Consider the following 144,179-nt stretch of genomic DNA (forward strand, 5'->3'; position numbering starts at 1 on the left):
CGCCTGGCTGCCAGAATGATATCACAAACTTCGGGAGGCAAGTCAAATGGCCTCAACTGCCGCCGCTCAATCTCCAAGCTTGTAGGTGGAGACTGGACAGGTTCGGGTGCAGAACCGTCCCCTGCTGCTGCGACACAAGGTACTCCCGAAGAGGCAGACAGGCAGACGAATCTGGGGATCCACTGACATGCTGAGTAGCTCGGGATACCAGTATCTTCGTGCCGAGTCCGGAGCCACAAGAATAACCTGGGCCCGGTCGCGCCTGATCTTCTTCAGCACTCTGGGCAGGAGTGGTATAGGCGGAAAGGCGTACAATAGACCGCAACTCCACTCGCGACGAAAAGCGTCTCTGAGCGAGTGCCACCTTGGAAATTCCAACGCGCAGAACTGATGACATTGCGCGTTCTCTTCTGTGGCGAATAGATCTAACCAAGGCTCTCCCCATTGCTGAAAGAGGCCTTGCGCCACGAGTTCAGACGCCATTCGTGATCCATCATGACCCGACGGCTGAGTTTGTCCGCCCTGGCATTCAGAGAGCCTGCCTGGTGTTGAACCACCAGGGTCACGCCCTGATGTTCCAGCCACTGCCAGAGGCGCAGAGCCTCCTGGCATAGGGTCCACGACCCCACCCCGCCCTGTTTGTTGCAGTACCACATGGCGGTGGTGTTGTCCGTGAACACCTGCACTACACTCCCCCGGAAAGAGGGGAGGAATGCCTTCAGTGCTAGTCGGATCGCCCGCAGCTCCAAAAGGTTGATATGGAGCCGGGACTCCGCCGGAGACCAGAGGCCTCTGATCTTCGCCTCTCTCATGTGGCCTCCCCCGCCCAGGAGGGACGCGTCCGTCACAACTACGTGCTCCGGGTGAGGTAGGGAGAGGGATCTGCCATTGACCCATTTGCGGTCCGTGAGCCACCACTGCAGCTTTTTCGCAGTGCCCTCCGAGATCAAGACATGATCGGACAAGTTGCCCTGATGCTGGGCCCACTGAAACTTCAGGTCCCACTGCAGAGCCCGCATCCGCCACCGGGAGTGATGCACCAGAAGGATGCAGGAGGCCATCAGCCCCAGAAGCCACAGCGTCAACCTGACCGAGACTCAGGATAAAGGCTGAAAGATTGGAATCAGAGCCTGTATATCCCGAACCCGCTGTTCGGGTGGTTAAACCCGAAACTGCGGCGAGTCGAGAACCGCTCCGATGAAGAGGAGCTTCTGAGAGGGACACAGGTGCGACTTCGGCACGTTGATGGAGAACCCCAGCAAGTGCAGGAGGTCGGCCGTAGTCTGGAGGAGGCTGACGACTGTCTGGGGCGAACCCGCCTTCAACAACCAGTCGTCGAGGTAGGGGAAGACTGACACCCCTAACCTGCGCAGATGAACTGCGACCACCGCCATCACCTTCGTGAACACCCGTGGGGCGCTGGTAAGGCCGAAGGGGAGCACGGTACACTGAAAGTGCTTGTGGCCTATCGTGAACCGTAGGTAATGCCGGTGGGCCGGCAGGACGGGGATGTGAAAATAAGCGTCCTGCAAGTCCAACGCTACCAGCCAGTCTCCAGGGTCCAGGGCAGCTAAGACCTGAGCCAAAGTCAGCATCTTGAACTTCTCCTTCCGGAGGAAGCCGTTGACGTTCCGTAGGTCCAAGATAGGGCGTAGGCCCCCTTTGCACTTCTTGGGTACCAGAAAGTAGTGGGAGTAACAACCACACCCTACTTCTGGCCCAGGAACGCGCTCGATGGCCCCCTTGGCCAAGAGGGCCCTGACTTCCTCTTGCAGAAGTTGCAAATGATCCCCCAACACGCGGTGGAATTGCGGTGGCATGGCTGGAGGGGTCGCCTCGAAGGGGAGGGAGTAGCCCTTTCGGACGATATGCAGCACCCACCTGTCGGACGTGCCAGTGGGAGAGGTGATGGCGAACCCTGCCTCCCACTGGCGTCACATGGGCCTGAAAACTCGGACTAGGAAGGTTTTGAGGCAGGTGCTGCGTAGGGCGGTGTGGACTTGCCTCGCCGTTGTCCCTGACCGCCGCCACGGCGGTTTCCACGGCCGCCACTGCGCTGTTGAACATTCTGCGGTGCGTAGCTGGCAGCACGTGTGGGGGCGCCCCTTCCTTGGCCACAAAAGAAGCGAAAGGCACCCGATTGCTGGCGTGTGGCCGAGAGGCCCAAGGACTTGGCCGTAGCCCTGGAGTCCTTAAAACGCTCAAGCGCATGTTCTGCCTTGTCGCCAGAGAGGCGACGGCCATCGAATGGCATGTCCAGAAGTGTGGCCTGGACATCGGCCGAAAAGTTGGCAGACCTCAATCAGCCGTGGCGTCGAACCGCCACTGTCGTTGCCATCGCCCTGATCAGTGAGTCCGTGGTATCCAGCCACACCGGATGGAATATCGCGCTGCATCTCGGCCCTCCACAAGGGTTTGGGCTAGTTTAGCCCGGACCTCCTCCGGACATTGTGGCAGCACGTCGGCGACCGCGTCCCACAGTGTGTGGGTGTAGCGGCCCAAGAGACAGGCGGTGTTGACAGACCGCAGCCCTAAGATTAGGGACGAGAACACTTTCTTCCCGAACTGTTCATATCTCTTGGATTCCCGATCGGGCGGAGCCGACAGGAATGCGGTCTGGGAAGTGGAGGCCTGGATAACCAGGCTCTCGGGGTGGGATGGGTGGACAAAAAGCAAGGGTCGCCCGGGGCCGGGCGGTAGTGTCTGGCCACGTTCCTATCCACAGGCGGACCTGTGGCGGGCTTGGACCAAGTGCCCACAAGAACGTCACACAAGGCCTCATTGAACGGCAGCAGAGGCTCGCTGGAGCTTGACTGCGGTTTGAGGACCTCAGTGAGGAGGTTAGTCCTCACGGCCGCGATGGGGAGCTGAAGGTTTAAGGCCTTGGCCGCCCTCGTCAACACTACACTGTAAGTAGACCCGTCCTCCGAATCCACGGTTGGAGGGGAGACAAATCCAGTATCTGGCGAAGTGTCAATACCACTGGCCTCCCCAAGCTCATATGTCCAGTACTGTTGAGATTGGCACTCCAGTGCCAGAGGGTCCTCAGACCCCTCCCAATCTCCCTCGTCACCCGTCTCCTGTAAAACAGGATTAACAGACGGGGGCTCCTCATGGAAATAAAAATCTCCAATGGCCGTCGGAAGCGGCGCCCAGCTGCGCCGTTCCGGCGCCAGAGTTGGACCGAAGGGAACATTGGGGACGGCGTCCACAGGGGGCGCCGGGGGCGACACACGTGGGGCCGGCGCCGGTGAGGTTGTGAGGTCGACCGGCGACGAACCGGATCCAGAAGCGGATCCGGTGAGGTCCTGCGGCGCCGGGACCGAAGTCGCCGGCGGCGTCGGGCCGAAGCACCCGACGGCGTCGGGGCGAAGTGCCCGACCCGCTAAGGCCTCCAGCCGGGACCGTTGGGCCCGGAGGCGCCACGGAACCAGACTGAGGAGGGAGGGACCACATGGCCATGAGGTACCGCTCGATCTCCTCCGGCGTTGCACCGTGCCCAGGGACCCGAAGGTGTGGGGCAGGCGGCGACGCTTGCGACTCCTTCGGAGCCGCGTGGGCGGTGTCGCCCGAACCCCCGGCCGCATCGTGCGAGCGTCGGGGTGGGTCAGAGGAACGATGACGTCTCTCCGACCTCTCATGCCTCTTACCTGAGGACTTGGATCCGGACGGCCGATGTCCACTTCCGGAGCTGCGATGACTCCGACCCCGCGACCGGTCCCTCGATCTCCCGTGGGACCGGGACCGAGACCTGGAACGGCGCGGGCCGACTTCCGGAGCTCGAGTCACTTGCGGGACCGCTCCCACCTAGCTTTAGACAAAAGGGCCCGGCAGTCAGAGCAGGTGCGGTCGTCGTGGTCGAGGCCTAAACACTTCAGGCACCGGCGATGGGGGTCCGTAACCGACATCAGTCGGTCGCACTTCTTCTTGGTGGAGGGGTTGAGAGCTCGGTTAGGGGATACTCTGGCACGCCTGTGGGGGTGGGGGGTCCGGGCAGGGGGTGGTCAGGGGGGATCCTAGATGAGGGTGGCGGGGTAGGTGGAGATGAGGGGGTTACGGGGGAGGGGGGGGTTTGTTCAAGGAGGGTGTACAGTGACTCTTGGTTCAAACTGGACTTGGGACATGGGAGAGGGAGTGTTAGGACCCAAAAGCAGCTCTGCCATTTCCCACACACCTGGTGGCTACAGCCATATACAGAACGCTCCAGCGCAGTTTCTTTGTACCCGTGACTTTGCCGCTCGACCTCCGGGGTGTGAGCTGAATGGCTGTGTGATACAGGGGTGAGGGAGCGGCGCTTTCACTGAGCACCAAGGGGAATGGATTGAATATACTGTATGCCTTTCTGATTTTGCTGCAATAAAAAGATATTTACAAAAAAAAAAAAAATCAGTTGGTCGCACTTCGGACAGGGTTTGAACCCGGGCATCCCTACCGGCACCGATAGAGTCGAAGACTCGAGGAAAGAAATGATCAAAAAGATCAAAAAGTTTAGTCAAAAAATGACTAGGGGTAGAGCTTCTCCGGATCTGCGCTAGCTGGCGCGGAAAAAAGAAGAACGGACGTCAGCGCGCATGGGCAGCGTCTAAGTACTCCGACGACGTCATTCCGGCGCTAATGACGCCGACGACGGACGCGGAGCCGCGGACGACGCCTACTGACGCGCAGGGGTATTGCTACGCAAAAATTTCCGGATCCAGTCTGACGCCTGGGAATATTCTAAGGTAAGGAATCTATCACTAACGTGTCTCTTTTAGATGCTCCACCGGCCGACATCCTTGTCTGCCTGCAGGACTTTAAGACCAAAGAAGCCATACATGGCTGGGGCGCGCACCATGTACCACATTTCCTATCAGGGCCACTCCCCGACTCTGTACCAGGACCTTGCTCTACTCACATGTTCCAAGATCCTTTGCGGACCCGGAAGCGAACGCGACTGAGACGCCGGTTTGCACAACAACGGAGAAGACCTATCTACACGGTACCGTGCCCCGTTTGGCGAAGGCTCCCAGACAGAGGCACAGAACTCTAAGTCCAAGCAGCCCGAGCCCTCATGCAAGAAACGGGAGAGCCAGGCTATCTTCACAAATAAACTTGGGATACGGACATACATACAAAAATGTGTGCTGTCGACGGGGATAATTCATCTTCCTCTGGTTTCTATTGAGCGAGAGACTATGGTCCTCATGAGAACTCAAAACTAACACGAGTTCGAAACGCGTAGACTGTTTCTAAAAAGCCTGAAATAGGAAAAAGTTATAAAAAAATCAAAATAGGTTTCTGTTGAGAACAAGAAATGTTTATGGCTTTGTTGAGAATATTGGTATTCCGACTATAGAATAATTCATATATTTTTGCATTGTTGGTTTTATGTATTTTTTGTGGTATGTAAGTTGTATGACTGATGGTTTGAATGAGATATTTTGAAATGTATCAAGAATGTTGTTTGTAAATAGGAATGTGACTAAATGTTGCTTTTTTTCTTCTTTTTTGTACATAAGGTCTTAAAAATACGAACTTTGCAAAATTAATTTTTCAAAAAGGTCAAATTTGAATAATTGACGCAAGTAAAAAATACAAAAACGATAATTTTGATCACAAAGCATTGGGTTTTATTTCAGATGTTTTGCGAGAACTAGGTCAAATAACTAAGTAGCAGCACGTGCACTTCTTTTTGTTCATTACTAGCTTGTGGCAAGCTGTGCTGTTGGGAGTCCAGACCCAGCGGTGGTTTTCTACTCACATTGCAGCGCAGAAGGCAGATCCGCCCGGTGACGGAGTACCTCAGACAGCAGAACATCAAGTACTCATGGGGACATCCATTTCATCTCATCTTCCGGCTCAATGACAGATTACACCAGATGCGCTCACTTACGGCAGCGTGCCAGCTCCTGGGTCTGGCGGTACCTCAGGAGGAGGAGGAGAGTCATGACCTCGCCCACGGTGTGGCAATGGCCCAGGTGACACCCTGGCAGGGCCGAGCACTGACGTGGGGTGACCACAGTCTTAGGACCCCTTTTTTCTTCATGTTGTCGGTGGCTTGCTGATCGGTGGTGGGCGGCGGGTGGTTCCGGACCGTCACTCTTGTCCACATTCTGACCCCTGTCACGACAACTTCCTGGATACCCTGGGAAGGCAGACACTATTCTGAGAACTCTATTTTCCAGTTTGGACTTGTTTGTTTGTTTATGGTTCTGACCCCGGACTTGGTCATGGGGTTCTGGGGTTTTCTTTTGGGTTGGGGTCCCTCGTCCACCTCCACCTGCTCTTCCGCCGCAGCGTCTCCCCCTCATGCCTTCTGTGGCATCGCCTTCCCCCTTCCGCTTATAGTAATGGGCGGCAGGTATAGCCCCAGGGTCCCTCGTTGTCTCATAAGATGGCACACAACACACTTAAGGTCCTAACCCTTAATGTGAAGGGTCTGAATAACCAGATCAAACGTAGGGCAGTGCTTAATTATCTAGAGCAAGCAAAGGCGGATATCTGCCTCCTCCAGGAGACACACCTTCTCACTAAAGACCACCACAGGCTACGGTCCAAATATTTTCCCACATAGCTATTTTCCTCTGGCACTTCTAAGACTGCAGTGGTGGCCATATTGGTCTCTCGTTCATTTACCGGTAGGGTAATACGGAAGGAAGCAGAGATAAAAGGCTGTCTCCTTACATATCAATTCTCTCTGGGGGGTATGACTCTGGTTATTGGATCCCTCTACGCTCCCAACGAGGCGCAAGCCAAGTTCCTACATACTGCCCTTGGGAGAAGCAGCTTCTGCCTCAGACTGACCTTAATCTGGTATTTGACAATGAGTTAGACCGCTCTTGCCAACGGAGGACGCAGGTGGGTGTTCTCCCGCAAGCAGGACAGACTCACATGAGTGACCTAGGGCTCTTTGACCTGTGGCGGCATTTCCACCCGCGCACCCGCAGCTATACGTTCTCAGGAGCTCACAAGACATACGCACGCTTAGATTACTTTCTCTGCTCCACCTCTCTTCAAGCCTCGGCCGCTGGCGCCGAAATCTTGACGGCATCACTATTGGATCACTCCCCAGTCTTGGCCACATTTCGGCTCCTGCGCTCCTCCCGGCCCCCGAGGCAGTGGCGCCTGCGTGACACTCTTTTGCACCAACACCGACACCCAACTCCTCTTCCCGTTCAAACATCTCACAGAGTCGGTCAGTAACTCTTTCTCCTCGGGGATGAAGGCAGTGGCCCACTGGATGGCATCTAACTTCCTGCAATGTAACGTTGCAAAAACGGAAGTGATGCTGTTCGGTGAGGCAAAGCTCCTATGGTCCCCAGACTGGTGGCCGCAAGATCTAGGCCCAGTCCCAGAGCCAAAGCAGGTGGTAAAAAATCTCGGCGTGCGCCTGGATCAGGAGCTCTCCCTGAAACAATACAGCAACCAAGTAGTGAGCTCATGCTTCCATGTGATCGCCATGCTGAGGAAAGTCTTCCCTATGCTCCCTGACTCAACTAGAAGAACATTAGTGCAGGCCCTAATACTGAGTCGTCTGGACTACTGCAACAGGATGCTCCTATCAGCAAATGAGGGAGTTATTGCGAGATTGCAAGTAGTCCAGAACACTGCGGCCCGTCTTGTACTAAATAAGCCCCCCCGCACACCATCGAAGCCTCTTTTGAACACCTTACATTGGCTACCCATTAAACAAAGGGTGAAGTACAAGATTGGATGTACTATACATAAGAGCCTCCAGAACAGAGGGCCCGAGTATCTAAACAGCAGATTCTCCCTCTATAAACCTGTACGGTCCCTGAGATCTAGTGATCAAGCCTTACTACAGGTCCCAAGAGCTAGAAAGACCAGGCAAGGTGGAAGGGCGCTATCCATAGCCGGACCAAGGTTGTGGAACAGCCTCCCTCTCTCTTTGAGACTCTGCCAGGACTATCTCCCGTTCAGAAAACAGTTAAAAACCTTCCTATTCTCCAACTAGTGATATCTGTGTACCTACTGCCACAAGCTGAAAAGGTTTTCAAGGCGCGGAGATACTCCTTTGGGAGGTGATCCTAGCGCGGTATAAACCAACCAGTAAATAAATAAATAAATAAATAAACACAAAGTGACCGAGCAGATTCAGGGGGCTATATCTAACTTTCTAACCCTTAACACTAACCCCGACACCTCTTTAGCAATCCAGTGGACGGCTCTAAAGGCGGTCCTACGGGGGGAATTCATTGCGATTTCCCCTGCTCAAAACCAGGAGCGGAGCCGCAAGAGGGCAGAACTCACACAGCGGGTGTCTGAGCTTGAGCTGCTACTCCAGCGTACCAGGGCTTCCGCGCTTGGTGGCAGTTATGGACTGAGCGGAAACAACTTGCGCCTTAGACCAGGATAAAGCTGAATTTGCAGCTCTCAGGCTCCGCCATTCCTTCTACACTGGGGGTGACAGATGTGGCCGCCTCCTGGCTAATAAGTTAAGGGAGCAGCGACAGTGCCAAGGAGTGCGGAGCATCCGTAAGCTTGGAGGTGGAATCGTCTTGGAAGACGCAGCCATTGCTGAAGTGTCCCGGGACTTCTACGCGGACTTGTACACGGGGGACCGCTTGGATGCTTCCCATAGTGCTGACTATATCGCTGCGGCCGGTATGCCCTCTCTGTCTCAGTCACAGGCCGACTTCCTCGATAGGCCCATACAAACGGAAGAGGTTATTTCGGCAATCTCCCGTCTCAAGCTAAAAATAGCCTTTGTATTACAAAACACATTAGATAATAACCACATACTTTACAATGTGTCAGAGGCACGGGCAGGATTTCCAGGGGATTATATACATGGGACAGGGCCACCTGGACCACTGTCAGGAATAATCACTTTTAGAACTGGCTTTTGGTAAAATTAGCACTTTTAGAAGTAACACTTTTAGAACATATAATAACTGGCAGCGGATACTGACTGTACCTTCCATTCTGGTTGCGCGGGATAATGCGAGTGATCTCCTCAGTAGGCCTGAGCGGGCGGCCGGCGTGCTACAAACGTTTGGCTGGGGCGACCTAGGTGTGGGGCTCAGAGGAGGAAGGGGGGCAGGATGCGGGCGGCCCAGCGAAGCGGACGCGGCTCAGAGGAGAGCGGCGCGGCTCGAGGCATGAGAGCGGCCCAGGCACAAGCTGCCGAGGTGCAGGATGCGGGGGGCCCAGGCGGAGCAGAGCACGGCTTCACAAGGAGCGGTGCGGCTCTACACGGGGGCGGCCAGGCACGAGCTGCAGGGGAGTGAGCGAGGCACACTTCAGGCGAGGCCCCAGCGGCCCAAGGAGATCAGACAAGTTCCAGCAATTTGTTAGGGAAGGCACAATAGAGTCCACTGGTCCTGGGACTCTGGTCAGGGGGCAAGCTCAGTATCAAGCCCTTGGGGATAGTTTTAAGCACAAAATAGTAAATGTAGCACACAACCAGTAACCACTAATAAAAGGTAAGTACCACCTACGCAACCCTAACCGCCTTAGGAAAATATCATGCAGGGAACCATGACCTCACTAGCATAACTATACTAGGAAACACAACCACCCAAGCATAAAAATACATTTAGGGGTATAGGTCAGAAGCTTTACACATGATGCATAAAAACACATTCAGAGGTGTAGGGGAGACACATGATACATAAACACATTCAGTGGTGTATAAGACACATGACGTATAAACACATTCAGAGGTGTAGGGAAGACACATGATGCAGAAACACATTCAGCGGTGTATAAGACACATGACGCATAAACACATTCAGCGGTGTAGGGAAACAGCTATGTACATGATACATAAGAACACATTCAGAGGTACCAGAACACAGAGTGAGCAACTTTGTACATGATCCATAAAACACATTCAGAGGTACCAGAACACAGGGTGAGCAACTTTGTACATGATGCATAAAAACACATTCAGAGGTACCAGAATACAGGGTAAGCAACTTTGTACATGATGCATAAAAACACATTCAGAGGTACCAGAACACAGGGTGCGCAAAACATACTACACACAGAACATTTCCTAACACCCACAGCATTAGCGCATGAATAATGATATCACAGAAATCACATTTAGCGCAGCAATCACATGTAGCACATAACTCACATCAAAGTCCAGGTCGCACCACTGCACCAAAACCTAAACGTAGCAGCTGCCTACTACTTGCTGGGCAGCTGGGGACAGGGACAGAACCGGGCCTACACGCTGCAGCTGGCACTAAGTGCTGTGCAGCTGGGGAAGGCCAAGGTAGGGATGAAGGATTGCGTCTCACTCCTAAGTCCAAAGTACATGTCCCCTACGGAGAAAAGGAACCTAAACGGTGCAGCTGCCCACTACTTGATGGGCAGCTGTGAATCAGAACTGCGACAGGGCTCTTGCTAGCCCTCAGGACAGAGGCTGGGCACGTGGGAGCCTTCTGGGCTCTAGTAAGACACATAGGGGCCTTGGAGCACACTGGCTCCTGAAATACTACTGCGCCACTGCTTGGAGCCACACTGGGCTCTGCACAGGCCCTTTTGGGGCCTTTCAAATAACCATGGCCCCCCAAGCCCCTTACAGGGACTTTTAAAACAGATATGGGCCATCGTGGGAGCCTTCCCGGTTCTAACACAAACAAGCCCCCAGGGAGCCTTGTGGGCTCTAGAAATCAACTGCCCCCAGGACGTTGGGGCGGCCCTCCCGCACGTGGGGCCGCCCGGGTGCTGACAGAGCACCCAGACACAGCCAGAGACTTGGGGACCCCGCTGGGCCCTCCCTGCCACGATCTACATGTTGGAGAGGCCCGCTGCACGCAAGGGCAGCTCGGGTTCCGTCTCTCTCCCCCCCAGCTCCCTTGAACACTCACCGGCTGGGGCGACGGCAGCACTCTGTCTCCGGGGCTGGGGGCCAAAGGCGGGACTCTCTCTTCCACACTAGAGCCCCGCTGACCTAAGGCACAATTCTCCCGGGGCTCCCTCCATCGCATGGGAGCCCCTGCACCACTCTCGCTGCGTCCTCTTCCCTGCTGGCGGCCCCGGGGCTCTCCACAGCTCACGGGAGCCCCGGGCCGCGGGAGGACTTGGCTTCTTCTCTTTTCGGGGCTCGAGGAGGCGGGGTGGGTTCCCGACCTCGCTTGCAATCCCACTTCCGGGCTGCACGCGTCACTTCCGTCCTGCGGACCCGCCCACAGTCAGGCGGGCCGCGGGCGGCAGCGTCATCATTCGAGGACAGAAATTGAGGGGTAGGCTCCCTCGGACAGGCTAAATCAAGATGAGGCCATAATCGGGGTGGGCACCCGACTTTAAATAATTAAATAAGCGGGGTGGCACCCGCGTGGGTTCAAGGAAACCACCGTCACAATGCAGGGTAGGCTCCTGCCTTTAGAACGTCCAGATAAGCGGGGTAATTAAACAAATAAGCAGGAATAATGCACACAGCGCTCCCAGGGCACTAAAGTTAACCAGAGGTCCTGAAATAAAGAGTAAAGCACTACCAGGGTGCTAAAAAGATGCAGCAAGGTCCTGGGGCCAAGAATTAGAGAAACCAGCTCCCCAGCAAGGAAAAGTCCTCCAGTCCCCCAGGCAAGGCAGAGGGGTCCCAAAGAGTCCTCCAGCATCCAGGGCATCAGGGGCAGGGCAGGGCCCAGGGAGGCAAGCCTTCCCTGGGCCCCAGCAGCAGCATGCCCCTGGTAGATTCCAGTCAGAAACAAGAACATTGAACATGAGGTCACAGCCTCATTTTATACAGAAAATCCCTTTGTCTCTGGGGTGTAGGGTGGGGGCAAAACCAGACGCAGCTGGTTATTGGAGCATTCTTGATGTGCTCAGCCCCTCTCACTATTCACTGGCCCGGCTAGGGACATCAGTCGCACCACAGAGGGCGGAGTCAACAATGTGTGGGGAAAGCCCAACACTATTCAGGTCCCAGGTGCACCCTTCCCTCACATCAGCATGCTAATCTCAACACTCATCACCGGGGCAGACCCATCCTGACTCCTGGAGCCAGGCTCACCAGCCAGCTCCAGCCAATCACACGCCAGATACAAATTACACAAACATGCCAACTTCTAGGAGTGGCACTTCCACACTAGACACAATCACGCTGCATACATCATTGCGCAGCATTTAATCACACGAGTCCGCACATACCAAACTCGTATCTGTACTCCCCACGCATCAGGAACTACCAGGGACACACACATTCCCCATGCATTCCTACGGGAGGACAGGCCTATCTCACACACGCACTCAGAGAGGGCACGCACTTTACACTGCGCCACAGTGCTAAAGTGCGCCAAGACCAGAAATCATTATAATTATTTCAGAGTTCAAATGCAAAAAGTTCAGAGGTGAACCTGCCAGAAGGGCCAAGTCCAACAACTAGCATACTGGCGGCCCATCTGGCGCCATACATGGTCCAACTTGTCGAGCCTGACCAAGCTGAATTTGTCCCCCAGAGGCAGACTAGCGACAACACTAAGCGCATCCTTCAATTGATAGAGAAGGCGTCCCGTACCCATGGTGAATATATGCTTTTCGCCATAGATGCCGAAAAAGCCTTTGACAGGGTGCACTGGCCTTATTTGGAAATGGTTCTGATGGCCGCTGGGTTCGGGGAGAAATTTGGAACACGGATCCTGAACTGTTATCGTCTGCCTATGGCGACAGTCCGTGTCAATGGATATACGTCCTGCCGTTTCCCTATTAGTAGAGGCACCCTGCAGGGATGCCCCCTGTCTCCCCTTCTGTTCGCGCTCTACATGGAGCCTCTCGCTCTTAGAATTCGGAAGCACCTTCTTATCACAGGGATTAAATTTGGGGGCGATGTCCACACTGTTAGCCTGTACGCGGACGACATTGTTCTCTCTTTGTCGGAACCAATGATTTGGTTTCTTCACTCACCATCCTCCTATATAAACCTGTTATGGCTTTAAAGGTCCCGGCCGCCATTACTACATATTGGCATACCATGGAGGTCTGCGGTTCTGATAATCCCTCACCCCAGTGACGTTGAATTGCAGACACCAAGGCGGAATGCAATATATAATCTCCTCTGGGAAGGACGGATCTGTCCTGTAGAGTTTGGTAGGGTAAAAGAGCTCCGTCCTCATATATGTCCCCTAATACTAGCACCCACAACTCCTCCCACGCGGCCAAGCCGTACACATTCCCAAGGGTATCTCCGGAGCGAATGGGCGGGCAGTCGCACCTCTATGATGGGTCCGGTTCCAGCACAATCTCAGCGTCCTCTCCTCAAGGAATAGTGCCCCAAGGTGCAACCGTTGTTGAAGAACAATAAAGGATAACACATGACGTGAGATCCACCGACCCACCTGGCCATCCGGACCCCTGAACTCTCTAGTCACCGCCTGGGTAAGCCATTGCAGTTGTGCGGCTAAGTAATATAGCTCAAAATCAGGGAATGCCAACCCTCCCTCAGCTCACGGTCACATCATGGTGGGCAAAGCCGCCCGGTGTCTACCATTCCCCCACAAGAATCCTCCCACTACAGAACGGAGCGTTTTGAAGAATGAGCCTGGTATCCAAATCGTCAGCGTCCTGAAATAATACAACAGCCGGGGGAGCGCTACCATCTTCAGGAGTGCCACCCTCCCCGCTACCGATACTGGCAGAGTACTCCAGAACGCTAGACTACCTTTAACTCCTCTCAACGCTCCGCCTATATTACCTTCCAACAGGTCTTCTTGCTTGTGATAAATATTGGTTCCAAGGTAAGGCAAGCAACAAGGTTCCCATGTAGCTCCCTCCAGCAGCGCGGGGCACGCCATTGACGCATCTACAGGGAACAGGCAGGTTTTCGCCCAGTTCACCTTTAGTCCTGAGACCTCGCCAAATGTGCGCAGTAGTGACGTTGCCCCATGCAGAGCTTCCTCCGCATCAGCCAGGAACATGAGTAAATCATCTGCATAAAGCGATATATACTGCTTAACCCCGCGTATATCCAGACCCACATAGAGTTGCTCCGATCTGGCCTGTGCAGCCAATGGTTCTATAGCCAACGCAAACAGCAGAGGTGAGAGTGGGAACCCCTGTCGTATGCCCCGCCTCACCGAGCAGGAAGAGGAAATGGTCACCCCGTCCGTACCCGAGCTGTCGCAGATCTATAAAGGATCTCTGTTCACTTCCTCCCCTAGACCCATCGTTCGCATAACCTAAAATAAATATGGCCACTCCAAACTGTCAAACGCCTTTTCAATATCCACCAAAGGGACCGTCGCCGAAGGTATATGACTATGATCTTCCCCTGAAATACGAAGCAAACATCATACGTTAATAGCTGTGTCCCGAGTGGGGATAAATCCTGCTTGGTCAATATGGACCAATTGCACCATATAGGGAAGGAGTCGTGTGGCAAGTATCTTACTCAAAATTTTGTAATCAGTGGTTAACATGGAGAGCGGGAGGTAGGCCGTCCTATCTGTGGGGTCCCTCCCGGGTTTCAGTAGAGGGATAATACCAGTTTCCAGAGTAAAAGTCGGCAACATACACATTGTCCACGCTGCTTGGAACATCGCAAGCAACCGTGGCGCTAAGCAATCAACATAAGCTGCGTAAAACTCTATGGGCAGCCCATCTACCCCCGGGGTTATGTTGCGTGCCATATGCTTAATTGCACCCCGTATTTCTCCAATCATAATCTCTTGTCCTAACATATCCGCTTGCTCCTCGTCACGGTGCGGCAGAACCAAATCTGATAAAAAATCCCCCACAATGTCCCCCACAGCTCGCATTTTACTCTGATAGAGTTTAGTATAATAATCAAAAAACAACCCGTTGATCCCCTATTGGGTATACACTAACCCCCCCGTCGGCGCTGTCAGGCCCAATATAGATGAACCCCGGGGTTCGGGTTAGCTAGCCATGCTAGTAAAGTACCTGCTTTATCCCCTTTCGCGTGCACCCTCGCCAGATAGGATCTGTGATCAAAGCAGCACAACCGCTCCACCTGGTTTGTTACAGCCTCCCTCGCTTCTAAAACTTCCCTGTGCACACTCGGGTCCTCAGGACGAGCCTTCTCGGCTATCCACAGCCGCTGCTCAGCAGTCTCTACGTCTGACACGAGTGTCTTCCGCACCCCCACCAATTTAGTAATACATAGGCCCTGCACCACTACCTTAAAGGAGTAACATTCTAGTGCCAGTGTTGATGCGGTCCCCTCATTCTCCTCAAAATATTGGGTGATGCCTGTCCTTATTTCCTCACAGAAGTCATCGAGAGAGAATTGTTATCGTACATTTGGGCCATCAACCATTTCCGCAACTATGTGTGGGGAAACAGATTTACACTTCATAAGCCCCTTGTTGGTATCTTATCTCCTGGGGGGATGGAACTCTACAGCTCATATTGCTGGTCTCACTTCCAGATTACAGGAATATGATTTTGAGGTTGTTTATGTCCCCAGCAAGAGCAATGTTACTGCCGATTTCCTATCCAGATTACCCTATTCTGAGGTTTGTGTTTCTTTTGATGAACAAGAAGTGGATATAGTTGCCACTATCAAGGATTTTGTTTCTCATTAACTTTTGTGTTTGCCAGAATCTGAGTGGGTCACAGAAATGAAAAATGATGTAGTGGGTCTGCTAATTATTGAGTGTTTAGAAGAAGAGTTGGCCCAAAGAAAAATCTGCCACTGTTGAAATTGCTCCTTTTTGTCATGTCTCTAATGAGATTGAAGAGGATGGTGGATTGCTCTTCAAAGGAGGAAAGATCTTTCCTCCTGTTTCCATGAAAAAGAAGATGTTCTCACTTGCCCATCAGAGACACCTAGGTATGTCCTCCATGAAACGCCTTATCCGGGCCAATTTTTGGTGGCCTGGTCTTGACAAAATGGTGGATAGAGCTGAAAGAGAATGTCCCAACTGCATCAGTAGTGACAAGATGCTCCAGGTTTCCTCTGCCCCTCTGAAGCCTGTCTCTTGGCCACAGTGTCCTTGGCAAAAGGTAATCTTTGATGTTTCGAGTCCTTTTAGACATTTGCCTACTAATGCCCGTTTCGCGCTTGTCATGATAGACTACCATTCCAAGTGGCCAGAAGTATAGTTTGTGGCTAGCGCCTCCACTCAGGTCATCATTACTTTTTTTTAAAGAAGTTTTTGCGCGTGAGGGGTTCCCCGAAGTTCTAGTGACAGACAACGGGGTACAACTCACATCTCTGGAGATGGAGAGTTTCCGCCATATGTGTAGCATTAAGCATATGACCACTTCTCTGTACGAACCGAGGGAGAATGGCCAAGTGGAGAATTTAACTGCGTTCTTAAGGATGGTATTCAATCTGCTTGCATGTCCAGTGAACCATGGAGGGATTTGGTAAGGAAGAGGTTGTGGATGCACCGTATCACTACCCACTCTGTGAAGGGAGTGAGCCTTTTCAGACTTTTGAAGGGCAGAGAACCTACTTCAGATATTTGCCCTTGGTGGATTAAGAAACTTAACAAGGCTGATGACGGCATTGATGTTAATCTTGTCGCTAAGCGTGTGGAAGAAAGGCAAGACAAGATGAAAGCCTTGTTTGACTCTAAAATGAATGTGAAGGTACCTGATTTTACTGTAGGAGAGTGGGCTAGGATTCAAAAACCTGGTTTCTTGGCAAAGGGGGTTTCCAAGTTTAGTCATTCCATCAAGATTGTTAAGGTTTGCAAGAATAGTGTAGGATGGAAGAGTGTTGCATGTTAGGAGAGTTGCTAAATGTAGGTCTCTAGGGTTTAGCACAGACAGTAATAAAGCTTTACTATTGAGTGACTCTCCCAATTCCAATAGTAACTCCTCTCATCCTGCCCATTCTGTAGCATAGAGAGTAAAAGGAAATAACAGGCCTAGGTTTATACCTACTAGATACTTGTCTTGATTTTTCCTGCTTTATATTTGGTTCCATTCTTTCTCTTCCCCATGTCCTTTTGTTGTTGTTTTGTTGTTCCCCTCGGGCTCTTATCCCTGCTTGGAATATAGAACCATGTACCTGCGTGTACATTCCTGGTTCCATGTTCCTTGGGCTGCTGATCGCAAACCTCAGATATTTCCAATTAATCTTGACTATCGGAATGCGCAAGTAAGCGTCCATAAGACTAGTGTAATCATGAAATGATTTGACAGGAGCAAAGAAATTATTAGTTGTAAAGTCTATATTTCGAACTTGATGTCTTGAATAAAATAATTTAAGTTCTTCAGATCTATAACTAGGAAAAAGCCTTCTGTAGTTTTCTTCCCTAGAAATACAAAATCGAACAGACCCTCAGGCCCTTCTCCTTCAGAGGAACTGGACAAATTGCTTCTCTATCAAACGAGTATTGCTATCCTTCCAAGAAGGACCTCCTTCTTAAGAAAGTCTCTTGGAAGAGGCAAAGGAATGGTCTTTGAATCCTCTGGTGACTACAGGAACGCAATTTGATATTGTTGCTTCACTACATTGAGAACCCATTTGTCTGCTGCAATCAGTTGCCAGGCAGAGAAAATTTTCCCTAATCGTCCTTCAATCTTTGGTTGCAGGCCAACCTCTTCCAACCCGGCACAGTCAGGAGTGTTGATCTTTGGTTGCTGTATACTCTTTCTGTTTTCGGAAGGAACGAAAGGTAGTCTGTTTCCCTTGACCCCTTTATGACTGACCAGGAAACTGTCTCCTTGAAGATAGTCAAAACGATTTCCACTTTCAAAACTTGGAACACAGGGAAGGTTCCTTTCTGAAAGAAGAATGTTTCCTTTCCTGGAATAGACAATGACGTTTATCCTCTAGATCAGAACCAAACAAAGGGCATCCTAAAGGCGGTTGACCGCTGCGCTGAATCTGTGTTCCAATCAGGGCCAGACTATGAACTTAAAACAGCCCTGGCAACAATTATAAATTCAGTCCATATGTGCAGATGTGCTAGTGCGCACTAGAACCAGAGGAACTCCTTCGAATTGCCTCCGGGATCACGTAACATTCACCACCACATCTAGAGGTCGAAACCAGCCTCCAAGCGTCAAAACCGGCCCTTTAGCCTCCCAGCTTGCCTTGCTGGCCATTTAGGCCATGGTTTCAAACTTTCAGAAAAAGATTGCATCTGGTGGTTATAAATGCCAGAATGGCAGATATAATAACATCTAAAGAAATATCTGAAATTAATTTCACTTGCTGATCCAATAGGTCTGAACAGTAAGTGCCATCTTACATTCCTTTGAACAAGGATTTAAAGTCCGCGCTCTAGGACTGGGCAGCATAAGCACCATAGACACCTGCTCGCATAGCCACATTAGATCATGCAAAAACCTTTTTAAATAGGAATTTTATAGGGATAGTGAGAATGAAAAATTGTGTTAATTTGATGCCAACCCTTGTGCCAAACAGAAAGAGTGGGAAGGCACCAAAATAGAATATGCATTAAATTACTAACAGGAAAATCACAGGACCAGCATTTACTGGTGTTTTCTTGGGAGAATGTAGCCAGACTAGGAGGGATAATATATAACCTGCAATAGATAAAGAATACAGTTTGTGTCATATTAGCTGTTCTGTAAGTGTTATGGAGATTCTCCCAATTTTCTCCCAAAGGGTAGAGGTTACTAAAAAATCTAAATCTGCCTCCCACAGTACTTCCAGCTTGTATTTTTCTCTCAAAGAACCTATAGGTGAAAGACGTTTATAAATCGGAGATGCCTTAACCCGTTTAGCGCGTCGAACATTCCGCCCCAGTGCGGATGTTCGATCGCGCTAACGGGATTCGGACGTCCAACGGTCGTGCGCAGCACCAGCGAGGTAGTGCACGCGACGACTGTTGGACGTTCGAAGCACAGAAGGGGTTAAAAGAGGAAGTTAGAAATGTTACCATGTTTTTTTTCCAAAGAGTATTTGACTTCCAAACACATCTGATACTATAGTCATTAAAAGAGTAAAGTGGGAAAGAAAAGAGTTGGGACATTTCTATCAGGGTTGTGAAACTTAATACAATATCTACTTGCCCACGGAACATGTTGCTTCATAAATCTACTGGTCCTGTAAAAAAAATCCAATTGTGCCTTTGGTGCCATGTAGTGCAGCAACAAATGAGGGCATCAGTCTCATTATATAAGAGCTCTGAAAATAGTCTCTCTAATTATGCAAGTCTCTCTAATTATGCAATGGCTGAAACTAAAGGAGACTTTGAACACTACCAATTTCATTATTTTGACACCTTTCGGCAGATAAACATACTGGAGGTGGAGTTGCGGTAAGCAATAGTTCCAGGGTTGGAATGCTCTTTTGAGTCCTATTCAACTACCAACTTGCATGTTTAGGGGTTTTCACTGGCTCTTCTTTAATCATTTCTCATATTGAGAAAGGTAGGAAATTTACTCCAGACAATGAAAGAAGTAAAACTTCTTCCAGGTTTGGGAAAAATATGGCTGGAGGGAAAAGTGAACTTGTAAACGCTCAAAAGAGTTTCGCATGAGCACATCAACACATGCATATTTGTTTGTGCTAAAATGCAGTTCACAAATATTTTCCAGGAGTACGATATTCTGACCTACTTTTGTAAATTCTTGTGAATTCATGAAAACTGTAAATCTGCACTAATGCCAGGACATATATCATAGGTGCACTTTTATGACTTTCTTTAACAACTAGATTCCTAATTATGACAGGTGTTCACCAAGACCTTTTGTTTTATTAAAATACTATCTATCAGCCGGCTACACTGTGAGTGACAGCATTCTGCTCTTTTACAAGAAGCAGATCAGCACACAAAGTAGTTTTGTTCAGCACCAGGAACTGCTGTGGCAATGTGTGTTTTTTAGATCAAAAATTATTTTAGCGTTTTGCCAATGTTTGTTAAAATGGCAAGGGCCCGGTAGCTCCCAAAAGAATAAGGTTTTACAAATATTGTGGCAAAACAAGACACACATTAATAAAACTAAAAGGGTGCCCACTAATGTCAGACCTATTGGCTTTGCCAATTCTTTTTTGTTTTCATGTATCCCATAATTGTGTTGAAACCAGTTACACTGACTTTCCATTATGAATATTTTTGGGAAATACTAGCATGCATCAAAATATTTTACTAAATGAGGCTTCAAGTAAATGGTACCTCAAATTTAACAGCAGTTTAGCAAAACGTTGTTTTTTCCCTAAATTGCATTCTTTAATGAATATTTTATTATGAAAGCAAAGAATTATTAATCTTGCTTTCAAGCTTCTGCAAACATTTGCATCTAATCAGAGAGCCTTCTGTGAACATTATACGTAGCATAGATTGTTAAACTTTGCAAACATGTATACTAATGTTTATACTGAGACCAGAAGAGCTTACAACATTTCCTTAGAGCACTCACCCTAATAGAGGCTTTGTATTCATGAACCATAAATACACGTTCAAATAGCATTAACATATGGACAGAAATATTACTTTACCCTCTGACAATGCCTTTCCCTGATTTATAATATAGTATTGTATACTGCCTGCCAAAAGGTTTGTGTGCAAAGGGCTGGGTCTACTTGTCCCAAGGACAAAATAAACATGAAAAAGTGTTGTCCTTGACCCCAAACAATATCTCTTTGGTGTCGGCTATAGGAATTCCACATTCCTGTTCTAGGTCGGTTTCCTGGCCACTTGATGGATGTTGATGATGGTCCTATTTTATCCAAAAACACATCTTTTGATTTATTACTTGTTGTTGCTTTTCAACAGAGTACTTTCAATTGGAAATGTTCCTCTGCCATTTTATACAAAACTTGGTGGTATTGTATTTGTTATCATCATAGATTGGATGGGCTTTTATTTCCTTTACTGGTTATAAGAACAATGAATTATTTTAGTTACCTCTTACCACCTTCTAAAAGAGCATTAAAAAAAAATTCAGAGAAATTAAAATCACCTTAAACATGCTATTTGACCCATGCTATTGTTCCCCTTTGACATTCGGTTTCTTATTGTAATTCCTTTGAATATATCTATTTTTATTTTGGATGATCAGTTGACTAGCACAGTTTAGGAGCTTATTATCTATTTATATGCTTCTATGGTACTGAATCCTTGGGTTCCCTCCTTTTGATCCGCTCTCCTTCCGGCTTTCTTTCCCATACTTAATATTTGAAATGTATAAAAATAAAATATATAAATATTTATTCAATATCAGTTAGTAATATCTCTTTATTATTGTAGAACTTATTTTTTTCCCTTCACTTTTTCACGTTTTTGTCATATAATATTCTCTACTATTACGATGAAATAAAAACCTTTTTGAAAAAATCAAAGAGGAATTAACCTGCTTATTAGCGGGGTCCTTTAAAATATTTTCTTCTGTTTTTCAAAACCTACGCACAAGATCAGCAACTACAGATTCAGCATAAATATTGTCCAGCTATAGAGAGTCCATTTTCTCCAGGGGTAAAGAATGGACATGAATCTTGGAATGGTAAACTTTTCTGGAAACTTCCATTCTTGTTGGATGACATCCAACACAAACTGCTGAATGGGAAGCCAAGCATTGATTGGTTTCTGAAACGGACACAAAACGGCATCCTGCGAGGTAGACGGCTTCTCTATAGACTTAAAACCCATATTTTCTCTAACATGAGCCAAAACATCAGGTGAATTCTCCTTAGAACCAGATTTACCCTTCTGGAGTTGGAATGGAATCATATGAATAAGAAGAAACTTCAGAAGCTGAAAGAACATCTGAAGATGGGTTCTTTAAAGATTTGGAATCACCCTTATGGAACTCACTTAGGGTTTCCAACACGATCCTCCTTATTTTCTCCTTCTTTTATTTTCTGTCCTTCTACTGTATTTTGGGAGAAGGAGATGAGATGATGGAGAAGTGCAATGAGCCTGGAGATCTGGAGAGTGAAGGAGTTAAAGACTAATGCATTTTAGAGCTGGTACCCGCATCCCTGCACTAAAATTCATTAGTCATGCATTGTAAGATCACCAGCACCACCCCATGAAAAGGCGCATTATAATCTAATAAATAAAAAAAGTGGCCTGCCAGCGCACTCAAATTGGCAAGCTCGGCCTGGGCCTCTGACAATTTTCTGTCACAGTAGTAAAAATTATTCAGGATCTTTTATCTGGGTTCAGATCAAGTCACCGCGAGCTCCTCAGGCTATGCAGACCACATGAGCTGAACACAAACAGCAACAGTCACTGACCTGCCAGCAGCAGCACGTGGATCGGGCAGCATTGACCTTGCCTTGTTGTTTTTCTGCATCACAAGTACAAGTCAGCTGGCAGGCAGTTTTGTTTTTTTCTATGCCACGCCTTTTTTTCCTCACGCTCTCTCTCTGCGGGGGAGGGTCACGGGGTCCTGGGCTACAGAATAATATTGTTTCTGATAGGCTCTGCCTGCAGCCTCTCAAGTCTGCTGGCCGCACCCTGCCTCCCTCACATGCCAGTCCTGGATGATGAGAAGCTAACAACTTTGCACAACTGATCACTGCATGTGTTTTTTGGGGGTCGGTGGGGGTGCACACAATGTACGGTCCTGGCGCATGCAAGTATTTAATATAAAGTGTGACCCGAGATTACCAGTCCAGCTAGCCGCAGCCCTCTTCAACTCAGCTCCTCAGCTCTGCAGAGGATGGAGTCCTGACTCACAAGAGACTGAGGTACTGATAAACAACGAGATGAGAGGCAATAACAGGCAGAATCAAATTCCAGATAATATTTGTGACAGATATGACGAGTCTAGTTATGCTTAAAAGTTCCTGTAATGCTTTTTCGTGAAACTAAGACAGATGTATGCAACTGTTAGCCTCGACATCTTGAACGTGTTTCCCGTCTTTTTGCTTTCTGACCTCCCGATTTGACTCTGTTTTGGTTGGTTTAGAGTCTCTGCGCACTTTTTCACTGCTGTTCAGTGTTAAAGTGCAATTGCTCCTATTGTCAGTTGTTGTTATGGATTTGTGATTCCATGATTGGTCATTTGATTTACTAGTCAGTCCCTAGTACAGTGCACTGTGTGTGCCCAATCAAATGATGCTAGTCGTCTTACAGCACTGGTTGTGCCACCCACACAAGCAGCCCTTCAAAGGTAACTCAGACCTGCCACTGCAGGGTCTGCGCGCAGTTTGTAACTGGCATGTCGACTTGGCAAGTGTACCCACTTGCCAGGCCCTACCCTTCCCTTTTCTTACATATTAGTCACCCTTAAGGTAGGCCCAAGGTACCCCTGTGGGCAGGGTGTAGTGTATGTGAAAGGTAGGACATGCCCTGCTGTGTGTGGCATGTCCTGATAGTGAAATACTGCCAAATTCGTTTTATCACTATTCAAAGGCTATCTGGCCCATAGGAAAGCATGGGAGTTAATATATAACATCTTATAAATATAACTTCCCATTAGCACCAGAAAAGAAAATAAAGTTTAGTATTCCTGAACTCAGAATCTAAAGATGCATCTTTTAGTAAAGGTGATTTTTAGGGCTCGCGCCCTGCGTTGCACTACGCAGCAGTGCTCGCTGGCGCGAGCCCTTTAGTAGGTGAAAAACGGGGTTTGGAAGCTGCCCTAGGAATCGCACACGCTTGCTTTTCCTTTTGTGGGCAGCTATTGGCCTTTGTGTGCGTCTTTTAATGAAAGACTGCACGCAATAGGCCACAGGCGGGCGCATTGCTCCGCCCATGGCCGATTGGTGTCGATTACGCGCTTGGTGCGTGCAATAAACACCAATAGGCCATGGCCCGCAGTGGCACACGCGTGCACCACTCGCGGGCTTTTTCTTTTTTACGATACTGCACAAAACCTGCCTGCTGGCTCCAGTCTCGGAAGAACTGAGGCTTCCGGGTGTTTTCTCTTACCAAAACATCTTTTCTGAAGCCAATATTGAAACACAAGCATCATTCCATCATCACATTTTAGGTAAGTGCTTGTAGTTTTTAAAGTCCTGATTTAAGCTGACAGTGGCGTTCCTTCTGCCGCAGGGAACAGGGGTGGTGTGTCCATTGGGGCGATGGGAGCTCCATCTGTGTCTTTGAACTTAAGTAAACTGACTCAGTTTACCTAAGTTAAAAGACACGAGGAAGAACTGACAATCGGACCGCCCACCCCCTTCAGAGTCTGAAGGGGGTGGGCAGTCAGACGTCATGTTGACTGCCATGCATTGTCAGTCAGACAGTCACCATGCGCATGAGAGGGAAATGTCAGAGAATTTTTCCTCCGTGCCCACTCATGCGCACTAGTGGCTGCACAGGCTGGCGCATGCCCATTAGGAGAGCGAGGGTTGAGCAAAGGCTCAAACCTCGGTCTCCTAATGGGCAGGCGGGCAGTGAGTCAGAGTAACCCCACTGCTCTACAGGATTGGCTGAGAGTGGTAGCCACTCCAGTGCTGTTCGGACGTGAAGGCGCCAAGGTCCCCAGAGCAGAGGTGGTGCGGACCGGTAGTCATGTAAGTTTTTATTCCCCCACCCGAGCGACCTGTTTGTTTTGCAAAAATGTGTTTTTACTGAAAGAATTGACTTTCAGCGGAAATGTGCAGCGCTTCAGCTCCAGAGAAGCTGATCTGTGAGAAGCAATCTGTTTTTTTCTATTCACGTGTAGCACCGGCTGCCGGCATTGCCCGATTGCTGTCCTAGCAAAAAGATCACAGAGCAGAAAGCATTGATCTGTTTGCGTGTTTCCGTGACAATGTTTCCTGCATGGCATGTGTGTTTTTTTAATTCAATTCTTGTCATCCATGTGATAGTTTACATGACATGAGTGGCGTGCAGGAATTTTACGTAACTGGGAGTGAAAGTAGTGGGCAAGCGGGTGGGGGAGGGGGCTGTTTATCGACCAGCGGATGCCAGTACCGTGCGAGCACATTGACCTGGCATGGTCACAGATCTTTGGCACCCGTGCCAGCCCCAAACGGCCTTAGAAGACGCGTCCGCACTGTGCACTAATAGCCGATGGGGAAAAGCTGATGGAAAGTGACAAACCAAGCATTTCTCAGCTTTCTCGCTCTCATTCCATATGCCTTCATATCTAGGTACCAGGGTACGCTAACATTTCTGCATTATATTGCAGTGAGCTAATTTCTATATTTAAATAGACGAAGTCTGGCATCAGGGCAGATATTTTTTAAGGCATAGACATTTTTTTCAACATTGTCAAGTAATAATTACGCTGTGGCGAATGAAACGTTTTGTTAATTATACATGACCTGTAACTTATGTGTTAGCCTGAATGACAAAAAGTAAGGATGTGAAATACATGTGTGGAAGTCGTCATTTGATGCATTATAATTAACAAATATGCATCAATGAGGACTGGCAAGAATGTTGTGGTCACCGGCAACATTTATTATATAGAGTTAAAAACAAATAAAGATGTTAAAAAAAACGACATATGTAACATTTTGTTGGTCAATGTAGTAATAACCCTCCTGGTCATGTAAGAATCCTAGCTCAAAGCTCATGCCTCTTGGCCCTTGTTTCTTGAAGTGTTTTCACTACACAATTGAGGCACAAAAACTAAGCATGGGTCTGCACAAGCTCAGTGCAATATGCCCCCTTTGAAGCTCACACATTCCGAGCAAATGCTTACAATAATGTCACAGTCTAAAGGCGGTGTGAGGTCATAGGGGACGGTATTAGTCAATTTCCAAAGTGTCTGCATGGAGTGTAAAATGTGAGACATTCCATTGTTTTCATGGAGAGCTTGAGCTTCACATACTTTAATACCTCTTGGGGCATAAAATGTAGGTGCTTACTTACAAGCCCCTTGCGCTGCCGGTAAGTCACTTTTTCCCATACTAAAAGTGACGCAGTGATGGCAAGGGGCTTGTAAATAAGCCCCTTAGAAGGTAGTTTGAACGCCTTTGATGCACTCTCCAGATGGAAATTCCTATTCTTGATTCACAGAAGTAAAGGGAGATCAAACTCACTATCACATAATTGTACACAAATTTAGACACTTGATCACGTTAGACTGCTTTAGTTAGGGGAACATGCATCACTTCTAGACGTTTGTTGAGGCTAAGTGCTTAATTTGGACCTTCGCACCAGCACTTATTTCTAACAGGCCACCAGCTGCCTGTCTGTATACTTTTAAGAAAATCACATCGGCAGAGCGTTTATAACATTCGTTAAAATCTTGAAATAGAAATACCAATTCTTTGTGCAGGTAATTTTTACGGACTTGCTGACATGGCATAATTCAAATTGTCACTTTTTTTGGAGTGTGATGTCAATATTTAACAGTGACATAGCATTTTTGGACTGCCGAACACATGGGTATTTTTGAGTGAATTATAACGTGGACGCTTCCTCGTGCTGACTGGAGACTGCCACGTTCGGGACGTGTTCCTATGAGTGCATCCAAAGGTCTGGGTGTCGTTCAGCACCCTTCCGGGCTACTGATCTGTCTGCAGGACTATCGGCTTGGGGTGAGCTGAGAGTGGCGGACGTGGCTCCGGAGAAGGGTGACCTTCAGTACCTCAGCACCTGCATTTCAATTTTGCATGCGCCAGGATCACCGCTGGAAGGGATTGCGGCTGCTTTGACATTGCGCTTTTCAGGGGGACTGCATGAGGTGCTGCTGATTACCCCTGTGCGTCGGTGCTGCTGCTTGCCTGCTTCTCTCTTCGGAAGCTGCTCTGGCTTTGCCCTTAGAACGTCTTGCTGCTCTGCGCACCTTCTGTATGTCGTGGCTTTGCTTTCACTTTGCAGTGAGCCCTCCTCTGCCACGTGGATGGTTTAGAGCTGGCAGCACACTTGTGTCCTTGTTCCTCCTGAATTGCAGTTGGCGGTCAGTCAATCAATATTGCTAAGTGCATCTCTTTCACGCCCACTTTCGTTCTCTTTGGGGTCTGGTTCCAGGGCATTTGTCTGTGAGTTTCGAAAGTGGTTCTAATTAGCAAGGAGCTGCAATCGTCTTGTCCTCGACACATTGGAACTGGTCCAAGCAGATGGTCTTATCTACTTTCAATCTGGTTGGAGTGTGGATCTGACTCCAGCATTCTCAACCTCTCTATAATCATAAAACACCTGTGCATTGTAGAACTGGTGGCAGTTTGGAGCCGGTCGCTGCCCCATCTACGTCACTTTGGAGCAAGTCTCAGTACAATGTATTTTAGTAACCAGGAGGGATGTCACCTCTAATAGGAAGTAATTATGAGGAATGAGATAGATTAGGCAATCGACAATGTAACTAAATACATTTCTAGCGTTTTTAGGATGAATTTTAAAGTTTTGTATAGCACAGCACTGCAAACTGAATTGGCATTAAGTGTTCTTACAGAGGTTGGAAAAAGGGCTTAAACATTACCCAATCTATACCAAAGTAGGTGTTACATTCAGGAGTATTCTGTACACTCTGATTCACTCTTATGTGAACAGACACATTTTTCTGTTGCTATCGTCTGAGAGATAAACTTCCTCATTCTACCATTTCTGAATTTTAATTCCACTTAGTGCCATCAACACCACTTATGCACATAACATCTTTTTTGTAAAAAAATAAGTCATTGTTTTTATTTTTTTACTAAGTTTGATTAGTGCTGATAGTGTTTTTCACAGCAGATCTCTTACTTCTATGAACCAGTGGTCTCCCTTGCAAGGTAAGCACCTTTGTTGTGTTGTAGGTTATGGTGTAGCTCAGAATCCTAGGGCCTGTGCCGCTAAATGCATCTACAGAGCACTCCGTTTTAGTAGTGGTGATATGGACATGCAGCAAGTTGTTGGGCAGGGCATTTAAGCACCTTCATGTCTGCTATTGCCAATGGTGCCTAGAATAAACCGATCAAAGCTGACAAACCTTACAGTTTGCCATTCTCCACCAATCCATCTGCAGAACAATGATGCTGTTACTGGACATTTTTCCTTCTTAGTTAACATAGTGTAATATTGTTACTTGCCCTCTCCTTACCAGAAGTACGACAGTGGTACTGTGAATGGATATCTGTCCTTGTTATTGAAAAAAGCCTAGCAGTTAGCTTTGCTACATCCTTGCAAATGGACAACGAACTAGGGTACCAGGACAAATATCTTTCTTTGTCATTCTGCATCCTTACAAGGCAATGGACGGGGTACTGTGACTGGATAGCAATAATTGATATTTAACACCTGTGATATTTACCTTACTCCATCCTTACACTTGAGAAATTGACTGTGATAACGTGAGTGGATATCTTTCCTTGTTAATAGACCAACCCGGTTTGTTTTGGTCCATCCTTACAAGACAATTGACTGTGATAATGTGGCTGGATGTCTTTCGTTGTTTGTTAATACAACCTCAGTGTGCATCACTCCATCCTTACTAGACAATGGACAATGATACTGTCACTGGATTTCTGACGTTGCAATTTAACAGTTTGGTAGTGTACTTTGCTACATCCTTCCATCTACATATTACAGTAACTTTTGAACAAATTAATGCAAGAAGAAACTGGACCGTTTTTAATGTGTTTAATATTACAAGACTATACGTTCCCACTGCTTAATAAGCCCTGCTTTATCGCTGCATTCATTTACTTTAAAATGCACCATTTGCCAATCTTTTTTAAATTTCTTTCTCAGGAGAGGGACTCTCCATAGACCCCAGGTTTGTGCATTGAACTTGTTCACATCACTAACTAGTGTTTTCTATTGGAAAGGGTAGAGCCAAAGCAGTCTTGCTTAGTACCCTAGCCCTCTTCAGAAGTCAGACTTGCTTGGCAACACAGAAATTCTCTGAAATAATGTATGGGTTTTCTTTTATGAATGCCTAGAAGAACTACATTTTTAGTCCATTTATCACAGAAATGGTGCTAAAAATCACACCAAAAAGATGCCAATCTTGTAAAAATTTTGTCATGGGGGGAGAACCCCCCCGAACCTCCTTATTACCATCGGCCTCGCTCGCTGCGCTCACTCGCATGCGTTGATTGGTTTTGCATACGCCCCACCCGTTTCAAAGTCCATTGGCATCGAATATTAGGTAGGAAGAAATATTGGTCTTACGATACGATTCGCACGCATTTTTGTAAGCAATACTTCATTTCCACGAAAATTAAATCACATCTGCATCATTGTGATAATCTATCTTTACCGCATAATGCAGTCAATTAATAGATACAGTGATCAACAAGATACTAAATAGGTGCTCCTTGAATGTGAGGTGGCATTTCAGCACAATTGAGGCAATATATTTTAATGCCGTTATCAATGACCAGCACGAAAATAAGATTTGTGATGGTTCACTGCTTAATTTGAGCCTGGTGGCACTTGGGGACCACCGACACTCATTTTTGTGGACCACAGCTTATTTTTCCTCCACAGTCTTTGACTAAGAGCAAGAGAGAGTGGGGTGGGGGTGGGGGAGAAAGACGGAAAAAGTGAACAGGGGCGAAAGCAGGGATATGTAAGAGAGAGACAGAGAGGCAAGGGATGCCTGAGGATGGTTGAAAGATACATGAGGTGGCGTTGAGACCATGCTCCATTGGTATTTGACACCCCAACATTCGATAGCGTGTGCTGCGTGCTTCTGAGCAAAAAGTCTAGCCCCGGCACTTACTATTTTACAATTTAAGCTCTGTGGATTACTAGTGCAACACTGTGTAACGTCGGTTGGTGCTAATGTTTCTTGGTAACTGGAACAATATTATCCCGCACCAGCGCAAAATTGCCAGACAGTGGTGCAGTTGGCATGGCCTGGCCAGAGGAAGCCTTCGTGGGGCATACAATGGGACATTTGATTCTGGAGGCCTCTCCAAGTGCTGCATATCCTGCCTTCCTGTCTGCTCTCGGGGTGTCACACAGAGCTGTCAGTGAGGTGAGGCCTAGTCTGAGGGGACATGCTAAGCATACCGCCGAGGTGGGCCGGTCACGCATGTAGGCATTTCTGAGGCCACTCCCAATGGATTCCCCGAGAACGTGAGAAGTGTTTGAAGCAGTGTATTTTTAAGAGACGTCAGTAATAACTTGGCAACAGGCCGGCCCATCTCCAAGCCCAGCGAGGGTCCGATGACACGCGGCACCTTGCTTGCAGGGCTTGGTCCAGTGGTTAAGCTGCCCCTACGAAGTAATCTGTGATTTTCAACCTAACTTCTTCAATGGACTCCTTCAGCTATGCTTGCTGGGCAAAATCTCCCAGCTGCCGGAGCAGTGATGTCGGTGACAGACTTTCTAGTGGGTTGGAGCTGAATCAGTGTGCCAGAATGCCATACGAAACGGGTACATGGTGGGAGGTGCGGCCTGTGTTCTGATTCGGACACAGACTGGTTTTATTTGTTAAAAAAATGTTTACGCTGTTTTCAGTTTGTTTCAGTCCTGAGCAATAAACTCATAGTTTCCGGTGTATATTCTTGGTGTGTAAGCATTTGGTAACAATTTATTAGAGTCGAGGTCAAATAAGCCAGGGGCTTAACCGAAGGGTGGGGTGGGTCGGGGGTTGCTGACCCTGCAGTACAGTGCTGGGGGCGGGCTACTGTTCAGGGCCCCCAACCATTTAGGGGACAATGTTTCATCCCTAGACCAATTAATATCTGTGAGATATGAGAGACTTGGGAGGGGGGGGGGGGTCACCACATTTGCGAGGGGTCAGGAGTGCATCCTTTTGCTGAGCACCTGTACGTAGTCAATGTTTATGTTAGTTAGCCCAAGCAATGGCGAAGCTAATCTTCAAGGGCAAAGTACTACTGTATTTCTAATACTGGGGGAACATTTGTGTTTGTAAGAAAGAGCTATCCACAGTCTTACTGAACTTTTGACTTTCTCAAAACTGTTTCATAATAGGACTAACATGTGGGATCATTTAACACATTTTGGGCGTGCTACTAAAAAATAAGACTCATTTATTTTATTTTCAGGGATATTTTCGGTTGTGCTAATATAGTTTTACAGATATGTGCAGACATGTGTGGACTTTGCTAACAACAACTGCGTTATGTGTGTAAAGCTGGTTTCAACTTGCATTCTTTCCCAAATGGAATACACTTGGAGCCGGTGTCCGGAGTTCAGGGGTGAATTTGCGTATCCATAAAAGCAGTTCCCATGGCATTGGACTTTCCAGGGCTATGTTTTTATTGTGAGTTTTGACACCAGTATATTGCAGTTGCCGTTTGACTTTTTGGTGCCTCTTGAACACTTTGCATGTGAATACTAATGGGCATTATGGGACTAGCAGTCCCGCTTGTTTTGACATGCTGCTCATGGGTCAACATCAGAGTTTTACATCACACATTAGGTGTCATATTTTGTTTGTCAGTCTGATGTTGCTTTCGACCTTTGATCCCATTTGTGCCTGCATGTGTATATTTAACTCAGCACTGACCAGCCTTGCCTTTCATTCCAACCGCGAGTGAGATTTACGGGCCCAGCCTCGAGTGGGTTAATGGTTATCAAACGGATTATGTGTATTCATTTTTATCTCACTGGCGCTTTATGTTTACACAGTATGCTTTTTGTTTTAAGTGTTACAAGAGGGGTTTGCGCAAATCTTTTTATTATGAGACAATTATAGTAGATGTTCTATTACTTTGAAAAAAGATAAATTTCCAATACAATTGCCAATTGAATTATTGTGCAAATTTAGTGGTCTGACGATGCATTATGCATGTAATCGATTTATATTAATGCACTATGCGTTTTTATTTATTGTTTTCACTTACTTTTGTGACCACTAACTATACCCATGTTATTGTATGTGAATGCATTAGAGTGCACTTTTTCGTAGTATGTACCTTTTTTAATTAGAAACATGAAATGTTTTTTATGTCTATTATGGTGACTTTGCATAAATGGTTAAAGAACAAACATTTGCAATACAATAGGTCTCGCATTATTAAAGTTTGAGCTATTGGGGTTGCATTATTTAGCAATGCCAATAGCTCAAACTTTAATAATGCAAGACCTATTGCATTGCAAATGCTTGTTAGATTCTGTGTTTGAAAATACCACTTTTCAGAAAGTAAGTATTTTCTTGCTTAGCCATTCTGTGTGCCTCGGCTAGGATGTGGATTGACTGTCTTGCTTTAGAGTGACAGGGGCTGGGGACGTGCCGTGGCTCCAGTGAATCTGATGGGTCAGGACTGGGCTGAATAGACCTGGGCTGCGTTTACAGTAGTGGGAGGAGATTTCCTTGCACCTGAATGGGTCCGGTCTTCCTTCCACAATGCTGTCTCCATTCCCTGTCCGGAAGCTCGGCCAGAGAGGACAGAACTGGTTTGGACTAAGCACAGACACTCTCTGCCTGAGAGAACAAAGGAATTTGGGGTATAAATATTGGGGCCCAGACACCAGAACTAGAGAACTCTTTTGGAACCAAAAAGACTGCCAAGAAGAAGAGCTGGACAAGCAGTGAGGAGAGACTATCACTTTGCTGTGTGCTTTGCTGTGTTGGCCTGCAGTGGCTGCTTCTGTCTTGGGCAGTGAAAGGACTGGACTGAACTTTCTGCAACTTCCTTTTTGTGAGTTTCTCCAAGGGCTTGAGGTAGAGCTTGCCCCCTGTTCAAGAAGTCTCAGGAACAGCAAATACTTCAAGTTCTTCTGCCATCAGCACTGGGGACTGTGTGTTTTGTGCTGCAACAGAAGAAAAGCAACCTGACGCCGTCAACGACGCAGCTGCTACTCCGAGTCCTGAAGGCATCGCAGAGGGCACCGCCGCACTTTGCACCGCAACCCTGTACTCACCGACGCCACCTGACGCCGCCACCGAGCTGCTGCTTGCTCTGCGACCTGTGGGCACTGCACTCTGCACCGCCTTGCTTCACGTTGTCGCCTTAGTATCCCAGACGACGCTGCTCCACGCTGACATCGATGCCGCTGCTTGCACCGTGAATCGAGGGCACCGCTCGTACGTTACACGACGCACCGTCCTCATCCCGCACTGCAGCCTTGGCCCACCAGCGCCATCAACTCGAGTTCTTCAGCCAACTACGGCACTGCTTACCCCGTGACCGGACAGCACCGCGACGAGCACTGCATCACTTTGCACTGCAGCCCTGGTCTCCCCGACACCGCTGGATGACCTTCACAGTGAGGCAGCCGGCACCGCGTCCTGAGGGCACCGAACGCCGCACCGCTGCACTTCGCACAGCAGCACCCGACGCCAGCGCTCCCGACTTCAAACGCCGGGAGTTCGATCTGAAATGCATGTGACTTCATGGGCCTGACAACTCCTGTACCGACCTCCGGAACTGATGCCGGCCCTTCGGGGCTCATCGAGAGGTTGCCGATGACCTGCATTTTTAAAGGCACTGTTTAGCGGGTCTTCCCGACACCGTAGCTGGCCAGCAACGCAACGGTCAGCCAGAACTATTTGGATTTGTTGTGCACGACGCCGTGATAGCCCCAGACGGAGCTATCAACTTCAAGAAACTGTATTTCAAGTCTATTTTGATTACTGAAGATTTCTGAGTACTGTATTGTGAATTTTTATCGTTTTGGTCTTGTTTTAAGTATATAAAATAATTGGATATTTTTCTAAAACTGGTGTGGGGTACGTGTGTAGTGTTTTCACTGTATTACTGTTGGTTATGTGCAAATGCTTTACACAATGCCTCGGAGATAAGCCTCACTGCTCGTGCCAAGCTACCAAAGGGGTGAGCAGGGCTTCTCTTAGGAGTGTAACTCCCTTATCCTGACTAGGAAGAAGGGTCCCTACTTGGACAAAGGTACCTACCTCTGCCAACTAGAGACCCCCATTTTTAACAGCAACCAACATGTTTCACCCAAACATGGGCTTCTTTAGGGCAGATCAATTTTTATGACTGTAGTTTCTGTATATCCTCGAACACTACAACCGGTGTTCTACATCTTCCGTTCACCACTGGATGTATACAAGAAAGTCCCCAACAGTGTATCCGATACAAAGAATTCTAAAATTCACAATTGATTCGAAGTATTCCTTAATCCAATTTGTAAATTGAAATGTTCGGCAAAGCCGCCCGGCCCGACACTTCCTTGTCCACGCACATCACTGAGAGTCCGGTATGGACCCTGCCCAACGCAACAATTGGCACACCAGAGCAGCACTCTAAATCTCATCAAGCAGCAATTTATGGCAGCAAGTAGCAATCAACCTCCAAGTGCTTCAGGCAGAGGTGGCAGTGGCTAGCGGTACTGCAGCATTTGAAAGGTTGCCGAGCGGTGGTAGGTACTGCCCACTCCAGTAGTTTCACGAATTTTGCTATGGCTGTGGGGGTGGTCATGATTATAATTGTAGAGTAAGGAATAGTTCTCCTGCAGCATTTGCTACGAGAAGCATAGTCAGTTGGCAAGTGGCCAGTGGCCAGTGGGATGAGACCTTACTAATCATGAGGTGATTTGTGGCAGAGAGCAGCTGGGCTGAGTGCCAGATGGAGTCAGGACTGTGTAATGGCTTTGGGTGATTTTTCAAATGTTTATACCGGCAGGGCAGGAATGGGCAAGATACAAAACCCAGCATGAAAAGTACACCTAGGTAAAAAAAATCTGCACTTTGAGATCATGTGTGAACTGCCTCTTCACAAAGCTGGTGGAGTTTGAGGCACTCGAGGGCACATGATGTGACCTACCGTTTCAGGTGCCTTGAGGCAGTTTGGACATCTGGAAACTTAGCAGCTATGTGCTTCCCCATTGTGAAAGAAGAGGTTGGCACCCATTCAATGAAAGAAGCAGAAAGGAGGATCCTAATATTGCCACCAACAATAAGTTAGTACCGGGAGCGGACCGGGAGGCTAGTAACCAAGATGGCCGCATAAACTCCCGGCTCCACCGACCTCCGCCAGCAACAAGTATATCCTGCAAACTATCCTGACTTCACACCGAACTCCCGTATGTATGAGGAGTAACTGACTCTGAAGGCGCAATCCCGAACTTTCTATCATACCGGGTGACAGAGATACGCCGTGTTTTATTCTTGGCCTACCCCGGAGCGGAAGCCGGGGCCTCGATTTCCAACCCATCCGGGCTGGAATTGAACAACATCGGCTGTGAACTCCGGGCTTTGTCCGGTCTCCCGAACGGAGATATAATCTTCCTGTTTTTGACGGTGATTTCATATCAATCAAAGCGCCGGGACACCCGATCTGGGTAGCCGTGCGCTCAAGAAATACAGTTCTAACATAACATAACATAACATCCTGCCTGCAACACACACGCTACGGCGTGTCACATCGTTTGCTGCGGCCCCGTATCCTACGTCCGGAGACACAGTAAGCTTGTCGTGGGAGTGAGGACGGGAGCCCTGATCAGCGGCAAAGGAGTAACGTTGTGAGGTGAGAGCGCCCGTCGCTGGTGTCCGCTCCAGATTTGCTTTCTACCCCGGAGAGGCCGGCCTCCGGGGTTTGCATCCTGATCTGTGGCTTGCGAGGGGAGATGGAGGAGACAGAAGACTCGCCACCGCTGCACGCTGTGATGGCGGCCATTAGAGCGCTCCACTCACAGATCACCGTCAACTACCAGGCACTGTCGGGAACAATAGACGATCTTTGCCGGAGACCGGACAGCGGCATTTTGCCATCATTGCAGCCAGCGTTGGCGCCAACGGAACATTGTATATCCGACTTCGAGGTCCCCGTGCAGACGCCGGATCCCTCTGGCGCTGTGGATTCCTATACTACGGATCGCGCACCCATGAACATTGTTTGCGTTCCCTGCTTGAACCTTATCTCGCCGAATTTCACTATGAACAACCTTGACTTCCTTAACAAGATCACCTGTGACTATTGGAGAGTTTCATCATTCTGCCATGTTTTTTCTTGCATGCTTTGTGCGGATCGTGAACTCTTATCCTTTACTTGGCTTGTTCGTATTGACTTGAATTTTCATGCAAGCTTTATCGCTCTCACTGTTGCTGTGGCCTGGATTATAATTGCTCCAGTGAATATTCGCACTGGCCAGGGTTAACTTGTGGGGCTTTTCAGGATACGGGACAACAATTTAATCTGCTGTTGGGATTGTGACCTGTTAACTGCGGGAGTCGGTGGTATGTTTGGTGCTTCTCCGGATTGATAGTGTATTTCGCTGCATTAATTTTGAACTTGTTCCGGGGGGTCGCATCTGGTGGGGGATAGGGGAGTCCGGGAGTGTGTTTTTCTGTTTCTCCTCCTCCGCTACTTTCTCCCTTCAGGGATGCTCCGGGGCGACAGGCACGCTGCTAGTGGGTTAGGCTGCTAGTGGGTTAGGCCGTAGCCACTGCAGAGGTGCAGGGTGGTGGGGGGGTTTGTTATTTTGCCTCTGTTTTGTTCTATGGCCCCTTTTTCTTCTCTCTCTTCTCTCTTTCGGGTTTTCTCTGGGCGACAGGCGCGCTGCTAGTGGGGTAGGCCGTAGCCATTGCGGAGCAGCAGGGTGGGGGGTGTGAGGGGGGTTTGTTATTTTGCCTTTGTTGTGTTCTATGGCCCCTTTTCTTTTTCTTTACTTGCAGGGTCCGGTAGCGATAACTTTCGGTTTCATCCTGAAGTAGATGAGTGGGCGGGGTCTGGGGTGGGTGGCTGCGATGATAGATAGGTAGCTTTGTTCTTTACTCCTAGGGAACTAACTGGCGCTTGCATTTATATTGTTGATCTATTTTGATTCACGACTACCTTTAACACCTACCCGCATTTTTGTACCTCCGAGTGTGTAGCTCCGGATATTCTGTATTTTGTTCTTTATCTCATTTTGGGGGGGGGGGTTAAATATAAAATGAAACCTACTCATATCCTTGATTCGCAATGTTTCCGATACACTGTCTATCCTTTACCGCTGCCGGACCCATGGGTTGTCGGCTGAATAGCTGTGTTATTGGCATTACTGATCCGTGTTACATACCTGTGGTACCGGCCCCTGCTGTTGCAGGGCTACTTTTGTATCTTGTGTTGAACTATATAATAAAGGTTTTCAAAAAAAAAAAACAATAAGTTAGTACCACAAAAAACTGCTTACCTTCCCTTAGCATTAATTTTTCTTGAATAAATGGGAGTTCAGGAAACGTCATGCTTGCGTTCCCAAAACTAAAACCAAGCGAAGCGTGGACAAACAAATCCTTATACAAAAATGAAATCAGCCAGCTTCCCTCGACACCCTAGATGGAGAGAAGAGCATTTCAAAACCAGTGAACAATGCACCGCACTGTACGTTCACTTATATCTTGACATGGGAAAATCATCTTGCAGGCCTCGCAAGCAGAGGAAACTTCCACTAAAGCAAATCCAACTAAGAATCCTCAAAAGTCCTGAGTCCCCATCCTGAGACAGTGAAAAAAGAACAGAAGGATTCTGAGAATGTTTATGGAGTAGTCCTGCCAAGTACTACGCAACAGGAGTTTGACCATCGCTTTTTAGGTCAGGTGTGTGCATCACCGCAGTAAAATGCATTAGTCATGCATTATTGAAGCTCCTCTGATTTTGCTAAACCGTGAGGTGCTGCATTTATTTGAATAAAATGAATCCTGTATGCTCAGTTTCTGCTGGTTTTTCCGGGCAATTTTTTTAAGGAGCCACTGTGGCTGGAACTCACTCGCATTGCTATGGTGAAACTGAATTAGTTGATTATTTACTTCTTCGGCGCAGCCATCAACGCCGGAGTCGTGTTCCTTTAAGAAAATCGAGCCAAGAATAAACCTGGCCTCCCTTCATCATTTAGATTCGGCAACTAGTGACGCCTTCAATAATTATTTATTATGTAAATGTCTGAAGGGAGGCAAGATGGCGGTCTGACTGAGGACCGCGCTGCGCTGCAGCACCACACCTGAGCTCCGCTCCGCTAGCAGACATAGAGATTTCCCTATAATCAAGGTTCATCGAAACGCGTAGACCTCTTTTCTACAGTATTAGGATTCTAAAAGGAAATCATTCTAAATGCAAAAAACTGTTCCTTTGCTGTATATTTTGAACTTTGAATTGCAAATTTGTATCAACTGATGTATAGCTTTTTCTATGTTTGTTGTTTTTGTACAGGTTGTATGGTGGAGTGAATGACTGTGTCCTTGTAGGAGAATATTTGAGTGATATAGGCAATGCTTTTGAATTTTATGAAATCTTTTTGAAAATTGTTTTTGCTGAATTTTGTTAATTAAAATTGAATCATTCTGGACTAAAAAAGCGTCCTGAGGTGTACTGTTTAAATCAGTAGACCGAGTGGTCATCAATAACCCCCCTAAAAATAAGTGGCAATATTGGTGCTCGTTTTTGGTTTTTCAGAGTAAATCACCAGCACTGCCTCAAAAATCACAGCTCCAGATCATAGAAACCATAGTGAGCCTTCCAGGCTTAATTAATTTTGGTAATGGAGCAGAGACTCCCGTACAACATCTGACTAGCCCCCAGAATCTTGCAGAAGGACCTTCAGGAGAAGGATTGAACCCCAGCGTTGCCCCGCCTCCTCAGGTCTTGGAAACTGTAAGTACTTTCAACTTTGGGGTGACTATTGAGCCCAATGAGATTGGAGAAACTACTGATGCAGTAGATAATGTGGGAAATGGCGAGCAAGGTTTAGCAGGGCACTGTATGTCCTTCTCTGGAGAGGGTGGAAACATACTTGGAGTCCAAGAGGGGAGAGAGGGGCAGGTCAGCGAAGCGAACGCCCTTAGCCCGGAACTAACTCAAACTTTACCCATTATTCCCTCCGCATCATCAGTGTTAACTATCTCCAATTCGGTAATAAATCCTGCCCCGCCCTCAATACCTCCTGAGAGGATTCCCGATGCTATGTTGTTATCTAAAGCTGCTTATGATTTGAGACCTACGTTTCAATGCTCAACTTAGCAGCTGAGGGGGATAAGGAACCAACTGCATTCTACTCGTTCTCAGATGAACAGGGAGCAGAGATAGAAGTTGAGGGGTCAGAAGAGTCTGATTTGGAGTCTGATGAAGAATCTGTGTTTATTTATAGTTCCTCTGAGGGGGGTAGCGCTGAAGAGAGCTTGAAAGTTAACACAATACGCTCCAAACCAAACCCTACTTCTAGATCTATGCAAAGTAGTTCAGCTGAGGATCGCCCCACCTCAAAACAGTCTCTGCATTTCACACAAGGACCGATACCCCCAAATCATTTGAGCTTTCATCAACAGCTGTGGAAACTATCCTGCAGGCCATTGCGGCTCATAGGGAAGAGACAACTCTCGACAGTAAAAGATCACGTGCAGCACTTCGCAAAGTGCAAGGGTTGGTCATAAAACTTACTAAGACTTGCACCTCGTTCGGAGAAAGGGTCACTGAGATTGAGTCAAGGGTGCTCCTTAACGAAAATGAGGCCACGGCGAACACTGAAAAAATTAAACTACAAGAAGCAGAATTAAATGATATTAAATGGAAACTTAAAGATTTTGAAAATCGGCAACGCCGCAATAATCTTCGTATACTAGGAATCCTTGAGAAAATGGAGGGGGAAAATGCGCGTGCTTTTGTGGTGAAGTTATTCAGGGAGTCAATGCCTGAAACAACTAACTGGAATTGGGATGTCGAAATACAACGTGCCCATCGAATGCCGTTTAATCTACCACCCAAACCTGGAGTCTATCCAGGAGCTATCTTAGTTTATTTTGGAAATTTTTTGTTAAGGCAGACAGTTGCAGAGAAAGCTAGGCCTGATCACAAATTGATGTTTAATTATTTTTCGTACTTTACAAGGCCAGACTTTTGCCATGCAACGGTTGAACGACGATGGCATTTGCGCTCATTAATTAAGCCCTTCCAGGACAAGGGAGCCCAGGCGTATCTGAACAATCCTGCCAGATTAAAAGTTGTTCGAGGTGGCCAGACAAAATTCTTTTTGTCGGAGATTAAAGCTAAAGCTTATCTGGACGAGATATAAAAAAATAGGGGTGGAGCAGGTTGTTAACTTAATGTAGCATCCCGCCTGAAACTGAAGTGTACACAGTGTATTGTATTGTTTTGAGGGGTGCATTATTTGGCTTTTTTCTGTTTGCTGTTTATGTTTTGTTTATGGGGTTATTTAGTCTAAGGCGGTAGCTCAGGTGTCGCACTGCTTTTCATCACCCAGACTCTGGTGGAGTCTGAATGCCTATGGTGGGGGGGGGATTGGCTCGGGGGGAGGGGTGCTTGGGGGTGGGTGGGGTGGATGGGAGGTGGGGGGAGGGTAATTGAAAATCTCAGAAAAGAACTAGGCCAACTAGCAGGAGTCATACTGTTCATACTCTATACTATTTGCTGCCCAGCTGGGCGTTTTTTTCTGCTAAAACAAATGTAAAGCAAAGCAGGACGATGCAGCATATTAAACAGCATCTTAGAAAGGCAGTTTGGTTAACTATTCTTATAAGGTAATGGGTAGGTTGACTATTCAAACTTTGAACGTTGGGGGACTACTGACTTTTAATAAACGACAGCGGCTGGCTGAACTAATTCGCTTAAACCCAGTCGATATTTTATGTCTTCAAGAGACGCACGTTCCTTGGGCGAAAAGATCACTGTTGCGGCTAAGGGGCTATAATCTACTTGCAACATCAACACAAACATCAAATATAAGGGGGGTGGCGATTTTAGCTAAAATACATCTAGGCGAGGTATCACGCCACCTCTCAGACCCCTATGGCAGATGGGCGGTTGTTAAACTGGCCCTTGGCATCACCGTCTGCACCATCTATGGGTCGAATCAAGATGATCCTGCTGTTTTTGAGTATTTAGAAACAGAGCTCTCTACTTGGCAGGGCCCACTCATCGTTTGTGGGGATTTTAACATCTCCCTTAAAACTCAGTCAAGCAAAAACCCCCTCCAACAGAAATATGTTGGCCGTAAACCGAAGGTTTTTAAGGCTCTCAAAAGACTGGCTGATAGCTTGGGCTTAATTGATTTATGGGCTCACATGTACCATCAAGATCCAGGGTACACATATTTTTCGAATCCACATCAGAAACATGTTCGGATAGATTATATATTTGTTACTAACGATCTAGTCTCACAGTCCTCAATTAGTAAATGTCCGAAGATTATTTCAGATCATAATGCACTTATTTTGATTACTAAAGTGGGAGACCCATCTAAACAGCATAGGCCATGGCCGTTTGACCGTAAACGTTTGCTGAACAATGATTATATCACTTTTATTAAAAAGTGACCGGAAGAATTTTTCAGCATTAATCGGTTTAGTACGTCGAGAAAGATTGTTTGGGACAGTTTCAAAGCTGCACTAAGGGGGGAAACTATTAGCTTTCAAAATAGGGCTAGGAAGCAACTAGTGAATACAATGCAAATAAACTAGCCCTAGCAAAAGCTGAAGAAAGGCATACTATACAAATCTCACAGGGACTTGATGCAAAGCTCGAGTTCTATCAAGTAGCTGTATTGAAATCAGAACTTAACCATAGTCTCAGTCAGAGAGCTGCTCAAACTTATAGGGCCTATAGGAAGGATGTATATGAGAGCGGTGAAAAGGTTGGTAGACAGCTGGCATTACGCACACGGCAGAAGAATGTTTCTAATAATATCAGCTCTATACATGATAATGGGCAGACATACTCAAACCTTAGATATTATATTTTTGTTTCAACAATATTATCAGAAACTCTATACTGAGGATTTGGCCTCTTCTGAAAGTGATTCGTCTGTTTATTTAAATAACCTTCTTAACAGCCCAGAGGCTGGAGTACGTCTAGACGCTGTATATCGGGAAGATTTAGAAAAAGAAATTACATTGGCAGAGGTGCTGGCTGCCCTGTTCTTACTCTCATCAGGTAAAGCCGCCGGCCCTGATGAAATACCCATTGATTTATATAAATTATTAAGTCACCAACTCGGACCTCTTCTTCATGATCTATTTTTAGGGATTCAATATAATGGGGTCCCCCGGAATCATGGAATGAGGCTAATATAATTGTCTTCCCTAAAAAAGGTAAACCCCCCGAACAATTAACGTCTTATCGCCCAATTTCACTAATCAATTCGGACTCTAAATTATACGCTAAAGTGATGGATGCCAGGCTCCGCGGGGTCATTGAACACTTGGTCTCCCCGTGGCAGCATGGCTTTGTCCCGGGCAAGGGGACTACTGATCACATATGTAGGGCTATCGACCTTTTCGATGCCATGTCTGTTACGGGGGGCCGAATGTCAATGATCCTACTAGACGCTGAAAAAGCTTTCGACCGCGTTTCCTGGTCTTTCCTCTGGGCGGTCATGTCACGAAATAATTTTGGCCCCAAATTTGTGAAATCTATTAAGTCTATGTATTTATCCCCCAAAGCAAAGTTGCAGATGTTAGGTTTGGATTCTGGTTACATCTACGTTTCCAGGGGCACCAGGCAGGGGCGCCCCTGTTCACCCCTATTATTTGCACTTTATATTAACCCTTTAATCTTAAAACTTCTTGAGAATCAGTCAATTAAACCCGTTGTTTGTGGCCAATATGAAACTAAAGTGTTGGCTTATGCCGACGACATCGCGGTTATTACATCTGACCCGATGGAAGCCATGAACGTAATTGAGAATGTGACGATGGAGTATGGCAACCACTCAGGCTACTGTCTTAACAAGGGGAAGACAGTAATAGTATGCACTGATAAAATTATTTGCCCCGATATTTAGGAGTGCTAACAAAGCTACATATTTGGGAGTTATTATCAGCCCTAATATTAAACTCATCTCAAAGCTCAACTTCGACCCCCTTTTGGATAAGATGAAGCAAGATTTGGATCGGGTAAATAGTCTTCACCTATCTATTGTAGGCAGAGGCAATTTTTTAAAAATGAATGTGCTACCCAGGTGTTTATATTTATTTCGTGCAATCCCCCTTGCCATTGATGGTAAAATATTAAAAACAATAAATTCTTTCATGTCCAAATTCATCTGGCAACAAGGAAAGATTAGGAGGTCACATAAACTTCTTTCACTACCACTGGAGAGAGGTGGGCTTGCTATACCCAATACAATCCTATATCATTTCTTCATCACATTGCTATTTTGGTCTGCTTCTCTACCGCTGAAGGCAATGTCGAAATTAGCTCAATACCATCAATATATGAGCATATACTTGGGCAGAAAGCGAAGGGTATTTTTCTACGGCATACAGATTCGTTGTACTATAGAAAGAATTGTAAATTTGCAACTATAACTAGCGCCTTGAGGGTATGGAATAAGATTACTAAGCATATGCATATTGGGAAAATCAATAGGTATACACCTCTGTGGCACTCGAATGTTACAACTGGCTTGGATTTTGATGCTATAGCGAGAAAATGGGAAAGGCTCGGTATTAGAACAATTAATGACTTTTTGTTAAGAGGTTTTGAAACTACCTTTTTAGATTTAAAATTGAAATATAATTTGTCTAATGGAGATTACCTTAAATTTGTACAGCTGCATGCTAAGCTTAAAGCTAATGAATCAACCATCTGCTTGTTTAGAATCGAAATTATTGATGTAATGAATAGATCTAAGACTAGGATTGGAATACTGTATGATATCTTATTGACTAAAATCCAGGACGATCTTGAAAAAACCGAAGTTAAGTAGGCAGCTAAATTGGGCAACCAAATGTCGACATTTATAGAGTTCTTCTTATGTCCAGTAACCTTAAAGCGCAGCTTTTAAAAACTATTTTCAGTCTTTATTATATCCCGGCCAAGTTACACGCATGAGGTAAAAGAGAGAATGACCTGTGTCCCAGATGTTCGCTTGGACCAGCGACCATAATCCACATGTTTAGTAATTGCTGTGAGCTGGACTTAATTAAAAGCATGATATCAGACTTTTGGGAACAACTGTTTGGATATAAACTCGCTGATTCTGACTCTTTATATCTGTTGGGCTACGACAACTCTTTAAGCCTGTCAAGAAGTGAAGAAAGACTTGTATTTATTGGTACAGGGGTATTAAGAATCATCTTGTCTGCACGCTGGAAAGAGTCTGATCCTCCCAGCTTCCAGATGTGGCTAGCCTGTTTTTTTGCGGTTTTTAGCTATGAAACAGCTATTTTTGCCACAAAGGGTTCAAAGCAAAGAAGCTGGGAGCTGCAATTTGGCTTCCTGTCACTAATTGGAAAGTAGGAATAAGCCCGACTCTGAGGGGTAGTAACTACTGTTAGAGCAGGGATCTCCAACCTTTTGTGTAGTCAGAGCTACTTCTGGCCAGTGAAAATCGTCGTGAGCTACTGAACCCAAATCAACTCGCGCATTTTTCCGAGAGAATCTGCACTCTGAATCTGCACTCTGAATCTGCACTCTGAATCTGCACTCTGAATCTGCCCTCTGAATCTGCACTCTGAATCTGCACTCTGCACTCTGAATCTGCACTCTGCACTCTGAATCTGCACTCTGAATCTGCACTCTGAATCTGCACTCTGAATCTGCACTCTGAATCTGCCCTCTGAATCTGCCCTCTGAATCTGCCCTCTGAATCTGCCCTCTGAATCTGCCCTCTGAATCTGCCCTCTGAATCTGCACTCTGAATCTGCCCTCTGAATCTGCCCTCTGAATCTGCACTCTGAATCTGCACTCTGAATCTGCCCTCTGAATCTGCCCTCTGAATCTGCCCTCTGAATCTGCCCTCTGAATCTGCCCTCTGAATCTGCCCTCTGAATCTGCCCTCTGAATCTGCCCTCTGAATCTGCCCTCTGCACTCTGAATCTGCCCTCTGCACTCTGAATCTGCACTCTGAATCTGCACTCTGAATCTGCACTCTGAATCTGCACTCTGAATCTGCACTCTGAATCTGCACTCTGAATCTGCACTCTGAATCTGCACTCTGAATCTGCACCCTGCACTCTTAATATGCACTCTGAATCTGCACTCTGAATCTGCACTCTGCACTCTGAATCTGCACTCTGAATCTGCACTCTGAATCTGCACTCTGAATCTGCACTCTGAATCTGCACTCTGCACTCTTAATATGCACTCTTAATATGCACTCTTAATATGCACTCTGAATCTGCACTCTGAATCTGCACTCTGAATCTGCACTCTGAATCTGCACTCTGCACTCTGAATCTGCACTCTGCACTCTTAATATGCACTCTGAATCTGCACTCTGAATCTGCACTCTGCACTCTGAATCTGCACTTTGCACTCTGAATCTGCACTCTGAATCTGCACTCTGAATCTGCACTCTGAATCTGCACTCTGAATCTGCCCTCTGCACTCTGAATCTGCACTCTGAATCTGCACTCTGCACTCTTAATATGCACTCTTAATATGCACTCTGAATCTGCACTCTGAATCTGCACTCTGAATCTGCACTCTGAATCTGCACTCTGAATCTGCACTCTGAATCTGCACTCTGAATCTGCACTCTGAATCTGCACTCTGCACTCTTAATATGCACTCTGAATCTGCACTCTGAATCTGCACTCTGCACTCTGAATCTGCACTCTGAATCTGCACTCTGAATCTGCACTCTGAATCTGCACTCTGAATCTGCACTCTGAATCTGCACTCTGCACTCTTAATATGCACTCTTAATATGCACTCTTAATATGCACTCTGAATCTGCACTCTGAATCTGCACTCTGAATCTGCACTCTGAATCTGCACTCTGAATCTGCACTCTGCACTCTGAATCTGCACTCTGCACTCTTAATATGCACTCTGAATCTGCACTCTGAATCTGCACTCTGCACTCTGAATCTGCACTTTGCACTCTGAATCTGCACTCTGAATCTGCACTCTGAATCTGCACTCTGAATCTGCACTCTGAATCTGCCCTCTGCACTCTGAATCTGCACTCTGAATCTGCACTCTGCACTCTTAATATGCACTCTTAATATGCACTCTTAATATGCACTCTGAATCTGCACTCTGAATCTGCACTCTGAATCTGCACTCTGAATCTGCACTCTGAATCTGCACTCTGAATCTGCACTCTGCACTCTGAATCTGCACTCTGCACTCTTAATATGCACTCTGAATCTGCACTCTGAATCTGCACTCTGCACTCTGAATCTGCACTTTGCACTCTGAATCTGCACTCTGAATCTGCACTCTGAATCTGCACTCTGAATCTGCCCTCTGAATCTGCCCTCTGAATCTGCCCTCTGAATCTGCACTCTGAATCTGCCCTCTGAATCTGCCCTCTGAATCTGCCCTCTGAATCTGCCCTCTGAATCTGCCCTCTGAATCTGCCCTCTGAATCTGCACTCTGCACTCTGAATCTGCACTCTGCACTCTGAATCTGCACTCTGAATCTGCCCTCTGAATCTGCCCTCTGAATCTGCCCTCTGAATCTGCCTTCTGAATCTGCCCTCTGAATCTGCCCTCTGAATCTGCACTCTGCACTCTGAATCTGCACTCTGCACTCTGAATCTGCACTCTGAATCTGCACTCTGAATCTGCCCTCTGAATCTGCCCTCTGAATCTGCCCTCTGAATCTGCCCTCTGAATCTGCCCTCTGAATCTGCACTCTGCACTCTGAATCTGCACTCTGCACTCATAAATCTGCACTCTGAATCTGCACTCTGAATCTGCACTCTGAATCTGCACTCTGCACTCTTAATATGCACTCTGAATCTGCACTCTGAATCTGCACTCTGCACTCTTAATATGCACTCTGAATCTGCACTCTGAATCTGCACTCTGAATCTGCACTCTGAATCTGCACTCTTAATATGCACTCTGAATCTGCACTCTGAATCTGCACTCTGCACTCTGAATCTGCACTCTGAATCTGCACTCTGCACTCTGAATCTGCACTCTGCACTCTGAATCTGCACTCTGCCCTCTGAATCTGCACTCTGCCCTCTGAATCTGCACTCTGAATCTGCACTCTGAATCTGCACTCTGAATCTGCACTCTGCACTGTGAATCTGCACTTTGCACTCTGAATCTGCCCTCTGAATCTGCCCTCTGAATCTGCACTCTGAATCTGCACTCTGAATCTGCACTCTGAATCTGCCCTCTGAATCTGCCCTCTGAATCTGCCCTCTGAATCTGCACTCTGAATCTGCACTCTGAATCTGCACTCTGAATCTGCACTCTGAATCTGCACTCTGACTCTGCACTCTGACTCTGCACTCTGACTCTGCACTCTGACTCTGCACTCTGACTCTGCACTCTGACTCTGCACTCTTCACTCTGAATCTGCACTGACTCTGCACTCTTCACTCTGAATCTGCATTGACTCTGCACTCTGAATCGCACTGACTCTGCACTCTTCACTCTGAATCTGCACTGACTCTGCACTCTTCACTCTGAATCTGCACTGACTCTGCACTCTTCACTCTGAATCGCACTGACTCTGCACTCTTCACTCTGAATCTGCACTGACTCTGCACTCTTCACTCTGAATCTGCACTGACTCTGCACTCTTCACTCTGAATCGCACTGACTCTGCACTCTGAATCTGCACTGACTCTGCACTCTTCACTCTGAATCTGCACTGACTCTGCACTCTGACTATGGTGGCGTTTCAACTGATTTACACTTGTAAAAGTTGACTGTTTGGAATAAGTACAGCTGTTAAACAAGAGGCAAAAATAGCTCCCATTCTGATTGGTGTCGATGTGTAACATATGAAAGAGCACCATTCAGGGCCCAGAGGGCCTGCTGTGTCATCAGTTATGGACGCAGTGACTGGAACGCCAGGTAACTAGCCTAGCACTGCCTATGGAAGTTGTTTTTGGGGGTCATTTACAGTGCTGAAACAGTAAACCGGGAGTAAATGTGAATTAGGAGCAGCTGCAATGTGCATACAAAAAGCCTCTTGGAAATGAAAGAACATAGTGCACTTCACGGTACTGATGCTAGGGTTCCAGGGTGTGACCTCCGAGTCAGAAGACTGTGTTTGGGAAATGTGGGGTTCTCACGGTGCCACGAGGTGTGAGACAGACTGCTGTTTTCTGCCCTTTGCATCTTCACCAGCAGGACTTTATTTGGGCTTGGTGCAGAAAAATAAAAGGTGACTTTCATCCGCGTGTTCTTCAGAGTTCAGCCGCTTCTCCGCCGGGCGGATGGGGGGGGCCCTCGGGTGTGGTTGAGGAGAGGGTAGGGAGAGTCACCTCTTTCTGCAGGACCGGGAAAGCGCGAGTGAGTCAGAGCAGTTTTCGGTGTCCTGGTGGCATCTGCGGGGGCGGCTGGGGTCATGGCATGCTGCTGCTGGGAGCAAAGAGAGGGTGGATTGGAGCGACGGAAGGATCAGCGGAATAACGCTGCTTACCTGCAGTGGAAGGCTCGTCTCCTGGCTGCTTGAGGGGGAGAAGTCACGTCTCCTACTGCTCCGTGCTGGCACCCGTCGAACAATGGCAGACAGTGCGATGCCAGCGCGTTTTGAGTAGACAATAGAGAGGAGCGTCATCGCGTCGCATCATCCCCTTCGCCCGCCCCATCCACGGATTTGCTCCAATCAGAGCGAAGGGCTAGGCGAGCTACTCCCGGGGTCTCCGCGAGCTACCGGTAGCTCGCGATCGACCGGTTGGAGACCCCGGTGTTAGAGCTATATATTGCTGATACTGATTTTGCTGGATGGTCCTTGTGTTTGTATTCTCTGACTTTTTTCAAGACGATTTATTGTCATTGTTTCAGTTTCCAATTTGTCTCCATCTGTTTCAATATATATATTTTTTTTCTTTTTACAACATATTGTCATTGTGTTATGTACTATTTGAAAGGTATGTTTTGTGGCTCATGTTTGTCCTGGTTCAAAAAAAAAAAGAAATTATGTAAATGTCTCACATGGCAATCTGAAACCTTGGCAGTTATGGTGGAGAAGAGCCCAGGAGGATGGGTGGGACTTAATTTCTGAATTCTCTTGCTCTTCTCAGGTTTCGTCTGCACAGCGCTTGTGAAATATATTGTAATTAATATAAAATCAAAAGGGGCTTTACATCCTGCACCTCTCTTTCCTGGTTTTTCATTGATTCTTGTGCTTGCCAGTTACTTTTCCTCCATTCCTATTGGCTGTAACATACTTTCCTGCATTTACCAATGCTTCCTCCTCGTCTGCTTCTCTAATCTGTTTCCCATAGCCAAAATACTGTTAACCTCAGCTTTGGTGGAACTATTATTTCCATAAAGTTTTGCCTCTTTCTGCTTTTTCATCTTGCAGCAGACTTACATAGCGCATTTTATTCTCCAGAGAGATTAACTAATTTGCCTAGAATCACAGGATTTTTGTATTGAATCTGCTTTTCGCAAAAAGGACAGATCCTAACTGCAACACTCCCTTAGGCCAAGGCAAAACCCAGCACTTCCCCAAGGCGAGGTAATAACACCAATCCAAACGTATGGAATATAACACATATAAATGTATGAATACACTACTTCAAAAAGGCAGGCCGAATGCATTAGTCATGGCAGACTCCCAAGTAACAAATTGATAATTGAAATAAACGGTCAAAATAGAATGCAATATATATATATACGTAGCATTAAATGGAAAAGAATAGCAAAAGAACAAAGAATAGAAAGAAATAGAAACGGTTTGGTTAGGAACACCTCACCGACTGATTCAGCAACATCCTGCCAGCCCAAGCTGAGGAGAGTCCGGTTCTGCAGCCCTGGTAGGAGTTCAGTCAGGACACAAGTTTTGTCGCCATCCACAGCAATACGTCTATTCTGTGGTGAACTTCCACCTGCCCCGTGGAGGCCCCTCCCTTTAATATCATTTCTAATCTGAAACCAAGCTTCTAGAAAGCCTCGCCCCTTTCTCATTGGAGAAAACCGAGCTGGCTCGTACCAGTCCACGTCAAGGTCAAGTCAGTGGCTGGACAAGCCCCTGTATTTTGGCTTCGAGGCAGAGTTTGTACATTCCACAGATAATATCCAGTTCACTCTGGTCAGTGAGGTGCGAAAACAAGTGAGGAGCAAAACATGCCCTCCCCACCTTGTAAAGCACAGAAAATGGCGACAGTCGAGAAAATGGAGTCAGTTATGCAAGCGCTGCCATGCACATAAAGAAACTTAAAGCAAAGCAAAATTAGAAAGCAAGGTGACCTGAGGTCATGTTAAAGCCAATAGCAAGCACTACCGTGAAGCAAGATGAAGTCAGAGAGCAAGATTGACATGAAGCCATGTCAAAGTCAATAGTAAGAGCTCATATCGAAAGGTACTATTCTACTTCATAATTTTTCTCACTAGACAGGCATATATAAGATCGTTCTCCATTAAGGCTAGAATAAAATAAAACGCTAAAGTCAGTTTAAGATGGTAATAGTTGACGTCATCATCAGGTAATCAACCACAACAGTGTCCAATTCATGAGGGCATGGCTAAGCAGCCCAAGATGGCGGATCTTTCCTCCTAAGGGTCCTGCTGCCGGCACACTTCAAAGGCATATTACTAGACCCTCCATGGTGTGAAAAACGACTCAGAGGGCGGACACAGCCGGCGGAGCCTCAGCGGACGGCCCGGAGGCGTCGGTTCCCGAGACTACCATCTAGAGCGGGCCTACGGCGCCGCAAAGTATTCCCCGAGCACGCCTGGGCAAGATGGCGGCCACAGAGCGGAGCAGCGAAACCAGAGTGTCCCGCAGTCTGTGAGCGGGGCGACCGGGGACCTCCGACGAGATATCGGCTGGCCGGCGGCTGCTGGCGGAGAGCAGCGCCGGTAAGGAGTGGGGGAGCTGCTACGAGCCAGTATTGCTGGAGAGAGGAGCGGAGCGCGAGTGAACCGTGCTCGGGGGAAGCCCATCCCCCACTGAGCGGGCCCGTCACCCCGGAGGCTCTGACTGCAAACAGTGTCGCCACCAGTGCACCGCGAGCTGTCCGCCCCCGCGTGGGCCCCTGCAACCCCCTGCTGTACATCGGGGGACAGTGACCTGAAGAGCTGTGCTGCCAGACGGCCCACTCATCGCCACCAGAGAACGCTCCGGGCCCGGGAGTTGAACACAGCACCTCCCCCGCGACAGAGATTGTGGTGGACCCCCGGCGCATTACCCACAGTCAGATGGCAAGTGAGGGGGCAGAGCGCCGAAGGTGGTGAGTAGACGCCATACGCCCACACAACCAATCGGAAGAACCCAAAAGAAGTAAACAGCCTCCGTGTCCAGGGGAGACCCTTCCCTCATCGGGAAACCTGTCAACCCGCCCTAATAACCTAGATGCTGGGGATGCTGTTGGGACAAGACACGATCCACCCAGTCAACAGCATTGATCCCGCCTAAGGCCCTGCTGAGGAGCGGACCGCGGCCTCCCCCCTCACCCCCCCGACACGACCCCGCCCTGGGACGCGATCCCCAACACAACGGTCATCAGGCAGCTGTACCAACACGGGGGACACCCGACAAGAGACTGCGAATCACGGGGGAAATGAGAGACTGGAGCACTGCAACCACCCTTATTGTGATTCTGGGGCTGCCCCGCCATGGCCGCCACTAGTTAACCGCCTACAGCGCCAGAACATCACCAATTCCGGAAAACGTATAGCACGGAGTGCCCCAACCGCCGGGACGCCCCCCCTCCGCCTCCTGCAAGGCCCACAAGGACATAAATAGGGAGAGGAGTCACTCGACCGAGGGGTTCGCCCGGACCTCAGCGCCCTGACGTTCGGATATCGCACACAGCTGCTACCCCGAGGACACCCTACGGAGACCCCCCCACCCCTCACAATGGGCCGCCAGACAGCGGTGACCACGTCAGGCACGAACCCACAGAAACCGCAGTGCCAAGCGCCGACCCAGACAACCCAGCCGGACGACCAGGACAGGATGGACTCCACATCTAGGAAACTGGACCAAGTGCTCGCAGAAATAAAACACTCCAGAGTAGCGATGGAACAAAAATTTGACTCACTAGCTACGGACCTTAATCTCCTCCGAGACAATCACAGGAAATTGTCAGACAAAGTGTCCCAGGGTGAACAGGAGTTACAGACACTACAACCGCAGGTGAAACAACACCACCGCGACATCGCTGACCTCCAAGCCAGACTCAAAACCTTGGAGTACAAGACGGACGACTTGGAAGGGCGCTCCCTTAGGAGCTACATCCGTGTCATGAACTTACCGGAAGGGGCAGAGGGGGCTGACCCCATACAATTCATCACCAACTGGATCACAACTTTCACGCCGTCCACAGAATTGACCCCCTTCTTCTCGGTGGAACGGGCTCACCGAGTCCCAACACGCAAGCCAAAACCGGGCCTACCCCCAAGACCGTTTCTGCTGACGCTCCTCCACTTCAGGGACAGGAACGCAATTCTCCGAGCGGCCAAAAAACACGGGCGAATACAAATGGAGGATAAGCAAGTCATGCTCTTCCCTCACTACTCCCGGGCAGTGCAAAAACAAAGAGCCACCTTCCAGTCGGTGAAGCGGATGCTTCGGCAAAAGAATATTCAATATGCCCTCTTATTCCCAGCCAAACTCAAGGTAATCCATGAGGGCACCAAACACTTCTTTACAGATCCGAAAGCAGCAGCCACCTGGGCGGAGCAGCACGCTTCGCGCAGCCCGGCACCGGCGAGCTCACGGAACAATCCATCTGGGCGGCGACCGCAGGGACAGAGCCGTAAAGTCATCCTGACACAACTCAGCACCCGCTTCACCCCACCGAGGAAAGTCTCTCCAGACCTCACCCAGATTATAGCGAAACGTAGAAGAGCGCTCAAAGCCGTGGCCACACTTGACCCACCTGAGGAGGCATCGGACTTGGACAACGGACCGCATTTGTTCAGCTCAGAAGAAGAAACCAGTGACGCTTGGGCCTCCCGGGAGGGGTTCCAAACACCCCCGAGGGTGACACCCCAGACCTCAGACTTGCTGATGTAACAAAGAACAATCATACGGAAGTTCACCCACCACAATGGCTTGGCCCACGCTGCTCCATCCCTCAAGTCCCTGAGCAGCCCAAGGCAGTGTAAGTGAGGTCGGGTCTGACGACCGGACCCCGGGCGCAGCTGGATTGACGTCGCGCTACTCCGGGCATGCCTGGATGAGCCCTAGACACCAACGGAACCACTTTCTCAGTCACTCACTCCTTGATGGTGATGCCGGCGGCGCCTGAGAGGAAACCAAGCCACCACCCCGCAACAACGGACTAACGGACTACATGTTTTGCAGTTTGGACGTTTTGCCTCGCGCAATAGGTCCCCTAGTTGTGAACGTTTCCCTAAGTTAAAATGTATCCCCTCTGTATGTTATCATTTCCATGTCACAATGCGACCGGCGCGGGTGTGGGGTCGGGCGGGTGGTGGTGGATCAGCGGGGGGTCCGAGGGGGGGCGCCAGGGGGTGGGTGGCCCACGTGCCCCCTCACATGACGCAACCATATCATGACAACCAAGACATCACAATCAAATCTTAAAGTCATAACATTAAATGTTAGGGGGATGCACACAGCCGTCAAACGATATTCCATCTACGCCTACATTAAACTACAACAGGCGCAGGTGGCCCTCCTACAGGAGACTCACCTGACGGACCAGGAGGTAGGCCGTAAATGGCGGGGAAATATATGCGCCACGAAATACTCTGCCTTCGCAAGAGTGGATCAGACCTGGAGTGCACTTCAAAGAACAAACCCGACTGATAGACAGCGACGTACGATTCGCCTTTATTAGTGGCCTCATAGAAGGTCAGCCAATACTACTCGGTAGGATCTACGCCACGAACACAGAACAAGACAAATACTGGGATAAGCTGACTGGAATCCTGGCCCGCTATACCGCGATCCCTTGGCTGTTAGGAGGGGACTACAACTGTGCACTAGATTTACTCCTTGACAGATCACACCCCTCCCCCCACGATGCTCCTCGGCACACAAGCAAACCGAGATGAGTCGTTGGGCACTGATAGATGCCTGGAGAGCGCATCACCCAACAACCAGATTATACTATTTCCACTCTGTCCCACACGACCTTAGGGTGCGCCTAGACAGATTCATATGCTCTTATACGCTATTACAAACAATACAACACACCGACTATCTCGGACGCACGGTGTCAGACCACGACGCACATGTGGTATCCCTCCGCTGGCGACCGCCCCACCCTCGGGTCCCTCAGGAGTGCCTCACTGATCAGGCCTTTTGCTACACACACGGGGACTTCATCAGCACACACTTCCAATGCAACGCGGGCTCTGCTTCCAGTAGAGGCTTAGAGTGGGACGCGTACAAAGTCACTGCACGCGGACACTGCATCCAGCAGATAGTGGGGGTAAGGAGAACACTAGAAAGGGCATTAAGCGACGTAGAATAGACACTGGCAGGATTAACCTGAGATTCGGATCAAGGCGGGGCAACCCCAGAACAAGTAGTAGCGGCGAAACTGACCTGCACGGAAACACTCCGGGACCTGCGGAAATATAACTTCCGTAAATACGCAATCCGCATGCACATGGAAGGTAATAGGGCGGGCTCCCTCCTAGCATGGATGGCCAAACAGGACACAACCTTGCAACCCATCTTGGAGCTGATTGACGAAACAGGTAGGCTCCACTACTCTCAATCGGGCATCTTTAGCACATTTCGCACCTACTACAGAGGGATATACCGCAACCCCACGCCAGCGCCTCACGACGCCCTACAACAATTCCTAGGTGTACACAGTCTTCCAACCATAACCCCTGAAGATCAGAGAGACCTAGACAGAAAAATCACAGCGCCAGAGATTAAATGTGCTATAGGGTCCCATACTCAAAAGAAATCGCCGGGGATGGATGGGCTCCCACTGGAATATTACAGCAAATTCAAGGCCCAGCTAGTGCCCCATCTCGCACTCACATACGAGGAGGCCCTATCAACAGGGATCCTACTGGCATCGTTCCGGGAATCTCTTATGGTAATATTTTTAAAACCCCACAGGGACCCCATACAACCTTCCTCGTACAGACCCATCACACTCCTCAACGCAGATTGTAAAATCCTCGGAAAAATATTAGCGGACCGTTACAGTCCACTCATACCCACACTAGTTCACCCCGACCAGTGCGGATTTGTACCCAGGCGCAACACCTCGCACAATCTGAGGAGGCTCTTCCACATCCAGGACAGCGTACGCGACAGGTGCCCTGGGGCGGCATGCTTAATATTCGATTTAGAAAAGGCGTTTGACAAACTGCTGTGGTCACATCTCTTCGCGGTCCTCCAGGCACTAAATTATGGCCAGACCCTGCTGGCATACATGCGGCTCCTATACCATGAACTCACCTCCAGGGTGCGCATCGGTAAACTAATCTCGGATCCCTTCCCAATCGAAAGGGGCACCAGGCAGGGTTGCCCGCTCACCCCCTGTTATTTGCGTTAGCGGTCGAACCACTGGCCATACGGCTACGAGGAGAGGAAGACACCTGGGGGATACCGATAGCGGAGACAACACACTGTGTCTCCCTATATGCAGACGACCTACTGGTTTTCGTCCGTGACGTGACTGGGGATCTTACCCCCCTATGGGACACTCTGCAAGCCTTTGGCGCTATCTCAGGACTCAGGGTCAACTGGGAGAAATCGACCGTCTACCCGCTCAGCCCCCATCTGGCACCACACACGGTGACGCTAGGCACACAATCGCTCCACTGGAATGGCTCGGCCCCCCGATACCTGGGAGTGCGACTGTACCAATCCCCGACTGACTTGTACGAAGGCAACCACTGCAAGGTGCTGGCTGGTTTGAGGTCGGCAGTGGCCTTCTGGAAAACTCTGCCCCTAGCACCTATCGGCCGGGTGGCCCTAGCAAAAATGGTAATGGTACCCAGACTACTTTATCACTTCGCCAACCTCCCGGTGATACCACCCAGATCCTTTTTCCGGCAACTGGACACCTTGCTCACCACGCTTATATGGGGAAATGGCTGGCATAGAGTATCGCTCCAAAAATTACAGCTACCCACTACAGAGAGCGGCCTTGGAGCCCTGTCCTTCGAATCATATTTCCTGGCGGCGCAACTTCAGTGGCTATCCCACTGGACGGTGGAGCGCCATATAGTGGAAACTACAACAGACACCGGCAAGATACCTCTCCCGGTCGTCAGACGCCTGATATTGCCTGGTACTAAACCGTCCCGCACCCACCTGCTCCAGATATCTGTAGCACGTAAGTGTATGATGCACATTCACCGACTCTCCAAAGACAGGCCCCTCTATTCCCCCCTACTACCGCTGGTGGGTCTCCCTAGAGGAGAACACCACTTCACCACCAGGAGTTTACAAACCTGGACCGACCATGATGTCACAGAGATAGCGGAGTTGATCCAGGACGGACAACTGTGCACCTACGACCATATGGTCGAATAGTATGGCCTCCCACAAGGCCAATTCCTCATGCACAGCCAGCTCCTAGAGAATACACGACCGTTCTAGGACGTGCGAGAAGGGGAACCACCCACACACCCGGTGCTCCATACAATACTATAAATGGGATCCGGCAGGCACCTAGTAATGTGGCATTATAAAGCCATTAGAGAACTGACAAACATCTCCCTAGACGCCCTGAGACAGACCTGGGAGGATGACGTGGGTAGGGTGTTCCACGACGTGGAATGGAAACGCACCCTGGAATACCCCAAAAAAGTACCCAGAAACGCGAGATTTAAGAACATACAATTTAATATTCTCCATGGTGCTTACCTCATGCCAGATAAGCTTCAACGATACTACCCGGACACACCATTTCTTTGCCCGCGTTGTAACCTGCCTGCAGCACATTTTAAACACATATTCTGGGAGTGCCCCTCCCTCAGCCAATACTGGAACACGATACACCAGACCCTCCATACGCTAGTCATCCTACCACAAATAGACTCTTGGTAAGTTTGTGCGTTGGGTACATACAACAGAAAGAAATCAGAGCTAGGGGCGCTTTAATATGGACAAGGGCGGGCACTCCCTTTCAGGCGACTAGACATGTAATAGACCCTGAGGGAAGATATGTAGTGGTAGAGGGCTCCCCAATACTAGCCATTAAGGGTGAAGGCGGTCACATTCACTACTCCCAAACGGAGATATTGAATAGCTTTCAGAAGTATTGCGAGGGCCTATACAAGAGCGAACTGTAGGGACAAGAGAATGGCACTGATATCTTTCTTGATGGCCTCCACTTGCCCAAGCTAGACGAGGAACAGGCGAATGGCTTGGGTAGAAATATAGAATTAGGAGAGATCAGAGGAGTGGTGAAACGAATGGCCCGCAACAAGACACCGGGACTAAATGGGTTACCCATAGAATTCTATAGCAAGTACCTAGACATATTAGCGCACCGACTCCAAACGATATACAACGAAGCCAGAGTAGCTGGTTGCCTACCCCAATCTATGCGGGAAGCGCTCGTGATACCACTACTAAAATCTGGGAGGGAGAGCTGTAGACCCGCCTCCTATCGGCCACTCTCTATGCTGACTGCCGACTACAAGATACTAAGTGCTATACTACCGGCTAGGCTCCTACAACATATGCCTGACCTAGTACACACGGACCAATCTGGATTCATTCCCGCACGCAACACGACGATCAATATCAGAAGGCTCACGTGTCTGCTGGAGAGCCCATACACTGTCGACAAAAAACACCCTTTGTCCTCTCGATAGACACTGAAAAAGCGTTCGGCAGCCTAGAATGGGACTACCTATACAAGGTCATGGAACGCTTTAGATTAGGAGAAGGGTATATTAGATGGAGCGTGTCCTGTACATAGCTGCAGTAGCAAGGGTGCGAATAGGACCCCTAGTTTCGCACCAATATCCAGTGGAGAGAGGCACCCGGCAGGGCTGCTCCCTGTCCCCCCTGATATTCCCCTTAGCGATTGAACCCCTTGCGGCCGAGGCCCGGATGGGGAAGCACTTCAAGGGCATAGACAGCAAACAATTTATTTCCCTGTACGCCGACGACCTGCTGCTATTTCTAGAAAACGGCATGACAGCACTGGAGGTTGCGGAGAGACTGCTGGGGCAGTTTGGCGATCTCTCGGGTCTAAGAGTTAACTGGGCTAAAACATGCTTGTTCCCACTACGGCGGGACGCGGATCGCCCGACCACCCCCCTCTGCTCAATTGGGAGCCCACCTGCCTGAAGTACCTAGGGGTATATATATACCACACGGCCGCGGACATGCTAGAGGGTAACGTGGGCCGCTGTGTGCGGGCGCTGAAAGGCAGCATGGCCTTCTGGGCCACGCTCCCGCTTTCGGTCACTGGCCGCATTTCCCTATTGAAAATGATCGCCCTGCCGTGGCTGCTATATTATTTTCGCCCCCTCCCCATCTGGATACCTAGTTCCATCTTCCGCCAACTCAAGTCTCAGTTGACCACGTTCCTATGGGGCTCTGGCAGATGCAGAGTGGCGCTGGCGACGCTCACTCGCCTGAAGGACGAGGGGGAGCTTGCGGTGCCTGACTTCGAGCTTTATTATCTCGCTGCTCAGTTACAGATTTTCACTCAGGAGGTGGCGCGGGTGTATCGGGGTCCTGAGAGCGATAGAGAGAGGGGTACGCCAAGACTTGTCCTAGCTTATATAGCCCTACAGCAGAGGATCACCCTTCGAGACCTGACGCTGGAGGAACAAACGTTCCGGCTCTGCTGGAACCGGTCTCAGCGACACGCGAGGATACGACACCCGTATGCCCCGGAAATACCCCTGGGCATGCTAACTGAGCTCCCCCAAGGAGGAGACTGGTTGCAGCTGCGGAGTTGGGAGGATGCGGGAATACAGGTTGTAGGAGACCTCTATGAAGATGGAGAACTCCTGCAATACCAGGAACTTCATGAGCGATTCGACCTGCCTCGAGGGGGCTACCTTCTGCACGCGGCGGTGGTTGGGGCCATTCAGGCGCACTGGAAGGGGGGCCTAGCAGAACCCGCGACGTCCACGGCTTGCCAGTACACCATGATGGTGGCCGGGACTTGTAAGGCTGTAACATGTCTGTACTCAAGAATGCTCAGCGAGAATCTGCCGCCCCTCACGGCGCTGAAGACCAAATGGGAAGCGGACCTTGGTAGGGAAATCCCTGAGACGACTTGGGCCCGACTGGTGCGCCGAGCTCGAAACAGCACGAGAAATGCACGATTTCAGCAAATCCATTTCTACGTGCTACACAGAGCTTACATGACTCCTGGTAGAATCAAGAAGTATTTTGGGGTGACAGAGTCGGCGTGCCCACGCTGTGCTTTGGAAGGAGCGTAGCTGGAACACATGTTGTGGTCCTGCCCTGCCCTCCGGGAGTACTGGCGAGCAATAGGAGATACCTTAAACGAGGCAACGGATAGAACCCTTGAGTTTGACTCAGCGGTATGCATACTACACTGGTTTTCCATACACGCCCAAAAACAAAACCTCAAGCAAATTCATAGACATAGGGCTGATAATAGCTAAAACAGAAATAACAAGACATTGGAAGGCGAGGTCGGGTCCTACACACAGAAGATGGTATAACGAATTCCTCAAGTGGGCAGCTTGTGACAGCACACATAGATACCAAACAGCACGCCGAAAACCAGACGTTAGAGCAATAGACACAGCAGCAGCCTGGGAGGCTTTAGTACAAGCCCTGAGAGATAGCATGCTAACAGAGGACGAGGAGACCCTAAGCCCGGACAGGAATTGCACCCAGAGCACACCGGGTACATCACACACCTAGACAATACATAGACCATTAGTGTACCCAAGTTATGCAACAAGACGAGTCCTTACGAGCGTGTGGTGGGGGGGAGGGGAGGGAGGGTATGTAGAGATGTTGAGGGGTAGTTTAAAGGGTATTTCACAGAGTTTACACTGACTAGGAAAAGAAAAGCAGACATGCACCTTTCCATGCGAAGAGACTAATCCTGATAAAAGCAACCAGACACAGGAGGGTCTAATAATTGCCGCCGCCCGACCCCCGGGTTGTGGGCCTGAAGGCTGTGTACAAAACGTAACGAAAACGAGGAGTTAAGAGACCCGAGCTACAATGTAACTATGTATACTGATCTGGGTAGTGTATGTCTGCAATAAAAATTACTTTAAAAAAAAAACAGAACAAAATCAGAGAAACTGCACCGGAAGTTCGCCTCGTTTGCCCTTCTACTGGCAAAAAGAGCTATCGCCATGCACTGGAGGGCCCTTTCGGGCCCCCAGGAAGCAGCCTGGATAGGTGCAGAGAACAAATGGGGGGCGGCAGAGGAGGAGCTGCTGAGAGACGACAAAGTCAGGGGGATGCGAAAGAATGCCATCTCGCTAGAATTGGCCCAGTTGCTCATACAGTTTAAACACGAGACGACCCCAGACGACATCCCAGATCCGTCTCCCCCTCGCGACAGGCCTCCCCGCGGCACCCCGCTCAGTTATCAGACACCTGGGCCCCCTGCGCGCGAGGCGGAGCAGATCGAAAATAGACCCCTCTTGCGGCTTGGTCGTGCTAATCCCAGTTGGGCATCTCCCCCCCATCTCGCGCCCCCCGGTTGGCCATTTCACTCATGGTCCTAAGCGCCCTCCGCGCGCCGCGCCCGCCGGCCGATGACCCGCATGCCTCCCTCGCCACTTGCTACACTAGGAAAAGTTTTCCCCTCGGGTTCACGTTTTTCTTTTGAATTGTAGGCCGGTAGTTCTGAAACCGCCGCACCTTTCGCTCATCAGTATCTATCATGGGATTACAGACCTATGAAGACACACAAGGGGACGACCCTCATGCACCACTCTACTGACACGCACTCTCCGAATATGGAGTCAAGAACACTGGCAAAATACACTCAAAATTTCACTTCACACACCAACGGACCCGGTGGTTGCAGTAAAATCAGATGAGGTCGGAACTAGTTGTCACGAGAAGAACACTACATGTATTTCAACCCATTGCTGTGTAACCCTCTAATGTGTGTAATAATGTGCAAACATTTTTTCTTGAATGAAAAAAGAAGGGAGGCCTCCTCTATATTTAAATAGGGGACAAGGAGTCTAATTGGGAGGAACAAGAAGGAGTCCCACAGCAAATCAGCTCAAGAAAGAAAGAACCCAAGTGTAGTTCACATGTTTCACTAAATACCAGATCTGGCTCAGACTTTACACCATAAAACTTGAAACAAACTGTTAAGAGAAAATATCAACCATAAAGAATGTGTGTCTTATAAAAATATACAATTTATTACAAGTCAAATAAAAACAAATAGTTTGAACAATAAATGTGCCCTAACAAACAGTTTCTAATTCATTTAAAAACAATTAAAAATCACAGTTTTTAAAAAAACGTTTCATCACGAATGTCACAGATGTTCTCGAAGTCGACGCAGCGTTTCGGTGGATTGGTGATTGCACCTTCCTCAGGACAAACAATTCTATAAAAGAACATTGTAATTAGAAACATGCCATGATGTGGCGGACTGGCATATTCTTCAATTTTATTTTTAACAGTATTCTTAAGATCTAGGTGCACATTATGACACATAAAAAAGGCAGCTTTATAAAGTAAATAATTATTTGGGACACATTCTCTTTAGTACATTACATGCGGCATTGGGTCTATGTGACTATACACTTGGGTCTTTAAAGAAATGAGAACGACTTGTCCTCATGGGGGTGGGCTATGGAGTTCAGGACGCCTGTAGCCTACCTGTGTGTATTCTTGATGCTATCCTCACAGTATTAATGTTGTGGGGTTAGCTCTGGTCAGCTTCAATCTGACTACTGGAGTTTTTAATTTCCAATATTGAAGTTCCTTAGTGGAGAAAAAATAATTATTAATTCTTATTTCCTCCTAAGTCCTAGTTTATGGACATGATTCTGCCTTAATAGACATTAATTTAAGAACAAGTGTTGGTTTTACCTTATTATGTCGGAAGTTCTGTATTGATAAGGATACCGGAGGGGGGCCACCGAGATGAAAATAGGAGCACTGTAAGGATAAGGAGGTGGTCTTACATTTCTAGAATTCATGGTTTCTTTATTTAACAAACTACTCATGCTACTCTAGGAGAGGTACCCTTAGTGATTTATTCCAAAAACTACTCACCCAATAAAAAAAATTTTTCAATTTATTACGCTTATCACGCTTATAACCGCCACTGGATGCTTTCAGTTTTGTCCGCAGCGATGATGTATTCGTAATAGTGGTTGTTCATAAATGCAACCTAGAAATAATCATAGATTGTCCTATGTTTGTATTGAATGCATTAATACAATGAGACAGATTATTTAGCTTATTCGATAGTTTACCATTCGAAACGTTTTTGACTTGGCAGCGGTGGTTTTAACATCTCTATCTGCCTGTTATTGTCCCTATATTGGGAGTTCAGATAAATGCGTTATTTTTTGGTGGAAGGCTACCCTTTACTCTTTTTAGTTGGTAGTCGAGAGGCTTCACTAAAAGGCCTTTCAGTGGCACGGGTGCTATATCTATATCCATATGGGCGACATATAATTAATCACATTTGGGCTCTGTATAGACTTACTGGCGGTAAATTTAATTTAAACTAGGGCGCCAACGTCTATCTACGGGAGGCTATTATGCAAGTGCCGGTCTTTTCCTTACCTTCTTCTTGAAGATCGGCCTCCCTGCTCCCCTTCGCGGTATTTTCGGCGTCTGCTTTCACCGGTCGTACAGCCAAGTGTGTGTCTTGGCGCTCATCCGCGGTTCTTTTAAAAGGAGTTCGTTTTCGCGGGAAAAGCTGTCAATTAGGTGACGGTATTTTTCCGCGGGGCTTTTTCTATCGAGTTCCATAATGAAATGGAACTACAAATGTAGTTTTTAGTCTCCGTGGCACACAGTGATGACACGTCACTGTTTGTAAACAACACGGCGTGTGTTTTATCCCACAATCGGAGTTATGCATTGAAGCAGGCATGTAACGAGATGCTATTTGTATAAGGAATTACACCGCATATATTTGCAGATGGCAATATCTTTTTTTATCATTTCTTCGGCGTGTGTTTTCTCAAACATTAGTGAACGTGCATACGGGTGGACATGTTCCGAGCTATTTTTGATATGTAAGAGTGACACTGCATAGGTTAGCGGGAGAGCGGTGTCTGACCTTATCATCTCCTCGAATCATTTCTGATGGGTTTCTTAGTAGATGTAGTGCAGCTAGTTATGTTCATGTCTATCAGGGAAAATTAAGCTAGCCTCTATAGTTACACCTGTCGTTTTTGAGTACAGGGAGGTCTATAGCTGATATTCCCACATCGTACTATTGCAGAATTCTTTCCCAATCTTCCCTAGTATTGAGCCCAGCATTCACTGAATTAAACCGGGACATGTAGAATTGCTCCCGTTTTTTTCGTTTCATGTTCATATTTCCTCCTCTCATGTTTGGTGTTATTATCTCCAGTCCACACCATGTAAGTTGTTCAATTTTATGACCAGCTGATTTCCAGTGGTCTACAAGTGGGGCTCCTGTTTTGTTACATCTTATTGCAGATTTATGCTCATTAAGTCTGATCCTGACTTCTCGGCATGTTTCGCCGATGTATACACAGTTGCAAGGGCACTTAATTAGGTATACTAGATTTTTTGATCTGCAATTTATGAAGGATTTATTGAAGTGTTTTATTTTATTGTGTTCTATCGGGTTCCCCTTAATTACATTATTGCAATTCGAGCAGTTGCTACATGGGAATGTCCCGACTGGGAGTGGGTTATTGTCTATAGTTCGTTGAACTTGGGTAGTGTCTCGATAGGTGTGTACTAGGCTATTTTTGATTGTTTTATTTCTTCTAAAGGCAAAGATTGGCTTTGGGATCTGTTTCTTCCTGCTGTCGGTATTAACCAAGTTCCAATTTCGATTTATTATGTTTTTAATTTTATTGCTTACTCCGCTATAGTTGGTCACAAACACTAGCTTGTTGTCAGTTTCTGTATCTTTTGTTTTTTCTGTAAACAGATTGTCCCTATTAAAGTATTTGGCTCTTTTTAGTGCACGATTAACCATTTTCTTTGGGTATCCTCTATCTACCAGTTTTTTAGACAGTATTCCTGCATGTTTCATAAAATCTTTGTTGTCTGTGCAGTTTCGTTTGAGCCTGAGAAATTGCCCAAACGGGATATTATTTTTCTGACATGGGGGATGATAGCTGTCGTAGTGCAGCATCGTGTTTCTGTCAGTTTTTTTTGTAAATAATTCAACTATGAGGGTGCCAGAGGAGTGTTTAATTATTATATCTAAGAATTCACATCTTTCTTGATTGTAATGGCTGGTGAATCTGAGGTTATCATCGCCTAGGTTGAGCCAGGATATGAACTCTTCCAGGGCTTCTCTGGGTCCTGTCCAAATAAAGAAAATATCGTCTATGTACCTAGACCATAAAGAAATATTTTCAAAAAAAGGAGCAGTTGAGTTAAAAATGTGTGTCTCTTCGAATTGGGCTACATAAAGACAAGCCAGGCTGGGAGCACAGGTGGCTCCCATGCTGGTCCCCTTAGTCTGTTTGTAAAACTCTTTCTCAAACAAAAAAATATTATTTTTAAGGACCATGGTAACGCAGTCTATAATAAAGGTTGCGTGTGGAGTTGGGTCTTGGTCATTTACACATAGCAATTTACTGATTGTATCTATGGTGCTGTCCTGCGGTATATTTGTGTATAGGGCTTCTATGTCCAACGTTACTAGGTATTGTGTATTTGGATTGAAAGGAAGGTTCTCAATTTTTTGGATGATGGCCGCCGTGTCCTTTATGTATGCTTTTTGTTTAATGACATGAGGTTGAAGAAAGATGTCAGCATATTTACTAAGAGGTTCGGTGAGAGAACCTATGCTTGACACTATGGGTCTCATAGGGGGATTTTTGGTGTCTTTATGCACCTTGGGCAGTCCATAAAGCGCAGGTATAGTGGGATTGGTATTTCGGAGGAATTTATATTCTTCCTCACAAATGACTTCTTCCTCTTTCGCAAAGTCTAGGAGGTGTTTGATGTTGGTTTCAAGCTCAATCCACTCACTTCTGTTAGATTTTTGGTAATGATCAGGGTTGCTCAGAAGTAGCAACATTTTTCCTCTGTAGTCAGAAGTGGACATTACTACTATGCTCCCGCCTTTATCGGCCGGTTTAATGGTAAGCATATGGTTGTTTTCTAGTTCCCTTAGTGCTTCTTTCTCTTTTTTATCCAGATTAAATTTCGTCCAACTCTTCTGTTCTACAACATCTGATACACTTTTTGTTACCGCTATCTCAAAGGCTTCTATTTGTTTGTTAATTTGGCCTAACTGTGGAGTCCAAGTGGATTTGGCTTTAAGGCCTGATTTATTTGGACGAGTCAGTCTTTCCTTATCTTCAAAAAATGTCATTAATCTTACTTTTCTAAAGAAACTTTGGAGGTCTCTTTCCAAGCTAAATTTATCCACTGGGGCGGCGATTGCATAACCTAAGCCCTTTTCCAGTACCTGAATTTGGTGGGGGGACAGGGATATGTTTGAGAGGTTAATTATAGGTGCTTTATTCAAATGTCCCAGTTCTTCTGGCTCCGTGTCTGGGGTCTCTGTTGATGTTGAGGCACATATTTGCCCCTCCCTCTCCCTGTTCCTCTCTGTTGTGAGAAGTTCTGACGTTGTTCTAAAAAAGGCAACGATGATTTATTTGGGCCTTTAGCGGTATCTTGTTCCTTATTTCCCTGTCTATTCTCATTCTGTGCCTCATTTTCACTGTCTGTGCTGGTATAGGACGTATCAAAAAATCTGACCCTCTTTTTTTGCTGGAAATTCTGGCTCTGGTTACGTTGCCAGGGTTTACGGAATTGTGGCGTATCACGTGGCCTATCATAATAATCCTTTTGTAAATAAGGATACGTGATCTCTGGGTTGTATCTAGCTACATCATTTTTTAGTTTATTGCTTTTTTTATTAAAAAGATAGTCCCTGTACCCATCTACATCTTTCTGGATGTCCTCCAACTTTTTGATGGCATCATTTAGTGCCGGATTTTCACTAAGTTTTTTCTCCATTTCATTAAGTTCCTGTCTTTCTATGATTAAGATATCAGTGGCGGTTTCAATAATTAAAAGCATCCAGTCGCGGCTGCATCTATTCGCGACCAGCGTCCATTTTTCTATAAATTTAGAATTGCCAATGAAGATGCCAGGTTCGTTTGTCACTTGTAACCCTTTGGGGATAATTCCATTTTTGCAATAATCTATTAAAAAATCTGAGTGCAATTCCGTACGTATAATTTTTTTCTTGGCATTCCACAATTTCCGCCACTCTTCCTCGTCTGTGTTGGTGATTTGAGTAGATGATATATTCTTAGTGGTGCCATGTATTATTTTATTAAATTGATCCTCATTATAACTTAAGGTTTTTATGCCTTCCATTTAGGGCAAGTTGGATAGTAGAGTGTACCAAAAAATACCTCCCCGGTTGACAAACCGTATATACTTGAATGAAAAAAGAAGGGAGGCCTCCTCTATATTTAAATAGGGGACAAGGAGTCTAATTGGGAGGAACAAGAAGGAGTCCCACAGCAAATCAGCTCAAGAAAGAAAGAACCCAAGTGTAGTTCACATGTTTCACTAAATACCAGATCTGGCTCAGACTTTACACCATAAAACTTGAAACAAACTGTTAAGAGAAAATATCAACCATAAAGAATGTGTGTCTTATAAAAATATACAATTTATTACAAGTCAAATAAAAACAAATAGTTTGAACAATAAATGTGCCCTAACAAACAGTTTCTAATTCATTTAAAAACAATTAAAAATCACAGTTTTTAAAAAAACGTTTCATCACGAATGTCACAGATGTTCTCGAAGTCGACGCAGCGTTTCGGTGGATTGGTGATTGCACCTTCCTCAGGACAAACAATTCTATAAAAGAACATTGTAATTAGAAACATGCCATGATGTGGCGGACTGGCATATTCTTCAATTTTATTTTTAACAGTATTCTTAAGATCTAGGTGCACATTATGACACATAAAAAAGGCAGCTTTATAAAGTAAATAATTATTTGGGACACATTCTCTTTAGTACATTACATGCGGCATTGGGTCTATGTGACTATACACTTGGGTCTTTAAAGAAATGAGAACGACTTGTCCTCATGGGGGTGGGCTATGGAGTTCAGGACGCCTGTAGCCTACCTGTGTGTATTCTTGATGCTATCCTCACAGTATTAATGTTGTGGGGTTAGCTCTGGTCAGCTTCAATCTGACTACTGGAGTTTTTAATTTCCAATATTGAAGTTCCTTAGTGGAGAAAAAATAATTATTAATTCTTATTTCCTCCTAAGTCCTAGTTTATGGACATGATTCTGCCTTAATAGACATTAATTTAAGAACAAGTGTTGGTTTTACCTTATTATGTCGGAAGTTCTGTATTGATAAGGATACCGGAGGGGGGCCACCGAGATGAAAATAGGAGCACTGTAAGGATAAGGAGGTGGTCTTACATTTCTAGAATTCATGGTTTCTTTATTTAACAAACTACTCATGCTACTCTAGGAGAGGTACCCTTAGTGATTTATTCCAAAAACTACTCACCCAATAAAAAATTTTTTTCAATTTATTACGCTTATCACGCTTATAACCGCCACTGGATGCTTTCAGTTTTGTCCGCAGCGATGATGTATTCGTAATAGTGGTTGTTCATAAATGCAACCTAGAAATAATCATAGATTGTCCTATGTTTGTATTGAATGCATTAATACAATGAGACAGATTATTTAGCTTATTCTTAGTGGTGCCATGTATTATTTTATTAAATTGATTAATTATATGTCGCCCATATGGATATAGATATAGCACCCGTGCCACTGAAAGGCCTTTTAGTGAAGCCTCTCGACTACCAACTAAAAAGAGTAAAGGGTAGCCTTCCACCAAAAAATAACGCATTTATCTGAACTCCCAATATAGGGACAATAACAGGCAGATAGAGATGTTAAAACCACCGCTGCCAAGTCAAAAACGTTTCGAATGGTAAACTATCGAATAAGCTAAATAATCTGTCTCATTGTATTAATGCATTCAATACAAACATAGGACAATCTATGATTATTTCTAGGTTGCATTTATGAACAACCACTATTACGAATACATCATCGCTGCGGACAAAACTGAAAGCATCCAGTGGCGGTTATAAGCGTGATAAGCGTAATAAATTGAAAAAAAATTTTTATTGGGTGAGTAGTTTTTGGAATAAATCACTAAGGGTACCTCTCCTAGAGTAGCATGAGTAGTTTGTTAAATAAAGAAACCATGAATTCTAGAAATGTAAGACCACCTCCTTATCCTTACAGTGCTCCTATTTTCATCTCGGTGGCCCCCCTCCGGTATCCTTATCAATACAGAACTTCCGACATAATAAGGTAAAACCAACACTTGTTCTTAAATTAATGTCTATTAAGGCAGAATCATGTCCATAAACTAGGACTTAGGAGGAAATAAGAATTAATAATTATTTTTTCTCCACTAAGGAACTTCAATATTGGAAATTAAAAACTCCAGTAGTCAGATTGAAGCTGACCAGAGCTAACCCCACAACATTAATACTGTGAGGATAGCATCAAGAATACACACAGGTAGGCTACAGGCGTCCTGAACTCCATAGCCCACCCCCATGAGGACAAGTCGTTCTCATTTCTTTAAAGACCCAAGTGTATAGTCACATAGACCCAATGCCGCATGTAATGTACTAAAGAGAATGTGTCCCAAATAATTATTTACTTTATAAAGCTGCCTTTTTTATGTGTCATAATGTGCACCTAGATCTTAAGAATACTGTTAAAAATAAAATTGAAGAATATGCCAGTCCGCCACATCATGGCATGTTTCTAATTACAATGTTCTTTTATAGAATTGTTTGTCCTGAGGAAGGTGCAATCACCAATCCACCGAAACGCTGCGTCGACTTCGAGAACATCTGTGACATTCGTGATGAAACGTTTTTTTAAAAACTGTGATTTTTAATTGTTTTTAAATGAATTAGAAACTGTTTGTTAGGGCACATTTATTGTTCAAACTATTTGTTTTTATTTGACTTGTAATAAATTGTATATTTTTATAAGACACACATTCTTTATGGTTGATATTTTCTCTTAACAGTTTGTTTCAAGTTTTATGGTGTAAAGTCTGAGCCAGATCTGGTATTTAGTGAAACATGTGAACTACACTTGGGTTCTTTCTTTCTTGAGCTGATTTGCTGTGGGACTCCTTCTTGTTCCTCCAAACATTTTTTCTGCCTTTACCCCCCGGGGGGCGTGATATGAGAAATTTCAATAAAAAGATTTAAACAAAAAAAACAGTGTCCAATTCATAACACTGTTGCACCGCTGAGACTAGAACCAGGACCTTCAGCTCTTGAGTCAGCAGCTCTGGCCGCTGCACCACATCATCTCCACTGCATTACCAATTCTTGTTTTACAAGGTGAGTGAATCTATGACCCAAGTTACTAGGGAAAATACTGATGTAGACATCAGGTTCTAATGAGAATATCACGCTTCCATGTAGCTAGGCACTCTGGTCGGCCGGGTCCCAGTATAACATTCAATAAAGCTTCAGAACAAAGTTTATATGTGTACTCTGATCATACATTACGTCAGTGAGCATGGCAGGCGATAGTACAGGTACACGCCCAGTACTCATGAACAGAACATGGCCCTTCTACAATAGATGCAAGAACACCAGTGGGTTACTTTTAATGTTTGTCCTTTTTAATTATTTTTGTTAACTAACTATATTGTTGTTGGGTCTACGTGTGAACTGGCCTAAGTCTCAGGTGTTTCCGATGCAGCCACTATCGGAAGAACAGCGATGAGGTGGGTCTTTGATTGCCAGGGCCGGTGCAGCCCTCCCATTTTGGTTGAGCTTACCCTTATCCCCCATGGGGCGGATAACCATTTCTAAAATGCTCCTACTCCCCCGGCTTTTATATTTTTTCTTGACGCTCCCTTATAGACTGCCACCTAAACCTTTCAAAGACCTAGAATCGCTCCTTACATCATTGATTTGGGGTTCCATAGTGGCACTTCATAAACTGTATCTCCCCTTATCTGAGGGGGGCCTAGTGTTGTGTTTTATCTAGGACCCTAATTAAATATTTCATATTTAGTAATAGCCAATGCAAACCAAATGCGGCAAGGCTACTTCCTCAGACTCCTAGAAAGCACAACGAGTTCCTACAACATACCAAACCTCCAGCAACATGGGAATTCCCCGTGCTTTTGTTTTGATTTGTCTTATAACTCCTGCAAGCACTGAAAGAACGGTCAGTTCTTAGTGACATCTTTAATTGACGTCTTATGTCCAACCTTACGTCAAACACGGCACCTTCCAGGTATAAATATACCAGCGTGTGCCTTAAGCAACACACGGTGGTGTGGAGCAGAGTGGCTATCTACTTATCCAAAGCCCAGCTGATGCGAGTGCCGAAGGAAGCCGTCCCGCCCATTTGACGCACTGAGAAAGACGCTGTCTTTTTCTCCTGCCGAAAAAATCCAGCTCCGGTGTTTCCAGTCACCCTCGCGGGTTACTGGGAGATCGAGTCCTGAGAGTGAGATACAAAACCTCCTCCATTCTAAACACCAAGGTACGGAGCTGATTAGATCCTTAAAGAATTCTTGGGTCCGATACTTGACAAAAACTAACTTAACTTAAACTGCAGCCCATCTACTCCTTCCCACGTACTAGGCTTAGGTTAGGTACACCGGGGTAGGCGTATTTAGAAGCACCAGTTGAGTTCGTTTAGTCAAGCTTTAATCTTTGTATGTAACTGTATATATTTTGAACCTTTTAAGTATCATATGGCTCAGAAACCATATCAATGCTTTTACAGTATTATTTTGTAATACTCCTTTTACTGTACGCACTTTACATTATACCAAGTATTGCAATCATAGCAATTCATTTCTCTTGCATGAGAAAGAAGACTGTTCAATAAATAACACCTTTTTATTGAAAACGCCTGTCTCTCTATTTCTCTGCACTCTGGTGAAACTAAGTATGCACAACTGACTAAGTGAAATAGCTATCTGTTGTTTTCACACAACTCTGGAGATATACTCCTTATTCTGGGGGAGCAAAGTTGTCATGTTTATGCGGTTGTCAGAAGCTGAATCCCTTCTTGTCTAATCAGGGAAGTTCACTCCTCCCTGTTCATTCGAGAAAGTTTCTAGTGACCTTTGAGCTAGCTGGCAAACCTAAATTAAGTCTAACATATTCAATAGAGACCTAGTCGACCTCAGTCCTACATCTAAACTATTGTTTATGTTATTCCAATGCGCAGAGCCTATTGGGAAAAATAGGAACTACACTACATGGCGCCCAACGTTTGGTAAGGCGATAATCTAACGCAAGATACTAGAGTAACTCAGTCGTGCTTTTTCACACAGACTCCTTTTTCCCGTAAAAACTCCAATAGACGTCTGGAGTGGGTGAAAGGTTAATATCCGCCGGAACTTAGTAGGATGAGAATCCTATGTATTAGTTTACGGTATAATCAACGTTGAAGGATACAGTGTTCCAAAATATTGTGCACCAAATCTTTTGTTTCCTCAAAAAAACTTGCTCTGCAAGACACTTTTCATTAAATAATGTCGCTTAACAACGACAACAACGAAACCGGTGGAGCCGCAGTAAATGCGAATGAACCGGGTGCAGACCTTACAGGGTTGAATGAAGACTACCGTGATGCAGTAATCATCCCGGCCAACATAAGAAAAACCATAACTATAAAACTTATAGAAAATGGAGTATCATCAAGAGGTGGTACGGTCGTATTTGTGGTAGAGGCACATGAGTTTCGGCAGACAGAGATATTCTATTCCTGGATAACTTTTCCAGCAGCAAATGCTGTAACACATGAGTTCCACTTCTACAAAGTAGCGGAATCTCCAGAGGAATACTCTCCTTTTGAGGAGGTTGAAATTCCACTAACATACCAAGAGAACCTGCTCATGTTTAATGGCGCCCTAAATCATCAAAATCACATTACCAGGCTAGGTCCATTAGATAGACCAGGAGCCACATGGCCGGTTCTAGCCAGCTACACACCACATCCTGACATTGAAACAATGCCAGCCAGAGAACTTTCAGTTCAGTTAAAACAACTAATTAAAATACATAGACAATTGGTCCAATATGTAATGCGGACTTCAATAGTCCAACCCGCAATTAAACTTCCACAAAACACCCCTCATCAGAGGAACACCAATAAAATTACACCACAGAATATACAATCATGTCTTGGTAAAACACCCTAAAAATAGGAACAAATTCCATTCTGGTTAGCTCAAAAAATCACTCAGATAGAGGCGGTGTTTCCTGATACTACCCCTCACGAAAAACACAGAATTCTGACTATCTGCCTCCCAATGGGGATCGCACCACATGTGGAGGACTGTGTCACTTGGGGCACAGTCTTTGCTTCTATCTACACAAAAACCACATGGTGTTCCGTCTATGACGGTTATACCAGATGTACTAAGACAGATTCAAAATGAATACGGTCCAGAACCTGCTTTAACTCTAGGTATGAAATTACTAAAAGCCTTTAAGCAGGTCTCAGCTATATTATTAGCCAACATTAAAGGGGAAGCAGCATGTGTGGCGATCGCCAAAAATTGAAGGAGACAGATATAACAGACCAAACTTTTGAGCTAGCAAAAATAATTGAAAAATCATATGAAGAATTAGGCAGAGATAGTTTGGGTGGTAAACCAGTAAAACCCCAACTAATTGAAAATCCTGAAAAAACCTTTATTAAAAATAATCTCAATTCTCAAAAGAAGAACTAGGAGGGTAACAAACAAACCACTCCCAGAGAAAAACAATTTCAGTCCAGGGGAAGGTCTCCCCAACGGAGAAATAGATCTCCAGAGAGGGGGGCAAGTCTCCCCAAAGGGAGCCCTCTGAGAAAAGATATAACCTTAGAAAAAGGGACAATCTGAGAAAACCTGACAGATATCAAGATGTTGATACACGTTCCTCTCGATCTTTTCAGACTTCCTCAAAGAAATCGGAAAGAAGAGGACGGTCAGAACACAAGGAAGAGCACGTCAAGTCCAAAGACAAAGAACCTGCTCATCCAAAATAAAAAATCACAATTTCCCAGAAAGAAGGTAGCAAGTATTAAAATAAAACATGCTGAGAATCCTGAGGACACAACTGAAAAACGGAGAGTGGACCCAGACAATGCTAGACAGCGCAGCAGAAGTGAGCATAGTTCGCAAGATCCTGATGAGTCTTCTGGAGCCAGTGGACACGAATGAATACATTCAAGTGGAAACTGCAGACACCCGAGTGAGCATGCCCCATAAACTGTACGAAATAACATTGCGTATAGAGGGAGATAAAACTAGGAAAATAAAAAGTCTCTTTTGGGAAAATCTATCGAAAGGCTATGACATCATTCTAGCAGAAAAAGACTGGCCACCAGAGTTTGTCAGGGAGTGCCCACATGGCGAAGAAATGATTATGATTAGAAGTGAAGCTAGAGGGTCTCTAGTCTCATCCCTTTTAAGGCACACATGTTGTTGTCTTTCCCTTTTGGAAAAAGACTTCCACTCCAATATTTCTGGTACGTAAATGTCTTTTTTTATTCCTTTGAATTTAACACATAGTTTTCAGTTTCATTTCATTTGTGCAAGAGTTTTAACCATATACACTTCAGGCAATGTCATTCAACGTATCCAATGCATTTCGGGCATTTCATTCATGCCCTTCATCAGGGAATCGACACTGCAAATGTAATATAATGACAATTACAATAATGTTTATCATAGTCGTTATAAACAACATCATTATGCAGTATTTGCGCTTTGTGGAACTGTAAACACTAAAAAACAAAACGTGACAAATACAATTGTTGATGTCAAGGGGTTCCCTGTGCATGTACGTGCAAATGTGATACGAGAAAACTGAAAAATTATGTATCACTTACAAGCCTTTCGTCGGGGTTTTTTACATCTGTAAAGAGACAGTAAAAGCACAGTCAGCAGTGCTTAAAGAGCGTTAACGTAGAGCGCTCGGGATGTTAAATCTGATGGCTATTGTAGACTGACCTGGAGTGTTGGTTTGGCATGCTCGGATCAGTTGGCAATGTCCGGAAGCAGCGGCACAGACGGATTCCGGCCGCGCTTTACTGTTTTGAAAAGATGCCGGTCATATGACCAGTTATGTGACCATAGACATGGTCGATAGACTATGGGAAACGTATTTTCTCGCAGAGGAGTAATGTTAAGTATGGGCTATAAAGTCACCAATGGGTGACGTGCTAAGGGCATATGTGTATAGGGGTGGAAATGTTAATGGTCGAGAGTGGACAGGTGTTTGAGGAGCTAAACGGATGGATAATGCAAAAAAATTAGTGATGAGGAAATGAATGTGCAAAAAGACCAGAGATTGGACCCAGGGGTATTTATACTAAAAATATACGTAGTTCTATGTTGGAGCTACTTCAAAGTACTGTGGATGGCTGTTGTGACATGAGTGTGAGGTGCATGTTGGTACAAAGTGTCTGGTGTTAAAATGAACTAACACAGTATACACAAGGTTCGGTCATCGGAGCAATCATTTACAGGTAACATGACAATTCAATTCAATTCTTTCATTCAAGCCGGACGGCTTTTGTGTGGAAAGTTTTTGGATCCAATAGTTCTCTCTCCTTAGGAGATGCTTGGTATTGTCTCTCCCCTCAATTTTCTGAACAGTTTCAAGTACAATAAACTTTATTTGCGAAATATTGTGTTGTTCTTCTACAAAGTGCGATGACAAAGCTGACTTCATGTTTTTCAGTCGTATGTTGGATTTATGTTCTGTTAGTCGCACTTTGATGCGACGTTCTGTTTTGCCGACATACATCTTTCCACAAGGGCATCTTATTCCATAGATCAAATTGCTGGTGTCACATGTGGCATTTACCTTAAGTTTAATGGGGTTGCCTTGCCTTGGATGGTTGATGGTATTTCCTCAGATTATACTGTTGCAATTGCCACAGTTAAGGCACGGTTTAGTTCCAGTGTATTCTGTGGTCTCAAGGGGTTTGTGTTGTAGAATTTCGCCCAAATTCTTTGCTCTGGTGAATGCAAAAATAGGAGGTTGGTTGAAAATCTACTTGAAATCTGGTTCAATGTTTAATATAGGCCAATGTTTCAAAATGATTTTTTTGTATCTCTTACTGGCTGTTGAAAATTTTGAAACAACTACAGTCCGTGTTTGTTCAGGTTTCTCTTTCAGAGTTAAAAGTTTTGTTCTATTGATTTTGTTGATCCTCCCCTTGGATTCTTCAATCAATGTTTGAGGGTACCCTCTGTTGATGAATTTATTGGTTATTTCATTGAGTCTTGTGTTGAGGGTATGTTCTTCAGAAGTGATTCTTTTCACTCTGGCCATTTGTGAAAATGGTAAGTTTCTTATCAAATTGGGTTCATGAAAACTCGAATGGAGTAACATGTTGTTTCTGTCTGTGGGTTTAATGTATAGATCCGTTGTTGTATGCAAGTATTGTATCCGAAAAGTAATCCAGACATGGAGGCGGAAATTTGGCCTTCTGTGAATATCTCTTCTATTCGAATTGATACTTTAATGAGAATGAAGTCTATTCTTTTACAGACATCTGTGCCTTTAACCTCGTCCAAAGAGACGTATGAGCTGCAAGGACAGCGGCAGAGATACATACCCTTTTATCAACAAACTGCCCCTTGCATTTCGTAGAAATGTTAAGCCAAATTTTAAACATGTCAGATACCAGTGGCATCACACATGTATTTAAGACAATTTTTTCGGGACTGTTAACACCCTTTGCGACAGTCCTAGGCATCTTCCCGAATTTTGTGCACTCTCTTTTCTGTGGCCTGCCACTTATTTTGGGACTCGTAGCAGGAATTTTATTTTTGCTCCTTCTGCTCCGATATGGCAAGCCAAGTCACAAACAAAACTCAGGCTTCGATGGAAGAAACGATCCTAGCAATACGATCCCGAGACCGTATCACTAAGGTCCTCGGATTGGCCCGGCTAAGAGATCTGAATACAACCTGGTTTCTTTCATTCAGACCGATCTGGAAAAATTGCATCTTACCTGTGCTTCGATGTCTGCTATGCAGAGAAGAATGCGTGTTGGACGTTTGTCTTACACTACCATCAATAGTACCAATGGATATCGACGCTTTGCTTTGTCCAGTAACGACTCATGCAACGTGTTGTCCCCAGCGGCTACCGATTCTGATGACGGCATTCGTTGAGATTTCACCACTACGAATAGGTGGCGGTGAAGTACGAGATGAAAGTAGCAGCACACAGGTACAACCTTCTGTGAACATTGCTGATCTAAACATCGATTATGGCAATGCATCGCATATATGCACTATTTCTGATTTTTCAGCATTGGCACAACTTTCACCTACTGTTGTAGACACATTTTTTGCTGGTCTAGCTGTGGTAATGTTCTCCCCTAACAACGAGAATAACAATTGAAATAGCGAGCACACAGAGTTCCCTGAACTCTGAATTCGGCCTTCAGCTTTTAAAAACATCACTGCTGAAAAGACTTGGAACTATTTTTCTTAACTGGAAAAGAAAATTATTTTTTTCTCTCCAAGAACTTCCAAAATATTTACTTTTTTTTGGCACAAGGTACTCTGCTTAGAGTAGAACTATTCTTAGAGAACAGAGCTTTTATTTCTAGAGACTCTAGAGACAATATTTTGAATCAGCCTCTAGCACACTTACTATCTTGTATGAATATGTGATGAAATGGTCTCGGCCTTCTCTTTTGTATTAAAAGACATTTCATAAATGTAATTTTCGCAATTCATTCAGCTGATATTTATGTTTGAATTATCTGAATGATACCACTGCTTGAATGCGTACAGTATAATACTCATTTTCGTGTATCTATACCGTTTCAAATGCATTTAATGTATTTTGGGGTGGGATGGAAAAACACATGCATACCTATATGTTTATATATTGCTTAGTATTTAGTAATGATGGACATTATACGTGGAGTGGGTGTTGTGTTTTATCTAGGACCCTAATTAAATATTTAATATTTAGTAATAACCAATGCAAACGAAAAGCGGCAAGGCTCCTCACGACTCCTAGAAAGCACAACGAGTTCTTACAACATACCAAACCTCCAGCAACCTCGGAATTCCCCGTGCTTTTGTTTTGATTTGTCTTAGAAGTCCTGCAAGCACTGAAAGAACGGTCAGTTCTTAGTGACATCTTTTATTGACGTCTTATGTCCAACCTTATGTCCAAACACGGCACCTTCCAGGTATAACTATACCAGCGTTTGCCTTAAGCAACACACGGTGGTGTGGAGCAGAGCGGCTATCTACTTATCCGAAGCCCAGCTGATGCGAGTGCCGAAGGAAGCCGTCCCTCCCATTTGACGTACTGAGAAAGACGCTGTCTTTTTCTCCTGCTGAGAAAATCCAGCAGCCGGTGTTTCCAGTCACCCTCGCGGGTTACTGGGAGATCGAGTCCTGAGAGCGAGATACGAGACCTCCTCCATTCTAAAAACCAAGTTACGGCGCTGATTAGATCCTTAGAGAATTCTTCGGTCCGATACTTGGCAAAAACTAACTTAACTTAAACTGCAGCCCATCTACTCCTTCCCACGTACTAGGCTTAGGTTAGGTACACCGGGGTAGGCGTATTTAGAAGCAACAGTTGAGTACGTTTACTCAAGCTTTTATCTTTGTATGTAACTGTATATATTTTATACCATTGAGTATCATATGGCTCAGAAACCATATCAATGCTTTTACAGTATTATTTCGTAATACTCCTTTTACTGTACGCACTTTACTTCATAACAAGTATTGCAATCATAGCAATTCATTTCTCTTGCATGAGAAAGAAGACTGTTCAATAAATAACACCTTTTTATTGAAAACGCCAGTCTCTCTATTTCTCTGCACTCTGGTGAAACTAAGTATGCACAACTGACTGAGTGAGATAGCTATCTATTGTTTTCACATGACTCTGGAGATATACTCCTTATTCTGGGGGAGCAAAGTTGTCATGTTTATGCGGTTGTCAGAAGCTGAATCCCTTCTTGTCTAATCAGGGAAGTTCACTCCTCCCTGTTCTTTCAAGAAAGTTTCTAGTGACCTCTGAGCCAGCTGGCAAACCTAAATTAAGTCTAACATATTCAATAGAGACCTAGTCGACCTCAGTCCTACGTCTAAACTATTGTTTATGTTATTCCAATGCGCAGAGCCTATTGAGAAAATACAGTGTCCAATGAGATGGCTTGCGAACAGCAATTTGGAAGAACTTCCCCCCTGGGCGAGGAGACTGCGACAGCCAGACATGATTAAATGGCTAGCAGGCACCGATGCCGAGCTAAAAAAAAAAAACAGGGCAATTTATTAATGCTGGCAAGACACTGCTGGCTAAAATACATGCTCCCCAAGGGGCGATCTACACTGTACACTCCCAATCTGCTGTTGGAGGTCCTTCCTGGAACCTACACCTGCCATGGGCACCCATAAATCGAAGCCTGGAGGGCAGCGGGACCAGACATATGGGGAGATCTGTTTGCAGATTTGCAATTACAGGACTTCACGGTTTGGTGAACGATTATGGGATACCACCGGAGATATTCCTGCTCTACACCACCCTGCCACAGCACTTCTTATACTTCTGGGGTAACACTTGTAACAAACCTACCTCTTCCCAGCCTCTGCAAACCGTATAAACACATGCACAGGGTAGGTGTGCAATCACAGCGATTTACAACTCTTTTAGGCCTGATCCGACACCCCTGTTGGTCCCATTGTATGAGTATTGGGACACAGCACTCTCCACTAATATTACCGATAAACAATGGACACAATGCATAAATCATTCCAAAGTTGTATCACCAAATGATAGGCTGAAGTATACACAGTTCAATTATCGCCACCATACGTAATTAACACTGTACAGGCTGGCACGCATTTATCCCACCTCGACAGATGTCTGGCTCCAGAGGCAACATTTCCCCACATAATGTGGACGTGTCCACGTCACAGACCATTTTGGGATGAGGTGGCTGGCACACTAACAGTGGCAGCAGGTACCCCGATAACAACCCATAGGGACCAAAATTTCTGCTGGGAATAACGAACGCCAACGCACAGCGCAATACTCTCAATAAATTCTTGGACCTAGCACTGGTGCAGGCAAAGGGCAGAATAGCTATGTCTTGGAAGTCGCAGGCAGGCCCCAGCACCCAATTATGTCTGTAGGAGCTCCGTAGAGTACTTGTCGCAGAACATGAGTCACACTCACTAGATGCATCTAGGCTACCCTCACAAATCAATCCCCGACAATCGCAAGAATATTTGACTGCCATCGAAACTAAGCTGCACACAATTGTCTCAACTAACATAGAATCCTCCCTCGCCCCCTGCACCAACACAAGTAGAAGTGAAATCACCACACATACCGCATATCCTCACACACTACAAAATCTTGTCTGGACATGGATGTGTAGGCGCTGTGTGGGCACAAACACAGCCTATGGGGTTCTCTCTCCCCTCCCCCAACACTCCCTTACCCCACACTTGCTCGCCCACACCTGACGGCACGGAAACTGTTCTTATTCCCAAATATAAGGCAGTCGAGTAAGGAAAATATTCAGTAATCTGTCATTCTACCGATAGAAACAGTAAGCCTTGCGTCCGAGTTATAAATTGTCAATACTGGTTCAAAAATATTATTTTGAGTTACTGTGAGACACTCCACCACAGCTGCTTCTGTAACCTGCGCTGTAGTAACCTACAAATGTCAGTTAAAGCTCATTTGTATAACCTGCTGAAAATTAATAAAGATTAATTTAAAAAAAACAAAAAAACTACATGGTTGTTCAAAATGTTTAATCTTTTTTTCCGAGTGCTAACCCAAGTGCCGACTTTGGTGCCAAATTTGGGAGCCCGTCACGGACGGCGGTACCAAATGCACAGGAAGACCCCCGCCATCCGTGCGTGACGTCAGGGAATAATAAAAGGAAGTTGCGTAGTGGGAGTCAGAGTCAGTCCACGTCGCATCTAAAATAGCGTGTGCACTTAATTTCTTTCTAGGCCTGTCAGCACGGCTCATGTGACAGAGAGAATTGTGGACGGGGTGTCGCTGCGCTCCATATTTATTTTTCTGTGGGCCACCTCCCCCTACAAACTATATCTCATCATTCCCTGCACTCTGCGTAGCTCCCTTAACCCCTTCACTGCGGCGGCTATTCCGCCGCAGTGCTAAGGGGGCGGGGCGGCCGCATGCTGGTGACGGAACCGCTCCGTCACCAGCGTCGATTGACCTGTGCTTGTGACGGAGCGGTTCCGTCATGGCCCGCCCCGCTCAATAGAACGTCAGCGCAGGCGCAAAATTCGCGCCGCGCAGGCACGCCGAGCGGGCCATGACGGAACTGCTCCGTCATCAGCACAGGTCACCAGTAGCTGATGACGGAGCGGTTCCGTCATCAGCACTCAATGGGTTAATGCTAAATCCCCTGTCCAGTCTTCTGTTTGCCTTAATGCACACTCGCCGTTTCTTTTTTGGTATTAAGACGTTCCAATGACTTTCATATTCCCTCAACAGTTCACACTTCCATGTTTTCAACAGAATTATTATTTACAAACATCTGCTTTAACCCCTTCCATGCTAATGACGGAATGGTTCCCTCATGAGCACAAGTGCAAGTGTGCTCATGACGGAACCATTCCGTCATGAGCACACTTTAAAATAATCCCTCAGCTGTAAACAGCAGAGGGATTTCCCCTTTTTTTGTTGCTTTGGGAGGTGGGGAAGCACTCCCCCAACCTCCCAAATCATGGTAAGGGTTTTCATTGTAATGACGATCGTGCGCATGGCGCGCTGTCGTGATAAAAATGAAAACTAAACTAAAACTTAGCCCCACAGGCACCAAAACTGTGAAGTTATCTCAGCCCCCCGAGCACCGAAAAACATGGGAAGGGTATTGTTGGAAAGGGGAGAATCTCCCCTTTCCAATGGTACCCTTCCCTAGTGGATCTATGCTCGGAGATCCACCCACTAGCCACCAGGGAGGGGAAGCGGCCCTTGGGCAAGGGCCTTTTCTCCCTCCACATAATATTTTGCCAGACAGCCTTTCTGCCCCCCCCCATGGAGGGCAGATGGGGGTAGCAGCCCCCATTCTGCCCCCCAGGAGGCAGTAAGCACCCTAGACGCCAGGGATTTTTTTGTATAGGCCAGGGGTGGCGGCTGCCCAGAATGGGCATGCCAATGACCCCACCCTACCACTCAAAAGAAGACATAAGACTTTCTGCCCCCCAAAAGGCAGATGGGGCAATAGCCCCTGATCTACGCCCTAGGGGGCAGAAAGCCCTCTAGGCACCAGGTATTTAATTTCCTCAAAATTCGGGGTGGTGGCTGCCCAGAATGGTCATGCAAATGCCCCACCCACCACAAAAAAGTGCCAGTCTTTCTGCCCCCCCCCAGGAGGTAGATGGGGGCAGTAGCCCCTGATCTGCCCCCCAGGGGGGGGGCAGACAGCCCACGAGGCACCAGGGATTTTTTTTATATGTAGGGGTGGGGGCTGCCCAGAATGGGCTTGACAAAGTCCCAACCTTAAAGAATTACCAGTCTTTCTGCCCCCCCCCCCCCCCTGGAGGCAGATAGGGTAATAACCCCATATCTGCCCCTCAGGGGAGCAGAAAGCCCACTAGGCATCAGGGGTAAATAAACAAATTCAGGGGTGGGGCTGCCCAGAATGCAATGCCCACACACCCACCCAAAAAATGCCAGTCTTTCTCCCCCCCCCCCCAGGAGGCAGATGGGGTCAGTATCTCCAGATATGCCCCCGGAAGGGGGAAGAGAGCCCACTAGGCACCAGCGGTTATGCGGACTTTTCTATGCGTAGGGGCGGGGGCTACCCAAAATGGGTGTCCCCCCACCCTAAAAATAGCCACAGTCTTTCTGCCCCCCCTTGGGGGCATATCAGGGCAATAGCCCCCGACTTCCCCAGGGCGGCAGAAAGCCCACTAGGCACAGACTTTTTTCCGGAATGTGCCTACCTGTGGAGTTTGGGTTCTAGCGCAGCAGGCACCCATGGAAACCTAGCAAACCTATACATTTTTGAAAACTGGACACCCAGGGGATTCCAGGTTATTGTGACTTGTGTAGCTTTCACTCGGTTCTGTTACCCAGAATCCCATGCAAACCTAAAACCAAGATTCCTCACATTTCTGTGATGGAACGTTCTGTAATCTGCGCAGATCCATAAACTTCCACCCACGCCGCATTCCCCAAAGTCTTCCGATAAAAATGATACCTCACATGTGTGGGTGGCCTAGTGCCTGCGACAGGAAAAGGCCCAAACCGCAACGTGGACACACTATATATTTTTTTTTTAAACAGATTTTATTGAAAGATTGCACATTAGGCGCAGTACTCCGACATCCGGAGAACACTACGAGCATTTATACATCAGTAGTCAGTTGGCAATCCGTATAGCTTTTAGAATAAGTAGCAATAACAAATCCCCTAACTCTACCCCCCACACCATATCCCCACCCCATCCCCAAACTCCCCCCCTCCCGGGTCCCTACCCACCCCGCCGCACAATAGCATCTCACAATCCAAACACCATATCCTATCGGAAGTGTACAGTCACCCACTTATATTATGCCTTCATGTCAACCCCGAGAAATCTTCCCGTTCCTCTGGGGGATCCAGCCACAGGCCTCTGTAGTCCGCCCATCTCTTCCATATTTTATAATGTTTCCTAGGGCATCCCTGGACCGCAAAAATTGGTCGTTCTAGACCCATGCAAAAATCCAGCCCTCTCTTCCACGCCAGGACAGAAGGTGCCCTGGGATCTTTCCAAGCTCTAGCCACATCTCGTTTGGCAATTGTAAGGCCCAGCAACAATAGGTGCCGTTTATAAGCATTACCCCCCACCCCCTCCAGAACATGTAATAGGCCCAGCCGCGGAGTGCGCGGTAGTTCCCGTCCCAACACTTCGGACAAGCTGCTCCACACTCTCCCCCAAAACTTCACCAGCAAACTACAGCTCCATACCGTATGGATCAAGGTCCCAATCTCCTGGCCACAGCGAAGGCAATCCGGGGAAGAAATTAGGCCCACTCGCCACAATTTTTCTCTTGTATAGTAAATTCTATGCAAATATTTAAATTGAACCAGCCTCAGGCGCATTGCAATCGCCGCACCCCTAGGGGCCTAGAGTGCCTCTCGCCAGTCATCTTCATCCAGTGCCCCTACATCCCTCTTCCAGGCGTCCTTCAGTTTATGCAGGGAGGTAGAGCAGTGTGTCACCAAGGTTTGGTAAATGCTGGATATCTTCTTATCTACCCGATCCCCCATGAAGACCTTGGCCTCCAATGGGCTGAATTCTGGTAGTTTGGAAAGACCCGGTAGGCTCGGTGTGATGGTGTGTCGGAACTGTAGGTACTTAAAAAATTGGGACTGGGGCATCCCATAGTCCTTACGGAGGTCCTGAAAGGATTTAAGGGCAGTGCCCGTCATGACATTCCCCAGTGTCGATATCCCTATATTATCCCAGCCCCGAAACACGCTGAGAGTCGCTAGCGCCGGTAATTGTCCATTGTGCCACAGGGGGGGTCTCCTCAGTGAAGATAGCCCACCAGCCCATCCGACGTAGTGCCTGTCTCCAAGTCTGAAAAACGACCTGGGTAGTCGAAAGCAGCTTCTTTCGCGACGCCGCCGAATAAAGGATTGTGTGGAGGGTATCGGACCCCATCAGGTATCTCTCCACGGCATATGCAGGGTCGCTCCTATCCCCGTACCACCATTCGTTTAAAACCAGTAGGTGGGAGGCCTGATAACATGACAATATGTCCGACGTTGCCAACCCGCCGCAGTACGTTGAGAGGAAACAGGTGCGCAGTGCCACCCGTACAGCACCGCCCGTCCATAGGAATTGTCCCAGCCACGAGTCTACCTGCCTGAACCATTGGGACAAAATCGGGTAAGGGTGATTCTGCAGCTGGTAGAGGAGGTGCGGAAGGGCCATCATCTTAAAAATGGCCGACCGGCCGTATATTGTGAGGGGCATACGAGACCATGTCTTCATATCGGCGCGGACTCGTTCCCACACCGGCACGACATTGCGCTCCCACGCCACAGATGGGACTTCGGATACAAACACTCCCAAGTACTTAAGACCACCTACCGCTATCAGCAATGAGGCCACCCAGGACCCAATCCGGGTACGCTCTCCCAGGATCCAAAGGGTTGATTTATGCGGAATTATGTAGAGCCCTGATGCCTCTCCAAATATGCGCATAATGTCCAGGATACGCGGTCCCGATCTATCGGGGTCCGTAATAAAGAAGAGGACATCGTCCGCATAGAGCGCTATTCTATCCGACGGCCCAGGCTCCCACTCGAAGCCCCGCAGTAGTCTACTCTACTCACTACTCACTACTCTACTCACTACTCTACTCACTACTCTACTCACTACTCTGCACTCACTACTCACTACTCTGCACTCACTACTCTACTCATTACTCACTACTCTACACTCACTACTCACTAATCTGCACTCACTACTCTACTCACTACTCTACTCACTACTCACTACGCTGCACTCACTACTCTACTCACTACTCTGCACTCACTACTCTGCACTCACTACTCACTACTCTGCAATCACTACTCTGCACTCACTACTCACTACTCTGCACACTCACTCTGCACTCACTACTCACTACTCTGCACACTCACTCTGCACTCACATTGTTGTGTGGTACCGAGTAACAGTGCTTTCCAACACAATGTCTTGACTTGACCCACGCGAGGCAAAATCCCAGGAACCTCTTTGTTCCCTGTCAATCTGAGAAAATCTATTTTTAAAACGGGATGCTTTCAGGGACCCACTGTGTTGGGGTGAAAACGGTGGGAAACTATTTCACACACAGCTGAAATTGAGGTTTCAGATGTGCAATCACTTCGGAATCAATCAGGTTCCCGACGAAATTGTGAATCAGGAGTTCAAAAGTTCAAGAGCGGCCCTCTTTCTGAGACACAATGGCAAAAGCACTGATTTCCTAACTACACGGGCAGAATACCAACAAGTAAATAATTTCTCTGTGAAATGTGTAAATCTCCAAAACACCTTCACCTGCGGCTCCTATCTCCACGAGACGACCACCGGGGTGTTCTGCCAGCGCCATGCTCGGCTGAGCCCATTCATGCAGACCAGAGAGCTGCTTACCGCGCACAAAGGGCCCCTTGGTGCTGGCAACCTCCAGCAGCCGCTCCATCTGTGGCAATTTGCTTCGTGCCAGGAAATCCCAAATCCCAAAGTGATGACTTTCGAGTTTCTTGGGATGCGAGCGAGCTCTGCTTACAAGCGCTGCTAATTAGGATGTGCAACGTTGCGTGCACGCATGGGGCGCGAGGAGCTGTGGTGTGCCAGGCGGGGAATCGAACCCGTCGCACAAAAACACGCTCCTGTGAAAGCCTCCTGCTGAGACGGCCCGGGGTGCACCTCTCGCGCCCGTCTCGCGCTCAGTGTTTCTCATCTTCGCGGATCTACCCTGCTCCTAGTCTGGAAGCACTTGCACCGCTCAGACCATCTGGATTGCATTACACGGGCACTCTGACAGCTCGTAATTAAGATTAATAAGTCGCTTGTGCGCGTAACCACACAGAAAATGCCATGAAAATGAAAAAAATGGCGGACGAAAAGTAAATATAGCCTATCACGTCAAGGCTACTAAATAGACAGCACAGCGAAGACGAATCACTAGGCAGATGACATAAACAACGCGCGCACACTAAAGAATGTTGCAGCCCGGACCCCTAAAGAAACTTTTTTTTTTTTTATAACATAAGAGCTCGGAGCTCCACCTCCCCTGCTGACGCAGGGTTGACGTAGGCCGAGCCCTAAAAACTAAGGGATATGTCATATTTACAAGAATATAGTGTGCCCCTGTGTTTTCCCATGTGCTGGCACAAAAGAAAAAAACTGCCTAGCACCAAAGTGCAATGTTGTCTGTGTAGCAGTGATGATTGTTTATGTGCCGGAAGGATAACCTTCCTGCACATAAACAATCTTTAAAGACGATTTGCTCCTTCTATATATGCTGCAAAATGCACCAAACATAGAAAGAGCAAAAATTAGGAGAAATAAAAGTATTTCTCTCTGTTGCGCCAATCTAATGGCTGCAATTCAGTGGAATTCGTTTTTGGCGCTGCATCAGATTTACACATCCTTGTAAATCTAGGGTGGCGTCAAAAAGCGATGGGAGTTTTAGTGGAACTCCCAGCGGGACACCCATTGCACGCCCCTTTCACGCAGATACCTGCATGAAAAAGTAAAATTTTTACATAGTGGCATTAAGCCACGCAAATACATATGGAGCAAAAGTGACGCTCTGGTGGCGTAATGCCCTTGTAAATATGCCTCATAATGGGTGTTGGACTAGGCCTTTTTTGGCTAAAGTTCCCTAAACTTTTTGCCTTACCCCTAGACTTTTTTTCTGACATGGTGTTGCCAACTTAGATGCTTTGGGCACTTTGCGACTGCTGATCAGTGTCAACGTGCAAGTGATCCCTGTGTAAAGTGGAATGGTAATTGGTTGTCCATAATTGGTATGTTTGCCTTACTAGTAAAGTCCCTATTAAAGTGCACTATGTGTACCAGGACTGGTATTGCAAATGCTACTAGTGGGTCTGCATCACTAATTTTGCCACCCCCACAAGTAGCCCTAAAGAAAAGAGAACTCGGGCCTGCCACTGCAGTGCCTGCACACAGTTTGTTAAACTGACTTGTTGTCCTGACAAGTGCATCCACTTGCCAGGCCTTACCCTTCCCTCTTTATGCACACCAGACACCCCTATGGTAGGCCCAAGGTCCCCCTGGGCAGAGTGGAGTGTATGTGAACATCTACTGGGGTGTGTACCATGTCCTGACAGTGAAATACTCTCCATTTCGTTTTTCACTGTTGCAAGGCCATCTTGCCCATTGGACAGAATGTGGAAGGCTGTGTGATATGTTTCCAGCCTATCTTCCCATAGGCCTAAGATGGAGAGATGAAGTTTAGTGTGCCTGAACTCACAATTTAATAACACATCTTTTTGTGAGGGTGGTTTTTACATTGTGTGTTTAGAAACCACACTTTTAGAAGCAGCCCAGGTCTCTTCACCTCCAGGGGCTACTACCCTGACCAGGGAGGGTTGAACCCCTTCAATTTCTGCATTGGGGCAGTACGGTGCCGGTGTTTACACTACTACTTAACTGTTATCTTCCTGTTGGTATTATTCAATGTACGTAATTGTGCCATTGGAGTGATGATTGTTCGGTACGATGTCTTTGATATAGTCAATGTTGAGATATCGTGGTGCTCTCTCTTCAGATTTCACTTTGGTCCTCGTCATTTGTGTTCATATTTCATGGATATGCTTTACTGCCTTACTGTTATTGTCATTATTCAATATCACATTGTAATGTTATTGCTTGATTATGTTTTTATTGTTTTTTATTTTGTTTATTCTATTAAGTCCCTGTATTATTTTTTCATTTTTGTCATTCGTATTCATTTCAAACTTTAAATAAAGGTTTAAAAAAAAAAACATGAGGCAACAGCAAAAATGGAAGGGAGACCCACGTCAATGGTGCCAGGTCTAACAGTTCCCCTAGAACAGCAGGGCCTCCAATGAAAGATGACCTGAAACTGAGAGCAGCATTCACAAGTTGGTCCTTCCTGCACCATTTCTCAGTATTGCAAAATGTGGCAGGTATTGCTGTCACGCATGCGCAGAAAATCTACCAGCGTAACCCTTATATTTTGCAAAAAGAACAATTGAAGGATAGAATGTAGAACGTCATACATTCCCCCCAGTGCAGAGATATGGGCCTAAATCCATCGTTTTTTTGGTCATCATGCCATTCCAGTTTGGACCCAGCCATATGCAAATCAGTCTTGACCCTGCGCCCAATGGGGAAAGTCCAGCCCGAACGGCTTGGCAAGGTCCTCCCTGGACGGGAAACAAGCATCCTAGGACCACTTTTGGGCTATCAGCCCCCATCAGCCAGGATAGGTTGACTTCAGTGGCATGAAGAGCACGGGACTCACGTCTGAGCATACCCGTCCCACTCGGGGTGACAAATGCAAAAAGAACAATTGATGGACAGAATGAAGAACAATGTCATACATTCACCCCAGTGCAGAGATCTGGGCCTAAATCCATTGTTTTTTTTGCTCACCATGCCATTCCAGTTTGGACCCAGCCATATGAAAATCAGTCTTGACCCTGTGCCCAACGGGAACAGTCCAGCCCTAACTGCCAGTCCAGGTCCTCCCTGGACGGGAAACAAGCATCCTAGGACCGGTTTCGGATGCTTGTTTCCGGTCCAGGGAAGACTGTATCAGGGTGCAGTGGCATAAGGTGTCGAAGGCTGCTGAGAGGTCCAGGAGGATGAGGGCAGCTGTTTCCCCGTTGTCGAGCAGGGACCGGATGTCGTCGGTATCTGCGAAGAGGGCGGTCTCGGTGCTGTGGTTTGTTCGGAAGCCGAACTGCGAGGGGTCGAGGGATCCATTTGTCTAATAGCTCAAACCTCGCCGTTGCCAATTACGGGCATCCGCAGAGCCAGAGCGCAGCAAAGACTTGGAACGAGCTCCTGATCAACATCAGGCGCTCACCAACTCTGCACACCTTCAGGAAGAGCCTCGAGACCTGGCTCTTCGGCTGACTCCGAGCTGCAACCCCCTGGCCTCCCCAACACCATGGGACCCTCATGGGTGAGTAGCGTGCTTCACAATTCCCTGATAGATTGATTTAATTTCAAATAAGCGGCCGCCATTGTCTTGGGCTGCTTGGAAGTGAAATCGCACTTGGCATGCTTAATGTTGCAGGAAAGCATGTTGTGCCTGCAGTAGGAGTAACTCATAAAAGAAAATAGTACTTACAGACTAAATAAGACACAGTTAACAACAGAAGTAAAAGGGCCACTCCTCATGGGAGGTTACAAATTAAGACAAGGCGGTACTAAGGAGGGACTAACAAGACTATCAACAAATTAGAAGCCAGCATTTACGAAGGACATTGACAAAAGCCTATGACAAATATAGGTGGAGAGTGGGCAGGGCTTCAAGTCTATACTCAAATACAGCATGCCTCGTAGAGCAGAGTATGCGATGCCCAGGCTCGACCTAAAAACTCTTGGTGTCACGATCCAAGGTAATTCTCAAGATGTCAGTGTAGCTTGCTCCAGGCACTGCCACTGCGAACAACACTAAATTTCAGTACCAACACAACCACTAATCATCACACTCCTACCTCCACTATCTTTTTCAACCCAAGTAACAGACTCACATGTCCACCGCTCAAATAGTCATATTTTCCTATACTAATTCACCACTAATCTTTTTTGGGTTCCGGAGTAGCGTGCTACTCTCCAAACAGTGCTTCAACACATCGTCAGAGGTAGTAAGTGCTATATAAATGTGATTACAATTACAATACGGCCCATTCTCTCTGCATTAATGCATGTGCATTGCTGTGAAGCTAGGATCCTGTTTGATATCTTCCGACCTAGCATTGTTCAGATCAGTGGTTCACACAACACTTAATTACAAGCCTCTTGCCCCATCTGTAGGTCACTTTTTCCCAAATTAAACGTGACGAACTGGCGGTGCAAGGGGCTTGTAAATAGCCCCTTCGTTTTTTTTAGTAACTTGTATCAATCTTCGCCTTCACAATCATATTCATCTCTACTTTCATCTACCTTTTGCACGTGCACGTGCTTCCTGCAACCTTGACAGTAGCAAAACAAAAATGAACATTTTGTAGTACAAGAATACTAGTGAGTGAGATGCAAAATTGAACCCGTATTATGAACCATCACATATGCGAGTATATTGCCTCTCTAGTTATAGTTACCTGCATAGAGCATGTGAAATAATGTTTACATTTCCGAATAATTTTGACCACGTTTAGCTCATTTTAACTGAACTTTTCACAAAAATATAATTCTCAGACTTTAATCTGGCTGAATCAATCATTATGTATATTCTCCCCTTCTTGCCTTTTGTTCCCCTACACACCCTTTCTTCTCTTTTAACAGTCCCTGCCTTCCTTTCTTGCCTTTCATCCAGTCTGTGCTACCTTTCTTGCCTCTTATCCATTGCTTTGCTTTTATCCCTCGCCCACCATCCCGTTCTTGCTTTTTATACTCCTCCCGCCCTCCCTTTCTTGCCTTTTATCCCCACCCTCCCTTTCTTGCCTTTTATCCCCACCCTCCCTTTCTTGACTTTCATCCCCTGCCCTCACTTTCTAGCTAAGTGCTTGTTAAATCTATTGTTTTTAATATAAACTTAAAAGGGGCTTACATCCCGCACCCTCTTTTTCCTGGCTCTGGCCACTTCCTCTCTACTCCCATGATGCACGAGGGCGCTCTTTCCTTCGTCACTGACTGTTATTGATAAAAAACAGCTTATTATTCATCACAGAGGCAAAACCAATGCAGTACCAATGCTTGTTTTTTCTGTCTGGGAGGTGGAATCACCTCAAATGGAATGGCGAGAATGAGAGACAAAGGGAATGACATAATGACAAAGAAAAAGGAGATAAGGACAAGCAAAAAGGGCAAAGACAATGAAAGAGATGGGTAAGAAATATAGCGAGAGAGGAGAAAAAAGAAAGGTCATACTTGGAGACTCAGGAACAGGGTTGTAGCTATTATTAATGCAGCGGGTTTAACACGATATCCAGGAGTGTGAACAGCCCACTGTGCCCAGAGTAGCAATAGCTCCATGTTTAATACCTATCCCGGGTGGACCTGGGGGCTATTCTCCTTGAGTCATCAGATCCCATGACACACATGCTACTCCAATGCCATTAAAAAAAAACATGTTATCCAAAACCCTTCATTGATTTTGGCCTGACCTCCCAAATCCTGGAGCTGGGCATTTTAAAGCTCCCCATTTACAACACTATAAAACAGTGATACTTAAAGTGCAGCACTCCTGACCTTCGCTTGCGGCCCCCCAGTAGAACGACTCACTACACTGCTGTTTATTTGAGACAGCATTTATATTCAGAAAAATATCAAATAAGGGTGCAATTGTTTATAACAGTAGTAAAAGAGAACAAAACAAATAAGGTGCCTTGCACTATTTCACTTTAAGAACACATTAATTTTTAAAGAAATCTTGAAACAAATGTTCAAAAAATATGATGTCATTTTTCAGAATTCAAAAGTGTCTTTTTATTAACATGCAGACGTGTTTCACCTCAGTACAACAAATTATATGTGTATTTAGAATTCTTTTTTTTAACTGATAGTTTTCAAAAAATTAATGTAGAAACATGTATGCTATATGGACAACAATGCCAATAGTGAACTAATAGGCAAGTCAGTTGTCCCATGCAACCAACTGGGTGGCCTGAGTTATTACACATATACAAGATTATGGTTTAATAAAACAAACACAAAAGAAGGTTTGTACAGCATATATCCTAAACTAGTTTATTTCAAATTGCTCTTATATGTCATAATAAAATTAGACCATCGTCTAGAATCACACTATTTAGCCAAGTGGGGAAGCTGGGATTGATAATAGGTTTTTGGTTTCACATTGTGCAATTTCATTTCATTCCAATGCAATAATCAAATTACTTCTTTTTTACACTTAACTCTCTTAAAGCTTACCTCAAGGTGCGGGAAAGGGATAGCAATTCGGAGACAGAACACAATATTTCCAAATCTATGACTTATTAGAGACTATGGACTTTAGAGGACAGTATGGAATGCAACACTCGGAATGACCCAATGACTCACTGATCACAACATGTTTTTCTTACCCTATAACCATCTAAACCCCGGTCCACCGTACATCCCCCACCACCACTAAATTCCACTCCCACCATGCAGGCATCAGTGCGGCCCTAGGGCACATTACAGACCATCATACCTTGTGCCACGTGGGAAAATGTTTGTAAGTACTCATGCTAGAAAACAAAAGTTTTATAATTCGTCCACCAATTTACATCTTAAAAGGTGCGTGTTTGCACGCTGCGCTCGCCCACTCATTGACATTACGACTCCAGAGTCCTACAGATTTCTCGATAAAAAAAAAAATTGCACCCATGGTTGTAAATCATTACGTGATACAAAAACATTTTTTGTAGACTGCCATCCGAGCTACTCTGTTGAAAGGGGTAGGTTCTCAGTGAAAACGACGAAAAAAAGTATTCAACACATATACATCTAGAGCAATATGCACGCAGAGTCTACATTGTAGACTGTTACAACGGGCTGACTTAATGTGAACCACATTTTGTGCTCTAGAGAAAATGCACTTCTACATGGTACAGCTTGTGTCCATCCTGGAATAATGGGAGGTCTGCTCACTGGATAGTGAACAAACTTATCAGCAACATAAGAGTTCCACTATATTCCAATGGGAATAACATAAAGGGTGAAAATTAGAATGAGAATTTCCCCCAAAAAGTATTACGCTAAGAGAAAGCCCACTCTTGAATAGTCTATGCTATTTTGATATCAAAACGTACACTAAAATAAACAACTTCTAAAACTCTTTTTCTTAAGTACTGTATTCCAAATATTGGCTCCTCATCATGCGTTCGCTCTTGTTAAACTGAATACAAACAATCCCCACTTTAAAATGGCCTCCGTATTCCCATTACGCTAACAGAAAATAGGGAGGAAGGTGTGTAATTCGGTCTTTTTTCTATGTCTACCCCTAAAGACAGCAAAGAGGGAATTAGGAATCAGTTGAAAATATTGTTGCGATTGACGGAGTAACATTCTACAAAGGCTCGTATTTGAGCGCATGAATCTTTACCCTAAAATTAGGAGTGCAGTCTGCGTCCGTTTCTTAATTTCCATAAACACCGCCATTTGCACGCATTCGTGCTGCTGCAGTACACAGGAATCGACATTCAATAAACATGAACGAAGGACAAGAAGGCACGTTTGTCGTGATGAACAACTCTGAGCCTTTCACGCACCTAGCGCGCCATCTTCAAATTGGGTTTCCCAAATGTACATGGAACATTTGCATGACAGAATAATCATGTACGTAGGAGCACTTCATTCTGAAGTGGAATTTTTGTAATTATTACTTTAATAGGCATAACACAAGGACATTCTGTGGAAAAACCGGAGGCTTCAGATTATGCATTCTCCTTCTTGCCATTTAATAAACAGCAGCCAGACATGATTGTCAGTAAACCATTGCAAAATATAAAGACAAACAGTCTATTGAAGTAAGATTGAACTTCTTACTGCACGCGGGCTGGTCCCATAGCTGACTTGTTTCCAGGTCAATGTGTGACTAGTTAGATCAGTCCCCTTTTTAGGTCTCGATAGAGCCAGCGCATATGTTGTTCTGGCGAGACATTTAGTAAGCAGGTTTTTCAAGTGCTGCTAAAAGGCTTTTGCCGGCCACCAGCTTGCTATTACGTGCACAAGCGCGTTCTGTTGCTGATCTCTTTCACTTTCGCGTGCACACAACTCCAGTTCGCGCCTGCTGATCTCTTTCACTTTTGCGCACGCGCACACAACTCCTGTTCGCACCCGCACGTACATTACCGGCTTGTTTGTTTAACTAACCATCTATGTGTGTCCTAATTTTTAATGTGTGCCCGCTTTCTTAGGCAGTTGCAGCTCTTCCTTCAGAATTCGCATGAACAGTTTCAGACATTGGCTTCTTTAAACACTGCTGCCGCCCTTGTTCGCTTCTTTACAGCCCACCTGTATTGAAGCTTTATGGGAAGGAACCCTTGTGCTTTTCGCATGTGCGAGGTGTGCTTTGTGGTGCTCGTTGTAGTGCGAATGGGCGGCGTGTAGAGTTCTAAGGAAGAAAACATGTGCCTAGACGAGGAATCGGTCTTCTGTTGCCAGCGGATGATACGCGTGACAGGAAATACCATTACATAAAAAAAAAACGAGTTGTGTTTTTGCTTGTTACATTTTCAGTTTTGCCGGAACAGTGGCTGAAAATAGAACAGCTTCTCTATTGTATGAAAACTGTCTCAAGGGCGAGTGCTTGTTATAGGTATGATTCCTTTGTTTGCGAACGTTCCAGTTTAAGAAAACAAAACTGTAAAATTGTATTTGAATGCAAGGCGGCACAAGGGTGTTAAGAGTGTTGACTGTAAACTAAGCTCAGAGGTGTGCCAATATACATTATATTGTAGTGGATAATCGTCATGGTTTCGTTTTCCTAAGGTGATTACTGTGCGGTGAAAAATGGGCGCTCTACTTTATAATCCGAAACAGTTAATTCCTAGACATTAAGATTGAAGTTGGGAATGAGAATACATTTGACTGAACTGTGTATCTCATTGTTTTAACTGTCTTGCCCCAAGAGAATTTTAAGTTACTCGTCCAGTAGTATTTTATATTTTGAGTGACACACCTGCCAGTGACTTGAATCAAAGCATTTGCGGATGAAGGGGCTTTAAGTCCCTCCTTTTCTGTCACGAGGCAGAAATGGGGAGGCACTTCAGGACTCAACGTTTATGTGATAGGCACTTTTGGATTGGTTATAACTGCTTTGTACTAGAGGTGCTTTTATTGCATCTCTTACTGCCATCTGGCTTATAGAGGATTCTGGTTGTAAGATCTCAATTTAAGGCAGGCACGACTGAGCGGTCACCAATCACACTTAAGAAGAAGCCAAGTGTTGGTGATCCGTAAAAGCTGGATTTATTGACAGGTAACTGTAGCTGGATGTATCAATGACAATCCGCTCTGCAATACTTGTCATACAGATTAACATAAGGCCCGACACATTCATCAGATCTAAAGATGGAGCGTTCGAGCCGACATCCTGCTCAGTCACCATTGGCATGCTTTCTGATCTTTGCCTATCCTCATTCCCGCATGTGTTGCTTCCCAGCCCAGAACTAGAAGGTCGTCTTGATGCTGGAAAGTGACTGGATTGGAAGCCAAGAGTCACCTCAACACTACACCTACCTCCCCACCTCAGTTTATTTGTAGTCAACATTAGTCCATTAATATTATTTGATGCTCTAGAGCTTAGTATCTTGTTGGCCTTGACAGTAAGTGGAACACGCAGGAGGTACGGTGTGAGTGACAGAGAGACAAATTTGAGATTGCCTCAGATTGAGAAACCGAGGGAGAAGCATTGTGACAGTGTGGAGAGAACGGAATGGAGGGTGAATGAGAGCTTACTTCGCCATCTGAGATAGTTGAGATTTTACCTGAATGTGTCTACTTCATCTTCCTTTGCATAGTTGCTATCTGAGAGAAGTGATTCTTCATTAGATACAAGCTTACAAGGTTCTGCTTGTAATGTCCAGAAGTCTGAAAAGTTTTGTACAATGTAGTTTCCATCTTGCCATGCAGTAATCCTGAAACCAGTGATATCCGTGACCACATATGCCTTGGGGTCTTAACTGAGATAGTTTTTTACAATTGAGCCTGAATTTCACAAGTGCAACAGGCTTGACAAATTAAACGTCCATCGTCTATCAGAATAGCCCTATTTTTCCCTTTTGCAGCATTGTCCAGACTTTGTACTTCTTGCTGTATTAAGGATCCTGGATTGTCCACTAGGTGTGGAATAGTTGTACTGGTTTCCCTCCCAAACTGGAGTTCCACTGGGCACCCCCAATGGTGTGCCCAGTGAAATAGGGTATTTCCCAATAGTCTGAAAGGGCTTGAAACAAAGTGTCGAAAAGGGAACTGTTGGTGATTGTTCACAATCTGGAGTCTATTTTTGAGGATGACCATAATCACTCCACAATTCCATTGGTCTGAGGGTATGGTAGTTTTATTTTCCTGTGTTTAAAAGCGAGATGGGCAGCAAAATCCCTGAACTGTCCCCCTGAGAAGGACAGACAGTTGTCTGACTTTACTATTCCTGGAATTCCAAACTTGGAAAAAGATTTTGTTTGGACGGCCAGAAAGGTTACATCTGCAGCAATGCTAGGTACAGCCGTGAATTCTGAGAGCCACAAGTACTCATCAGTGACAACCAGTAAGCGCAAGCCCGTTGCGAAGGGTAAAAAAAAACATCAGCTGGAACTTCATGTTAGACTTGGGTGGGCAGTCGCAACATTTGAAGTCGTTCAGGAGGGCAGTTCTTGCTCAAAGCCTGGCAGATATGACTCTTGGTTTTTTCCACTTGTATATCTAGAAAAGAAAACCATCCTTTCTGTCTGAGTTTGGTTGCTACTCCATGAGCGAGGTAGATTATGTAACTTTGATGGGATTGTGGGATAAATAGGCGAGTTCCTCAGATTATTGTGACACTAGCAAGACTGGCAAGTTCACTCTGAACGTGTCTGAAGGCTTTGAAGTGTATGATTCTGCTTTTTGCATGTTGCTTGTGAATGCACTCAAAGTCTCACAAGTTCTTTGATTCACTGAGTTCTGTAAGGGCACTTAAAGTTGTGTCTTGCATGGTTGCATGAACTGACTCTTGTTTTCATATTGCCCAAGGTGAAGACTGTTTGGCCAACCTTCTGGAAATCCTTCTCAGCACAGCTGAAGGAGTAGAGCCAGAGTTTTCAAGAACAGATCGAGACACAAAGTCAGCCGGATTTTAATATTTTCAGGTCAATGAAGTATTCATAATTTGTAATCTTTCAGGCGAAGATCCCTTTTCTCTATCAGAAGCAGCATCTTGGCTTGTATGTTAAATATGGTGAGTAGTAATTGCTGTATAGTTATCACAGTGAATGATTTGCCATAGAGGAAAAGGTGAAAATGTTGCCACTCCTCTACAAGGTTCTCCTTTTCGGGCTGCAAATAGGCTATTTCTGATTTGGTGAGGCTGCATGTGGCATATCTGATTACTTATTGTGAGGTTTCAGGGTCTCTGTCCTTCTGTGCCAAGATGGCACTTAAGCCAGATGCCATGACATTTCCCACAAGCTTGGTGTGTAGGATTGGGCTGAAATATGATACATTTTCAGCATTCTTGATTTTGGTTTCAAATACAGTCTGACATTGAGACTGTATGAATATGACCACGTTTTTGTGAATTCTCTCAAGGGTTCACTAACCAATGCAAATTAAGGTATCTATTTTGAGCAATAGCTTGCAAGTCCTAACAAGCATTGGCATAGCCAATAGGTCTCGCCTTTGGGACTTTATAAGTGTTTAACCATGCAACAGTTGATGTTGTTGCACCAAGGATATTGTGCTGCATAACTAAATACTTACAAGGTCCCAAAGGTGAGACCTATTGGCTATGCCAATGGTTGTTTTCTTAGAATTCTGCAACTAGTAGTCTTATTGTAACAAGCATAAACCTAGAACTACAAGTCTCAGAATCCTAAGGAAAACGCCTGGGAAACTTTGTACCTATGTGCACAACTTAAAAATATTTCTGTGGCATGGATAGTGGAATCTGTGTGGATTGAATGTGTAGCTCTGTTACAAACGAGGGGTACGAGAGCTGAGTTAAAGCTACGGAGACTGACATATATTTTTTTAAATGATCGTCATATATATTTTACTAAATTCGCTTGCTTGACTGCTTCTCACTTTGCAATTTGCACATTTGGTAGGTTCCCGAATATCAGAGCAGAACCTCCATTTTGGTTATCGATGTATTCTTTTTTACAAAGAATATAAATGCACACGCTGACAAGACCGCACAGCGCTGTTACTAACGAGAGGTATGAGAGCGGAGTTAAAGCTCTTGGAACTGCCATTTATTTATTTAAACAATTGTCTTATATATTTTACTAAACTTGGGGCCAGATGTACGACCGTTTATTGCGGTCGCATACAGGAAATCAACCCGCTTGCGACCGCAAAATAGGTCTGGCCCATGTACAAACCCTATTTTGTAACCTATTACCGACACGAAAAATAGGGTTTGCGACTCGCTATTAGGAAGGGGCGTGCCAAGGGTGTCCCTTCCTAATAGGGAGTCCCAATGGTATGTACCATTGTTTTGCGACTCCAATTGCGGTCGCTAAACACTCGCAGTGTACCACCTACTTCAAGTAGGTGGTAAGCAACTCGCATATGGTAAGGGTTCCCCAGGGGACCCCTTCCCATTTGTGACTGGCATTGAAAAGATTTTTTAAGAGCAGGCAGTGGTCCGTAGGACCAATGCGGACCACTGCCTACTCTTAAGAAATGAAACAGTAACGTTTCTTTCTTGTTTTTTTAAATGCATTCCGTTTTCCTTTAAGGAAAACGGGCTGCATCTAATTGAAAAAAAAACTGCTTTATTGAAAAGTATTCACAGACATGGTGGTGTGCTGACCCCAGCAGGTCACCGTCCCTGGGAGTGCTAACCATTACTAATGGGGTCGCAAATTTCACCTACCTCATGAATATTAATGAGGCAGGCAATTTTCGACCCTATTAGGACTCGCAAACATTCCTATTTGCGAGTCGTAAATTGCGCCAATTTGCGACTCTCAAATTTTAGCGTCGTACATCTGGCCCTTACTTGCTTGACTGCTGGTCACTTTGCAAATTACACATTTGGTCGGTTCCGGTATGTCAGAGCGGCACCGCCATTTTGGTTATCACTCTAGTCTTTTTTTACAAAGAACATAAATGCACACGCTGAAACAACCGTGCATCGGGCGTGCCGCTGGCATGCCAAAGGCAAGCCTGTCTGCGCCCATCCGCAGTTGGAATGCACTGTGAGCCAGGACCCCCGCCCACTTTTCTACCAAGGCCTATATGCGAGATTAGTTGCTGGGTATTGGCCACACAAGGAAGCAAAGTGATTGTGCACCTCTTGATTTCCAGGTGATTGCTAACCAACTGTTCTGTCCCACGTGTAAATTTGTCTGTAATACCAAACAAACAGAATCCTCTAGTCATGGGACTATCTCTAAACGCATTCAGCCTTTATACTATCAAGAATGACTGGGTCAAGCACTTGTTTGCGTGCTGCTAAATGCCAGGTCCCACGCTAAACATAAATAATAATTTGCTGACTTTATGGCACAGTATAACCCGGATCAGATTTTTCTTACAGAAACTTGGACTGATAGTTCATCAGATCCTGACCTGAAAATCGCTATTCCAGAAGGTTATGAGTTTTTTCGAGTAGACAGAGATGGGCAACAGGAAGAAAGGATCGCAATTCTCTATTAGAACCATATTAAAGCCGCATTTACCACTATTCCTCATTTAGAGGGAGAAGCCCTGAAGTTTCTTTTGAAATGTAATAATAATATGGCATTTAATGGTGCCCTAATCTATCGACCACCAGGTTGTAGGAATAGCTTTATGAGGTCTGTACAGACATTCTCGTAGTCCTGCATGGAGTTTAATAGGCGCACCCTATTGGGTGATTTTAATTTTCATTTAGATTCCAAGGAAAGCAAGGAAACCATGCACTTGGTTGGCTGCCTCAGATTTTTTATCTTTAAGACAGAATGTGACTGAGCCGACTCACAGGGCCAGCCAAATTCTTGATGGGATTTTCACTAATAATTTAGAGATCAGTTTTAATAAAGTTCTATCTCTGGCTTGGACAGACCATAGCACAGTGTTCTTTAAGCTAGCTGTTCCAGGGGATGCACTACATGACTCTATTGAGGTAAATTCCATTCAAACATGCCCTTGGCGGAAGATCAACAAACTGGATCTTGACCTGGCTTTACACAGTCATATTCCACGTTTAAATACAGATTTTGACTCTCTGACCCTACCCTTCGCAAACTGGATTGATTCTGCGGTCACCCAGCTTGCCCCAGAAAACCATTGATTAAGCCACAGGAAAAAGCCATCAGCTCCATGGTACACGTCTGAGCTAGAAAAAACTCAAAATGAAATCTAGGGCATGAGCGAAGATGGAGTAAATATTATTCATTGGAAAATAAGAAGAATGATAAAATAGTCATTTAAGACTATAAAGCAGCTATTGTTTCAGCAAAAATGCAATTCTTTACTGAGAAAATTAATTCATCCAGGAACTCAACCAGAGAACTTCTCAAAACTTTTATTGCGCTTTCGAACTTTGATCAGAGTAAACCTTTTACTCCTGATCAAGATTTCTGCAACACACTTGCAGATTTTTTTCACAGCAAAGTAAATGTTGCTTATGAGGAGTTCTCTGCCAATCAGAATGCATGACACTTGGCCAAGTCAACCTATCCCGCTTATGTAAAACCGAATGATAATCTTAAGAACACACTGGACGGCTTCGACAATTTCCCCCCGTTGACATTGGAAAAAGGAATAAGAATTCTGGAAATCCCTAAATCAGGATCCCCTCTAGACCCATGTCTACCTTATGTATAACATTTCGTTCCACACATGATTGCAACCCACCTTGTCCCACTTCTAAATAAGGTTCTTAGTTCAAAACACTTTCCAATAACCTGGAAAAAATCTTTGGTGCACCCTATCTTGAAAAAACATTCATAAGACCCTGCAGAGGTCGAAAACTATTGTCCCATCTCCTGCTCCCCTCTAAGATCTTGGAAAAGCTTTAAAGGAAGACCTGGTGGCCTTCTTGGAGGCAAGTGATCAATTGGACCCATCACGACACGGTTTTAGGCCACAGTATTGCACAGAGTCAGCGTTAAGCATGGGCGAATTTTGCGAATCTGGCGTTCGCGAATTTTTTGAATTTGCGAACTCGCAATCCGCAAAATCCGCGAATTCTCGCGAATTTGCAGATTTTTTTTTGTGTTCGCAAGGATTTTTGCCAGTTCGCGAGGGTTTTGTACCAGTTCGCAATTGCGAACTTACATGTCGGCTCGCAACGGTCGCGATTATGTTGTTTCTACGTCTGGTTCATCATCACAGGTTCCCAGCACCCTCTGTTTCACCCCTGCCACCCTCTGTTTCACCCATGCCACCCTCTGGTACATCAATGCCACGCTCTGGTTCATCATCACTGTAGATTATGGGGGGAAAAAGCAAGCACACCTGCCTGCTTCAACTGACATGAATCAATTTGGGGTTGATTTATTAATGTGTCACTGTTTTAAAATTCCAGTCTGGCACCTGCTTCCTTATCTGTAATTTGCTCTCTGTTGCAGTGCAATTTTTTTTCCAGGACCTTTGTGGCCTACTTGTAGCTATTCTATGAGCCTGCTGTGAGGGTCAGAGCAGGGTCATACAATTGTTGCAACTAGCAACTGAACTGGGAATTTGCGGATTTTTTTTTTTTGGTGTTCGCAAGGATTTCTGCCAGTTCGCGAGGGTTTTGTACCAGTTCGCAACTGCGAACTTACATGTCGGCTCCCAACGGTCGCGACTATGTTGGTTCTACGTCTGGTTCATCATCACAGCCTCCCAGCACCCTCTGCTTCACCACTGCCACCCTCTCTTTCACCCATGCCACCCTCTGTTACATCAATGCCACCCTCTGGTTCATCATCACTGTAGATTATGGGGGGGAAAAACAAGCACACCTGCCCTGCTTCAACTGACATGAATTATTTGGGGTTAGTTTATTAATGTGTCACTGTTTTAAAATTCCAGGTCTGGCACCTGCTTCCTTATCAGTAATTTGCTTTCCGTTGCAGTGCAATTTTTTCTTTTCCAGGACCTTTGTGGCCTACTTCTAGCTATTCTATGAGCCTGCTGTGAGGGTCAGAGCAGGGTCATACAATTGTTGCAACTAGCAACTGAACTCTGGAGGGGCCCCAGTCAGGAAGCACTACAGTGGATTGTTACTAATGATGAGTTTGAACTCTTGCACCTGCCGAGTGCTTTCAGTTTTGCAAAACTCGTTTTTCTGCAATTTCGCGGGATTCGCGGGGAGCGAACACGCGCGAGATCGGATTCGGAAGCCGCAAATCCGTACGAATATGCGATTTCTTTTTTTGCGGCGTGTTAGTTCGCAAGGTTTTGTGCGTTTTCGCGAGCCGCTTGTAGCGCAGGGCGCGAAGTTACCCTTGCGGTCGTTCAAGGGCGCGGCCATCTTGTTTGCATGAAGTATTTCCGTTTCCGGGCGCGAAGTGTAATCTCGCAAAGTGTGCGGCTCGCAAGTACAATTTCGCGAGTGTTCGCGAGGAACATCTCGCGCGAACTTACCCGCGCAGTCGTGAACGGGCGCGGCCATCTTGTTTCTCATTCATTGCTATGGTTCTGGGCATGCTTCTTGTATCCTCTCTAAATCTGTGCCATCCTTTGCTTGTTTGAAGTTTTTTTTGATCTATTTTACTTATTATCTATCTCTCTATTTTTCTAGCCCTATATTTTTGTGTTTACTGCTACTTTTGGTTAATTTTAAACTACTTTTTTAAACTCTTTTCTTTTCTTCTCTACCCTATTCTATTTTCTTTATTCCTTTCCGCCCAGACCATGGTGAAGGGAGCCGGGAAGCATCCCGAGAAGGGGAAGGGTCCCGCACCCCGTGCCCGGCTCCCGTGCGGGCGTTTGAGGGGGGAGACAGTCGCACCCCGGGAGATTTTCAGCCCGGAGGAGGTGGGTGCACTAGTGTTCTATGTACAGCGCCACCTCCCCAGGACCATAATGGCAGGCGGCAAGATCGGAGGCGGGTACGGGATGCGGAATCGCCGGAAGCGGTGGGATAAGGTGTGCCGGGCCATGTACCACCACTCTCGGGTCCGGCGTACCTACAACCAGGCCACCCACTGCTGGACGGATGTCCTGACCCGTGAACGAGATCTGCTTGACCTGCTTGGCCTCGAGATCCCCGGGCTTAGTGAGTAGTAGTAGTAGCTATTTCTTTACTACTCTGTTTTCTCCTGCTGGGTTATTATATTGCAATTTTTTTTTACCAAGAGCAATAATGCTGCTCATTACATTGTAGGTATATTATATTTAAAAATCTTCTGTGCATTTCAGGTGCACTGCTCTCCTTCTCAGTAGTGTTGCTACTATGCTTATTTGTTTCCGAATTTGTGTTCATTTCATTGGCCTGTGAAATTATGTATGAGTGTAGTTTAAAGAACTGCGTAATGCTACACACTAAGGTTCAGATGTTTAATTACCGGCGCATCCCTGCAAAGTAGCAGGGATGCGCCAGTAATTGTGCGCCACGCCACTATCACCCATGGTGCGCCGTATTTACAATGCGGCGCACCATGGGCCCAAAACGTCACCAAAGCGTTCGCATCTGTGCCGTAAGGGCGGCGCATTGCTGGAGTTGCGTCGCAACGATGGCGCAGCTCCATCAATGCTCTGGGGTGCCCTATCTCCCCAAAGCTGCGTCAAGCCGTACGTCTGCTTCAAGCAGGCGCAGGGTTTGAGTCACGCATCATTGTCGTTAAAGTGAGTGATTGTAATCTTGTAGATTTCCCTCAGCCACTTTTAGGATGCGTTCCTGCGCAGGAACGCCCTCCCTTGCGCCGGAACGCCCCCTGATGGCGCAGGGCTTTACAACGTGATGCATCTCCCATATGCGTCACGTTGTTAATATACGCCGCATCATTGCGCCTCTTTTGTGCTGCCGCTGCGTCACAAAAGTCACGCAACAATGGAGCAAAAGAGCCGCAAGGGGCTTCTAAAACAGCCCCTACAGACTCAAGTCCAGTCCTTCCTTTGTACACATGGCGATAAGAAGAAATAGTGGTGGTGGATGGATAGTTTGAGTATTTTAATGACTCGTTAATGTAGTAGGAAACTTTAGTGTTGTCGCTGATCTGCAATCACGGTGGACTTTGGCTGTCACTTTGCGTGCTGCGGACTGCTGCCTGCCAATCCTAGGCAAACCTTTTTAGTACTTTGTGTAGTGAGTTACATAAGAAGTTTACAATTCGACGGTCCGCAAATCAAGCAATACTAATAACGTAGTAGACCACATGAGATTGGTCAATAAAATATCCCGTTGAATAGTTGTCTATTTGCTATTTCACCAAAATATTTTGTTAGTTCTTTTGAAATGTTTGATTTGGTTGACAAATATCATCCATGTTTTCTGTTTTTCTTTCTTTCGTGTTGTACATCAGCTTCCCCCAGGGGCAAGAGGAGGACACAGGAGGAGGAGGAGGAGGGTGCTGTTGAGGATGCAGGCCAGGATCGGGCAGGCGAGGGCTCCTTTGCTGGCCCCAGTAAGTTTTAATTTTATTATAGAGTACTTATTTTTTCCCAGCATTCCTCATTCGATTTTTTCTAAATCGTCTCTGATATTCTTGTAGACTGGATCTAAATTCTTATCCTGCCTCGACTATGACTCTGTGTGGTATTAGTAGATTATTCTTATTAGTCTGTCTGTGTAGCTAACTAAGATTGCACATTTGGCAATTCCATTGGACTCCTATTCTAGTCAGCAATAGCTCTATGCACAGAGTGCAGGCCTCTGGGATTGTCCATAATGTCTTTTCAAGTCTTCTAAATGTTTATGCTTTGACAATTGCCAACAATAAAAAGGTGAATGACCACCAAGAAAGAATAAGATACTACTTTACTTTTGGTTTGGATAGGAGGACAATCCATTCTACTACTGTTGCAGGGACAAATCTGCACAAACAGAACTATGGACACTGAATAATGCATTGCTTAGCTTATCAATTATAATAGGTGCTGTTAGACTTTCCACATACCTCAGTGATAACAGACTTTGTAGTTGAACCCCCAATCTCCTTACTGACTAAATAGTGTGGCAGAGTCATTTAGCTCCCAAAGTCACAGATGATTATGATTATTCCCCAATGATGTCAGAGGCACGGACTCATGCTTGCAAAAATTGCAAAACCTTTAGCTCATCCACTCTAGTCTGGAGGACCAAAAACCACAGAGTCTATTTAAGTTTAAAAGCTTTATTAAAAGTAAACACATTTATTAAAATCAAGTTTGTCATAAAAGTAAACGTTTAACTGAAAATGGAAAAGTGCTTAGTGCTGACGATTAATTGGACACATTTCTTGTGGTCGATCCGAGCTCTCACCTGGTTTGAACTTGATCCTGCTCGTGTTCTTAGAAGTCAAGCTTCTGTCTGTTAGGAGAAAAAGTGGTTCGTGTTAAAAATAAAAAGCAAGCATTCATCAGTTGTGCCAAAAAGTGCAGCAAGACAAAAGCCTTCCCTGGAAAAAGGGACATTTTTACTTTATAGTAGACAGTCACAAATTATTACATTGTATACTGTTTTTTTCACATTTCTTTCTTCCTCCTAGACCAAATATTATATAGTAGTGAGTGGTGTATTCTACCATTATTAAATGTACTTTGTAGGTGGAACATCTGGAGGCGGGGCCAGCGCGGAGGTGACGGTGGCATTGGACGAGGACAACTCTGGGGAGGAGGCGGTGGAAGTGCCGGACAATTCTGTGGGGGATGACACGGTGGTGGCGGGCAGAGGTAAGCTATATATTCCTTACTTATTGAGATGGAAGACTGCAGAGTGTGCTTTCTGCACGGGTGTATTACAAATAAACCAGGTAGTAGCCTCCCTCCTCTAAATGTACTTCGACTTAGCTGTGAAGTTTTTGGCGAGAAGAATCCCAATCAGATCTGAGATGAACTTGATGGATGGGATGAACGAAAAGCGAAAGAAGGGTGTAAGTAAGTGTGGAAGGACGAGAAATGTAATGATGACTGGCAAAGAAGAATGATATGTGTTTGCTTGGTCCCCGAGGTGGCTGGGAAGGAAAGAATATGGTATGGTGCATGGCTGGGTGAATGATGAAGCAAGGATCGGTGGAAGGAGAACAGCCTGGGTGGGTGAAACAGAAACTGTATGTGTGCATATAGTTTGAATGGATGGATGCCTGGATCATTCATGGTACTATCTGACTCTTAGATAGCATATGTGTATCTAGAGAGAGTAGACGGTCACTGGATGAACTAAGTGTTACTTTGAAGAGCATGTAACACCGCACCCGCACGTCCGTTCCAGTGTAGGAAAGGCAAGGAAAAGAAGTTGTAATTTTGTCCAAATACTACCATGAATAGTAGCAGTAGTTTGTATTGCAACTGCAAGCACAGCATATATCCGGTTATTACGGTGGACACTCCCTACCTCTCTTAATAACTTTAGTTTAGTAGTAGTACGTCATTCATGTGTGGATGTATCACTGTTCACTCAATAATAAGCAAAGCACCTAAAGTCATCCCATATGTCATCAAATACATCCCATGTGAAGTGATAGATAATCAGATTATTTAGCTTCTTCATTTTCCTTTTCTAATACTCATTTGCACTGTAGGGTGAAAGCTAAATTAATTAAGCAGTAGCCCTTTTAACAGAGTATTCTCAGTGCCACCCGTTATAGAAAAGTAAGAGCTTCACCACCTGCATGTACTGGACCGGTACAGTAACGCAAGTCTGTCTCACTCACCATGGTGTGCGTCTGTTTTTCTCGGGTGCAAGTTCACTGCGCTGGCATTATGCCGGCTTGCATAAGATAACGTACCAATTTTCCTAAACAAGAGAGAAGAAGAAGAATAAGACTGGTGTACTGTCATAGTCGACTGTAATGGAAGTCCATAGTGCTCGTAGAATTTGTTCCTTAAACTCCCACTAATGTTAGAGCAAGGATGAAGAAGTCGGAGGTTACATAGATACTGTCCTCAATAGTTATGTACTGTGCTTTCAATTTGCTACTTGTACTGTGACAACTTTCTGTTCAATCATTTTGTGTTAATCTTAAGGAGCATTGGTTACAGACTATGTCTTTCTTTCTTCATGTAGTTGCTCCTTCCAAATCCAAGAGACCATCAAGGAGGAAGGAGCTGGCTCGAATGGCCCGGCAACGGAGGCTGGATGCCACTGTCGCTGAATATCGGCGGCTGGGGGCCCTGGAGGAGGAGGAGACGCAGTCTGGTAATACAACAACGTCCACTGGGACAGCTGCATCCTCCTCCGTGCGGGCTGCCAGCCAGCGCAGTGCTCCAGCGGTACGGAGCCGGGCTACCAAAGCCAAACGCCACCGCCGAGCAGCAAAGACAGCAGCTGCCCCCACAGTATTTGCAAGGCACGCCGGTGCCGCTTATCCCTCAGACTGTCCTACCTGGAGCAGGAGGTCCTAAACTATAAGAACTTGGTGGAGGGCCTCCGCTTCGAACATGCCACCCTCCGCAAGGAGCATGATGCCCTGGCTGCTAAAGTCAAAGGCACCCTGCCATAGTGTCCCTTGCCCCTTTTTTAGAGACTTTTGGGGGGTGGGAATTGGGAGTTGGGTTTTTGGGGACTTTTGAAGGACAATCGTTGGAGTTAGGGAGGGTCTTGCGGGAGATTATTTTGTTAGGGCTATAAAGATATACTTTTTGAAACTTTATCTGACCATACCTGTTTTTTACTGCTTTTGAGTCTGGTGGGTGGGGGTTTAACAGTAAGTTTGTTTTCCTCAATAGTCCTAGGACTTTAGTAGTACTACCGTCAATCTCTCGTCTCTCCTAATACTCCATTATACTACCTCCAACCAAACGCTTATCTTACCTGTAATTTCTGTTTGAAAGTAGGGCTAGGCCCAGGGCTGGCTCCACGGGAAATGGCGATTAAGGTTGCAATCCAGGGCGGCTGAAATTTCCTCCTCCTTGTGGTGGTACTAGTGGTGTGGTGTGACCCAGTGGCAGTTGCATGGCTATGGAAAAAAAGAAAATGAAACCTGGTTTGTCCTTACTGTAGCATTACAACGGTACGATAGAGAATATAGCAGGTGACAGTACACTAGACTACAACAGTGCCACAATGTAGCCTAACAAATGGTAAAGTATTTATAGTATAACTTGTACTTGTGTAGGATTTCTTTGACATTGGCTAATACTACAAGAAATAGTACTGAAGCTGAGTAAGTCTAGAATATATCCTCGGATTCCTTCACCAGCCTGTTGCTATGATCTTATCCTCCCCAGCAAGTGTGTGGAATTATTGATGTCAGTTAGTCACACATCAAGCAAAACCACACAATCCGGGGGAAGAGGGTTAGGGTTTGTAAAATGGATAGGAATGGGGGTTTTGTTTTGGGTAGGTCTTGTTGAGAGAAAAAAAAACACAGCATGGACAAACAATAATTGAACATAAAGAAATTTTTGGGTACAAAGCTAACCATAAATCTTTTACGTGACATAAAGGAAGTGCATGCACTACTGAATGCATTGTTACAGAAAAGTAAGTAGTACTTTCGACAACCGTGAATGCCAGAATGCGACAGTACAGGGCTACATTAAATTAGGTTAAAAAAATAGCCGAAGTAAAACCTATAGAATGGCTGTAGGGATCAATTTAGAAGCAGAGAGAGATCCAAGAAATGCAGTCACACACACTCATTGAATAAAATAATGGATACTGTATCTGTATTGTTGTAGTTGTCCTGTTGAATTTGGTAAGTAAGTTGCATGCAGCAAACTATTCCTCTTATTAGCGGCACTCCTCCATTCCAGCTGACGCTTCGTCCATCAATGTTGGTGACCAGAAGACACCCTGTACACTGCCTGCCTGGCGGATGCTGAATTGTGGCTCGCTAATGTGAAGCCTGACTCCATCCTTTTTTCCCCATTGCAGACTGAAACCCGGCCTGTAATTATTGAACGAAAAACAGCACTGATAAATAAATATAAGGTATGTACGCTGTGTAGTGCAAAAAGTCACACTTTGATTTTCCTAATAGACAGTACAACATTTTTGAAAGTGCGCACTCTGTCTGAGTCACCTTTTCAAGGATAAATAAGTATGGGCGAATTAATTTAGCGGATCTTTCCCCTCAAGCTAGGTGTACTGTAAACTGTGTTTTAGAGCAAAATTTGTCCTTCCCAGCAGTGCTTCCACCCAGACCCTTACTAAAGCCAGTTGGAAAAATGTAGAAGACCCCCAATCAGATCTCAAAAAACGAGGCCTAGCAGAAAACTGGTGACAAAACGTACTTCGAAAGTAAAAGTAGGCCCAAATACCCCCTTACCCACCGTGGATTGTATTCAAACCACTTGCAAGCAAGCAAAAGTATCCATAGCCAGCATCGCTCCAAGACTCGAAAACCCCCCCAGCCAAACACATGCAATAGAAATACTCCTAACCCTAACGAGCCATAAGTTAAGAATAGTGGCAGAGGCTTTCTTTAACTATGCCAAATCCCCCCTTTCCCACCATGGATTTTCTTCAAATGACTTGCAACCAAAATTACACATTCTCACGAGTGCTCTAAGGCCCCAGAACTCAGTTGCAAAAATCTAGAACACCCCAAAACACATGCAATCCTGCTGCTAGGGCTAACCCTAACGAACCCTAAGTTACAAAAAGTGCCAAAAGGCTTTTCCTTATGGATTTTGTCCCAACCACTTCTATCCGGTATTAGACCTTCCCAGGAATGCCCCAAGACCCGCCAACCCACCCGCCATAAAGCACAACACCCCCAAACAGCCCAAAAGCAAAATCTCATACTTGCAATATTTCTCGGCCTTCGGTCCAAACGTGCTGTGTAGCTAGGCCATAACTCCAGTTTACCACCACGGATTTCCTGAAAAGCAAATGCAATCAAGATTAGAGTGTCCCAGCAGTGCTCCCAGACCCCGAAACCCACCCACAAACACCAGGAAGCCCCCCAAAGAGCACCTCAAAGGCAAGCAAGTCAGCAAAAACACACAAAAAATTCTGCCTCCGATTTGGTCCAAACCACTTTTATCCGGTATTAGAGCTTCCCAGCAATGGCCCCAGAGCTGTCAACCCAGGAGAAAACGAGTAGAAGACCCCCAAACAGCAAAAGAGCAAAAGTACAAAAATGGGGACTTAGTCATTTTTTTGCCAATTTCCCAAATCACTCCACGCGCGCTCTGCAGCTAGGCCCTAACTCCCCTCTGCCACCATGGATTTGCTTCAAACCTCTTTCAAAGTAAAGTATCCATAGCCAGCAGTGCTCCCAGACCCCGAAACCCACCCACAAACACCAGGAAGCCCCCGAAACAGGCCCCTGAAAACGCTACATTGAGCAAAATGTCAGAAATAGCAACAACAAAAAATCTGCGTGGATTTTGTGCCAACCACTTCTATCCGGTATTAGACCTTCCCAGGAATGCCCCAAGACCCGCCAACCCACCCGCCAAAAAGCACAACACCCCCAAACAGCCCAAAAGCAAAATCTGATACTTACAATATTTCTCGGCCTTCGGTCCAAACGCGCTGTGTAGCTAGGCCATAACTCCAGTTTACCACCACGGATTTCCTGAAAAGCAAATGCAATCAAGATTAGAGTGTCCCAGCAGTGCTCCCAGACCCCGAAACCCACCCACAAACACCAGGAAGCCCCCCAAACAGGCCCCCGAAAACGCTACATTGAGCAAAATGTCAGAAATAGCAACAACAAAAAATCAGCGTGGATTTTGTCCCAACCACTTCTATCCGGTATTAGACCTTCCCAGGAATGCCCCAATACCCGCCAACCCACCTGCCAAAAAGCACAACACCCCCAAACAGCCCAAAAGCAAAATCTCATACTTACAATATTTCTCGGCCTTCGGTCCAAACGCGCTGTGTAGCTAGGCCATAACTCCGGTTTACCACCACGGATTTCCTGAAAAGCAAATGCAATCAAGATTAGACTGTCCCAGCAGTGCTCCCAGACCCCGAAACTCACCCACAAACAGCCGGAACCCCCCCAAAGAGCTCCTCAAAGGCAAGCAAGTCAGCAAAAACACAAAAAAATTCCGCCTCCGATTTGGTCCAAACCACTTTTATCCGGTATTAGAGCTTCCCAGCAATGGCCCCAGAGCCGTCAACCCAGGAGAAAACGAGTAGAAGACCCCCAAACAGCCAAAGAGCAAAAGTACAAAAATGGGGACTTAGTCATTTTTGTGCCGATTTCCCAAATCACTCCGCGCGCGCTCTGCAGCTAGGCCCTAACTCCCCTCTGCCACCATGGATTTGCTTCAAACCTCTTGCAAAGTAAAGTATCCATAGCCAGCAGTGCTCCCAGACCCCGAAACTCACCCACAAACACCAGGAAGCCCCCCAAACAGGCCCCCGAAAACGCTACATTGAGCAAAATGTCAGAAATAGCAACAAAAAAAATCAGCGTGGATTTTGTCCCAACCACTTATTTCCGGTATTAGACCTTCCCAGGAATGCCCCAAGACCCGCCAACCCACCCGCCAAAAAGCACAACACCCCCAAACAGCCCAAAAGCAAAATCTGATACTTGCAATATTTCTCGGCCTTCGGTCCAAAGGCGCTGTGTAGCTAGGCCATAACTCCAGTTTACCACCCCGGATTTCCTGAAAAGCAAATGCAATCAAGATTAGAGTGTCCCAGCAGTGCTCCCAGACCCCGAAACCCACCCACAAACACCAGGAAGCCCCCCAAACAGGCCCCCAAAAATGCTACATTGAGCAAAATGTCAGAAATAGCAAAAAAAAATCAGCGTGGATTTTGTCCCAACCACTTCTATCCGGTATTAGACCTTCCCAGGAATGCCCCAAGACCCGCCAACCCACCCGCCAAAAAGCACAACACCCCCAAACAGCCCAAAAGCAAAATCTCATACTTACAATATTTCTCGGCCTTCGGTCCAAACGCGCTGTGTAGCTAGGCCATAACTCCGGTTTACCACAACGGATTTCCTGAAAAGCAAATGCAATCAAGATTAGACTGTCCCAGCAGTGCTCCCAGACCCCGAAACTCACCCACAAACAGCCCGAAACCCCCAAAGAGCACCTCAAAGGCAAGCAAGTCAGCAAAAACACAAACAAAATTCCGCCTCCGATTTGGTTCAAACCACTTTTATTCGGTATTGGAGCTTCCCAGCAATGGCCCCAGAGCCGTCAACTCACCCGCAAAGAAGTAGAACACCCCCACAAGTGCTGAGTCTTTCTTCATTGGGCGTAATCCAGCCCTCTGCTTTGTAGGAAATAGGAGTCTGGAGGAGGAGGATGGAGGAGCATGTTTTTCTGAACTTGTGAACCTGAGGAATGCAGACTGCGGCACCTTCAAATCAATAAGCGAACAAGTGAAGACAGTTCTGCTGATGGGCTTGTTTTTGTGATTAGGTGATTAAAGTTTGAATTATATTAACTGTGCACAACAAAGAAAGACAGACACACAGGAATGAAAGTGAATAAGGACGAAAAATAAAGTTATTGATTCATTGTCTCATTTTCAGGGCTCGGTGTTAAGGTCCAGGAATAAGAATAAGGCTTCGTCTTCATACTCTGCGAATTCAGGCAGGGTGAGCTCAGTGTCACCTGACAGAGTAGAAATTCCCTCATCTACGTTGCTGTCCACCTCGTCTTCATCCGGCGTGCTTTCTCGTACTCTGTAATCTGGTGGTATGAGGTGCTGATTCATCTTGATCATTGTTAACCTGTCCACATTTTTGGGCGAGAGGCGGCTCCGTTTGGGAGTTACAATGGCACCAGCAGCACTGAAAACACGTTCAGTAGACACGCTTGCGAGTGGGCAAGACAAGTAGTTTAAAGCCAGGTTGGAGAGCTGTGGCCACAATTCTTTTTTCCCATGCCAATACGCCAATGGGTCAGCATTAACATAGACCTCTGTTGAGTCATTCAGATAGTCCTTCACCATCGACTCAAGGTCCTCATCCAAGGTTCCTCCACTTTGCTTAGCTGTTGCTGTGCCTGTGACCTTTTGAGAACCAAACCCAAGCCGAGCTAGCCAATCCTCTTCAGCCTCCAATGTTTCTGTTGTGTCTGGTGCAGATGATCCGGTTGTCGGTGTCTTTAACGGCTGAGAGGTCACTTGTGCCACAGCCACAGGTGCAGAAGGGGATTGTTTTGACTGGGGATGGCCTGCTGATGCTGATGTACTGCCTTTTCCTTCAAATTTCTGCAGTTTTCTTTCAAACCTCTTGGCTGACAAGGCTAGCCAACGTTTGTACTTTGGAACATGTTCATCATCAAAAGGAAAGAATGCTTGGCCTGCCAGCGCCTTTTTGTAGCGTGGATCCAGAATAGTAGCACAAATGTAATGCTGTTCTGAGTGGATCATTTTAAGACGTTCATCACCACGTAGGCGCTCTAATAATTTCTCCGCCAAAACAAAAGGGTCTTTGTTTTTTTCATCTTTTTGAAACACAGAACATACCTCCTTCAGTTGGTGCTCCAGCATGTACAACAATGGGATAGCTTTTCCCAAATTACAGTCCTCCTTGCTGACTGCACACGTGAAGACCTCAAAAGGACGAAGCATGAGGGGCGGGGGCATGCGCCAACGAAGATGGCCGCCTAGTACCTGAGCTCCGCCGGGACGACTGTTGTCCCCACGAAATCCGTCAGTGGATCCTGGTCGGAGCGCCCTGAAAACGAGCGCACCGGCTCCCTTAGGAGAAGCGCTGCTGATCCACGCTTGGAGCGGAAATCGAGCTCCTGCCAGGGACGGAGCGCCGCCGCATTGCCTGTCGCGGCTGCCTCACACGTCAGTCCTGGAGCCTGAGTGCCGGCGCAGCGGAAACTGAGGCCCTGCTTGCGGCCTACACTTCGGCGGGATCGGAGAGCGAGACAACCGGAGCCGCGGCCAGGACCGGCTCTGCCCGGGCCGTCGGCGGTGAACTGTGAACACCCGCCCCCGCTGGTGAGAGGGGCGGGGGAGCTGAACCGAGGCTGTGGGAGCCTGACCCGAGGCGCCGCCGGCCATTTTGGGCGCTGGCCGGCTGAGGGGAGTGCCGAGCCGCCACTATACTCTCGCGCCTGCATTTGGATCAGAGAGGTGAGACTGCGGAGGGTGCCTGAGAGAGGCGGCTGAGTGTGGTGGGGCCCGGACTCCTGAAGGGGCAGGCTGTGGCCCCCTGAGCGTATTACGGGAGGACAGCCCGCAGTCCCCGAGACTGAGCCAGTGACTTGATCAAGGTGCCCTGAGGGGGAGAACCGGCCAAGGTGTGGGGTCCTGTGGCTTGCTGCGGTGCGAGGAGGCCCGGGGGCCGAATAAGCGAGGGTCAGCTGGTTGGTGGTCGGACTGCTGACCTGGGGTCCCCCCCCCTCCCTGCGACCTTCTCGGCCACTCGCGAGGCGCCGGTCCCTGCCTACCCTGCGACCTGTCTGACCAGCCCGGGACAATCCGCCACGCAGGACGTCTGAAGCCACCTCCGGCCACTGGCCTATGTCACGTGGACTGCGGGAGCTAGCGCCAAGACCCGCGATGAGGCCTAAGTCGGGAATCCCGGCCCAAGCAAACAAACTCGACAAATACGCAGTGGTGACGGGCCCCTCGCAGACTGGAGCGAGGGGAGGGGGCACCGCGGACGCGGGGGAGCCCTCCTTGACCTCTATAATGGCCGCAATACAAACGCTTGGTACCACCCTCGAATCCAAAATGGACAAGATAACGATCGAAGTGAACCTGCTACGCACTGACCTTGGCAAGACCACCGAGAGGTCCAAGACCAACGAGGCAGACATTGGGGCGCTTCAGGCTACCTCGAAACGGCTGGAAGGGCGAGTAAACAACCTAGTCCATCAACACCGCTTAATGGCCCAGAGGCTCGAGGACCAGGAAGGGAGGGCCAGACGGAGTAACGTACGCGTCGTGGGTGTGCCGGAGGATTCGGAGGCGCATAGCACAGAGCTATTTCTGGAGGACTTAATCCTACATCACCTTCGGCCCAAGAGACTCTCTAAGTTTTTCACCGTCGAACGGGCCCATCGGGCCCTGGTCCCTAAGCCTAAACCAGGTGCCCCGCCGCTAACAATTATTGCAAAGATACTGAATTACCGAGACCAGGATGCCATCCTTCAGGCGGCTAGACAACAGGGTGACCTGCAGTACGAAGGGACTACCATCCGCTTCTTTCCTGACTTCACGTTGCAGGTACAACAGGAACGTCGCTCGTTCTTGGGTGTGAAGGCGGCACTCAGAGAGCGAGGCATCAAATACATGATGTTCTTCCCGGCGAAACTCAAGATTATATCGGGGGGGGGGAAATCCCGATTCTTCACCTCGCCGGAAGCGGTTCAGGAATGGCTTGGTCAGGCGCCGGAGGCCCCGGCAACGCAGAATCGCGACAACTGGAGGGAAACCGGGGACCCATCCCCGGGATCGGCAGCGGAGAAATCAGCCGGAGATGATCAGAGCCAGAGGTCGTGGCGCTCCAGGTCTAACAGTCCTCGTTGGAGCCCTCTTCAGGACACCACGGCACGGTGAGGTGTTGGATGGCTGGCCGTGCCGAGATGCATGAAGCTCCATTGGCGCCCAAAGGGGTAAGACTCCGGTTCGCTACCGGGAGAAGCGGACGCACTCGTCCATGACTGATGTACTTTTTAGCTGACTCATGTAATGCCATAGTCTTAAGGGACCTCTAGTTGTGGGGACACAGGCATGGCGGCTGGAGTTGGGACTGGCACACGTGCCCACGGACAGTGTTTCCTCGGGGGGCTAGTGGTTTACTCTCTCCTGGGTGGGGTTGGGCGACAGGCGCTCTGCTAATTGGGGTCGTGGGTAGTTTGAAGCCTACAGAGCAGGGAGCAGGGTGGGGGGGTTGTTCAAGGGAAGGGGAGGTTGTGTGGGGGGGACTAGATCCAGAGGTTATAGTTCCACTGATGGTGTCGGAGTCGCCTTCGGCAATGCATGTTGGGGGGACAAGAGGGGGAGGGGAGTTGGGGACATTTTACGGTCAGGTGTAGTTTGCAATGTCAGTCTCGACCAAGGCACCAGGCAGCGGGTCCAAGCTCTCACACATAGTGATGGTAATGGCTAGGAGGTGGGAAAAAAGTCTCAAAGTCCTGAGCTGGAACGTTAACGGGCTAGGAGACAGGCTCAAACGCACCATAGTCCTGCAATTTCTTAAAAGGCACCAGCCGGACGCAGTACTGCTCCAAGAAACGCATCTCATGGGAAACACATGTCAGGCCCTTAACAGGTTGGGGTATACCCTTGCAGCTCACTCAGGCTTCACCACGGGCTCCAGAGGGATGGGGATTTTGCTGCGTCGATCGCTGCCTATCCATATAGACCATACTGAGTCAGACCCGCAAGGCCGCTTTGCAGTGGTGTCCGGTAGATGGGAAGGACGCCGCCTTAACCTACTCTCAGTGTACATCCCACCGGGCCTTCAAACCCAAGCATACACGGACCTGGGCAAAATGCTGCTCTCCCTCCCGGACGGTCGTTTGGTTATGGGAGGGGACTACAATGCTGTGGTGTCGGGCACCCTATACAGACATCCCCCCAGAGACATACCACAGGGACAGAGGTGGCTGACTCACTTCCTTGAAGCCTTCGGGCTCACTGACGTTTTCGGCTACTGCACCCAACGGAGACCCAACACACCATCTTTTCCGGTCCACACCACACATTCTCACGCCTCAACTACATCCTTACTCTACTGCAACATGACATGACGATACAGGTAGCAACACACCTAACACGTGGCATATCTGACCACTCGCCAGTTTTCACGCACTTAACGTTTGGGGCTCGACGGGAGGGCTGTGTCGCACCGATCAGTGCTTGGCACCTGAAGAACGAGGAGACTAGGAAAGCCCTTACGAAATCAATCACTACTTACTTTGAGAGCAACGTGGGGTCGGTGGACTCCCCTGTCACCATATGGGAGGTCTTCAAAACTGTGCTCAGAGGGGAGGCGCTGTCGGCCATAGCAGGTAGGCGAAAGGACAGGGAAAGACAGGTGGCTACGGTGGAAGCGGACCTGGCGGAGCTGGAGAGGGAAGCGACTGAAGATAGGGCAACCGACACGCAGCATAGGTTGAGGCTCAAGACCACTGAATACAGGGAGCTAGTCACGCAGGAAGCTCAAACAGTAGCCAGACACAAAATGGGGAGGATATACGACCAAGGTGACAAGGCTGGGAAACTGATAGCCTGGCTCGACAAGCAACAACAGACCAGTAGAGTAGTTCCGGAACTGTTAACAACCTCGGGGGCTGTAATAACTGAACCCCGTGAGATAGCGGCGGAGTTTGCACGGCACTACAAGCAGGTATATGGCCGGGAATCTGATCGCCCAGAGGAGGACTCGGTAGCCCTCCTTGCGGACATCCGCATGCCATGCCTATCGGAGGTTGACAGGGAAGCCCTGGAGACCACGCTCGAACTTTCCGAGCTGCAACGCGCGATCGCCGATCTCCGCCCAGGTAAGGCCCTAGGGCCTAATGGGCTTCCAATAGAACTCTACAAATTACAGCCGGACGCCCTCAGCAAACACCTAAAGCCGATGTTTGATGAAAGTAGGGAAGTGGTGTTGCGTGCTTATCTAGGTTCCTGATCGATACTGTGACCTTATGCCCCTATTCGGCTATAAATCCATTTATTCCCTATATTGGCATAACCGTTCAAGTGCGATTTTCTGAAAAGTCATCTCTGGCCTCACACGAACAGAGCCACATTCCAGCATGACTCTCTGCTACTTCCTTTGCGACCAATTAGTGCAATGACAGAGCAGCAGTCACTATCTGATATTCCTAGATAACACTCCGAGTTCTTCAACAAGATAAAAACTTAGCAAACCTGGAAATCCCCGCTTGCTATGTTTTGATTAGTAATGGAACTCTAATGAGCAACTGATAACTGTCACTTCCTAGTGACATCTTTAATTGACGTCTTATGTCCAGCAAACTTGCGTCAAACCCGGCACCTGTCAGGTATAAATATTACCAACGTTGCCTTAAGCAATGTGAGCTGTGAGCAATGAGCGAGAGCTACTGTTGCTGATGCTGGCTGCCTGCATGACCCTGTGTTGGTAAATCTAGCACTCTGTCGCTGCAGCCTGCTATCCTGTGGTGGTGAAGCTGCTGATTACCATTATCGCCGCTACAGCGCGACTATGGTGCAGTACGCTTGAGGAGCCGAGCAGCCGTCCTCTGCGAAGACATCCAGCAGATTCCAGCTGCCCGCGGACGCTGTCCCCCCTCCTTCCTCGACGCGCTGAAGAGAGCCGCTGCCTTTCTCGTGCAGAGAAATCCAGTCCCGGCGCTTCCGGTTTACCCTCGCGGGTGACTGGGATATCGAGAGAGACCCCTGAAGGAGATACCAATCCTCCATCATTCTATTCAGAGGTATGGTGTTGACTAAACCCTTAGACGAGAATTCTTGAAACAAACCTTGGCAAAACCAACTTAACTTAAGCTACTTACTTACTCCCCTTTTCACGTGTTAGGCTTAGGTCAGGCACACTGGGGTAGGCTTAGTTAGAAGCACCAGTTGAGTATGTTAGCCTAATGTATATATGACTGTATATATGTTTTATTACTTTTAACCATTGTATGGCTAAGAAACCATATCAATGCTTTTACAGTTCTATTTCGCAATACTTATCTTACTGTACGTACTTTTTATAATAACAGTTATTGCAATTGTGGCAATACATTTCTCTTGTACGAGAAGAAAGACTGTTCAATAAATGTTAACCCTTTATTGACAAACGCTCATCTCTCTATTCTCTACATCTCGTGAAAGTAAACTGCACTAGACTGACTGAGTGAAATTTATGTCTATTGTTTCACACGACCCTAGAGATTGACTCTTGATCTGAGGAGCAAAGTTGTCATGTTGCACGGTTGTTGGAAAACTGAATCCCTTCTTGTCTGTGCCAAGGAAGCTGATCACTTCCTATGCAGAGAAGAAAGTTTCCAGTGACCTCTGAGCTAGTTGGTAACACAACCCAATTAAGTTTAGCATAGTCAGTGGAGGCCTGGAATATCTGCAGTTCCACGTCGATACTACTGTTTATGTTATTCCAATGCGCAGGGCCTAGTGGGAAACTAGGAACTACACTACATGGCGCCCAACGTTTGGTAAGGCGATAAACTAACGCAAGACTTGTAGAGTAACTCAGTCGTGCATATTTCACAGACCCCTTTCTCCCGTAAAAACTCCAATAGACGTCTGGAGTGGGTGAAAGGTTAAAATCCGCCCGACCTTAGTAGGAAGAGATTCCTACGTAAAGCTCCGGTTTATTCAACGTTGAAGGATACAGTGTTCCAAAATATTGTGCACCTAATCTTTGTCTCCTTGGAGACCTACTCTGCAAACCTGCATTTTTTGAAATGTCAGTAGAAAACGGAACCTCTGGGGCCGCAGTAGATGCGACTCAGCAAGGTCCCGAACAAGCAGACCCGGATGCTATTATCATCCCGGTCCAGTTGAGAAAATCTATAACTTTAAAACTTATAGAAAACGGACTGACACCTCAAGGTGGTACAGTAATTTTCGTGATAGAGGCTCACGAGTATCCGCAGACAGAGGTATTCTATTCATGGATAAACTTTCCAGCGGCAAACGCTGCAACACAAGAGTTTCACTATTACAAAATAGAGAAACCTCCGGAAGAGTACGCTCCTTTCGAGGAGATTGAAATTCCACTTAAATTTCAAGAGCACCTGCTCTGGTTTAATGGCGCCCTAAAACACAATAATCACATAACTAGGCTCGGTCCTCTAGGTAGACCAGGAGCAACGTGGCCGGTTCTAGCCAGCTACACACCACATCCTGACATTATAAAAATGTCTAAGGAAGAGCTGTTAGCACAGCTAAACACATTAATAAAAATACATAGGCAATTAGTCCAATATGTAATGCGGACTGCAACAGTCCAGCCAGCTGTTAATTCACACCAGCTGACCCCTCATCAGGGGAACACAAATAAAATTACACCACAGAACATACAATCATGTCTTGGTAAAACACCCGTAAAACGGGAACAAATTCCCTTCTGGTTAGCACAGAAAATCACTCAAATAGAGGCAGTATTTCCTGATACTACCCCTATTGAGAAACACAGAATCTTGACCATCTGCCTTCCTATGGGAATCGCACCACACGTGGAGGACTGCGACACTTGGGGTACAGTCTTTGCTTCCATTTACACAAAAACACACGGTGTCCCGTCTATGGCGGTAATACCAGAAGTGCTAAAACAGATTCAAAATGAATTCGGTCCAGAGCCCGCTTTAAATCTGGGTATGAAATTACTGAAAGATTTCAAGCAGGTCACAGCTATATTATTAGCCAACATAAAGGGAGAAGCAGCATCTGTGGCGATTCGCCAGAAGTTGAGGGAAACAGATATAAAAGATCCTGTTGAGCTTGCAAAAATCATAGAAAAATGCTATGAAGAATTAGGTAGAGACAGCTTGGGTGGAAAACCAGTTAAGCCCCAACTGCTCGAAAATCCTGAAAAATTATTTATTAAAAATAATTTAAACACTCCTAAAAAGAGCTGGGATGGAAATAAACAATCCACTCCGATGGAAAAAGTTTTCCAGTCCAGAGGAAGGTCTCCTCGACGGAGGGAAAGAACTCCGACTCGAGAACGCCAGTCTCCCCAGAGGGAGCCCTCTGAGAAAAGATATAACCTTAGAAATAGGGATAATCTGAAAAAACCTGATAGATATCAAAGTATTGATACACGTCCCTCTCGATCTCTTCCACAGAATTCGGAAAGAAGAGGACGGTCAGACCCAGGAGAGCACACCAAGTCCAAAGACAAGGAACCTGCTCAGAGTAAAAAATCTCAATTTCCTAAAAAGAAGGTAGCCAGTATTAGAGTAATCAACCATGCCGAGGATACTGAGGACACAGTTGAAAAACGGGGAGTGGGCATTGACAATGTTGGACAGTGCAGCAGAGATCAGTATAGCGCGCAAGACCTTGATGAGTCATCTGGAGACAGTGGACACGAATGAATACATTCAGGTTGAAACTGCCGACACCAGACTTAGCGAGCCCCATAAAATATACGAAATAACATTGCGTATGGAGGGTGATAAGACTAGGAAAATTAAGGGTCTATTTTGGGATAAACTCTCAAAAGGCTATGATATTCTGTTAGCTGAAAAAGATTGGCCCCCGGAGTTTGTCAGGGAGTGCCCTCGTGGCGAAGAAGTGATTATGCCTGCCTTCTCGAATCACATACCGATTCACAAAAAATATACATATGCACGGAAATGGGCAGTAGCCCAGGCACCTGCATTGTATAAAAATCATGTAGGATGGGATGAGGACTCTCCTCCTCACAAAATCCAACTAAAAAGTGAACCAACTGCCCAACGGCAGTATCCCATAAAGCAAGAAGCTAAAAAACAGGTCAGGGAGATCTTAGATCAACTTGAATACCAGGGGGTGATTGAAACATGCACCTCTCAAATGAACAATCCTTTGTTTCCTGTCTCCAAGCCAGACAATTCATATCGTCTAGTTTTGGACTACAGATATCTTAATACATGTTGCAAAACTTTTGCAGTACAAAACTCGCATAGTGCAGCCCTAATGAATAACATAGTTAGGAAAAAATACAAAACGACATTAGACATATCTAACGGTTTCTTTTGTCAAAACATTGCACCAGAAAGCAGATATTTGACCGCTTTCTCCGCATTTGGGTCGCAGAAAAAATTCTGTCGACTCCCACAGGGGTTCAAGAACAGCCCAGGACTATTCTCAGCTAGGGTAACAGAGTTACTACAAATCTATGATGATGAAGCATTATCTTACGTAGATGATATTTATCTCACAGACGACGACTTGGATACTCACTTGAAGAGAGTGAACACCATTATACTTGGGTTCGCAGCAGAAGGTTACAAATTCAACTTTAAAAAGTCCCGAATTGCCCATCTGACAGTACTATTTTTAGGGTACGAATTATCAAGTGAAGGGAAAAGCCTAGCGGACAACTTCTTAGAGAAGTGCGCTGTACTCCAAGCTCCAAAAACGCTGAAGAATTTACAATCCATTCTAGGTTTTCTGAATTTCGGAAGAACTTACATCCTAAATTACGCAGAGAGGGTTAAACCTCTCTACGAACTAATTAAACCTGATTTTAAACAAATCAATTGGACTCAAAAACACACAGAAATTTTGAGATCACTGCAAACAGACATGTTAGCAAAAACAAAATTAGATACACGTGACAACACGATCGATCTTGTAATCCGAGTCATCCCAGGAAGATGCGGATTCACATACCTAACCTCTAATGAGGGAGAAAAGGTACCAATTTCAATTAAATCTCACTTGTACACACAAGCAGAAAAAACATTCAGTCACACAGAAAGAACTGTGAACGCAGTGCAAATCGCATTAGCAAATGAACGAGAACTAGCACACGGCAAAAGGATTAACATCCTCACAGCGGAATCCGCCTTCGAAGCGCTATTCAGCCCAGTAAACCTGCCTACAGTGTCACTGGATCCAAAATGGATACAGTGCATAGATTCTCTAGGAGCGGAAGACGTAAAATACTATTTCGCCCCGCAATACGAAGAACTGAATGATTTAGAGTATGAAGAAGAATATCCTCTGCCAATCGAAATTCTGCCTCTCCCATTATATGCCTGTATAATCTATACAGATAGCTCTGTACAGCATTTCAACGTAGAGAGAAAATCCTACGATGCAGCATGTGCGATCATTAAATGTCGTTGGCTGTGCGGTAAAATCAAACCGGAAATAACAAAAACTGAATCAGTAAAGTACTGTTCGGCTCAAAGAACTGAAATCAGATGTTTAAAGATGGCGCTCGAAAATGCAGAACGCGAATTCCCCACACTTATAGTGTGCGATTCTCATTTTTGCGTCAACTCTTACAACAATAAACTGCAGAGTTGGATCGAAAACAATTACAAAGATGACACAGGTGCCACAATAAAGCATAAAAAGCTCTGGAACGAGGTAGCTCTTTTAAGTAAAGAACTACAAAAGACTCACGTGATTCACGCACAGAGTCTTCAACGTGATGGCGTTCACGTTGCAGGGAATTCATTGGCTAATACAGCCACCGCGGAAGCAACTAAACCGGCTTCCGTAGCCACAAAAAAGCGTACAGATAAATACATAGACGGGGAAACCATGCTGGCAGTAAAAACGACCGTAAAAGGCGACTGTGCAGCACTACCCGTAAACTATCCACTCAATTATGCATACATAATCGATGCAAACTCCGTTCCTTTTGCTCGAATCCCTGGAGTGGGGGATAGAGTAATTCCAAACATGAACAGGAGAATATTTTTAATAGCAGACGCACATATGGGTTTGGGTCTGAGACACCAAACAATTAAGGAGTCACTGACTGAATTGCAATCAGTTTTCTGGTGGCCGGGAATGAGTGTAGAACACCAAATATATGCAAACAAATGTGAAAACTGCAATAGGGATCGCAGTAGCGAACCTTGCTACCGGCTACCAGTCAGAAAGAGCGTAACGCTGCCTGCACCCCAACCTGCGTCCTATTAATTAGTTAAGACGAAAAGCACTTTAAAAATGAGGCCCCAGCACTCGGCTGACGCCTAGAACTGTTATAAAAGATTTGCGAGTCTTTATCGGCACATACGCAATTACCACGTTCCATTCAGACCAGGGTCCTGCTTTCAGCTCTCGAGCTTATAAGGAGGCCATGGCCAGCATGGGAATTGGGTTGCGGTATTCTTGTCCGTCGCATCCCGAAGGGAATAGTGTGGTAGAAAGAAAAAACCGTGACATAAAGCAATCTATAACAGCGAAGGTATTAGGTTCAGGCGCTGGGTGGGTCAAACATTTAATAAGTGTCCAGACTAGTCTTAACAACATGCCAAGAAATTCTCTAAAAGGTTTCAGCCCATACGAACTATTGTTCGGAATTAGAATGCGCGTTCAGGACCTCGATAGTCAGATGTCAGTGGTACAAGAAGAAACAAAGCACTTTGATGTAAAGGATCGTTTGGCTGTTTTACAGGAACTGAATGAAACAAGAAAATCATTAAGCAACATAAAGTTAAAGCAACAGCCAAATACCACTGACGAGGCACCACCCGCAACAGCCCCAGCAAGGCCTGTCTGGATTCCAAAGATTGGGGATCTAGTCAGAGAAAAGATCGCGGTTAAGAAGGAATTTGGGCCTTCTTACAGAAAAGCAATACCTGTCTTAGCAGTCACCGGAACAAGATCAGTTGTGCTACCGCCCCTTGCTGGTAAAAAGGAGAACAGAGTCGTGTCTATCGATCTGGTAAAACCACAAGCATGTGGCCTATAATCAACAGTAGGCCCAGTGGACTCCCAAAAAACAACAGAATACCCAAACTTGCAACAATCCAAGAGGTTCAAACTGAAAGACTAATCACATTCGATCAGCCTGCAGTGCACAATGAAGGACTATGCAATAATGCCATGGAACTCGTGCCTCTTGAAACACAGATTGAAACAGTTCGTCAAGAAACAACACCAGTCTACAATGATGTGGCATCAGAAAGTGCTACCGAGAGACAGATTGAAAGAACAATCCCATCAATTGACAGAACTGCCTCTGGTTATTTCATCAACTTCGACAACTTCTCTGAAGATCTGAACGACCCCGAAGTGATGCCAGAAACAAAAAAGTCTTTTAAAGAAAAATCAACGGAACTCTTTCATCAACTGAAGGAAATCTACCTTGTTTCCCCTTGGCTAGAGTTCTGGTTCGGTCTAGGTGTATTTTTCCTCCTGCTTTGGCTCATCATGGTACTGTGTTTGGGAAAATTCATTGAAGGAAAATATATTACAATGGACACAGCAAGTCAGAACATCAACCTAGTCCTGAAACCACACAGATCATCCCACGTGAAGAAAAGAGAACTGTCAACAGTAAATGTCACAGCAATTCCAATACCTGGTGGGGTAGTATGGAAGAAAACAGACTATGAGATCTATGGTCCGGTCGAAATCCTGAAGTATCCTCATCAACTAAAGGTTTCCTTAAGTGACTTTGTGACACCAAGTACATTCTCTGATGATTGGGACTTTAACAGTATTAATGACATGATGTCTGATTTAGTAATGTCAGCTAGATTCACAGATCATGATTATTTACAAGGTTCATCTAGTTATGAGCAGTTATTCTGCTACACCCATTATGGGGATCATTACTTGCATAAATCTGCACAGCCTAGAAATGTTTTTATGTATAATCAATGGGAACATTGTTCTACACCACCTAAAAGCAGTTCTAAAGCATTTTTTTAGAAATTCAAATATTTTTCAGGGTTTAACACCAGTGATGCAGAAACGTTTTATTACAAACTGTTAGATAAAACAGGAATGAAAACAATGCTGACAAATTCTAAATTGATATATTCAGAAGCATTTTATGACAAAATGATGACATTTGGTTTTGATTATTGGAAAAATAATATTGAAACGAAAACAATTTGGGGTACAAAAGATTGGCAGGTGCAAGGCATAGAAGCACTATTTAGAACCTGCATGATACCAGAACAAATGTTATTTTTAAATGACACCATACACCAAACATCTTGTCTTGGCCTAGCTAAGAACAAAGACCTTAAAACACCGTCTATACCAAAGCCAATACCTGAGAATGCAACCGCAGATATTGAATTAGACATATCACAAATTTTACATTTCAACAGAACACATCCTGATTGGAAAAAGTGGTTAATCTGGCCTACAGACACAAATAGCTGTCAAGATAGGTTCCTGAATAAAACACAGGGTTTAAAAATGACCAGATTAGACCCTAGATACTCCCAGAGACAACATCCAGGGATTATAACAACATACAGTGTAGGGAAACTCTGCCTAGAATGGCTAGCTACATCCACACTGGCTGAAATTAAGCAACACTTGTCTTTATTAAAAGATGGTGCTGATTTGCGCGATTTCATTCTTGGACCACGCAAACAGCGTCAAAAGCGTTTCATAGCGACCAGCATCTATGCGGCTTACAACGAGGCTTGGAAAGTAAAGCAAATTGAAACTGCTGAAAAAATACTAGAAATTGATCGTATTAATTTGGAGAAATCACTTTCTGTGGTAGACAATGGGTTAACGACTCTGTCTTCCAGAATATATTCTTTGGACAATATTGTATCCTCTGCCTTTGATGTGATAGACAGAGATTTGCTGATGTTACAACATGGCCAGTCTCAATTACGCTCTATTATAGAATTAGGCTGGACGCTGCAAAATCTTCGTTCAGGCTATGTGCCTTGGCGTTTAATCAACACAACGTCATTATTTTCCAGTTTTAACCTTACTGATAAACAGATCAGTTTGGCACAGAAAGGAGCAGACTATACAATCCTGAGCATCGAAAGACTCGAGAGATTACCATTGACAATGTCAGAGAGTCCTGTCATTGAATGGATAATACACGGAATTATCACAATTCCGATAACAACTTTCCGCTTTAAAAAGTGCCTTGAGTACATACCTGCTGGCCAATATGAACGATTGGGTAAAGGATATGTAAAATCCATATGGAAATTACCATACACTCATTCTTGCTATAGTGACAGCGACAAAAATGTATTTCTTAGTGGTGAGAACTGTAAACATTCATTAAGCGGTATACTTTTGTGTCAGGGTATTAATTTACACGGAGCATGTGATGGGAATTCAAACAACCTTTCATGCCACCAGCTAGTCACACCTGCAACTCAGATAGAGCCCTTCTTTATGCAACTCGCAAACGGGAGTTACATTCTTAGAACGGATCACAGGTGTTGTGGCCTCGCGCCAGGGACAAGTTATCTAGTACATGTTACGTCCATGGTCAAATGCTGTATGCAGGCATTGTTCCCGAGCGGGCCTCCAGACATAGTGACTCCCCTCTGGCCTCGTCTGAATCTCTATTCTATACGAATTGATACATTAAGCAAAATGAAATCTGTACTTTTACAGACAACAGTGCCTATAACGTCATCTAAAGAGACGTATGATCTTCTAGTCGCAAGGACGGCTACTGAAGTCCATGACCTTTTATCAACAAATTGCCCCGTGCATTTCGTAGAAATGTGCAGCCAACTCCTTAACATGTCTAGTGCTACAAGCATCCCAGGCATATTTAAGACAGTCTTTACGGGACTGCTAACACCCTTCCAGGCAATTTTGGGAATCTTTCCTAATTTTGTGCACTCCATTTTTGGCGGCATACCACTATTTTTGGGACTTGTTGCAGGGATTCTATTTTTGACCCTCCTGCTACGTTATGGCAAGCCTCGGCTCAGACATAGCTCCCATGGGAATGGAAGAGACAATCCTAGCAATGCGCTACAGGGACAGGATAACTGACGTCCTCGGATTGGCCAGGCTGAGAGATCTAAACATGACCTGGTTCCTTTCATTCAGACCGATATGGCAAAATTGCATTTTACCTGTGCTACGGTGTATGCTTTGCGGCGATGAATGCGTGTTGGACATCTGTCTTTCACTTCCATCAGCAGTACCAATGGACGTCGATACTTTGCTCAGTCCAATAACGGCTCACGCATTGTGTTGTCCCCAGCGGCTACCAATCCTGATGACGGCATTTGTGGAGACTCCTGTACTACAGCCAAGTGGTAACAGTGGAGCGAGTGACAAAAGCAACATCATCCAGGTACAACGTTCTGTGAGCATTGCTGGTCCTGCCATCGATGACAGCAATCATTCTCACACCTGCCAAGTTACAGCGCTATCTAATTTGGTTGAACTATCACCTGAATTTGTAGACCAATTCTTTGAGAGCCTGTCTGATACGATGTTCTCACCCACAGAGAAACAATAACTTTTTGAGAAGCTTTCCGACACACAGCGTTCCCATGAACTCTGAATTCGACCTTCAGTTTTGATCAACAATAAACTGCCAGGAGCTTTGGAAATCTATTTTCTTTGAATTGGACAATTTTTCTAACATTGACTTTTTTTTTTGGCACGAACATTTCTTTGCTTAACGTAAAAACTATTCTTAGAGAACAGAAGCTTCACACTTCTATTTCTAAACACATCTAGAGACATAACATCATAACACCAGCCTCTAGCACACATGTTATTACAATGCATTTTTATGTGATGATTTATCTCGCATTTCTTCTGTCAGAGATACTTCATGTGTAATTCTTTATGCATAATCGTTCATTGATTTCATATGCAATAATTTTTGAATGATTACTATGCTTTAAAAAACGTACAGTACCTAAATTCCATGTATTACAAGTACGCCTATTTCGAATGCATTTATGTATTTTGGGGTGGGCAATGTTACACATGCATCTAATTGCTTAGTTTTAGTCATTTTGATGGACATTAACCCGTGGAGTGGGTGTTGCGTGCTTATCTAGGTTCCTGATCGATACTGTGACCTTATGCCCCTATTCGGCTATAAATCCATTTATTCCCTATATTGGCATAACCGTTCAAGTGCGATTTTCTGAAAAGTCATCTCTGGCCTCACACGAACAGAGCCACATTCCAGCATGACTCTCTGCTACTTCCTTTGCGACCAATTAGTGCAATGACAGAGCAGCAGTCACTATCTGATATTCCTAGATAACACTCCGAGTTCTTCAACAAGATAAAAACTTAGCAAACCTGGAAATCCCCGCTTGCTATGTTTTGATTAGTAATGGAACTCTAATGAGCAACTGATAACTGTCACTTCCTAGTGACATCTTTAATTGACGTCTTATGTCCAGCAAACTTGCGTCAAACCCGGCACCTGTCAGGTATAAATATTACCAACGTTGCCTTAAGCAATGTGAGCTGTGAGCAATGAGCGAGAGCTACTGTTGCTGATGCTGGCTGCCTGCATGACCCTGTGTTGGTAAATCTAGCACTCTGTCGCTGCAGCCTGCTATCCTGTGGTGGTGAAGCTGCTGATTACCATTATCGCCGCTACAGCGCGACTATGGTGCAGTACGCTTGAGGAGCCGAGCAGCCGTCCTCTGCGAAGACATCCAGCAGATTCCAGCTGCCCGCGGACGCTGTCCCCCCTCCTTCCTCGACGCGCTGAAGAGAGCCGCTGCCTTTCTCGTGCAGAGAAATCCAGTCCCGGCGCTTCCGGTTTACCCTCGCGGGTGACTGGGATATCGAGAGAGACCCCTGAAGGAGATACCAATCCTCCATCATTCTATTCAGAGGTATGGTGTTGACTAAACCCTTAGACGAGAATTCTTGAAACAAACCTTGGCAAAACCAACTTAACTTAAGCTACTTACTTACTCCCCTTTTCACGTGTTAGGCTTAGGTCAGGCACACTGGGGTAGGCTTAGTTAGAAGCACCAGTTGAGTATGTTAGCCTAATGTATATATGACTGTATATATGTTTTATTACTTTTAACCATTGTATGGCTAAGAAACCATATCAATGCTTTTACAGTTCTATTTCGCAATACTTATCTTACTGTACGTACTTTTTATAATAACAGTTATTGCAATTGTGGCAATACATTTCTCTTGTACGAGAAGAAAGACTGTTCAATAAATGTTAACCCTTTATTGACAAACGCCCGTCTCTCTATTCTCTACATCTCGTGAAAGTAAACTGCACTAGACTGACTGAGTGAAATCTATGTCTATTGTTTCACACGACCCTAGAGATTGACTCTTGATCTGAGGAGCAAAGTTGTCATGTTGCACGGTTGTTGGAAAACTGAATCCCTTCTTGTCTGTGCCAAGGAAGCTGATCACTTCCTATGCAGAGAAGAAAGTTTCCAGTGACCTCTGAGCTAGTTGGTAACACAACCCAATTAAGTTTAGCATAGTCAGTGGAGGCCTGGAATATCTGCAGTTCCACGTCGATACTACTGTTTATGTTATTCCAATGCGCAGGGCCTAGTGGGAAACTAGGAACTACACTACAGTGGCAAACCTGCCGCGAGATCAGCGCCTAGCAATGATAGTAACAATACCTAAAGAGGGAAAGCCCTAAGAGCTATGTGCTTCATACAGGCCGATCTCGCTGATAAACGCAGAACCAAAAATACTGTCCAAAACACTCGCAAACAGACTCCAGCCGGTCCTGTCCACCCTGGTCCACCCGGACCAATCTGGGTTTATGCCCCACCGCAACACTGCGCTCAACATACGCCGCCTACATGGGGTACTCGGGCAGCGGCATAGACTGCAAGAGGACGCCGTGGTGGTTTCCCTAGATGCCACCATGGCATTTGACACCCTAGAATGGCCTTACATGTTTGCAGTATTGTGCAAACTGGGCTTTGGTCCGAATTTCATATCATGGGTGCGCCTCCTTTATACTGAACCATTGGCCCAGGTGGTGGTAAATGGAAAGGCGTCCGAAGTCTTCACCCTTGAGAGAGGGACTAGACAAAGATGCCCTCTCTCTCCCCTCCTATTTGCGCTCTCTCTTGAGCCGCTCGCGGCCTGGATAAGACAGGATGTTTACCTTAAAGGTATAGCCTGGACGGACGGTTGGGTGGATAAGATCTCCCTCTACGCCGACAATATTCTCTTGTACCTGACAAGGCCGCGTAGGTCTATCATGGCAGCGCTCGACATCCTCGCAAGCTTCAGTCGAAACTCGGGGTTCCGGGTGAACTGGAGCAAATCCAACCTTTATGTGCTGCACGGAGACCCCCCCGAGACTCCCAACCACCTGCCCCCTGACTGTGGCAACAGACGGCTTTCAATATTTGGGGGTCTTCATATCCACAGATAAGACGTTGCTTTATGAACGCAATCTACTCCCGCCTCTCAGACGGCTCCAACGAGAAGCTCAGTCATGGCAGAAGCTGCCACTGTCGTTGTTAGGCCGAGCGGCCCTCTTTAAAATGGTGGAGCTGCCGAGGTTTCTCTACGCGCTGCAGAATTACCCTGACTTGGTACCCAACTCATACTTTGTAGCAGTGGAGGCGGCGCAGCAGAATTGCCCTTCACAAACTCACACTGGGGTGGTACGACGGCAGGATTGCACTCCCGACATCCGCAAATACTATTGGGCGGCTCACCTATCAGCTATAAACCAAGGGACTTACAGTGCCGGGGATGACCCCGGGTACAACATGGACAGATGGCTACTCCCAGGGGGGAACTACGAGATCGCGCTTTACTCTAAGCCGGGAAGACACCACCTCACCGGACCGACCCAACACTCAGTGCAAGTATGGCACATTGCCCAGAAAAAGCTAGGATGGTCTGATGTCCTCACTATGTCCACACCTCTATGGGCCTCCGAAAAGCTTGGTACCCTAGGGCGTACCAAGGGTTTCCGCAACTGGGACCTGATAGGAATCTCGCAAGTCAGGGACCTCTTGGGACCGAAGGGAATCCACTCGTTTGCACACTTACAAGAAACATACGATTTGGCACACACCGAACACTTCCGATACCTACAGGTGCGGCACTCCCTACTGGCGAACATTCCATCAGATACTGTTCTTCCTCAGGCCTCCCCACTGGAGGACAGATTGCTAGACGGTCACATCACAGAACATGCTATCTCCCTCACATACAAAAAGTTAATCAACAATCCCCCAGACACCCTCCTTCCCCTAAAAGCAAAGTGGGTCGCAGACGGGCTAGAGATAGATGAGGAAGAATGGTTATATGCTCTCGCCTCACCGCGGGAAGTAGCGATCTCGGCCCGATTAAGGTTAATCCAGCTGAAAATCCTTCACAGGGTTTACGTCTCAAGTACCAGGCTGGCAGGGATGGGGAGAGGGGGAGAGGGGCTCTGTAGACGGGGCTGTGGAGGGACAGGTACCTTCTTCCACATACTCTGGGAATGTTCAAAAGTGAAAGGGTACTGGAGACGGGTGGTACACTGCATGCAGGAGGTTTGGGACGTTGAAATCCGTCTGGAGGCCAAGAGATGTCTCCTGAACATTTGGGAACCCACAGACTTGTCGTCCAGAGGTAGAATTTGGGTGACTCTTGGGCAAATGGTGGCAAAGAGAAATATTGCGAGACTGTGGGGTGCCCCCACTCCACCAAAACTGAGGGATTGGCAAAGCGATATGGATTGGTGCATGCTGCAAGAAAAGACGGTATACACAGCAAGAGGATGCCCCCGTAAATGGGGGGAAATCTGGTCAAACTGGAACGAATTTAGGGGTTATATATGTGAGCCTCCCCATGTCCCACGGGATGGCCCCGAAGACATAGACTAATCCATTTTTCTTTCTCTGTTGAGCGTTACATACCTGCACTGTGCCTTGCAAAGTATTTCTGGTGCTGAACAGACTTGAGTCTGACGCAACTCACTGACCACCTTATTCTCATACCTGACAGGGGGGGCAGGGTTGTTGATTGTTGGGGATTGCAAAACAAAAACCCTGTTCTACTGCACTGCATCCTGCCAAATATTTCCTGTTTCACTACATGTGCTGACAAGCGCCCCTTCAACATCATTGGTTGCGCCACCGGGCCCCAGGGATGCCGGTTCCAAGGCTGTGTACCCATGAAGATCGCTTCCTACTGATTGCACACGACGCTGCCGGCCTCCGGGTTGTAGGCGTAATAGCAGTGTACTGAATATGCAATGCAATAAAGCAGTTTGAACACCAAAAAAAAAAAAAAAGGACGAAGCATGCGTGTCAGGCTTTTAACTATGTGCCATTGCTCCGCACCCATCCTCAGGTCCTTCTGAGCTGTACCCTGTGTTAAGAAATATTGATCGAGTACCGTATACTGCTCATACAGACGCTCAAGCATGTAGAAGGTTGAGTTCCAACGCGTGGCCACCTCCTGGATGAGTACTTTCACTGGCATTCGACGGTCATGTAGCAGGCTCCTCAGATGCTTCCGGGCCTTAAAAGAATGGCTGAAATGGTTGCACATTTTTCGGCAGGTCTCCACTACCTCGTACGCTGGACTCTCTTTATCACTCAAGAATTTTTTGACAACCAGGTTTATACAGTGCGCCAAACACGGCACTCTGAAATACTGACCCAGCTCCATGGCCTTAACTACATTGGCGCCATTATCCGTGGAAACATAACCAATCTGGCGTTTTTTTGGGGATAGCCAGTCAAGGACCTTTGTGTTAAACTCATCCAAAATGTTTTGTGCTGTGTGACGTTTCTCCAAACCAAACATGGCTAGTGTTGCATGTTTCCGAGCAGCTTTGAAAACTTGGTCCGGGTCAACACCTGCGTTTAGCTTTGCTTTAACCCCTGAAAAAGAGACCCAGTGTGCAGTGATGCACATGTAATCAGCGCCTGCCCCACTGGTCCACATGTCTGTTGTCAGATGTATAGTGTGAACAGCACTCTTCTGCAAAGCTTCCCCAATCACCTCCAGCACATCTTCATGTAGTGCTGGAACCGCAACTCTGGCAAAATAGAACCGGCTAGGAACCTTCCATTTAGGGCAGAGTGCTGCCACTAATTCTAGAAAACCAACCCCTTCTACAAAAGAAAAAGGGAGAGGGTCCAGAGCTAGCATTTTAGCCAGCTTAGTGTTATACAGACACGTCAGTGGGTGGTTGCGTTCATATTGCGCTTCTGTAAACAACATCGTTTTAATGTTGCCCTGGACCAAGCATTTACGGGATAATGATGATATCTTCGACACAGTTACGCTCGCTGATGAACTTTTGCGCATTGGTGTCTCACTCTCTCCCACACTCTTAGTGTGGCTCACATGGGGTGTGCTGCTGACAGGGGTACTGGGTGTAAGTGAAGTGTTTGACACGTCTTCTTCCTCCTCGTCATCATCAGATGAAACATCATTATATGCAATTCGGGCTTCCTTGATCGCCTGTAGGTGCGCAAACCATTGGACAGCGTGCTTTCTTTCAAGATGACCTCTCTGGCCTCTGGTACCATAGTTGGAACCAAACTTACCACGACTAACTGCCAACTTACAAATGCTACAAATGGCGAGGTTTTCCTTTTTTGTGGAAACACTAAAGAAGTCCCAAACTGCGGACTTGAAATGTCTTTGGGGGCCGGAGGAGGCGGCGATACTGGTGGTGGTGGTCCTGCTGCTAATGCCAGATGAAGTGGAGGATGTGGATTGCCGAACTTCAGTACGTTTTGCACTTTCACCACCACTAATTGAGGTCGAGGTGGATGGAGGTCCCTTCTGGCGAGTAAGAAATATGGAAGCGGTAGGTGTTGGTGTACTAGTTAACTCCAATGATTGTGGTGTTTCTTCCATTGCCTCCTCGTCGACAACATCATCACGCTCAGCAGCTTCTCGGGCTAGGGTCAAAATGTCTTTTTGCTGCATGCCCGCTGGGGCTGCAGTGACCTTTATGATGACTGCGTCGTCGTCGTGAGAGTCTTCATCAGCAGGAGTATCCGCCACTTCTTGTTGAGCCTCATCACACTCCATAAGTATGAGACTTGGGACGCGCTTCCTTTTACGCTTAAGTACCTTTCTCAGATCATGGTGTGCCTCACTCTCAGACGGCCGTGATGGTTCCCAATCTTCATCCAGATCATCAGAAGGAGGTGGGCTTGAAGAAGATGTAGACACCAACCTTGATCTTTTCCTTGCTAGGGATGTGGAAGACAATGAATGATCATCAGGAGGAGTGGCTTCCAATGATACCTCGGCTTGATTGTCGATTTCCTTATGTGCCCCTACTTCGGGAGGAACAACTATTGTGGGCACTTGTTGTGACCCTCCATGCACCTCTGCTTGCGCATCTCCTTGCGCTGCCTCTCCTTCCACATGTACTTGGGCTTGTACTTGCACATGTGGTTGTTGTTGCGGCTGTGGTTGTTCAACACTTGTCAGATGAGTTACAACAACCTGTGTTGATTCAGGGACATTGCTGCTACTTTCTTGTGATGAGCCAACATCACTGGTCGATGGTGATTGAAGAAGTACACTGACTGCCTCTGCAGCACTCAAGGGCTTGGACTTAAGTTGGCGTGGTGGTGGTGGTGGAGGCACTGAACCCAATGGAGCTGGGGTGCTGCTCCCAGCTTGGTCCCCAGCAGATCCCGCTGCTGCTGCAGGCGTACTTTTTTTTTTACTCCCAAAAAACGCGGCGGCAGGCACACCAGCCTCCTTGGTAACTTGCTTCTTCTGCTCCTTACTGGCAACTTTCTTGCTAGAGGAGCTACGGAGAACTTTTTTTGGGGCCATCTTCTTCAGAGCAGGTCAGAACAGCAGGCCGCAGTTGCACGAGTTGCAGAGTTGTCTGTGGCCAGACGTGACGTCGCGTGACGTTATGCTGCACACACACACCGCTGCAGGACTTCTTCCTGGCACTGGTAGTTCTCTTGAGTCTTGTGCACCTAAAAGCAATGGAAGACAGAGGAACATCAGTTAAGTTATACACCCCAAAAAAATCGAAAAAAAACCCAGAAAAATCAGCACAATCCCAAGCCATCCAGCCCCTCCATGATGTTTAAATTCAAGACAACCCACAGAAAGACTAGGCACATGCACCACTCACTACCCCTGGTGAAAAGTCCACAACAGGCCAAAAAAACGAAAATCACAGAAAAATCAGCACAATCCCGAGCCATCCAGCCCCTCCATGATGTTTAAATTCAAGACAACCCACAGAAAGACTAGGGACATGCACCACTCACTACCCCTGGTGAAAAGGCCACAACAGGTCAAAAAAACGAAAATCACAGAAAAATCAGCACAATCCCAAGCCATCCAGCCCCTCCATGATGTTTAAATTCAAGACAACCCACAGAAAGACTAGGCCCATGCACCTCTCACTACCCCTGGGCATAATGGATGAAAGCTAGGCAAAATGGGTGCAGGCCTGAGAACACTGCCTGCATTGAAAATGGCCCCCTCCCTCCCAGCACATGGCCAGGGTCTGTAGCAGCACTCAAAATGGCCCCCACCCACATGGCCTGACCCCATGAACACCCCAAAAAATCGAAAAACACAGAAGAATCAGCACAATCCCAAGCCATCCAGCCACTCCATGATGTTTAAATTCAAGACAACCCACAGAAAGACTAGGCACATGCACCACTCACTACCCCTGGTGAAAAGGCCACAACAGGCCAAAAAAACGAAAATCACAGAAAAATAAGCACAATCCCAAGCCATCCAGCCCCTCCATGATGTTTAAATTCAAGACAACCCACAGAAAGACTAGGCACATGCACCACTCACTACCCCTGGGCATAATGGATGAAAGCTAGGCACAATGGGTGCAGGCCTGAGAACACTGCCTGCATTCAAAATGGCCCCTCCCTCCCAGCACATGGCCAGGGCCTGTAGCAGCATTCAAAATGGCCCCCACCCACATGGCCTGTCCCCATGAACACCCCAAAAAATCGAAAAACACAGAAAAATCAGCACAATCCCAAGCCATCCAGCCCCTCCATGATGTTTACATTCAAGAAAACCCACAGAAAGACTAGGCCCATGCAACACTCACTACCCCTGGTGAAAAGGCCACAACAGACCAAAAAAACGAAAATCACAGAAAAATCAGCACAAACCCAAGCCATCCAGCCCCTCCATGATGTTTAAATTCAAGACAACCCACAGAAAGATTAGGCCCATGCACCACTCACTACCCCTGGTGAAAAGGCCACAACAGGCCAAAAAAACGAAAATCACAGAAAAATCAGCACAATCCCAAGCCATCCAGCCCCTCCATGATGTTTAAATTCAAAACACCCCAAAAGGCCCCAAAACAGCCCAAAAATCGAAAATTCCAAAATTGTAGTTGCAGCAACTGTAATGCCCCAAACAAACTTACTTGTGAAATTTCTAATCCAAAAGTGATCCAAAGAAAGTCAAAAAGGCCTCAAATCCAAATATCCAGCAGCATCCACAAAAAGTAATCCTTCCAGCTCCAGATCCAAATGAAAAGTGACCAAGAGATGGACAAAGCACTGGGAGGAGCCTGCTGGACAGGAACAGGAAGTTGAAGACTGTGGGGCACTTCCTTCCTCCCACCCCCCCCTCCCCAAAATGGACTCCTCGCAAAAAAAGTGAGAGCAAATGTCAACCTGAGGAGTTATTCAGATAAAAATCATAATTTCCAGAAGGTTTATGCTGCTTGCTGGTGGATTTCTTGTGCAGAATTGCAAATTTTGTATTTTCGCGAGTGCGAGATTGTTGCTGCTCGCCGCATCTACAAGCTCGCAATTGCGAAGTACCGCGATACGTGATCACGGCGTACTCGCGTTGACAAACTCTCGCTGTGCAAGTTGGCAAGGCGCGATGACGTAATCGCGCACGCCAAATTCCCGCGGGATCTCGCGGCAAGATCCAAAATGGCTCAGCACTCACAAAATATCGAGAAAAACAACTCGGCAAACGCTGAATGACGGTAAATAAACGCCGCATGCCGCAAAATTGTATCACCAAGAAAAAAAATCTGCTGCGTGCGAATTTGCGGATTTTCGGTAAATTCGCGAGCGTTCGCGGATTGCGAATTTACCGAAAATCCGCAAAATCTGCGAGCGTAACGGATTTTCCGCCCATGCTTAGTCAGCGTTAATTCAGCTACGGAAGAGATTCGAATGCAAGTAGACAAGGGAGGGAAGGCAGCCCTTATCCTGCTTAACCTCTTAGTAGCATTTGACACTGTTAACTATCAAGTACTTGTCAAGAGATAGGTGAGGGAGAATCCCCTGGAGGCGATGACTCTCTTCATTCTCACCTGGATAGAGTGTTGGCGGCCATTGCTGACACTAAGAATGCTTTACAACAAGACATTGTATCTGTAGGACTGGGACTGCTCCAGGCGGAACACCGGAAGATGGCAGACAGGGTGTGGGAAACGGAATCAGCAATTAACGACCTACAGCCGGAACACAGACTACGCGCAACCAAGATAGATGACCTTTCCACCAGGGTGACGGTCCTTGAGCGGCAGGCTGAGGATGCGGAAGGCCACAATCGTAAGAATAATATCTGACTCATAGGGAAGCCAGAAAGGGTGGAAGGGTCCAACATTGTGGCATTTCTGGAGCCCTGGTTACGTTCTGTCGTACTCTCCGGAGCTCCTGTCTCGGTTTTTCACTCTGGACAGAGCACATAGGGTTCCGGGCCGGCTCCCTGCCCCGGGGTACCCCCCACAGCTGGTGAGTGCAAGGCGACTACATTTCAGGGATAGAGATGTGCTTCTTCAGCACTCCAGCACCCATGGCCCATATGTGATCGAGAACAGTAAGGTGTCAATATTGCCGGACTTCATTGCAAAAGTGCAGGCTCAGCGGTCGTCCTTTCTTGCAGCCAAAAAAGCACTTGGGGAGGAAGGAATACAGTACTCCCTAATATTCCCAGCAAGGCTGAAGATCATTGTTGATGGCAACTTGTATTTCTGTGACACCCCGGAGGAGGTTTGGAACTGGTTGGAAGCCTATAAGCAGGGTGCACCGCCTCCTAAGAAACCACAGCGCACTGAGCGAAGACTACAGCCGCGCCAACGGAGACCTAAGCGTAACTGTACAGCAGCCCGGTAGAGTAAGCCCACCGCTTCACAAACTCACCACAATAGACAGACTGAACTACAGGCTGTGTCACAAATGATCTCACCACTGCCCCAAAGTAAAACACCAGGGACATCGGCCGCATCAGCGGATGCGTCAGCTGAATCTGGGGACTCTCTGGAGTCCGATCCCCTGCTATCGAGGCTTACGCCGCGATCTGCAGATTATATCGCCTAGCTGTGGTGGGGAACTGGGACACCTTCTGCACTGGCTTAAATGTTAGGCCTCCCCTGAGCATTCCCATTTCAGAAGATGGACGGCCTTGATCTAACAATGGGGTGCCTTAGTCTACAGACTAGGTCTAGAATTTGGCCATGGCAGACTTCAGATTTCATCCAGTAGAAGGGTTTGGACGAGGCACACCTGCTCCAATTGACTTTTGTATCCACCCCACCGGAGAATACCGTCACTGTGCTGGTGGCGGAATTCTGAGAGACGTGATGATTTCTTATGAGTTTTGGCAGCTGACCGCTGTCAGTCCGCTCAAGGGATGGGGAGTTCTACAGTTGAATTTGTTGTGTTGTAGCATGGGGTCCGCTGCTGGGGGGACCTTGGGGCCGGGGCGGTGGAGGTGGGTGAATAGTCTTGCGATATGGCTGGGAACCTTAGCCACGCTGAGAAGTATAAGCTCCTGACTTGGAACATCTGAGGTATGGGTTCTCCATCGAAGCGGTATTGCATCCTTAATTACATAAAGCGCAGAGGTGTGCACATTTTGATGCTACAGGCGACCCATCTTACGGATGGGGAGGTAGTGCAGGTGGCGGGGGCAATTGTTTGCAACCAAGTTTTCAGCATATGCAAGGGGGTGCTTATCTGGATCAGGCCTGGGGTCCCATTTCAGGCATCCCGTAAAATAATTGATCCTGATGGGATGTATGTGCTGTTAAGGGGCATGTTGAAGGGCAGGGAAATGACGCTGGGAAGTGTCTACGCACCAAATCAGGACCAAGTTGTCTTCCTGACGCGTCTTTCCAAACTTCTTGCGGGGCTCGCAGAGAGTGACCTGATCCTAGGGGAGGGGATTTCAACTTTATTTGTGACTTTTGTGACTTGGGTTTAGACAAGTCCACCCCCCCACCCCCGCAAAAAGGTATGACAGCGGCTTTGAAGGCTAAGGGCCTGGACAGATGGATCCCGGGTTGGGAACTGTTAGATATTTGGCGAGTCCATAATACACAGAAGAAGGAATACTCCTACTATTCCAGACTCTACGATTTACATACTAGACTAGATATGCTTCTCTGCTCAGACAGGTTTACCCCGATGTTGACCATTCGGGGGGATCCATTTCAGATCATAGCCTACTACTATTGAAATTTGCTCCCACCCCTAAAAGGGCCCCCATACCGCTGTGGAGGCTGGACCCCAATCTTCTGGAGGACGATGGCTTCAGACAAACGCTCTCCGGGGCAATAATAGCTTATTTTTAGACGAACCAGGGGACGGCTAGCTCCACTCTTGTGGAGTGGGACGCTATTAAGGTGGTGGTCAGGGGGCATTGCATGGGTCCGATGATGGGTGCCAGGAAGGAAATTAATTCCGAACTCGAATCCCTAGAAACCTAGATATTGTTACTAGATAGGGAAACTGGGGGAGGGACTGACACCCAGGGACACTTGACAGCAGTGAAGAGCACTTATAATTTAGCTTGGGATAGGCTGAGGACATTGGACACCCGAGCCTACCATGAAAGACAGCACATAGAGGGTGGTAGAGCAGGGAGACTTTTGGCATGGTTAAATAGGCTGGAGGACAGATGAACCCCGATCCCCAATATTCGAGACTCCGCTGATCAGGTACCCCACCCGAGGGGCATTAACGACGTCTTTCAGATGTAATATGAGCGGCTTTATGAAGACCCAGGGGAAGCTCAGAGAGTTAGGACAGTGGCATACCTGGAGGGCTTGGGTCTGCAGACATTAAATCGCGCAGCATGGGAGACCTTCGCACCAAAAATGGCCTTGCAGGAAATTTGAGCTGCCATTAAAGCTATGGTGCAGGGGGAGAAGCCGGGACCAGATGGCCTTCCGTATGAATTTTATAGTACTTTCATAGATACCTTGGCCCTGAAATTGGGGCAAATGTATGCTGCAGCATTTGGAAATGAATAACTTCCACCATCAGTTAGGGAGGCACTGGTGGTTCCATTGCGCAAAACCAAAAACGAGGTCATGGACACAACAGATTTTAGGCCATTGTCAATATTAAACCTTGATTTTAAAATACTCAGCAAGGTACTGGCGACCCGGCTCCTGCCCCTGATGCAGAGATTGATCCACACCGGTCAAAATGGGTTCGTTCCATCACGATCAACATCTAATAATTTGCAGAGGTTGTACCCTGTGTTACACCATCGAGACCTAGAGATGTTCCCCGAGGCAGTGGCTGTGGACCTGGAAAAGGCCTTCGATTCTCTGAGGTGGGACTTTCTTTTGGAGGTGAAGAAGCGGAGGGAGATGGGAGATGAATGGCTAAAATGGGTCCCCCTGTTGTATACAAGTCCGAGGGTCAGAGTACTTATGGGTGGTGTGGTATCGGCCCAGTACCCTATACATAGGGGGACGCGTCAGGGGTGCCCTTTGTCGCCATTGCTTTTCGCTTTGGCAATGGAGCCATTGGCGGAACGACTTAGGAAGGAGGGCAGGAACATCGGCCTATTACTTGAGGGGACTGTGTGTATTGTTTTATTATGTGCGGACGACATCCTGATTATCTGCAAAGTGGATCCCAGGGGGTCCCGACAGTGCTGCGCATCCTGGAAGAATTTGCGGAGCATTCAGGGTACGCGTCAACACCAAAAGACATGTATATTCCCACTGAGACCAGAATTTAATAGGCCGTTTGATCTCCTGATGGAACTCGAGTGGGCACCAATTTCTTTTAAATGCCTGGGAATACGGGTTCATCACCGGCAACTAGGTCTGCTGGAGGGGTACTTGGGAGGAGCTTTGAGAGCCTTGCGGTCGAATGTGTCCTTTTGGCTTTCACTTAAATGACCTGTTATGGTCTGGGTGGTATTATCTAAGATGGTGGTGTTACCAAGACTTTTGTATTTCTTTGTTAACCTTCCGGTGGTGATTCTGAGGAGATGGTTTATGGCCCTGGACACACTGTTGAGGGACCTGGTAGGGGATGGCAGATGTAACACGGTGTACCTGCGGACCCTAAGAATGCCATTGACCAGTGGGGGAGTTAGATGCTCCCTATTTTGAGGCCTATTATTTGGCGGCGCAGCTCCAGTGGCTGGCCAGGATGCTAGAGGGCCGGTTGGCATTACCGGCTAGCACGGCTCAAGGAGCCCTGCCTGCCCGGATGCTAAGTCCGTGCCAGAAAATCCAAAATATGGGTGAGCTTCTCAAGGTAACAATGACGTGTTGGGACAGATGTGTGAGGCGGACTCCGGAAGAGCCCTTATACGCGCCGAACATACCACTCATAGGGATACCGCAAAGGGGAATGGGTCCTCCTCTCACACACAGTCAGTTACGGGTTTGGGAACAGGCAGGAGTCCTATCTGTCGGAGATTGTTACCAAGATGGGGTTTTGCTCCCGCTGGATGACTTTTTAGAATATCATGACCTACCGCCAGGGAAGTTTTTAAATTATGATAGAATGAGGGGGGGCAATTGTGGCTCTGTGGGGGGTTGAAACGGGGGAGCCCACCACACAGCAGTGCTCCAAGCAATGGTGACGTTGGGATCTGCGAGACACCTGGTGAAATGGCTGCATCTGGCCATAGTTGAGATGTCACGGATACCATCGCTCCAAACACGAGAGTGATTGGGAAGGCACATTGGGTAGACCATTGACTGAGAAGGAATGGGGAAAGGTGTTAGGTAACCCCACAAAGCTATCCAGAAATGAAGCCTTTAAACTGGTCCAATTTAATATTCTGCATAATATGTACCTCACACCGCACAAACTGAATGTTATGTATAAGAGAGAGGATTTGACCCGTGCCCGGTGTTTAGCAATGGACGCCAATTTTGATCATATGGTATGGTCATGTTCGGAGCTCCAACAATTCTGGACCATGGTTGTGGAGACGGTGAATAGGGTTCTGGCTCGCAGTCTGACGTGTTGCGCGGAGGTGTGTTTTTTTGGGACTATTTTGGAGGCAAAAAAATCCTATCGACTGGGGCATAGATTTGTAGATCTGGCCTTCTTGCTAGGAAAACAGAGAATAGCACTGAAGTGGATCGGCAGGGTGCCCATTAACAGTGGACTGGGAATAAGATGTCACATGCTGGGCTAGAGCAGAGGAGAGGGCATTGCTTTGAGAGTATAGGGTCGCAAAACGGTGTATGCCATTAGCAGAACTGTGACAGACATACTGAAGGAGTGGGAAGCGCGTAATGTAACTGACTCGGACGCACAGACGGAGAACTCCGAAATGGACATACTGCGAGAGGCAAGGATAACTTAGCACAGGCCCAAGTGTGGCAGAGTGATTATATAACAGAGAAGGCAGGTGGATGGGATGAGAATGGGCCTGCTGAGAGACAGGGGTGCCCTGGGTGGTCTCTCTGTTCCTCCCCCCTTTCTCCCCTCCTTCAGCCCCCGCCACCTCCCTAACACTTTGACACCTATGCACCCGCTTCCTGTGGGTGCGGTAACGCGAGTACTCCGGTGCTCCTGTGGGTATTAACTATCCAACTGCCTAGGTTTCAAGTAACTTTCACCGAGTCCAGTCAGAAGGGCCCTAAAGGAACTAGTTTTCATCTTTTACGTTCCCATTCATTCTCTATGGTAGCCTGCGTGTGTGTTTAGACACTGCACACGCATCCTGTGGGCCTCCTGCTTCCTAACTCTTGGTAGCTCAGCGTATCCCCAGCGATTTTCTAGGCCCTAGGCCTATTCACTTTCCTTGTAGTGGTTCTTATACCACTATTTTAGTATATGGTTTAGCGTGCCCCTAGGGCCCTACTGTATTTTGTGCAACTTATTGTATTTAAATTGATTATCTTGTATTGTGCTTAGATCTCTGACCTTATAAAGAGTTCAGAGGGTTTGTTTAGTAATAAATCACATATATATTTTATATATATCCTGTGTGGTGTGCTTTCATTTGGTATTAAAGGGGTTACATATGGTAAAACAGCTGGCTTCACATGCCCTCTTGAGTTTAGCCTAAGACTGCTCTGGTCTATAAGGTTGACTTTACAACCATCACCATAAGGGTTGTTTGCACTGATGCAAGGTGCTCACTAGAATAGTGAACATCATATACCAGGCCAACTTCTCACAATGAACATTCCAAGACATCATATAAGTAAACAGTGAACATTCTACAACATTTAAGATCTAAGAGTATAATCACTACTTGACTGGCTACTAATAAAGTGTTAGTGTGAATTTTGTTCTGCTGGTAAAACAACATTCTGTGATGTATTTTAGTACCAATCTCTTTTCCAACATCACTGTTACCCAGTGAGTTATTGTTACCTACAACATAATCACTATTTTCACAAACTACTTCTCTCATGCTTTCCATTACGAATGGTTTTTTACTCCTAGGTAAAATCCACCGGAAAAATTCACTTTCATCTGAGTCTTTCTCACCCTTATCCTCCATAAACTTTTCTTGACTAGTTTTCAGTTGAACAACAGCACTCTTGTTCCACCATCCTCTTTCTAGTAGCATGACAGCAAGATTTGACACCTTCACAATTTGAGAAGGTGCAGAATAAGCAGATTCTTCTTTCTGTACTTTGACTGATATTTTGACCATTACCCAATCTAGGGCTAGATGTAGGTAATTGCAAATTACCTATTTTAAAATACAGAATTTTACCGATTCAGTATTTTAGAATCGGTAATTGCAATGTAGATAAAAATTCGGTAAAAAATACAGAATCGGTAAGATTCGGTATTTACCGAATCGGTATTTTCCGATTCAGTATTTGCCATTGATTCCTATGGGCCTGGAGGCCCTTAGGAATGAATGTAAATTACCGAATCGGTAATTACCGATTCGGTAAAATTCCGAAAAAGTCAAGGGTGGCACGGTGTCACTTTGACACCCTGTTGCACCCCTGAGTAGTGCTTGTCTGCCATGTGGCACACATACATGCCCTAAGGGCATGTATGTGTGCCACATGGCACAGGTGTAAATGCACATTTATGCATTTACATAGGAATTCCTTATTTACCACCAACTAACAGTTGGTGGTAAATAACGAATCCTTAAAGCCCTGTAGCACTGTTTACAGTGCTACCAACATGTCAAAATACAGATTCGGTAATTTGAGATGCCCTACATCTCAGTATCCAAATACCGGTCGGTAACAGCCGTAAATCGGTATTTTCGGCTGTTACCGACCGGTATTTGGATACCTACATCTAGCCCATAGTCAATTAGTCAGAACAATAGTCAATAATCAATTATCAATAATCACCAAACTAATCGATAATAACCATCACTCTGCTACCAGAAAAACTGATTCATTAAAAGGCCAGGATAAGTAAACTCTTCACACATCAACGTATCACTTACAAAGGCCCATATACGTATTTAGATTTCCTAACTGTTTTGCTGGAGGTCAAGTTTAATTTTCATTGATCTGAATTATTCTATGTCTAATTAATCTTCACAGATCATCACTCTTTCTTTGGTCAATGGACTATTAGTCGAGTAGTTGATGGTGATATTAACAAATTCATTATTTTTCTTATAACTTCACAGTATTAATCACAGACTCTAGGTAAGATTCAAAAGATTTTCTCTACTAATTCAATCAAAATGAATGCTTATTTGTACAGATTCCCAGTGCAAACTCCATCAACTTTCAAAGGAGAGAAAAAAGCATTTATCAAATAACATACACAAA

The sequence above is a fragment of the Lissotriton vulgaris genome, chromosome 6, assembly GCF_964263255.1.
Source record: "Lissotriton vulgaris chromosome 6, aLisVul1.2, whole genome shotgun sequence".
NCBI lineage: Eukaryota > Metazoa > Chordata > Amphibia > Caudata > Salamandridae > Lissotriton > Lissotriton vulgaris.